The 144,179-nt window shown below is 47.9% G+C and overlaps 3 protein-coding genes across 6 annotated transcripts; all 3 read right to left on the reverse strand.

Annotated features, from left to right (window-relative positions):
• Window positions 1–6,647: 6,647 nt before the first annotated feature.
• AMOTL1 (angiomotin like 1) lies at window positions 6,648–62,357 on the reverse strand. 2 transcript variants are annotated; one of them, XM_065678744.1, is made up of 13 exons: window positions 62,282–62,357; window positions 50,290–50,436; window positions 47,161–48,046; window positions 38,677–38,953; window positions 34,088–34,232; window positions 32,959–33,048; window positions 25,266–25,411; window positions 18,614–18,763; window positions 15,167–15,357; window positions 13,801–13,926; window positions 11,923–12,149; window positions 10,964–11,221; window positions 6,648–9,605 (listed from the first exon to the last, which is right to left on the reverse strand). In XM_065678744.1, the coding sequence occupies exons 1-13, from the start codon at window positions 62,313–62,315 to the stop codon at window positions 9,502–9,504; spliced, it is 2,781 nt and encodes a 926-aa protein (XP_065534816.1). In that variant the 5' UTR covers window positions 62,316–62,357; the 3' UTR covers window positions 6,648–9,501. The 2 variants fall into 2 exon arrangements, with proteins under 2 accessions (XP_065534816.1, XP_065534815.1); XM_065678743.1 differs by having other exon boundaries at window positions 10,952–11,221.
• Window positions 62,358–127,467: 65,110 nt separating this feature from the next.
• Window positions 127,468–132,025, reverse strand: FUT4 (fucosyltransferase 4). The gene has a single exon (XM_065678741.1). It carries the CDS (start codon window positions 132,008–132,010, stop codon window positions 130,928–130,930), a length of 1,083 nt encoding a protein of 360 aa, XP_065534813.1. The 5' UTR covers window positions 132,011–132,025; the 3' UTR covers window positions 127,468–130,927.
• A 5,126-nt stretch (window positions 132,026–137,151) lies between these two features.
• On the reverse strand, window positions 137,152–144,037 carry C4H11orf97 (chromosome 4 C11orf97 homolog). Of its 3 annotated transcripts, none has more exons than XR_010612484.1 (5): window positions 143,891–144,037; window positions 143,244–143,348; window positions 142,278–142,403; window positions 140,271–140,399; window positions 137,152–137,203 (listed from the first exon to the last, which is right to left on the reverse strand). XR_010612484.1 is itself a non-coding variant. In XM_065678742.1 (4 exons), the coding sequence occupies exons 1-4, from the start codon at window positions 143,952–143,954 to the stop codon at window positions 140,392–140,394; spliced, it is 303 nt and encodes a 100-aa protein (XP_065534814.1). In that variant the 5' UTR covers window positions 143,955–144,037; the 3' UTR covers window positions 140,012–140,391. The 3 variants fall into 3 exon arrangements, 1 of the variants encoding a protein (XP_065534814.1); XR_010612485.1 differs by lacking the exon at window positions 137,152–137,203 and adding an exon at window positions 140,012–140,184; XM_065678742.1 differs by lacking the exon at window positions 137,152–137,203 and having other exon boundaries at window positions 140,012–140,399.
• Window positions 144,038–144,179: the final 142 nt, after the last annotated feature.

A 144,179-nucleotide genomic window follows, 5' to 3' on the forward strand; every position in this document is an offset into this window, starting at 1 on the left:
TACTATTGATGGTAATTTAGGAGGAACTCTATCAGCCTCTCCGCAGTGTTTTTCAGCACCAGGGATGCAAAGCTCAATAAAAGACATCACGAACCATTTCATCCTCTTTTCCATTCGTTGCTTTAACACCACACAAGGACCCAGCCCTGCTCCTTCTCTTCAGTTTGCTTCCTGAAGATAAGATCAGGTCCTTCACATCCCTGTCCCCTGTCCTGAAACCTGGAAGAACATGTCCTGCCTTTACTGCACTGGGGCTGATTCCTCTGACCTTTATTCCAAACACATGGTTCTCTTCACAGCTAAGTGACACACAGCCATCTTATGGACCAAACAAACATTAACATGACTGAGAACCATTTGCATCACTGGAAGGAAAGGTTTAGAAGAGACTGGGAGGGGTTAACAGAGATGTTTCATCAATATGAGGGGCAACGGCTGCAATGCTCAGCCCAGCAATGCCCCGCACTGTCCATGCACGGCCATCTGTGTCCCTTCCAATCCTCCTTCTTTCTACGATGGCCTGCTAAGGGAAACCTTCAATGCATACAGCATCCAATGGGATAGTCCCTGCAAATGCATTTGCTCCAGCGTGCTTCCCTGCTGGTCTCATGGGCCAGCACAGGGACACGTGGGGCTGGTGGGTGAGGAAGAGATTGCTGAGGGGATTCCCAGGCACTGCTCAGTGCCAGAGCAGCCCTGGGGCTGCTGCGCCCTTGCATGCTATGATCCGGAGGGACTGCCACGGGTCATGGTAACACAGCACTGCCAAGGGGCTCTGGGACCCCAGGGCAGGTCACGCAATGTGACGCCAGAGCTGCTCCCAGCGCAGGCTCCGAATTCCCTTCTAAAGGTGAGTCCTTGTGTTGAAAAAGGCCTCTTCAGCGCTCCAAGTGCATTTTTCACATGGGAAAAGCCTTGCCGCTGGTGAAGGATCCAAGGAGAAAGCCGCCGGGTGCTGGGTGCCAAGTGCTAGGGAGTGTTTGCTGTAAAGGGGTGTATGAGATGAGATTCCTCTCTCAGACCGAAATGAGCCTGGTCTCTGGTAGCTGGTTTGGATCTGAAAGATCAGCTGGATGATGAGGTGAGGATTTACCCACCGGCTATGTAATAACATGAAGAGTTCTCAAGAACCAGCTCCCACAAGCACATCATCCCGTTTTCCCCATGCAAACTCAAAGCCTTGGGCTTGGGTCGAGCTTTTTACCTGGAAAGGCCTAAGTCTGAGCTGCCCTGGCTGCAGCCCATGGTCACAGGGGCAAGTCTTCTCCTAGCATGGACATGCAGCACACTCTGGAATCACATTCTTCATCTTCCAACCCTTATTTTGCCACCTGTGGAGAATGAATTTCTTACCCTTATCCTTTTTCTTACTCTTATTCTTATCCTTATTCTTTTCTCAGTAATTTTCTTATTCGCTTTGGTGAACAGAATTTCTTACTATTCTTATTCTTATACCTATTTTTATTGTTCTTATTTTCTTCTTATTATTCCAGTTCCAATTTCAACTCTTTTTCTTATTCCTACTCCTATTATAGAAAGATTTGGGTTGGAAGTGACCTTTAAAGGTTATCTAGTCCAATCCTCCTGCAATGAGCAGGGACATCTTCAAGTAGACTTGGTTGCTCCTGTTCTTATTCCTGTTCTTAGTCTCAGCCTTAGTTTTATTGTTCTTATCATAGACTCATAGAATCATAAAATTCCAGACTGGTTTGGGTTGGAAGGGACCTCAAAGCTCATCCAGTTCCAACCCCCTGCTATGGGGACACATTCTACTAGACCAGGTTGCTCCAAGCCCCGTCCAGCCTGGCCTTGAACACTGCCAGGGATGGGGCAGGCACAACTTCCATGGCAACCTCTTTGTCTATCTCTTCCTCTACTATTGCTATTACTGTAATTACTGTATCACTATTGGTATTAGCATCCCCATCACTGTTGCAGGCCGGAGCGATACTTTGGACCACAATCCGACTGTGCTTCGTGCTACACAAGAAGCCCACGACTCCCATCCTGCAGCCTTCCCAGTTTAAGTGCCAGGGAAGAGCAGCCAGGACGGGGCAGCTCCAGCACACAGCCAGACCCCTCCCTGCCCAGGACCTGGCATGGGGCAGCTGGAAACCAGCACTGGGACCTGCTGGTGGTGTCTGGGGCAGGGCTGGGAGCGCAGCCGCAGCCGGGGTCGGGTGAGGCTGTGGGGCCCTGCATGCAGGAGCTGGGTAACACGATAAGGAGCTCGTGGCATCCCAACATAAAGGCTCATCCAGCTAAAAAAAGCCCTGTGGTGGGGTGAGGCATTATTAACACCTAAGTGAGAGGGATCTTACTCCTGCGCCACATTTAGGCTCCAGGAACTCGGACAATGATTTCATTTTAAAAGCAGAGGCGCACCGAGCTGATGCACAGATAACGCTAACAACAACAATAATAATACCATTTACAGCTTCAGACGATGTTTTTGGGCCCCACTGTGCAATGCGCTGTACAAACACCTAAATGAGGGCAGCCCCTTCAAGCTGTTCAGTCTTTAAACAGGGAAGTATGGGGAAATGGTGGCAAACAAGGACCTGGGCTTTCCCTGCCCCATTTTGGGCTAAGTCAGAAGAAGATGTGGGAGACAGGAGGGTAAGAGGGATGGAGCAGAGGCAGGATGTGAGGATGAGCCAGCAGCAGCACGGGTGAGAAGGATGCGGGATGAGGACATGTTCTGCAGAGGAACAGGGCATGGAGGGGGAACATGTCCCTGCAGGAACACAGGGCATGGGTGGGGATGCTTCCCTCCAGAGGAGCAAGGCATGGATGGAGATGTGTCCCTGTGGAAGAATGGGGCATGGATGTGGACAGCCCAGTGCAGCTCCTTCTGCTCACCCCATTCCCCACCAGGTTCTGCTGCCCCAGCACTGTGCCCACCCCAGACATGGGTTTGTGCAGGTGGTGGCTTTGGCTCTCTAACCCACTTCAACCCCAAACCCAACTGGGGCCAAACCCACACAACATGGGCTCCCTGTAGGTGTGAGGTGAGCCATGTCCCCATCCACAGGCTGTTCTCCAGCCCCTGTGGGTTCTCCATCCCTGCATCCTGCTTCACCAGTGGCAAGGAGAGGTCAGCGGCTTCCTGCTGCACCTGGATGATGGGACAGGCTGATCCTGCTCCTTCGACAGTCCTGGGGTTCGGGTGCTCCATGTTCCCCATGGAGGAACCAGGTCTTAGCACTGCTTTGATGGGGTTGGGGCATAGACAGCATCAGAGCAAAGTCCTGGTGGCCACTGGTCCTCCAGAGAGAGCAGAAACCCACTGGATTTGGTGCTTGGCCTACTTGCTGCTGGGTGTGCTCTGAACTCGGGTGGAATTCACCCCCTGAGCAGCTACTCTGTTGTGTGAACCAAATCACAATGCGATTGTAAGAGCGAGCCCACCAGAAAGGGGCTTCTTAAAAACGAGGGGACCTCCACCTTCTCACACCCTGCAACACCATTCTCACACAGCTTCTCCCCAGTGGGACTCCTCCTGCCTGGGTTCATCAAGTCCCAAGCTGGGGCCTGCACAGGGATGTTGGCTGCTGCCATGGTCGTGCATCCTCGCCCTGAGCCCAGCTGTCCTATGGGAAGCTTCACATGCCTGGAGGGTCACTGCTGCCCACCCCGCTTCTGCTCCCTGGGCAGGCTGGCACCGGGGGAGGCTGTGAACAGGAGAGAAAGAGGCCACTGAGCGGGCAGGGAAGTCACCATGATCACAGGACGGTTTGGGTTGGAAGGGACCCTAAAGCTCATCCAGTTCCATCCCCCTGCCATGGGCAGGGACACCTCCCACTAGAGCAGGCATGGTCTCCTGGGGGGGGGCACTGCCATCCTCCAGCTTTTAGGCTGCTGATAGCTCTGTCACTGCCCCTCCAAGTGGTACCCAGGAAAACACAAGCTCCCATCCAGCAATGGGCTCTCAGCAATGTGGACCTGGGTCTCATCTCTCATCACTGCCCTATTTCACTTCAAAGTGAGGGTGCTGGCAGAAGACCGAGGTGCGGGCTGCAGTGAGGCCATGCAGGGTTACTCTGGAAAATATGTGCTCTGATATTTTATTCATGTGAAGCTGAAGTGGTTGGTATGAAATAAAACAGCTTGTGGTGTTTCATACCTCGAGTCAATGAATTCCTGCGCCTTTTATAGCTCAGGAATGCCGGGCACTCGCGGTCGGTTTTAGAGGGCTGTGAAGGTCTGGATGGACATTAATCACTGCAGGGACAATGACAGCTGCTGTGTTTCACCCAGCCCTCAGGCAGGTATCGCACTGCTGCACATTGCACCCCGTTCTCCCTCTTTGCTTTGGGCTGCAGAGAGGGGGGTTAGTACCTTGTGGAACCACTGGGTCCACTGGTTTTAGTACTGGGATTCAAGGGGTGAGTCCATGCCCAGCACATGGCCTTAGGGACATCCCTGCACTGTGCTGCCCCGCTCCAAGGCTGACGTTCGAACACAGCATTCCTGCACCATGGGAGCGAGGAAGACTGCTTCCTGAATTTCTATCGTCTCTGTAAGAAGAGCTACAGACCTGCAAGGAGATAGGGATTGGGGTCTTTCAAACCCTCACCGCTGCAAGCTGATGGCCAACACACACCCACCAGGTAGCACCAACCCACCCCCTGCTATCTGGGTGAGCAGCTCATCCACCACAGGGTACCCAAAAACCTGGCTAAGGGTGGTGCAGGAACACAACGGGATGCTCAGACCCAGACTGCCTTGTTGGGTTGCATCCAGACCCCAGACTGGGGATACCGAGTGCAAGCAGACCCCTGGCAGCATCCTTCCTGCTGGTGGTGATGCCTGCACTTTGAGCATGTTTCACTGCAGTGTGCCTCAAATCCAGCCCCAAGAAGTACTTGATGATGTGAGAAATCACAGCTTTTCCCCAAGAATGCTGTTTCAAATCACTGCTGTCTGTACATCTGATGCACCACAACACAAGGAGGAGAGAGCCCTGGATGTGGTACCAAACCGAAGCAGAAAGGACATAGCAGCTGTACAGTGCAGTGAATCCAAGTTATCTGGCCTGAAAAGGTCCAGTCATTTTGGATGGGACTTGACTTGTGATTTTGGAACGCTTCAAAATAGCAGTTTTGTTGATATTGTTAACTCTTCTGAGCACTCTCCCGGTATGTGGCAGTGAGGGGAACAGGGAGTAAGAGGGGATTTTAACATTTAAACAAATGCACTCTCAATTGCATGGTTTTGTCTGAGGTTAATATGCAAAAGGTACTTAACCTGGAGACAGCTTTACAGGGATGCTCTCGTTAGCTGAGGATCCATGCTGAAGACACAACCCAAAAACGGGATAAACCTCCTCCTTGTTACACCTGAACACAGTTGGCCATGAGGCTTTTCCCACACCCCAGCACTGGTTTGGCCTCTATTAGTTTCTTTTGTCCATGGCATTCAAAACCCAAGCTAAGCCCCAGATTTCCTGTCAAATCTTGCCCATTAAAAAGCCACAATCTCAGCAATCACCAGATTTTTGCTCTTGGTGGTGAAGAGCCAGGACACCACAAACACTTCAGCTGCCATTGAAGATGGAGTATTCAGATGGGCCTGCTCGCACAGGGAACAAGAGGTGCTGGCATGTGTGTGAAGCAAACCACTGCTCAGGTTACTGCAGAGCCCCTGCATCTTCACTGACACAGTCCTGCCTGGGGCAGGATGGGTTTTTAACATGTGTGAGGATATAGGGAGAGGAGGCTGTGACAAGCAGAGGAGAACCCATAGGGGAGAGATGCCCTTAATGGCTCTCATGCCTTTCATGCCTGCAGCTCCCTGGGACCTGGTTCAGGAATTTCCTAACAGACACTTCGAAGGGCATGTGAGAGCCTGCCGAGCAAACCTCCCTTACTCACTCAGAGCCACGCACTTGGGTAACTTTTGCTCCCCCCCACCCCGTTTATTCCAGTTGCATAAGCAAACATAGAGCAGTATTTCCACAGGAGCATTCCCCTTGCCTGCCCAACAGCTTGAAACAGGATCCGATCCATATGCCTTACTGAAGACATTATAGTAACTCAGGAATATCTAGATCTACGAGGTATTCGGGTATCTCACTCACACTGAGCCCACCTGCCAAATAAAGAAGCTCCAGACCCTTCAGAACAAAAATAAATCAATGCGAGTGCTATACAAAAGCATCTCATTCAGTTTCCACCCTCATTTCCTTCGGTGAAGATGATCTTGTTAAAATCCTGCTCTTCTTGCTTGGCAAAGCTCTCAGTTTGACCCTCTGCTTCATAGACCCACAGATTTCATGCCCACATATACCTACTGGTGGCACATGCTGTGGGTCTTTCATGAACAGCTATGGAAAACAGATGAGGTTACCTTACAGAATCAGAATGGTTTGGGTTGGAAAGGACCTTATGATCATCCAGTTCCAGGTGGCAAGGACACCTCACATTAAACCATGTCACCCAAGGCTCTGTCCAGCCTGGCCTTGAACATTGCCAGCGATGGAGCATTCACAGCTTCCTTGGGCAACCCATTCCAGTGGTCACCACGTTCCCAGTGAAGAATCCTGAGGTACCACTTCTTAGCCTTAACACGTGGTGTGCAAAGCTTCAACTGTTTAAGAAGTCCTTTCCTCCTGAGGACTCGATATACTCACACTGGAAAAGTGGGAAAATAAACGTGTTTACACATTTATTATATACAATATTAAGGCACAAGTTTAAACAGCAAAGAATAAGAAATCTTTGGCTGACCAACGATATCAATATTTGCTGGGGGTGACACATAACGTTCCTCACTTCCCCCCTTATGTACAAGTAACCCTCCAGCTGTACAACACTGTTCACCCACTTCTCTATACAACCACCAACAACAAAAAACGACAGTATTTTACAACTAGTTACCAACGTCACCTGGAATGGCTACAGCACAGTGTCCCAAAACACAAAACAGTTCCAAGAGCTGGGAAAACCAGCACAAATGGAGTTGTGCCGCTCTGCTGAGAGGGGCTGATACATGGCAGTAGTACTCCATGCAGGTCCTGCTAGTGCTCGGGCTGACGGGAGACCCACTGGTCCTGCACATGTTCCCTCCAGGAAAACTAACATCTCTTGAGCTCAACATGATAAAGGAGAATGAACCTTTGGGTTTATTTGAGCTGTTGCCTACAACAGGAGGGGTCTCCAATGAACAGTTGCCTGTAGGTGACCATGAATCTGGGGGCAACATCAATTGTAACACACCTTTGGATAGGAACTGGAGGGACCGTGGTCTCCATGAGGAGAAGGAGGAGTGCTGTGCTCTAGCTGACTTGGAAAAGCTGAGCTGAATCACTACCAAACATAACCGAAAGCCACATCATGCACGCTGATCCCACACTGTTTCTGCTGGATGCTGAGCTGTCTGCCTGCACACACCCTGTCAAACAGTTTCATCAAAAGAAAGAATTCAGCTGCTAATAGAATGCTTAGGGGCTTGCAAGCACCTCAGTGTCCTTATTTCCTGGAGAAACATGATGAAATGAAATGAAATATTCATCACTGTACTCCCTTGCTTTGTCTTCCTCCTGTCCCCCTCCTACCACAGACATCTGAGGAAGGGCCACAGAGGTGGGTCAGCACTGATGCCACTCATGGGCCTGGCTTTTATGCAAACACAACGTTTAAATTAAGTTTAGAGAAAAACACAAACCCAATATACCCATTTTACACGGCATATATTAAGCTGCATAACATCTTCCAAGGGTTTTACACATTTGGTTTCACAATGCAAAACTGCTAATAACTTGCAACGCACAGTTCGCTCGCTTGCACAACCTGCCTACCACTACTTTAACAAGTGCAAAAATCAGGAAGAGGGAGACACTGACACATCAAATTCTATGTACACACGAAAGTAAGTGCATAGATTTAACACAGCAATTGGTTTTGAAATACCAAAGGCATCAGCCAGGCAGTGTTGAGTGCATGGCTCTGGCCCCTGAAGGCTTTGAGGACTTCAGTTTTCAGTGAAAGCAGAGTTTAAAGTGCCTGGTGTTTCCACAATCGAGGGCTCTGATTTAATACCTACAAGACGGGGTGGCCTTGAGTTAGCCCTGAGCACACAGTTACTGCCAGCACCCATCACTCTTCCACTCTTGGCAGCTTCACACAAAATCCCATCACCCTTTTTCCCAAAGACAAGGCCTTCTCAGTGTCATTACAGTGCACCACGAGGCTCAGGAACTGCAAAGCCAATACAAAAACACCTTACAGAGGAAAACTTCCCTATTGGCATGTGCAATGCATGAAGTAAATGGCATGCCACAAATAACACAGCTGGGGAGTTGGCTGCCTTACACAGTCACTACCTCTTACAGGAATGAGGGACTGAGCTGAAAATGACCCATGTTCCACCCTGGGTAAAACAAGGTGGAAAGAAACTGCAGCTCAGCACAGCAAACAAGAGGATGCTCATGTACTACTTTGCAGTTAAACCCTTCCTGGCCTGATCCTACACCCCTTAACGCCCAGCCCCATGTCAGCTTGAACGGCAGGTTTGTATTCCCAAGGAAGGTAGGATTTGGCTGTAGGCATTGAGAATAAGGTAAAAGCCCCTTCTTACCACGAACACACTGATTCTTCCACTACTGCGAACCAGTGCATGGTAAGAGGCATCTACACAAGCAAACCCAGCTTAACTCCACTGAAAACACACACCCCTCTGAATGCAACACACCGCCCTTCAGGGAGCCGCTAGGATCCTCTCCCGACCTTCCCTCCTGGAGCCTTCCCATGGGTTGCTTCAGCAGCGCCCTCCTCCCCCCTCTACATTCATCCTCCATGGGAATTCCAGCCAACAACTGCTCCTACCAAAACCAGAATTCTCAGCAAGCTCCGGGATTGCAAGACGCGAATATTTGCACTGTAAATCCAGCTCCAAGAGCAACACTTGTCCAGCCAGGAAAGAGGCACCTGACCTGCCTGCCCAGGAAAACCACACCACTTCAAACAAATACTCACAAGAGCCTCCCGTGTACACCTAAGGACCAGTTATTCACAGAGATTAAGCAGCAAATACTTTGGAGACATTAACTGATACTGCGGAAGATGCAAGTTTCTCCTGGGCTATTCACAAACTCCCTCTGGCCTCTAAAGAGCCTGGATTTCACTCCCTGTCCCAGCTGCAGAGAGGCAGGAAAACAGAGCAGCAGTGTGCACCCAGTCTGTAACTTCGATACCTTCTCTTTACACCAGAAAATGCAGTTTCCTTTTCCCTCAATGATCCCCTTCTCATGCCATTTTCCATCTTCAATGCCCCTTTCTGCTCAGAAAACCCCATATGTTCATTTCATCGCTCCTCTTCAGCGCTCTTGATTCCTTGCCTGGTCCAAAGTCTCAACATACCAGACTCCAGCTTTGATTTGGGCACAAACTTTCTGTTTCTTTCTTCAGACTCTCGGGGTTAGTTCTTAAGGGTTGCACACCAAGGACCACCGCGGACCTGGCTGTATGCACACAAATCCCCAGAGACGCTGTCCTCTGCTCAGATGAGGACTTCCATCATGTCTGTATCTGGAAACTCGGGCTTGTGGAGCAAGCTGCTCACCCTGCCTTTGCTGTCGGGCAGTTTCCCGTGGCTGGAGTTCTCTGCAATGGGAAAGAAGGGAAAGTTGGGTTTCAGCTCAAATTCAACAGCAAATTGTTTGAAGCAAATATAAACACTTTTTTTTTGGGGGGGGGGGGGGGAAGGTGATGGTGGGGCACTTTTTAACTGTATGTCCTACATACTGAAAGCCACACTGGACAAGGAGGCTGAGAACATGTACTGCTCGATTCCCTGCACAATGACAGCAACTGTGTTGGTGTGCACAGACCCCAAGGGCAGGCACAAAGATGCTATTTAAGAGATACAGATCAAAGTAGCTACTTAGCAGTGGCCCTAGAGAGAAAGAGGCATTTGTCAAAGGCTTACGTCACTTTACCAAGTTACCCACTTGCCATCTGATCCATGGTAGCTCCTATGTATATTCCTATGTATAGTCCTATTCTGCATCATTCTACTCCTATTCTGCATCAAAATTTAGGATGTTTTAAACACCATGAAGGCAGTACACAAATAATCAGATAGGTAGTTTAATCTAAAATGTATTGCTTTGCCAGTGGGATGGGATAACAGAATGTCTATGGCGAATTATCACAATGTATGATAGATGTTGTTAGGTGTTCATCACCATAGTTCTTGAGAGCCAAATTCAGGGAGAAGAAGGACTCTGATTTCTTATAAACAGGAAAAGCTTGTTTTGGAGTACCTAAAAATAAATTCCAATCTGGATTGCCCAAAACACAGCAATCCGGAGTTTCAAGGAAAAAGTGATGTTCAGCCCTACTAATAACACGTGGCACATTTTTAGAGGGAAGGCTTGCTTTTGAGATGAGATGAACATATAGGAAATGGGCTTTTTCAAAATATTATGTATAAAATAAACGTCTCCCTTGCTGGGGTGCAAACCACCAGCTTCCACCTTTCAAATAACAATTAGAATTGTATTTCTTTAATCCCTCCTCCCTAAATCTCCACTTCCTCCTTACTGCTTCCCTCCAGGTTTTCTTTAAAATCAATTAGGAAGAAAATGGTGCTTTCACTAACCACGTTTAGATTGAAAACAAGAGAAGGGTCTCAGTACATAAGCAAGTGTGGAGCATTTTCAAGGTGTGACACTGTACTTTTATCTTTGGCAGCAGGAATAATCGCATTGATTGGAAACTGCCTGCCACAGGTGAGTGGAGCTTTACGGGAGCATGAAGCTCTGCAAAGCCAGACCAGGCAGCCTTGGAAAGCTCCCTACAATTTTAGCTTCCCTGAAGAAACCTCCCCACCACCTTACAAACTGTAAGGTATCACCCCCTCCATCAATGCTGGGTGTCTCTAGGGGTCTGATGACAACCCTAGGTGTGGATGCTGGCATTTCACACTGGGGTCCAGCAGATCTCACCCAGTTTCTCGCCGGTCCCCCGTGTCCCTGGGGGCCGTGGTGCCGGGCTGTGCGATGGGGTGGTACCCAGCCGTCCACGGCCAGGGAAGGAGGCAGTGGCAGGCCAGAAGAGCTCAGCACTTTTGTCCGTCTGGGTGCTGCTGTCTTTGCTGCCCGTCTTTGCATGGGAGGCCACCGGCGCTGGGATGGGCATGCAGGACAAGGAGGGCAGGGGAGGAGGCAGTGAGGGGCCTGATGGATGGTCATGGTGCTCCTTCCCCAATAGCAGCCCTGAAAACACATGGAGGTCAGTCACATCCCAGCTCAAACATATGTGCTGTCAACCCCATCCTACCGCAGACCTATAGGGCACTGATCTGGTTATGTCTTTAGACCTTAGCTTGGCTTACCTTCTCCCTTTGATGCTGCATGTTGCTCTCCTGTCAGCCACATGATTTTTCCCCCTCAAACAGCCTCTTGAAAGCAGCTGCCTATTCCTGCATCCTCTCTGCACGCCCATTCCAGTGGTACTTACCCCTGGCACAGCCTTGCATGCCTCTATACCCCCAGCCTATGGGGCCTCAGGCTCATTTTCCCATTTAGCAGCCAATTCACATCATGCACTTGTACCCAAAGGGATGCGTACCCTCTTGATTAACCAGGCTTTCTTCATAGCTCAAATTTGTTATTTACTCCCGCAAAGCTGCAAACATCATCTGATTATGTCTGGGAGGATTTCCCCCAACTATGGCCTTCTATAATCAGTGCAGAATGATTTAATAGGATCAAAATACAATTAAGATAAAATGCCAGGTTAAAAATGACTTATTTTTGACTTCAGCACAAGGACACACATTCTGCCATGGAAAGTGCTCTGGAAATAAACTGTCAGGGCAATGTGTGTCACAGCCAAGTCAGTTTTGCTTAGCTCAAGCAGAAGGATTAGGATGAAGTGATGGATGAGGCAAAGCTTAACCAAACCCTGAGCTCACCTATGCTTCCCTTCCAGATCTTCTCTTCCTTCTTCTCCTCAGCTATCTGGTTGCTGGTGAGTGAGGTCTGGCGTGAATGCACCCCCGTAGCAGCAGCAATGGAGGGGACGGACCGAGCTGGTCGTAGGCTGGCACTGTCTGCTTTCCCAAGGTCCTTCCGTGACCGTTGCTGAAGGACTTTGATCATGGCATCCTTCTCAATTATTTTGGCATGGAGATTCTTTATTCTGGCAAAACAGGAATGCTCTGCTTACAGGAATGGAAGAAGCACTTATATGGGCAAGTGTCCCCACCCTGGGGCAGCAGGATGGGTCCTGGGTACGTGCCCTCTGGTTTTGAGTGACTCAGACAAAGCAGACCCCACCAGCTCTTCTGAGGATAACGTGCACTCTGAAACAGGCAGCGTTTCTAGCTACTAAGCCAAAACTGAGAACTCTTCTGCAAGGTTAACTGAACCCATCTATTGCTGCGGCTTTACCAACCCAGCAGGAGCAATGAGGGCAGTATCCTGACCAGGCAGCAGATTGCTTCCTCCACCAGAATACAAAGACAATTTCCACCCCCTAAAACATCAGGGTCAAATCTGATACAGTCCCCAAAAGCACTCAGATCACAAAAGAACAGGATTATCTGAGACTTATCTCCAGGAATGATTAAAACTGAATCATATCAAAGAATATTAAACCATATTACACAAAAATGTAACTGTACACGTACAATATGACACTCAGATAATTACAGCTTGACTGTGACAACACACAGTCCAATGCAGCTGCATTTTGTGAAGCTAAAATGCCTGGAAAACACTGGAAAACCTACACATCCAAGGGAGACAGCGAGTAACTTCATGTCAGCATTAGTTTTCATAATCAGCTGTCTAATTTGCAATGAAAACACAAGACCCTAATCTATCATTAATGAAGCCAATGGTAAAACTCTATTCCTTCCCTGGAAGCAGGATTAGCTTGCATCTGTGAGTGGAAAACAAACCCCAAACCCAGTAAAAACCATCAATCACTGCTATTTTCCACAAGCAGCAGAAGCAGACTGGGGTTTTTGTACAAGTGTCAGTGTTTCTGTGGGGAAGCCAACACTGACGAGCAGATTTTCAGTAAATCCTAGAGGAATACACAACCTTTCTGAAGGGATTTTTACTCATCAAAAAAGCCATTTTTCACCAGGAAAAAAAGTCTGGATTAAAACTACTGCCCAGATCTAAAACTCATTGAACGACACGGCCACATGTCCACTTGTGTGCTGAAAAAGGAAAAGCACCTGCAACAATGAACGTTACTCTTGTTGACTGCCTGTGCCCAAAAGAGTTTATTTTATACCTTCTACTACTTGTAAACGCATCTTTTTTAGTGGTGCTTGTGGTGCTACATTTGGCAGGTTTGTTCCTAAATGCCAATGCAACCATCACACAACTTGGATGTGGGATACTTGGTGCACCTAGGAGGAGGAATAAGCAGGCAAGGCGAAGAGCGAGGCAAAGGCAAGCCCTTGTGCTGCTGATTATGTAGGAGCGGGATTACAACGTCAGCTTTTACAACCAGACACTCTTGTTTCCAGTGAGGGATTTTCACCGAGATTAAACAAGCGTTCAGCTTCCTTGCATGCCAACCTACTTTTAACAGTGGAACAGCCTCTGTTTTGTAACAAGGTCATTTTTGGCACTGGGAAGGTTTAACGGGAAGGTAGGGAGGAAGCTATCCAATGACAGCAATGCTTCAACCTGTGTTTTAGTGCTGAAGAGCACAACAAAGTGAAGCTAAGCCCATCCTTTCCAGGCATGCGCAAAGGAAAAGAAGGGCATCCTGCTTTACCTGAACCCAGACCAAACACACAACAGGCAGGTATGGCACAACAGCCCCTTACGTGTACTCCATGTCCTGGCAGCGCCGGTTGGCTTGCACGATCTCCTCCTCCTCCTGCCAGCCCCGTACCTCCAGTGCACTCTCACCATAGCTGCCATTGCGTGAGTGGCTTGGCACTGAGGTGTCCCTGAAACAGCAGTTCAACACGGTCAGAGTTGGGTTCCTGAGGCCGTGAGATGGGCACTAGCAGAGAAAACCCTAAACCCACGCTTGAAGAGCAAGCTAGTGATGGGTGCCTGTCAACAGGATGGGTCATTCTGGCACTGGGTCATCTTGCTGCGGGCTACTCTTGGCTTGGGTTTAGTCATTAATGCCATTAATTAACGGCTGATAGAACAGAGCATGCTGAAATAGGGGGCTACCCCCAACGAGGCTAACAACCAGCCTGAAGGACAGGCTCAGACATCAGAGGGACTCACTGGGGAAATGGTCCCAAATCAACACGATTACATTGCAAACAAGAAACAAAACTGTACACTTTAAAAGGTGAGCAGTAGCACAGGAACTGCTACCTAGAGTGAGTGCAAAAGAAAAGGATCATCCCCAGTCACACACTTGATGGTGTTTCAAAGGGAAATCTCATTTTAGGATGTTTTCAAGGGATTTGGCTTCTAAGAAACTGGGGCAAGAATTACATCGTCATCCCCATTAGGGAAAGCCTCACTGCAGTGCCTTGTGTACTTTCGGGCGCCACATTTTGACACAAACTGGAAACAGACCAGACAAATGCTGTGTGAGTGGGAAGGGCTTTACACCAGGGTAAGTGAGGAAAGGCTGAAGGAAGTAAGTTAGTTCAGGCCAGGGAAGACACAACAGGGGGTATCTGTCTTTCAATATTTACAAGGCTGTTACAGGGTCATCTGTTGTTCATTGTTTATGGGTGGGAAGGACAAGAATCAGTTGAAGTAATCTGCAGTAAAGAGGCTTAGCTTAGCTTTCAGGAGAACCTTTTTATTTTGAAGCTTAATGAAGTGGTAAAAGGACTTTAGACTTTTAAAACTAGGTTAAAAACCCATGTTGCAGGCTGTGGGATGGATGCAGCCATACACCAACAGTCCCTGCTCGCTGCAGTGATGCTGTGGGGAGGAACTGCCTTCCCTATGCTGGGTACATTTGGCAGCCCGAGACGCTGCTGTTCAGTCCACTGCTTGAATCTGGTGCCTTGATTTGATAAAGTTTTGGACCTGGTCAGACAGGTAAATCCTGCCTTAACCAACTACTGTATCTCACTGGCATGACACCACAGAGAGATGCATTTACCCCGGTAGCCTGACTCAGCAGTGAAGGGTAAGCAAAATCCAACACTAAGAAAGCACTCATTCCTTATTATTCCCCCACACTTTGTGCGGTTCAGGGCTGCATCTTACCTCTCCGTTGCAGCAGTGGCTGCGGCATTCATGGCGAAGTGCCTGATCGTACTCTCCTCCAGGTACTTCTGCTCCCACTTGGTCATGTCTGCTTCCAGGGCCAGGATCCTCTCCTCCTTCTCCCGTACCAGCTCCATCAGGGCTGGGGCATTGTGCTCCGGGAGGCTGCTCGCCTGGTAGCTGCCCTGCCTCTGCCAGTGGAAACAGACAGATCCTCACCCTATACCATGTACAGGAGCTGCTGACCCTTTTATTCCCTCTTCCCTGGAGCATGCAAAGACATCCCCATGTCTTCTGACAAGGGCAGGTGGATCTCCCAGGCTAAACCCCTTAGGCTGTAGGAGGACAGGCAGGTTGACCATGTGTGCGACGCCTGCACATGCTTTTTCAGACCATGCTGAAAGAAGCAGGGATCTGGCTGCTCCCTGGGTGTGCAGGGATTTCACAGGATACCCCAAGCCAAGGGAAAAAGATAGGAAAAAAAGCTGGTAGGGAAAAGAAGCAATGAAGCTTTCAAAGATAATTCTTCTTGCTGGGACTTCATCACATGGCTGGGCAGTGCTCAATATGGACAGGCAGTTATTACCTGAGGGCTTATATATAAAAGCAGAAACAACTGTGACATATAACCTAGCTACATGTAACCTATTTAAAACAGCAGCTGGGAAAACACTCCAGGCATGGATTTATGCCTGTCCCTTCTGCCACATTAGCTCTCTTGTGCCCTCAGGGGATGCTTTGATGCTTTCTCTGGTGCAGCAGGTAAGTTTCCTAGTAGAGGGGCAGAAGATCCCCAGGCACTGTAGGGTGGCTTCCACGGGATGCTGACAAGCAGCAATGGGTGTGTAACCCTTTGCATCTATGCTGCAAGGCATTACTAAGGCAGGATCTATCCTACCCATTACAGTCACTTAATTAAAACACCGAAGTGCCATAGGTAGCTGTCCCAGGCTCCTCTCACTGCTAGTGAACAGTGGAGGAAGATGGAGATCCAGTCCTTGACTCAGCAGAGGTTGACTGGGATGAGTACACACTGAGGGGAGAGGCACAAAGCTCTGGGAGAACTCAGTAGAAGTAAATGTAGGTTTTATCCAATAAAGAATGCAAGATATTCGTTACCCTCTACAGTGCACAGTGCTGTGTTAAAGGGCAAACATGTGTCATCGCACTGCAGCGAGCGCTGCAGCATTTCCATTCTCCAAACCACATTTCCTCCTTCTAGACATTTATCTCCTGCTTATGGCAAACTAGAGACACCAAGGGAGGGCTGCGGCCTTTGCCTTTGGTGCAGCAATGATGCGTTTGGAAGCTGCTTTCTGGAAATGGAATATAGAACAGCCCTTAGGAACTACAGCTGCGGCTGCTCCTGCAAAAACACTGTCACATCTCTGGCAGGAAGGCAATGCTTTGGAAGCACGGTCCTGGTCTGTAAATGGCATCTTGGAACTTCACTGGTGCCTGTCATCTTCTGAGTCAGAACCTCTGCCAGCCCTGCATGCTCAATTGGTTTTGGTCCTAGCTTGTGCGTCAGTGATAATGAAGATCTGCCATTTGGACTCGGTTACCAACAAGGCAGGAACAGAAGAAGTTCTGGCTGTCTCTTTGTGTGCTGTGTCTCTTCTGCTGACTTCAGTAAAAAGAGAAAAATAAGCTCTTTTTTTCCCTCTGTGATGAGAAAATGTTTCAGGAGATATAATTGAGAATATATATATATTATATATGTTATATAATACATATATAATGTGACTTATCGGGAGGCAACTCAGAGAACTCAACTCTGAAGTATAAAGTTGGAGCATTTTGATTGCAGCATCATGGCTGATAAACCAAAAGCTATAAATGTTAATAGGAAAAAATACCCCAAAGTTTCTCCCGAAGCTGAGGTGAGACAAGTTAAGAGTATCTTTCTTCTCAAAACTTGCTAGAAGGAACTGGAGCAGCATTTGAGAACTATGGCAACCCCAAATACAACCGTTAATCCCAGTGCCAAAAGATGTATTTTAAAAAGGAGGAATCCGTAAATTACAGAGGAAATTTCTACCCAAATGCAGATAGAGCCTGAACTGTCAAGACAAGGACTTCAGTAACAGTCCATCCATCCTACCTAACATATCGATTTGTCCCTATATTCCAGCCCAGAGAGAACAAAACTTTTCCCAGTTTAAGTTTTATCTTCACTTGAATTATAATTGTGTTCTTCTCAAATGTCTTTCCATTTGCAGCAGCATGTCATCCTCCATGTAATCTCTTTGTTAAACTGGAGGAGAGCAGGCTATGGAGCAACTGAGAAGGGCTACTGGAAGAAGACAGGCACAGCAAGCCCATGGTGGACATGGCAAGAAAGACTTTATACATCAGCAAGGAAAAGCCAATACGGACGGGAAGGGTCTCCAGGGAGCTGCTGGAAGGGTGCTGGGGGATCTGCCCTGCCTCAGGGCTGCTGGAGAGAAGGGGATGCTCTCAGGTCTGGCCACCTCATGACGCTGCAAACCACTGATACTGGCTTTAGAGCTATATCCCAGTTGCACCCTGCCAGCAAGAGCAGCCCATCTGCCTTGCGGCAGCACAAGCTCCGTGTAACAGCTGCTTCGGTCTCCACTAATGGCTCATAAATAAGGAAAGGTACTGTAGCAGATGCATGCATTGACAGAGGTACAAGAGCATCACGTTTTGCTTATGTTGCTGTTTTCTCCCCAGACGGTGGTTTGATACACTTAGTGCATCTGCTCACTCTCCTCTGGAGCCTATGCCCATGCTGGAGCCTATGCTGAATTTGGCATTCAGCGTGGCTGCAGCCTCCCTGCAAACTCCTTGTGCTTTTTTCTTTCCCCTTTTCACAGATGACCAGACTTTGAGACTTGGGGATGGAGGAAGAATAACAAAGGAGTAACTGTGCATAAAATACAAGCATAATATTACCACCCTAAGGGCACAGGGCTGCCAAAAAGGAAAAGAAGAAATACACAGAAATGCAAATGAACACTTCTAACCCATTTTGGGCTGTGCTGGTATTTAAATTATTTATTGTCTGAAGATGACACTGCTTGTCTCCACATCTGTCATGGGCAGAGGTTTCTGTGAACCAGCTTTGCCCAGAACAAATATGGTCCAAACTCCTGCACCCACCACCATCCTCTGCTGAAGATCAGGAGTTAGCATCATATTGTGGTTTGGGTTGGAAAGGGATCTTCAAAGCTCATCTAGTCCTACCCCTCTGCCACGGGCAGGGACACCTTCCACTAGAAGGGACAACTTCCACAGGTTGCTCCAAGTCCTGTCCAACGTGGCCTTGATCACTGCCAGCGATGGCACAGCCACAACACATCCAAAGGAAAGGAAGCCCGAAGACCTGAACCCCAAAGCAAGGTGGCTCCAGGCAGGGCTGCAAATGACTGCCCCTCTTTAAAAGCCATACCAAAGGCCCCATGCAGACCACCCCGTCCTCACCTGCTGCATGCGCAGCGAGTCCAGCTCCCGCTCCAGGCGTGTGCGCAGCCGCCGCTCCATCTGCTCCCTCTTCTCGCAGGCTGCCTGCAGCTGCGTCAGCGCCTGCTGCAACTTCTCCACCTTCTCCACATAGGCCTGCTTCCTGCGCAGCTGCGGGGCAGGGGTCATAGAATCAATCACAGAGTGGTTCGGGTTGGAAAGGACCTTAAGATCATCCAGTTCCAGCCCCCCTGCCATGGGCAGGGACACCTCACACTAAACCATCCCACCCAAGGCTCTGCCCAACCTGGCCTTGAACACTGCCAGGGATGGAGCATTCACAGCTTCCCTGGGCAACCCATTCCAGTCCCTCACCACCCTCACAGTAAAGAAATTCTTCCTTAAATCCAATCTAAACTTCCCCTGTTTAAGTTTGAACCCGTTACCCCTTGTCCTATCACTATAGTCCCTGATGAAGAGTCCCTCTCCAGCATCCTTGTAGGATCGGTAGTGCTGGGGCTCTGGGAGCACTCTGGGCTGATGGGCACACTTGCAGGGAAGCACCGGGCTTGAGCATGGCTGTGGCATTCTGAGAGCTTCTCTAGGGAAGGATGGTGCCCCTTTGGTGGGCAGGGAAGAGCACAGCAAGCATTGCTGGGGCAGCTCCACTGCTCTCAGAGAGCTGCCAAGATCTCCCACCACTGGGAATCATTAGCCATTAAACCCCCTGGCATTTATCCACCATAGTGGTGGTGGTTACTCTTCGAGCAAGTATACAGGCTGGGCTCACCTAGGAGTGGGTTTTATTGACTGGTGACACTGTCCACACGCAGTCTCTTTATTCCACCCCTGCCTATCTGTTCAACACAGCTGGAACAAGAAGAGTGCCAGCAGCCAGAAGCATTCCACCTGCTCTACCCTGCTCCTGGGCTTGGCCATGCTGGTGTACAGATGTGCTGGAAGCTAAAGCCAGGCCCTCCTTAGGTATACAGTGCAATTACTGAAAGGCTAAACGTGACACAAGGATTTTGCAATACAGGGGTATTGCTCAAGCATCACACCCCAAATGGAATTTGCAAGTGGACTGTAGATATTCAAGGGGCTTAGCAGCTATCTCCCCTTCTTCTGGCCTCCTACCATGCCACCAAGCATGTCACCAAGTGACACCATAGGGTGTTGTGATTGGGGCTCATGGCAGGAGCTGGCATGCTTGAGGGCTCCTGGGGAGAGGAGGCTGCAGATACTGGACATGCTGGGCACTGGGATGGGCAGCAAAGCCTGTGGTGAAACTGAACGTCCAGCCAAAATCTGGCACTGAGAAGGCGCGAGCTCACAGGGGCCAGGCACACCTTGGTGTCCATGAGCCACCCTCATCCCTGGTGAGCATGTACACTGACCCCAAAAGTTGCCCATGGGGCTGTGGCAGTGGGGTCTGCCTGCTCACCCCATGGGCCACAGTCCCAGCCTCAGGAAACCCAGTTCTCCTCTTCTCCCCCAACCTTTTGTCATGAGTTTTCTCTTCACAAGTCTTTCTAAAGATACCTGCCTTGTAGTGGAAAAAGCAACAGTGCACACAAACTGAAGCTGCAAACCCCAAAAGACCTCAATGAACCCCCAAAGACTCCAAAACATTCTGGACTTAATGCCCTGACTCAGAAAGGGAGGGTGAATGGGTTTGAATGCTGGATCACAAAGGCTTTGCAAGCCTCTGCTGGACCCCATTGGCAGCCTGAGGATTAATGAGGGATGCTCAAGGTCATTGCCATGATCATTAAGATCCTCTTTAGGACTTCTAGTCCCCCTCAGGAGGCAGAAAAACACATTAAACCCCAGTCAACACTGGGGAACCAGGTAAATGGGGGAGGCTGGAGATGCACTGTGAGCTGGCAAGGTGAGGGTGAACAGGATATCCTCATGCCTAACCTTTTTTTAAGTATTTAAACCACTATTAAAATTAACTGCAATGTGGGATATAGGAGCTATAGCCACAAAAGGTATGCGTTTAAATACCTTGGGATGTAGTGAGAAGTTTGCTGCCTTGTTCCTGGGTGTGTGGAACAAATAAACACCAGCACTGGGTACCCCTGGCTGTGAGGTTCCCCTTCACCCAGGGTCCTCTGCTTTGCCCAGGACTCCCATGCTACGAAGTTGCTTGGGTTTTAGTTTTCCACTTCTGTGATGTTGGGTTCACTGAATCCAATGATAATAAACCCACTTTTTAACTGAAATTCCTTTTCTGCCACCCTAAACCCATCCACATCACAGGAGAAGTGAAACACGGGCTTGTTCACAGCAAAAGCAAAGCTTGGTCTAAACAAACCTCCCCAGCCAGAGCCAACAACTGGCAGCGTGACCTCCCTGGCCTCGCTGTAATCCAGTCTAACGCTTACAGCTCCCAGGGCTTTCCATGAAAATTAATGAGATTATAATCCCCACTCGTCTCTGGCAGCAGCACGAGGGTTGCATTCCTCGGGAGCTCACGGCTTGGCAAGACAGACACAGTGGTGGCTTCCTGCAAATTTGCTATTTTGGCAGTAGGAAGGTGCCTGTGCCACCTCCCAGGTCCGTCAGTGTAGATCGGAGAGGGGAAAGGGGCTCCCTGGGGTCCCTCCTCAGTAGCAGACCTCATCTGCTCCCCCACATCCTGCCAGATGCTGCAGGGTCCATCTGTACCGCAGCAGCCAGAACGTGGCCTTGCAGCAGCACTCTAAGCCCCAGGGTTCACACATGCATGTGCGGGTGAGGCGATGCACACATGTCCACTGCCTTAGCAATGAGTTTTGTTGGAGATATGCAAGAAGACAGTTCCCACATTCATAAATGTATAGGGAGGTTGAGCCAATTCTGACTTTTCTATTCTGCCTATAGATTCATAAGCAAAAAATTCACCTACACAGTTAAAAAACAAAGGACAAACTGTTGTCATTTAAATTAATGCGCTTGTCAGTGCAGTATGCATCCATAAGGGAGGTGGACTGCAATCAGAAATACATGATACCAAGCTCCACTGCCTCACAGACATACTGACTCAAATACATAAAAGCTGGATGGCACCTGGAGAGGTACCAATCCATCCTCCCGCTGCAAGGTAGGATCAACTCTATCTAAAACCTGGCACATGTCTGTATAATCTGTTTACAAAACCCTGCAGGGGTAGGGACCCCACAGCCCCCCTGCAAACTACTTCACAGCTTATTTTCCTTTACTGCCAGAGAACTTTTACCCTAATGCCTAATCTGGCTTTCTCTTATGCAATTTAAGTAAATTACTTCTTGTTCTGTTTCCAAATTGTGATCTACCAGAGCAAGAAGCGTTTAATGAAACGATTCGTATATTCACAAGAACAGCAAACTTGCCTGAACACTGCCCTTGTCCCAGGGATTAGGAAAATAAAGATGAAAGAAGAGCCCAGGCTAAAAGGGGATGATCCAAGCAAATGAATCTGAGTAAAGAGTGGGTCTTAGAAAAATATCTGTGCTAGGAACATAACTCCAGTTTGAGCAATGAATTGTCTATGCTATAGATTTGAGATTTGAGTTAAAGACTGTAAGAGATGGAGAACCCGCTATCTCTCTAAGTAGGCTGTTTCAGTGTTAATTACTAACTCTTTACTTCTGGCCTGATTTGCTCAGCTTCAACCCCCAAACACTGCATCTCATTACTTCTTCTTACGTTAAAGAGCAACATCTAATCTGGCTGACAGCACTCCCTTCTTCATGTTCGTGCGCATGGCCTGGAGCTCAGCCACCTCTTCGCTTTCATCGTTCACAGCAAAGAACAGCTTCTGGGCCCCAAATAAATTCTACAACTGCTTTCTGAACCCTCTCCAATTATTCAGTCTTCCACCCAAAGTGTGGACCAGACAGACAATTCCAGCAGCAGTCTCCCGGATGATGTGTGGTGATACTACCACCGACATGGTTTTGAATTAAATTCTACTAGCAGGCACTCAGGATAATGCAGATTTACGCTATCTTATGTCAATTCCACTTAGGAGCTGCTGCTTATTTCTCAAGCCTCGATCTAAAAAGCTTTTAAACTTAATTACATTCTGGTCGCAGAAGAAATCTGGGTGGATTTACAAAGCAGGGCATGATGTAGAGCTCTGGTAATAATAAAAATAATAACAGTCATTTTCGTTTGAGTGATTTTGTGTTTCCTTCAATATATTCCAAATTACAGTAAAAATTCCCGATTTAAGATGAAAGGCCAAAGTTTCAACATCATCTGCTGTATATGTGTCAACCTGAGCTCCAGAAACACAGCAGACTATCAGCAAGGTGCTCTGATTTAGTGATGAAACAGGTGAAAGCAAAGGAAAGGGAGCACAGGAGCTTGGGCACATGCCAACAGCCACTTCACCCGAGCTGCACGATACTGCCTTGAGGAATTAGAACATGATGGCTGGCATAAAATTAATTTGAGCTCCCCATAGAATGACAAACCAGTTAAACACTACCAGGTCCACATGGGTTTGCAGGCTGAGGGCTCTGACAGACACACTCCAAATACCATTGCATCACCTGCCTATGGTGTCACCTCTGAGATCTATCATGCCCAGGGCAGGAGGTTACCACCTCCATAACATCCACCATGCCCAGGCAGGAGCTAAGCAGCTCTCAAGAGGGGAAACTTTGCCGTCTCAACTCCACCAGTCCACAATCCAAGACCCTAGCTCCGATCCCCAGCACATTTCTGTTGGATGATTAGACTAAAAACTGGCAGCTGCAAAGCTCTTAAAGCCCTAAAGCTGCAAATGTGTTTCATACAGCCCAGCAGGAACAGGGAGGCTTCTTACAGCCCCTGCCTGGAAATCTGCTTCTATGCTTCTGCTGCCTTCACCGGTGTGTATTCAGTGTTACTGCCAGTACCACACGGACAGTCTGTGGAGCAGCAGCAGCTAAATGTATTTCTTCCCATCCCCTGTGTGATGCTGGGACTGTAGAAGCAGGTGTTGCCACCTAAAACATTCCTTTATTCAGCCACTTTGTAATGAAATGCAAATAGAAAACCTCGGGTTGCCTTTCAGGCAAACAGTGTCGAGTGAATTACGCACAGATTAAAGGTACGCTAGCTCCTGCAGCAACCCCAAGGGGACTGCCCCAAATACACTGGGATGGTGGGCAGGCTTTAGTCTAACTAACAAAGGAGCAGTTAAACTTAATGTGATTCTCTTCTTGCTGCTGAGTGTATCCACTGGAGGGAATGGAGTTCTTAAAATGTTTCTCAATGGGAAGTCAGAATGGTCAGGAACAAAACAGCAATGCCTTCAGCACTTACACACACACACATTATATATATATAATATAATATATATATATATATGTGAAGTGAGAGAGAGAGTACCTTAAATCTACCAGACTCTAAGTAACCATTAGTGATCCTAACAGGGGGTCTCCCATGCAGGATACCCTGATAGTACACATTCAAATACCACTGAGGTCAATTCACATTTCATCTTTCCAAGACTATAAACTGCACTTTAGTTACTTCCAGGTATTTGGGAAAACACCTGCTCCTCACAAGACCCCTTGTGCCCCTGCACCCAGTGGGCTCCTGTGATTCAGCCCCAGACCAGCCCTGGGAGGGTGCAGCTGGGAAATGTGGCACTGAAAGGGAACAGACCTGCTCAAGATCATGGCAGCAGCCTGTGCCAGAGCCTGAACCTCTACCCAGCCTGCTAGGACAGAGATTCATCAATGGACCTCCCCTCTCCAGTGACCTGCCCACTCAGATAGTAAAGATCATGCTCCTTTTATCACCCGTAAAACATCTTCCCTCTTTGTTGGTCTCATGGACAGAGATTTTAGGTCCAAAAAGGCCTGTTTTAATAGTCAGAATGCATAGACTTTCAGCTAGGTATTAAATCCACACCTCCTGATCAAAGGTCCTTAAGGAACACAATAAATGGAGACTTGGAGACCTCCAGTAATAAAGAACTGACAACATCACTGTTAGTTATAATTCAAACACAGCATTATTTCTACTTGGAATCTGTCTAGCTTCAGCTTTCAGCTACTAGACATTGTTCTGTATTTGTCTGTCGGTTTGAAGAGCTCTCTGTTCCTAGGATTTCTGTTCCTATCTGAATACCTATTTTCACTATCAGGCTTGTAGGATCACTGCTTAAAGACCTCTTGAAAGCTCTGCACTTCTTGGGTCTCATGGAATGATAGGGTTTTTTCAGCTCCCAAATACAACCTGTAGCTCTTTGTGTCTCTAAATCCTGGACAGTCTGATTTCAAACCACTGTCTAGATGAGAAGTTACTGAGCCCTGTGCTGCTGTGCACATCTCAAAAGCCCCCTGGCATTATTTGGGGATAAATGGGATGCGCCAACACCATGTATTTGTGTTACAGTCCCAAGTCAGTGAGTACTCAGCTTTTTATTTGATACTTCTATTAAATCTTACCATTACCTCAGCCCCCAACTACTTGAGGTTGGTGCTGCTCCTGGCGCTGCTCTGAAAACATCTATGGTTGTGGTCCCCTTTGCTTGCTTGTTTGGCTCAGAGCTGTATAACTATGCATTTTCTCTGTAAAAAGGCCAGTACAAGGGCAGTGGGAAGACCTGCCACACCACGGCTGGGAGGGATTTAGGACTTGGAGAGAGGAAGCTCTAACCATGAGCTACCACTGTCCTCAGAGCACAGAGATGCTGCCCATGCCTCACCTCCTCTTCCAGTTTGATGACCTTGGCTTGCGCGTTGTTGAGGGCCTGGTCGAGGATCTCAATGTGCCTTCGCTGGTCCTCATTGGCAGAGCGCACAGCTGCCAGCTCCATCTCCAGCTTCTCCTTCTCCTTCAAGTGTTCTTTGTCTGGAAGGAAGACAAGAACAGGAGCCATTCCAGCAGGACAGCTCACAAGCTGGGCCATGCACCAGAGGTAAGCTGCCACCTCCATAGAAAAGCAAGATTTATGTAAAGCAGCAGCAACTGGGGACATTGCAACACAGAGCTGAGACACCATGGGCAAGGAGTTTCTGCTATCAAGGCTCAGTCCCTCAATGCCAGCCTTAAGTGAGCACCAGCAGCAGAGATAAATGGCAGCTTGGGCTGCATCTGCACTGGCAGAGCTTGCGGATCTGAGCACGGCCTCATAAAGCAGTTCTGCTGAACTACCAGCACGTTCCCCAGCTAAATCTTGGCTTGCACCAGCCACTCCTTTCCCATACAACAGCCTGCCTGCAAACAGCCTACACCAAGGACTGTCTATACCTGCCAGTTCAGATGTTTTTGCCTTCTCTAGGAAAAAAAACCTCAGACCCACGGACGTGAGCTGTGCTGTTCCTGTTCCGTTTTATTTGGAAAGACGGAGAACACAAGAGATGTGAAGAAGCCAAAAACTAAACACAGATCTGTGCTGGACAGCCTGACAATGGAAAGAGGGGAAAGCAATAAGGAAGAATAAGATAGGAGGCATCTGAACAAGCCATGCAGAGGAAAGGAGGCTGTGGGAGGCATTTCAGCCCTGCAGGGGTCCTGGGTGACTCTCCAGTCCAGCATGACCTAAGGGTCGTGATCAGTGCTCCCCTCCTCTTAAGTGCCTTAATGCATCAGGAGTGAGTCTAAAACACGTAGATAACCTCTGTGGAGGAAAATCATCCCTTTTTTGGGTAAGATTTAAGAACGATGTTATAAAAAGACCTGGCTAAATTCAGTCAGCTTTGCTCACATCTTTTCCTTCGGCAATGAATTGCAGGCCCACCACTGACGCTGCTGGCAAGCTGCCTGGGGAAATGCTTGGCTCCATCTACCTCTGCCCTGACAGTGCTGAGAAGCCATTTCAGGGAACATGAGCCCTTCACATCAGTCACTGGATCCCTGATGCTGGACCATGAACAGTTAATGACTGGAGCAAGCAGGGATGGAGGCTTCATTCAGTGAAACCTCAGATTTCAAAATCTGGCCTTTACTCTGAATGACAACAGAAATAGAGCATTTGGAAGGGAAATTTCCTCCAGAAATAATTTGGCATCAACTAAACCTTGTTTTGGTTTTTAACTTTTTAAACACAGCATCACAGAATTTATTATTTTTCACCTAAAATGAAAAGTTGCTCCAAAACCACTGAAATGTGGAAAATGTGCCCCTATTATCCAGCCTGTCCAAACCAAGTGGGACCACTCAAGCTGGAAGCTCTACCATCCACCTCCCCAAGAGGAGGGTCAGGAAACCTCACGTGGCCAGAGCCAGCCCATTTCACACCTGAACTATCCACAGAAGGGCCTCATTCTTCCTTAATTACAGGCAGGATGAGAACAGGTTTAATTTACACACTATCGGTAGGTGCCTGCATCAAGGTGAGACACACAGGAGCTGAGCCATGGAGACCAATGCACAAGTGGACAAGGTGAGCCCAAGCCCACCCGGCCATCTTCCCATTTATCCTAAAAGGAGGAATTCAGCACCTCACCAAAAAGAAAACGTGGCAGCAACACTGGCACATTTGCTTCTGCAAAGCCCTGTGACTGCTGCACACATCATGCCACCGACGGCCACCATGAGCCACTTTGGGATGATGTAGTCTTGCATCTTCCCACGTTGGCAAGGGATTTTATTCTGAACATGCAGGCCTCTTCCTTCAACACAAGTACATCTAATTCCATCAGACTGAACAGAAGGAACATTAGAATCTACAGTACAAAAGTAAAAATCTGGGCAAATTATCAAGCAGCTATTTCAACAGAGGGCAAAGAAGTGGGAAGATGAATGCTATTACAGCACTGTGGCACTCCACCACCTCATGTTGGGACCACACTACACTTTCTACCCTCCCCTCAAAGGAGGACAAGATGATGCTGTACACAGAATAACCACTGAACCCAACAGAAAGCTGGCAAGAAAAATTCACTCTCAACACTTCCCCATGTTAGCTTCTCCCTGCAAAATGCTGGAGACACGGTTTTATAACTACTTTCCTATAGTGTGTTAATTTGTAGTAAAGAAGGACTTGGTTGGATATGCCTTCAATTCTCTTCAAGTACATAAAAGGTACCCTTAAAGTCTAAAAATACTGTTTTACAGTGCTACCCTTGCATGCACCTTCTGCTTTTTACCTAAGAGATTCCAGCTAATCACTGTTTCCGTTTTCTGGTGGGTCACTGGAGCATCCTATTACAGAACAGCTCACAAAGGGCTTCTTTGCTGCAATTTACAGTTGTAATCTCACAGCTTTCCAACCACTGCCTCTGTTGTATCTCAACACACTGAGGACATTACACCTATACTCTGGCTGAAGAAAAAGGAGAGAAAGGAAAGAGCCTGCTTCAGTGCTTCACAAACAGCATTTCTGACTTGTGAAGCTGGGTAGATACATGAAGAGTTGACCAGTCTCGACCCTCCTTTGAAGAAGAAACAGACAGAAAGATAGAGTCAATCTGTGCCACCTCTTCCCCACATTTAGATAAAACCCCCAGCTTTTCACACATTATATCTAAGTATCAACTTATTTGACCAGTTTAATGTCCACCTCAATACATCCATAGCTGCTTTTCTCCTTGCTGTGATATTGCAGAGTGGTAACAGAGGTGTTTTAAATACACGCCTTGTTTCTACAGAATGACCACTGCTGGAGGAGGAAAATACATCACATTACGGCAGTGGGAGGCTAATTTGGCTACTAGAGATTTGCTGGAAAAGAAGACTGGCTCCCATACCACGTCCATCGTGGTGTTTCCAACCATTTCTCTTATGCACGTTCTCTTATTGCCTTTCCAGTGGTGGCTCTTTGCTCACAATTGCTAACGCCACAGACACTCACCTTCTTGAATGAAACTTGTGGGACTCAATTTAGCCTCCTCATCAGTCTTACAACTCCTGACATGGCAAGTGTGCATAGGAGCTCTGCCATTCACTCCATGGGCAAGGGCATATGTCGCAGCTGCTGCTGGTCACCCTTGGACCAGCTGATCCATGAGCGTGGGCACACCAGAGTCACCTCTTCTGCTCATCCCGCTCAAGACAGAACTTGGCCATCTCCAGCGGCCTGACTTTCCCAAGAGGATGCTGGGCAGTGAGGCTGAAGAGTGGGACAGGCCCTTAGTGCCCTGCCACTCTGCCCAGAGAGGCCAGAAACGAGGACAGGACCTTGTTGCCTGCTCCAAAGACCTTTCAGCAGCTGGCTCCCACCCATAAGAATAAGCTAAATAAATGCATAAACAGAGCCCATTCACTCCATGCAACCAGCCAAGAGGAGGTTTGCCACAGCTTTACTGAATTCTTTGCCCATTAAACAGGGCCAGGTTGCTGGACATTGACACTTCCCTCCAGAGGAGCAGCAAAGCCACTGTCCATCCATCTGTCCCTCTGCCTGAGCCTTGCTGCAGCCCCTGCAGCTGTGATTTGATGCTGACTAAGCCAAGCCTGAAGCAGCAGCAATGCAGAACTGGGAAATGAAGCAGTTCTTTCCATCCCCACTGGCAGGTCTCCATGAGAAGAAAAAAAAAGAAAGCAGATACCAATGCCAAAAGAGCTCATTGCAGTCTTCTCCTCCTGCAGTTGCACTCTTAAATGGCTTGCCTCCCACAGCCCTCTGGAGTTTGGGCCACACCAGCACCAAGAAAAGGCTGAGAAGCTGCAAGAGGTCGTGCTTGAGTCCCTGAGTCCATTCTCTCACATGGTGGTTAATGGGGATTCCAAACTGCAATTAATAATTATGATCAATTCTAATGGACTTAACAAATGGTTTAGGGTACAGGGTTACTCATGGTCACTGACCAAAGCAGGGATGCAGAAAGGCTTGGTGCTCTGTCGTCAGAGGAAGTTATTGAATCTCCACTGTAGCCGGTGACAGCTTTCCTTACCCTACAAAGTATCGTGGGCAGCTTGAACTTGGTCTGATTTACATCTTGGGCATTCCATTTGCATGCCATGAAGTACCAGTTGGGAGAATCTGACCTTCACGTATTGAAAACTGAAATCAGATTTCCCATGCCCTTTCCCTTCAGAGGGCAGTGGGAAGTCAAGTAAAACAGATCCATTTTATAATGTGACACTTCTGGATGCTGCTCAATGCGCTGGTGCCCTTGGCTCTGGGTACATGGGGGCAGCAGCTTCCCCTTCCCCATGTGCAGCTCATGGGCAAGGAGCTCTGTATCACTTGCCCTGCAGCTTCTGCCTCTGCCTTGATTCTTTCCTGTGTTAATACGGAATGGCTCTTAGTCTGCCCAGAATCCCACCCTCAAAATCATCGACCGTGGGCGTTTTCTTTGGCTGGATTCATTCAATGAGAGTATTTCTTTGCCTGGGATACCTGGGACAGAGATATGCGCACAAGTGCAAGCCACATCCACTGAGCACTCCCAGGAAGCATGAGGCTCTACCAGCACACTGCCAAAACTGTCTTCACATCCCCACTAATGGATGCAGAGCCCCATGGATGTGCACAGACCCCAACCTTCCCTTGAAGGAACGCCTGCTCTGACGGTGTCTCTAAAGTCCAGAAGTCCCAGAAAGACACAAAAAACTCTCAGACTGTACCATAAGCTTTCTCTCTGCCCTATGCCCTTGAAACCATCCTCAGTCTTCCTGCCTCTCCCCTTCCACAGCAATTAGCCTCCTCCTGCCTGGCTCTTCTCTCGCTTGTATGGGCCCATACACCTTCTTTGGTTGCTGCTTCATGTCTTTCCTTGAAAGAACCTTTTCCACTCACAAACCACCACATAACTGTGATGAAACTAATAGATTGTGAGTTCTCTCCTACACCAATACAACAGCAGCATTTTTCTTAGGCACAAATGCCTGGCACTTAATACTTTGAGGCATGCAGCCTGGCTTTACCTATTATTAGAGCTTTTGTCACCTCTGGTCTCCATCTCAGTAATGGAGAGCTCTGCAAGGAACTGAGAGACGATCCCTGCACATCCTGCCTTGTCAGACTTCTTTCACAGGATTTTATTCCTATTACTGGAGTGTTACCACAGTATTCGTTCTCCAGTATCACCAAGAAGGAGCATTAAAAAACCTCAAGAGCTTTATCTTTCCTTCTTTACCTCATCATGGGACTGGCTTAAAAACTATAACTTTTATGAGCCCACAGATGTTGAAGTCTTTTTTCTAACTTAGGCCATGGATGTTAAGGGTCACGTTTTCAGGTTCTCTTCCATAAATACAGGGAATATAAATCTGACTTTGCTTTCCTAATGATTTGTATTTACTACCCTGACTTAATAAGCTACCACACTTAGGAAAAACACAAACACGAGGTTCATGACAAAACTGCAGCAGCTGATGGGAGTGCACGGAGGAACCATTTTTCTTCCTCTAAAAATGACTGTTTCAGTCTCAGTAGCCAACTGCACACATGGCAGCTAAACCAAGCTGCCCCCCTTCTCCTCTAACCTTTCTGCCTAAGCATCCCATCAAAAAGACGTGAGGAGGGTACAGATTGTGCTTGCAAACCCCAGGCTGGCAGCGAGGTGCAGCCCTCGTCATGGCCTGCCCCTGGGCAAGACTCATGAACAATCTCAGTGTACAAATCATAGAGTCACGGAATGGTTTAGGTCGGAAGGGACCTTAGAGCTCATCCAGTTCCAACCCCTGCCATGGGCAGGGACACCTTCCACTAGACCAGGTTGCTCCAAGCCCCATCCAACCTGGCCTTGAGCACTGCCAGGGATGGGGCAGCCACAGCTTCTCTGGGCACCCTGTGCCAGTGCCTCAGCACCCTCACAGGGAAGAATTTCTGCCTCATGTCTAATCTAAATCTACCCTCTTTCAGCTTAGAACCATTCCCCTTGTCCTGTCACTACATGCCCTTGTAAAAAGCCCCTCTCCAGATTTCTTGTCAGCCCCTTTAGGTACTGGATGCAGTCAGCAACAGAGGATTTCCAAGCAAAACCTTTTATGGGCTCTCAGAGGGGTTTTAGGCAGGTAGCTTGATACCAAGGTCATTACTCTGCATGCCCCAGCTCCAAGAACATGACTGAAGAGGACCTGCCTTACATGTGCCCATTTTTCTATTCTTGGAAGCACTCTGCATTGCATTAGTAACATTTAGCTCTCTGGCTTAGCCAGGAGACACTCCAAGCATCCAGACCATCTTATGTGATAGGATCCGAAAGCTATATTTGTTTGTAAGCTGTGAATTGATAGCAGCAATACACCGAGAGCTCAGCACAACTTCTCATTGCTAGATGTTTATCAGTAGAAGCACAGAGCATGTTTATGCACTGGAAAATGACTCAAATAACTGAGTCCATCCTGGGGATTTAACTCTCCCTTGTAGCTATCGGTTTATGGGAACACACAGGAAATCTCCATATGAAGACAGCAGACCCCAGTCTGCAGTTTGCACTGTGCAATTTACCCTGTTTGAAGTCTTCCCAAGGATGACAACACCTACATAGCAATGCTGTTTTCTTAACAGATCATCCCCTTGGATTCGCAACAGCATCTACATGCCCTTGCAGTAACTGCTAATATGGCAAAGCTAACACAGTCATGGAAAATATCATTAGATTCTCTTCTGGTTTGTGCACACACGCACCAAATGATCACTGAAGGTGCTGTGTTGGCATCAAGGAGATGGTTCTCCTGCATTTGGAGGAGCTGGTGGACATTGCAGTGAGGCACATGGAGTAGTAACAAACACCAATGGAGGTGGCCAGTTCTCCACTGAAGGATCTGCAGATAGAGCTCATCTTTCAAGTAAGCTCTTGATGCAATAAATAAACCAGAAGGATTAGATGTACACAGCATTCATCTTCAATAGGATTTCAGCCCACAAGGTACTGCACAAGCCCTTCTGGAAGCATGCTAAAGATGCTCAAGATACAAGAGAAGCCACACACTCAGGCAGCATCCAGCTGCTTGGGTTTTGGATTGGATGGTCACATGGAGCCACCAGCACATGGCAGGGAAATGCTGCAGCACTGTGCCCAGGCATTATGGGAGCCTAAAATCTGTTGGGGATGGATGCTTTTGTTGTAAAATCTTTGCCTTTTCAGTCCTTTGTGAAAAGGATGGTCCAGCTCTGCTCTCCCCCCTTGTTAGTCAAACCATGGCACTGACAACAAGTCAACAGAGGTTTTCTGGGCTTTGCCCAGCCAAGCAAAGAACCTGGCTTCCCTAAAAAGCACGTATCCCTGGAGATGATCCCTGCAAGCAACACTCCACTATTTCAAATAAATATTTATCAAAAATAAGCTGTGCTTCCATTAACTCCCATTGCTGCTTCTGGTGCTCAGAGAGAGAAAACAAACAGCCTGAACAATCCAGTCTGAAGCTTAAATAAGAGTAGGTGATGAATTAGCCAACTAAAACCAAGCCGTAAGGACAGTAATAACTAACAGCAAAGTATTCACCTCCACTCCAGCATGCATATACGTCTATGCAATTTCGAAACAGATTAGCACAGTACTCACTCTGAGTGACATAAAGGCCCTCTGTTGACTTCTCCTCATGCCCATCGAAGTCTCTGCTGGCCAGCTGCCTATTGGCTGTCTCCAGTCGTTCTGCAGAAAACAGGAAATACTTTAAGTATAAATGTATGTATATAAAATTGTAGGCCAAGCAAGGAAATAAGATGCATGCCAGCAGAGCAGTATAAATAGACTCTCTGAAGGAGGACACTAAGACGGAGGCTGACACATACATAAAAGATGAGGCCTTTGACCTCTTCCATGAAGCTGTGTCATTCAGATCTACAGAAAGCGGAGGAAAAGCCTCTGCCATGCCCAGGCTGTTCATTCCTCACAATGTCCGCAATGCACAAGGCATTTGCAATCTGAATTACCCAGCACTGCAAGGGGACGGGGGCCTTCCCGCAGTGGAGTGCTGCCCCTGGTGCAGTGAGATGCCCTGGTGAAAGGCAACCCCCAGCCCAGTGACACCAACCCTTGGGGATGCCTTGGGAAAGGAGCAGCTTTCTGCAGCCAGGAGCTGCTTTCCTTAGGAAGGTCCTGCCTTTAAGTGTCTCCCTCCTCCAGAGACCATGCACCACTGCAAAAAGCATGAGCCAGCTTGCAGAAGGCATCTCACTGCATAAGGAGGTACCAAAGTACCCCCATCAGGTACCTGGACAAGTAATAGCTACCCAACATACCCCCCCATTTGCTTTTTGGAAAGGATATACTCTCAATTTTATGTTTTTAATACAAAAAAGAGATACCCTTTGATACTTGCTACTGGTTCATGAAGGCACTGAACTCTGAGATTTATGGGTTGTACAGCACTGCTCTATATTGCAACTTGCTCTTCAGCTTGTTAGAGCTGAATGAAACTTCAGGTCTGGTGGCCTTGCTGTCAAATCAATACCTGCAAGTGCTAAATACAAAGGCACCCTCTGAAGCTCACTCATATTTTGCCAGAAGGTTTCCTTGCCACTGGGGGGGGGTGACAGCAGTTTTGTCTTAGGCCAATGAGTAAGGCCTGATTTCTCCAGATGTTTATCTAAAACGTATGTGAAGCTACTCTTTTAAAGCTCTGCAGCCTGTGAGAAGTGAAACACCATGTCAGCAGTGGGGAAAAACCACACAAGCAAGTGCAACGTACCACGGAGATCCCTGTTGAAGTCATGAAGTCTCCTAATTTCTCCTTCGAGCTTGTTTCTCATCGCTTTGTCCAAAGACTCCCTCTTAGTGGTGGTCTTGACCAAGCCCTCATAAGCTTCTGAAATCCTCTGAATCTCTATTTCAAACTGAAAACAGAGAGAGCTCCTGTTAAAGCTCAGCAGGAACGTGTCCCATCCCCGTGTTCGCCCATCATGTTTCAATGAGGGTCGGGGCGATGCTCATGCTGAGTGTCACACCAGCCACCAGTTCTACAACGACCAATCTCCCCAGTGGAGGATGGCAGGAAGCCCCGGCAGTGCTGGAGGTTCCTGCTCTCCAGCACTGTGGGGCAGCTCGCCATGCCACAACATCCCATGGGCTCTCTCCTGGTGGCTCCCCAAAAAAGCTTGGAGTGGGCCGGACTTCATGTAACTGCTCATTTGCCTTCACTCTATGATTGAGGTGAGTGCTTTGGCACCATCCAAGAGGAGAAACAAAGGAAATGGTGCATTTGTGTGGGACGTATTCTTTCCTAGAAAGAGATGTAGAAGGCAAGATTTGTCATTTTGTCAGATCCCGGATCCAAAACTTAGCTCTGGGTGCCATCAGAAGTGTTCTAGGCTCAACTCTGACCTCATGTCAGTTTTAAACTCTTGTGGCTCACTCCTTTCTGTCCTTGACTGAAGACTGCTCTATACAAGAAGAAACTCTATAATAGATCAAAGAAATCTTCTGGGGTTTCGGTTTTCTTAACTTCATCTCATCGAAGTCCAGCAAACTGCAGGCAGGGCATGCAGAGGAAGTCCTCAGTAGTGGACCTGCATCTTAACCTTGTGTTCATGAAGGAAACCTTGATAATGTGCACAGGCTGGAAAACTATGAGATAAATATAGCCTCCCACATACCTTTCTAAATGTGGTGGGTTTTTAGCCTCTTGAATCATGGGTGGGATGGATTCGTGATTTGTTAAGTTTCTCTGAAGCAGGAGCTCCAGGAAGCCCCGTTACACTTTCCCTAACTAGGAAAGCAGGTCCTTCTTCCCCACCCTGCTGAGGCACAGCCAGACACCAAGTGTGCTTCCACCACAAGAACAGCACACTTGGAGGAATGCTGCATGAATCCAAAGCGGTCTGAAATTCAAACTAAACCTTACTGCGGTTCAGAAAAAGTCAATGAGTTCTCTTTTTCCTCATAGGCTGGCAATGCGAGCTTGCACAAAGCCTCATCGAGCAGTCTGACCTTCTTTCGCAGTTCTGGGCCCCACCATTTAAGAAGGATGTGAAGGTCCTTGAATGTATCCAGAGGAGGGCAACAAATGGAATTCCTATGAGGAGCAGCTAAGAACTTAGCGTTTGTCTGGTTGGGAGAGATGAGGCTGAGGGGCAACCTCACTGATCTCTACAGCTTCCTGAGGAGCGGAAGTGGAAAGGGAGATGCTGATCTCTGCTTCCTGGTACCAAGTGACAGAACACGTGGGAATGGTTTAAAGCTGTGCCAGGGGAGATTTAGACTGGACATTAGGAAGCATTTCTTTATTGAGAGGGTGGTCAAACACTGGGACAGGCTTCCTAGAGAGGTGGTTGATGCCCCAAGCCTGTCAGTGTTTAAGAGGCATTTGGACAACGCTCTTGATAACACACTTTAACTTTTGGTCAGCCCTGAATTGGTCAGACAATTGAACTGGCTGATCATTGTAGGTCCCTTCCAACTGAAACAGCCTATTCTATGACTATGACCTACAATCAAAAACCAGTTTCATGTGAATTTTCCAGAATAGAAGTGATGTTGACTAGTGACTAAAGTAACAGCCCTTGATTCTGTTACAGACTCTTCTTTAGATCAGTGTGACCTCCACTAGCAGAAGGTTTCTCCTCCTGTGAATAGTTAGAGGCAATAGTCAGCCTCTGTGAGGAGGCACCATCACACTGCTCTCCTTGACCATTTAAGCAGACTGAGATTCTTGCTCCTTGAAAGGAAAGTTTGGCTTAGCACAAGCAATTTCTAAAGCACTTTCCTGAATCCTGAATTACGTGATCCCAACCAGAAACCACTGCTCCTAGTTGGGTGCCCTGACACCCTCAGGTTTCCATACCTCCCCTCTCCCGGGTGAGCCACGACCTGCAGAAGATGCCTGCTCCAGAGTGCTCCTACCACAGTGAAGCAGATTTGCCAGCACACAGGGGGGTTTCCACAGCCCAACAGCCCTGACCAATGCTGCTGGTTACCACATGGGCTCTGCCATATGGTATTATCAGCAGATAATACCATTATCTGCTATTATTTCCCAAAACACATCACCACACAAGCCTCCCGCAGCCCCGCAGGCAAAGAGTTGCTGCAGGAAGAGAAAGAAGCTCAATCAGCACTGAACAAAATGACAGGAGAGCAGAATGACCATAAATTGTGTCGGTGTTTCTCAGCAGCTCTGGGATTTCCCTCCCCTGCTTCTCTGTAGGGGGAAAAACAGTTCAGCCTCTTCTCTGCCTGGGAGCTCCTAGAGCCGACCCACTTGAACAACCCCCACACACAGCATGGGGGCGATGAGCAGCCCAGCCTGGCAATTACACTTAGGCGAGGTAACACCCTCCAACAGAAAAACAGCAGCAAAGAAAGAGAAATTAATGCTTTGCTTTTGCAAAAAAGGCTCAAAATTAACGGTGCACAAGGCCCCCAGAATCTTTTTAGGTAAGAAAAGCAGACAGCTCATCAAAGAGCACACACATGAATCACCACCTTGTACCTAGTGCAGAAAGTCTGCTCAGACACAGCTGAGAATGTGACAGCCCTCAGGGCTGATGTGCTCATACAAACACCCTGACATCCCTCCACATCAAGCTGATTTCCTAATTTCTTCTCCTATTCTGTAACGAATGAAAGCGATGGAAGGCCCTACCTAGAATAAACTTGCTACACACAGGCAAACAAGAACTCCTCATGACCCCGCTTCCAACAAGGGGGAAGAATTTTCACACCTAAAGCATGTAGTTTAACTCACTGTCACGTTTTCAGAGGTGATGTTCACCTGGAACTGTGGGAACAGAGGAGGACCTGCCCTGGCCTGTGATCAAACACATTAAAACCAGCATGGGAGGGACAATGTGTGTTAAGGCTTTGGTTGAGGATGTTTTCCTGAAGAAAGAATGCACTTGAGCATGGGTTTCACTTCAATACTCTGCTTACATTCCCCCAAAGTCAATGGGACTCGAGTCCACACTGTTGACTGAAGTGAGATTTCAGCCCATGCTTGAATACCTTTCTGTTGGTGTCTGATGCAATTGACTCATGGGGCATCCAAGATAAAGAGAGAGCCCTTTCCAAGAGCGTAAAAGGAAATTGGAACAGTTTTAGGGCATCACACTCAAATACCTTTAACTGAACAACGCAGCTTTTGTAAAGTTAGTAGCTGGAATATTTCTTGTTGCCCACGAAGGCCACAGGGAAATCAGTGCTAACATCTCTGCAGACATCTTCACTAACAGTTAATGTGGCTGCAAACATCGAGATTCCAATGAAATTTAGGAAATCCTGTCAATAAACTCAAGTCATCTGGTTGCAGAGGAAGGGGCTGAAACAACGACAGCAGCTACCAAACAACACGTCATTGTACTAACCCGGGTAAATGGTCTCTCAGAGCTGCCTCTTCTCTACGAAGGGTGTCTCCAAGAGCACCCTCATCTCACATGGTACAAAAACCCAGAGCTCCTATTTAGACTCCTAAACTCAGAGAGAAAAGACCTGCAGCCTAGGCCCATGCGTGTATAAGCAGTGGGAAGACACAAATGAAACGGCAGTGTCGGTTCCTAAATAACTCACTTTGGCCTCTCTGCTTTGCCTTCAGCAAGGTCTCGGTTTTAAGCAACTTTTACTTCATTTGATTTGACTCTTTATCTTGTTTTGTGGGTTGCCTCGGGTGACATCGGCCTTCTTCACTGCAAACGCCAGCTTGCGTACAGAAAACATCTCTTGGTAGGATCTCTTTGCAAAAGGGCGTTGAGCAAAATCTTTACCAAATGGTTCTCTCAGTGCTTTTTTGACCAACGCGTTCAATGCTGAGTATCTAACATCAGCCCTTGGGAGCCCATACAGCATTCACTGAAAGCCTCTGAGACAATCAAGTTAATGCATTTCCAAACAACGGGCAACCCAACTCATGGCTGTTACACTTCCAAAGAGCCTGGAGCACCACATGAGCCTACTGCAGTGACAAGACCGCTCAGGACAGATGAGGCCATGCTCTTCAAATACTTCTCACCGGCAGCTCTACCCCCTGTGTAGATGGTGCAGGAGCATCCTCTGCCCACGGGAGACTACCAGGGAAAGCTCTGGGAAGGCTAGCAGGGGAGGATGGAGACAGAAAGTCCCAAACTATGAAATGGGTTTCCCCATTTTGCGCTAAAGGCAGGAAAGCCCAGAGGCCATAGGGCACAGCGTTACACTTCTGGAAGACCACCATGGAGGGGCAACGACTAGAGACAGCCAGAGATGCATCACCACTGGAGCGACATGGCTATAAGGGACAGCTTGGGACACCCAAATGCAGAAGCACCAAGGCAGTTGCCTGCCCAGGCCCCATCCCCACCTCTCACATACCTTCTGCAGCTTGTCTGCCTTCTCATAGTACCCCTCCAGCTCCTGCCGCAGCACGTGGTTCTCCTCGGACAGCATCTCTACCATCTGCTGCGCCCGCTCCACGATGGCGAAGGCATCGGGTGTTAGCTGCTGGCCCGGTGGCGTCGGTGCCTGGGCAGGAGCCTGCAATGGGGGCAAGGTACCCGGGAGCAGGGGGCCGGCGGCAGCGGTGGCCTGTGAGGACATGGGGCTGTGCTGCTGGGCCGGCGGCGGCGGGAAGGGCGGCTGGCATTGTCGGCTGTGGGGAAGCACACATGGGGGAGGCGTTAGAGCCACGCGCCCTCGCAACGCGCGCAGGAGCGGTCGCCCGATGCCTGCTCGGTTTATTAATAGTTGGGAGCGTGCGGTTGTGATTCCGGTCCTCAGTCACTCCTGGATACCAACAATCACAGCAGGCAGCGGGTAAATTGTCTCCTCGCCTGCTCTTGACAGTGATGTATACATCTGGCACGGAGGGATAAAGGAAGCATTGACTGGAAAGCGGCGTTTTTGCCTAGGTGAGCAGCTAATATTTCAGCAGGCAGCCAGCCCCTCCCTGCCCCCCCTTGCCACAAACCCCACCGCTGAGCAGCACAAGCCGGCGGGCTCGAAGGAAACACAAGGGATGCATTACTCACCCTTGGAACACCGCTCCCTGCCTGGGTTGAACTGGGAGGCGAAAGGAAGTGATGTGAGCGAAGCAGCATCCCCGAGCGGCTTCAGCAAGCACCGAAGGGAAGGGCCGCTGCGGAGCTGCTGGAGGCACAGCCCCAGTCAGTCACAGCGAGCCAGAAAAGACATCTTCTAGTGCGAGACCTCCTTGTGTCACTCCCTAACTAACAGCATTCATTCATCACCCAGGCTCGCGTTGGGGAAGGATAAGAAGTGAACGGGCAGAGGATCTGCTTGTGGGCTAGGGTTTGTGATGGTGCGGGCTCTTTAATCCACCCAGTCACAATCTGCAGTGGCTGGAGGATAACCCAGGAGTACGTCCTAGCAGTGAGGGTAAGCCTGTGGATGTGAGCTCAAGAAAGGAGACAGCCCCTGTTTCAAAAGAGGGGAATTCCAGCAGGGAACGGTCCATCTCCATCCCTCCATCCACCACACACGCATCTTCAGAGCCTAGGCCAGGGTGAGCAGCCCCACGCAGAGCCCCGCTGTGCACAGGCTGAGCCGTTCCTCATCCCAAATGGCAAAGCTGTGGAATTTCTACACCACATCCATGTGGGATGTCTGTGCCAGAATCCATCCTGGCTGGAAAATAAGCTGGTTGCTGGATCCCACCTGAAGTCCACAATCGAGCGCCCTCTGAAAGTTGCATTTTAGCTTAACCACAAGGTGTAGATACTGCTGTACCCTACACAAGGCAGGAGATCTATCAAACAGATGTATTTATCCTATTCGGCCTCCAAGATCCATGAATGCTATCTTTTACACAGAAGATTTTGTGCTATATAAATACACAATAAATAGGATGACCATTTTCTTCAGCACCTACATGGCTTCTCAAAGCGGGAGGGTTCAAAAACTCTCAGCATTGGCCTAATTCTGCTGCAATAACCTGTCACTGCCTTCAGCTGCAGCACAAGATGAAAAGTGAAGGCAATTTTAAAGCCCTGCCCTAAAAGCAACCAGCCCTCCTTAGACCAAAACCATGTCACTTAGCAGTGCCTGGTGATCAGAGCCCATGTGGGCCAGTAAGTCCAATGAGCCTGTGCCCCACCATGGGCACAGCTCCCGCACCATCCCCACAGTGCCCCTTTCCTTCTGGTGCTCCAGTGTGTGAGGCCCAGCAAGGAATTCCACACCTATCATGGGACTGGAATATTTCTTTGCTCAAAAATCTGAACAATAAAGAACATCAGAAGTGAGGATGTCACTCAAAAGATGCTCCACAAGCACATGCAAATGCAGTCACGCACACAGCACCTCACCAGTGATGCTGACAGCCGCTCTGCACTTGTGCATTTGACCACAGCAATTTATTCAGCTGCACGTTTGTCTTCACCAAAATACAGGCCACAGCTGACTTTACGCAGGTAAAAGCCCTGTCTGGACACAGTTATACCGCTGCAAAGACACAGATTAGCTACAGGTACAGGTTTTCTCACTTCTTATGGGAATAGCTTAAAGCAATGTAATTAAATTGATCTCTGAATCTAAACCAGTAGAGATATAGCAATTTTTCTTTATTATTATCTTTGGTCATAAATGCACCCTTTAAGTGCTTGCAGGATCTCCCAACACTGTTCATTTGGGAAATCTCTCCCTCCCATCAGTTTAACCTCTTCAGACACACTTCACTCTGTCTAGCTTTACCCTACAGAGAGAGAAAAGATCCCTGGGATCTCCATTTTCTTGACCTGCAAACCACTTATTGAGCTACTAAAGATTCACACCTTGTAGCAGCAGCCAGGCACCAGAGTCTCAATAGCGAGGGCCACAGGAGAGATTCTCCAAAGCATTTTCCAGCATGGAAAACTGAACAGGCACAATCCACATCATGCTTTTGCACCATGGCTGTTCAACATAATGAGCATATTTCTGACTCCCCTTCTTCCTTGTTTGATCTGTCCCAGTTTAATTCTGACTTAGCCAACTGCGAAATCTCCAAGTGTCTATGCAATAAAGTCAGCAGAGCATTTCACATTAGCAAATCAACATTTATAGAAGCAGGACAGTTACACCATCAGCTCAGTTCACATCCAACCTCTCGTGTAAAGCTCCAACGAAATGAAGCAATCAGGATTATCCTGAGCTCCTTTGGGCTTAGTAAAGAATGACATTCTCAAAATGCTTCTACTGTATTTTAAATGTTGATCTCGCTCTGCATTAGAGCAGGTTAAAATCTTCCAGCAAACATGTTTTCATCAAAAATCATCCTTCTCAGAAGCATGAATATCAGGAGTTTTGGACACTTTACATTTCTATTATAAACATTTTGCTGATGTTATTTTAGAAGTAGGGCTCCTATACACTTCTGCAAGGCAATGTAAAGAAGACATAAAGTAAGGAAACCAGCTTTTTGAATAGGGAGCACCAAGCTGGCAGTGAGCCTTTCAAGGGCTACCATGCTAGGGCTACCAGACTGCACTTGCTCTTTCCAGGGTTGTATAGCTTCTGATATATATAATACCAACTATATATAGCTTGCAATACAGTGCAATACAGTAAAATACTTGACCATGGACCTCACTTTCATGAGAAATCCCTCAGAATTCAGCAAGGCCACCCAAGCCTGAAAGTTTAGGCATGGTCTTAATATGCCTCTTATATTGGAGCCCCTTGGAGCAAGGATGTCTGAGCAAGGATGACTGGATTTCTGGAGATACAGGAGTTCTGGAGGAATTTGTAGCTGTATGTAGGAATAAGACACCTTATATAAATAAAGAAGAGCTATTGCTCAATAAAGCGGGGCAATTTTAGGAAGTAATATAACAAAAATGGTTGTAAATGTTCTGGAAAGTCCACCTCTGCCCTGCTACAGGTACAATGCAGCTCTCCTCTACGTAAACAGGGAGAGCAGTCAGTGGAGGAAGGACTTTGTTTCCTACATACCATGGCATCTACATTCATAATTAAAATGCCCTCCTCTAACCTATTTAGCTCATCTTTCTCTGAATGCTCTGCCTTCTTTTGCCTCTAGGGCAGCATGGCCTACTATCTCTTAAAGACTCTCCCTCAAGGGACACAGGTTTACACATTCGCCATGGATGCTCTAGTCTAGCTAGTCAGTGAAAAGAAAGACGTGCTCCTGGGGTGCAGCTCTCTGAAGCTGCCTTAGACTTTTAACTTACAATGAGAGTGAAATGTGCGTGAAAGATGCTAATCCTGACCATTGACTGGGAGCCTTGAGTCTGCACATTAACCTCAGACCCAGGGGTCTACCTGACTTCAGCTGTGATTTCTGCAGTCATGAAGAAGACTTCAAAGGCTACTCTTTGTAGCAGTGAATAACACAGAGGGATCAGTGTTGTCACCATGCAGGAAAAAGACAGGATACTGGGAAAGCCAGCAAGCCCGGCCTGATGGCCATGGTGCAAGGAAACACAGTTACAGGCCCATTGTTAAATGCTGATACAGCCAGAAATGGAAGAAGACTTTTCATAGCCAAGACAGTTCTCAGGGTATCCTCTGCCTTACAGAATCACACTTGCAGCACCTCGTAAACACAAAGGTATGTTTCAAAACCCATTTTGGACACTTGGACTCCCGTCTCCAAGCAAAATTATCATCTGAAGAGACACATGCTGTATTAAACATATCCTGCGCAGTTAAGAGACAGGATATAGTATCTCTTCATAGGGATCCACACTCAGAACAGATAGTCCTTCTAAAGCCCAGCTGACTTTCAGCAAAGGAAAATGTGCCTTCCTCAACCTCTGCACTCCTAGAGGAGCCAACTGGGCAAGGAGAAATGACATGGGCATCACCCAAACTGATGGGTGATGCTTTCTCTTTCACTTATTTGAATGAAAGGCAAATCAGACCAGGAGAGGACACAAAGCTCTTCTGCAGGGCTGCCAGCATCCTCATCAGCTGGAAGCACAGCCTCCTACCCACACTCATGTTTTTGGGCTATCCTCACAGAGAAACGCCAGCAGAAGGCAGCTTGGGTGTGACATCCCTGGCCTTGGCCATGCTGCCAGCACACCCGCCTGGGTGTCTCGGGGAGGAAAAGGAGCTCCTTGTAGTCCCCTTAGCGGCCACAGATGTGTGGCTGAACGACTGAATGTCATCAGGTTGTCTGCAAACAGTGGTAATGTGTGCATGGGTTAATGCACAAATAACCAGAGAAGCCACAGGCTATTCCGGTAGCTAAACATAGGCTTCTGCATCCAGGCAGGGTGGGATTTAATGAGGCACATAAAAAAATGGGGTATCTTTACAAACAGCCCAGCTTTATGATTCAATTGCAAGCAGCCATTTAAAATGCTTGGATTAAATCAGAATTAAAAGGTGCCTGCATGACTGCTGCATGCAGCCAGGAATGAAGTCCCCTCGACAAGCAGCGGTGTTTCCAGTTCAAGGCTTCCTCTGCATTATACGCTTTTCATTACCATTATCAGATAATTTTGCACTGCAAATCTCTGTGTAATCACCCCCAAAGAAGCTGGGCCAAGTCTTGCCAGCACTAACAGAAAGAAATCATTGTGGATAAAAGACATCAGGACCTGACAAGGGCCAAGGGAAGCAATGAAGAGGATTCATTGCATTGAGTGATCTGGATTACTGTTTAAGCAGGGCACAGCGAAACAATATGGAATTGAGCAGGTCCATATTCATCCACCCAGGAATAAATATAGCAATTTAATACTGCAGCAATAAGCTACAGTAAAAGGGTGGAAAATCCTCTTCAGGGCTCTGACAACCCTAACATGCCCAACAAGATAACAAGCTGGATGGGGTGCCAATGTCTGAAATGGCACGTGTAATTAGCTACACAAATGAGGAACACTGAGTTGCATTGCAGAGGTGATGTTATATCTGATTAACTTCTGGTGCTGCAGTGGTGTCCAAGTCAGCTTTCCACAGTGAAAAAAAGGGGTTTTGACAACAGTGAAACAGTTACGGGGCTCCAGGCTCCATATGTTAAGTGCATTACAGGACTGATAGCACAGGGCTCCTCACTGTATCTGACAAAGACATTGCAAAATCCCATCTGGTAACTAGAAAATACAGACTGAAGCGAAGATGCAGAACTGTGCCAGAGACGGCAATTAGCTAGTGGAACAAGCCTGCAAAGGTGCAAAGACTGCTATAATCTCCAGGACTGAATGTTCACAAAAGGGAATTAATTCAGGGCATTTGGGCAACAGATTAAATTAGATTATTTCCAGGCCCTTTTACCTGACAAGCTGCAACTCTCTGAACAGGCACCTAAGGAAAGTTAGCAAAGACACCATTCAGGAATAGCTGCACATCTAGGAAACGAAACGTTTTCTATTACACTTGGCCAACTTGAAGCATTCAGAAACTGTGAGTCAGGGCCCCAAGCATCACACAACTGGCTTAAAAATATGGTATTTTAAACCAGGAACAAATATTGGTTCCTTTTTATTTGCCTTCTGGTTTTTATGCCTTTTAAGCTGCAGGGTTCAAGCTGCGCTCTGCAATCATGATGTCCATAAAGCAGAGGTCACCAAGTCTAATTTATATAAATGCTGTAGCATACGACTCTAGGAGGTCTTCAGGACAATGCCAAATCACTTGAGATTTACAGTAAAGCTGTGAGGTCTCCCCATGGTGATTATAAAGGCAACATTCCCTTTAAAACCAGCCACAAGCACAGAAAAAAGCCAAGTGAAAAAAGCAAGTTAAGCAGCAGCTGCAGTTATCCCATCTCCTCCAACAGCTCCCTACGAGCATTTCTGGTTCCCAGCCACATCTCGCTCATCACAGAAGGAGGGGAATGGGGTGTCAGTGACCTTCGAGGTATATCACAACCAATTTGTGGGTGCTTCCTCTAGATCTATGCAGCTCTGTGCTTCGCTCTTTCTTAGAAGGCAGAATCCTTTTGCATAGTCCCTGTCCAGAGGATGCCAGGATGGGAATGATCCCGTCCTTGGGAAAGATATGGCCAGGATAGAAGGAATGAGATACTGGGATATACAGGATTCCCATTGGCAAAGCTCTGCTACAACCAGTTTCTTTCCCAGGCCCTCCTGGGGAGATGAAAGATGGTATTTCTCACCTAGCTTGCTCCTGTAACAGAACAAACAGCCTCTCCAAACCCTATTCTTCCATTAACCTCATGAAATTGGGCAGTCCCCTACCTCAACCTCTCTTATCAAGGTCCTCCATCCCATTCCAGATGGCTGACCGTGAGCCTCCCCAGAGTGCAGGTAAGGGGCAAGCAGCAAGCAAGAGCAGAGGCACAGGCAGGTTAGCACTTGGAGCAACCCAGCAGTGTAACACAGCCCCAGCTCTCCTCCAGCAGTGCTTAGTGCTCAGGCAAGTTCTCTAGCAGAGATGGGGCTGATGTCCATCAGGAGGCAACGTGCCTCCATAGAGAGAAATACGTGGGGCAGACAACATTTTGCTGCATTTTATACCCATTCCAGACCATGCCCATCCTGCGACACAGCCCGAAATGGGCACAAGGATGTACCAGGGCACAGCTGCAGAGAAACAGCAAGCGATGAGCACATGAAACCAGTGGGTTTCTCAGCATAGCTGCTAGGGTGATCCAGCAGAGCCTTGGGGTAAGGCTGGCATGGAAACCTGCACTGAAATCAAGGCATTTCTCAACACTAACCTTGCTGACCAGGCCCCTGGGGAAGGTTTTGGAAGTAGCCTCAAAGGGTTTCCCACTTGACAGCAGTGCCATTCCTCATTCCGCAGCACCCATGACCACTCACTTACATGGACTCAGCAGAAGAGGCCGTGGGTATTGAATCAGCATTTTCCAAGAATGACAAAAAAACCCCAAACCAGCTCCTTTTCTGTTGGGGATGAATCTCCTTGGTGCCAGAGATGCGTGTTAGCACTGCGAATGGTTGTGGGAAAGCATGGCCCCTGTTGGCCTCAAGTCTATACAGCTGTTTCTTAGCATAAATAGAGATTTGTGCTGAGCTCTTAAAAATGCCATTTTCCTCTGAAAAAGCTGCATAAACTTGGCACAGTGGAAGGCTGGTAATGAAAACACACGTATAGCAGGAGGAAGGCCAGCGGTGCCCAGTATGGGCCCTGCGCCTGTCACAACTGCCTTGCAACATCCACCAAATCCACGCTCTGAGTGCATGCAACTAAAGTGAACACCAACAAAACCTTTGGGGATTTTGGGGTCGGTAATGACCTAATCATAGACTCACAGAATGGTTTGGGTTGGAAAGGACCTTAAGATCATCCAGTTCCAACCCCCTGCCATGGGCAGGGACACCTCTCACTAGACCATGTCTCCCAAGGCTCTGTCCAGCCTGGCAGCTTGCAACATGAAAGCCACCCACATGCACATCAGACAACTCCAGCCTTCCCAATCCAGCAAAACAGTTCAAAGAGACAGCAATGAGACAGAGACACTCTTGCATTTAGGTACAGGAAGGAAAAGGGAGCCCTCATTGCCTGGGCTCACCATCCTGCCTGGGCACTGAGCAGGACCTGCACCGCTCACAGGGATCAGTGCATAGCGAGTGAATACTCTGGATTATCCTTAATGCGCTTGGAATAAACCCATGCTCATGGGGAGGCCTGGCACGAGTGGCACAGTACCATGAAAGCCCCCATGAGCAATGCTGGGAAGGTTTAGGTAGGACATTAGCAGCGTGTTGTGCTTTATACAGCCCTCCTGGAGGTGCAGATGCCTCCATCACCCGTCCCATGCTGGCCCAGCCATGGGGTGTGATGTCCCCACCATGTGCCTAAGGCTGAAGCCCACAGGGGCCGTGGTTCATGAGACCAAACCCCTGCAGAAGCTCCTCTGGCATGGGAAGGATCAGACCCCTTACCCTTGACGATGGCCATTACCTGCTGATTCCATACTCCGGAGGTGGCTGGTACCGGACCAGGGCCACCTCTGCGCGGGCAGAGGGCTGCGGGGCTGCAAAGGAAGCCTTGAGGACATCCTGCGCCGGCTGCTCGCCATAGAACATCCCATGCTCCTGCGCCTTGCTGCCTGGAGCGGGTGCCTTGCCTTTGTAGGGGTACTCAGGCGGAGGGCCCCGTGGGTCCGTAGCCTTGCTGGGCTGTGGGGCTGCCTTAAAGCCTTTCGTGCCACCCGGTGCCGGGGGATGCTGCTTGGCACCATTCCTCTCCAGCGAGAGCTGCATGATCCTCTCGCTCAGTGAGCGGACATGGCCCTGCTTCAGCTCCTTCAGCGCCTCATCCTTATGCGCCTGCCCGCTGTTGGCCCGGTTCACCGTCGGCCTCCCCTCCGTCCTGGACTTCTGGCTGGATGTGCCATAAAACCCCGGAGCGGCCACAGTGGCCGTCGGCGCCTGTCCTCGGAAGAACTGAGACTGAGCCTTGGCTTCCTCGTAGGTGGGGAGCTCCTCGGTGCCATGTGGGGGCTGCGGGGCTCGGGGCTGCTTCTCCATCACAGCACCGTCCCCCTGGTGCTCCTGCCCCTGCGGTTCCTGCCGCCCCGACGGCTGGACCATTGGCGGCTCTTCGGAAGCGAGGTTCTCTGCGGAAGAGAGAGTGCTGGCAGTGCTGTTGGAGGGGCCGGCGCTGCCCGTCGCCTGGTGCTGTATGGCCAGCAGGTTCATGTTCTCGCTGGGGTTGCCATACCTCAGCCGCTCCTGGATCAGGCGCTGCAGGACGGTGCCGGCTGCCACCTCGTCCGCCCCTCGCATCTCCGCCTCTGGGACCCGGCGGAAGCTGGGTGGGCGCAGGGTGCAGAGGGCCTCCTCGGCTGGGCAGGGAGAGACAGAGGTGGCCATTAGCTCTGCTGAGCAGGAGGCTGGAGCTCCTACACCCCACGGCTGTGACCCTGTGCCCAGGATGCACCCCAGGGGCACTGCCCTGCCAGGGCCCCCCTGGAGCAGAGGGAATGTGGCTGGAAGCCACCAAAGGAGGCAGGGCACTACTCTCTGCTCATCCCCACACCCCAGATCATCCTTAATCGCTTGCAGTGACCCCTAAAAACATATTCCCAGCCCTTCCCTCCATAATACTCCATGTGCCCAATACCCACAGCACCAAATACCCTCCCAAGTCAATGGAGGGACACGCAATGTCATAAGGAAATTTGGTCTTTTTAAAAAAAATAAATGGAATGGAATAGAGAATAGAATGGAATGGAATAGAATGGAATGGACGGCACTAGACTAGACTAGAACAGAACAGGATAGAACAGAGTAAGAACAGAATATTTCCGTTGGAAAGGACTTACAACAATCATCTAGTCCAACTGCCTGAACAAAACTTAAAGCATGCTGCTAAGGACATTGCCAAAATGCCTCTTAAACACTGACAGGCTTGGGGCATCAATCACCTCTCTGGGAAGCCTGTGTTTGACCTTCCCCCTGGAGATGCCTTGCACTGCTTACGGCAGCAGCCTGTATGGTAATACCACACGGGAGGCTGCACTTTTGACGGGCAAAATCGGATGAGTCAAATCCCCTCCTAAGTGCACCGCCTGCCACAACAGAAGAAAGTGCAGAACGTGTCGCAAAAAAGCCATGAAATGACACTGAAAATAAAAAGGGCCTAAAAGTGTACTTAAAGAATTACCTGTGCTCTGGTATCTTCCCCCAAAAGTGCTATTTCCCTTCTGGCCAGTAATGCTATTTCTAAGGGAGTCACTGCTGTGATTTTGCTGGGTGAGTACAAGGAGGGTGTTACAGTTGTAGATTTAACACCAGCACTTCAAAAAGATGGATTAGTTACACCATCCTAACACCCTACTGAAGTCACTCTTCAGAGGCAATGGCACCGCTTTTGCACTCTATACAAGTGGAGAATGCCTAGAGCTAAGCACCTAATGGCATATAACCATGGCTGGGAGGTTGGAATCTCTTCCTCCTGGAGCTCTCTTCCCACAGCCATCCCAAAAGTGGTGTAAGACATCTGTCTGAAGGGTGTCTGAGTCCGGAGGGGTGTTCCTGAAAGGCCCCAGTGCGGACAAGAGAGAGAATAAGCCCGGAGCTCTGGACAGAGTCCTCCATGTCCCTAGGCAAGGAGGAGGTGCTGCGTTCAGTTCAGACTTTGAGGTCATTCTTGGCAACCTTCTCTCTCCTGCTGTTTCCAGTTCTCAGGGGGGTTTGTCAGAAGGACTTACATTTGGGGTCTGGTGTTTGAAAGTAGTTAAAAAGCAACTTTCTCTTGAGGCCTGGTATTTCCCTGAGGTTCATCAGTTACTGCGCATGCTGTGGGATAACTTATACACAACCTAGATACCGGAGGGGAAGAAAAGCTTTCAACTCTTAACTATTAGAATAGGTCATTTCCATGGTGGGATTGCAGCCTGGCCACCAGCATTTGGAGGGTCTGTCAGCTCCCTGGGCTGCTGCAGACACATCCATCTACCTGTCTGCACCACAGCCAACTGTCCATCTACTTTATACATCCCTGCAGTTACAGCAAACTCTTACTGCTTTACTCACAGCACACAGAAACCCCCCAAATTGGGCATCTTTGCAGACCTGCGATAGAAGTCTCCCTAACATATCAGTAAGCTCCCAGACTAGGCTGTAAATCTGAGAAGAGTGGATGAAGCCAGCATCACACCATCAAGGCAGCTCTTGGTCATATATGAGAAGGATTTCCACCCCTGTGCTAGTCATCTGTCAGCATCCTTATATCTGGGAGATGTACTTTAGTTACCTATTAGTGAGGTCCAAAAAGGAGTAACTAGAATGAGCCTTCCACAGGCTGCCTGTGGTCCTGCTCCATCAGCAAAAAGCTATGGACCACCTCGGTCCAGCAAGCAAGAGCAAGCAGCAATGCATCCTCCACAAGCACAAGTGACAAATGACAGCGGGTCATAACACTCAAGCTCAAGGTAACTCCCCTTTGACTCCACGGAGGATGAGAAGGTGGCCTTCAATTCTGTGAATATTATTTGTAAATAGTCTAGAGTGCTCAATTTACTTCCAGGGAAAAACATGGAAGCAAATGTGGTGGGTTTGTACGGAAGTGCGGCCACACACTTACCAGCTTTTTCTTTGGCACTGATCGCTTCAGCTGTTAGAGGAGAAACTTCATGCCTGCCAGCAAACAACTGGTGATCCTGGTAAAGAAAGCCAGTGTCTTCCAGTACCTGGACTGGGCTGGTAGGCTTGTAACAAACAGATGTGGAGCCTGTAAGAAAGAAGAACGGGATGTCAGTAAAGGATGACAAAATGTAAAGCCATGACTTACGACAGAAGTCCAAAAAACAATGCTCTTGAGCATGGCTAGGTGCCCTGCTGAGGCCACTGAGCAAACCACCTCTTGTCCTCACCACCCAAACAACACATTAGCTCTGAGAAGCAAGAGGCAGCCACCAAGTCCAAGTGCTGCTTCACACACCAAACTTCAAGGTCCCCAGTCCAGGTACAAAGTGAGGCTTTTAAGAGCTACCAGCGACAAGTGACAAACTCACAAATCAAGGCATGGCACCAGGACACGAAGCCAACAGAGGCAGCATAAAACAGAAAGAGGGAGGGGCTAAACAGAAGACAGGAATAGGTGAGGACCCCATTCCATCCATGAGTGCTTAAGTCTGGGAATTCTTTACCACAAAATCTGCTCATGAATAATAGTTCAGCAATACAGAAAATTGCTGAGACTTAAAATACAGCCAATGCTATCAAGGGAGAGAGTTTATAAATCACTTTGTCCAGATGTTCTTAATATGGTGAGGAGAGGATGTAACTGGAGGGCCATGGGAATGAGTCTGGCAGACAGACTGCACAGGAGCTGCACACCCAAGCTCCTGCATCCCACAGGCATCAGCAGCCGGACTAGTCCCTGTGCTGGTTTTGACTGGGATAGAGTTAATTTTCTTCACAGTAGCTGGTATGGGGCTGGTTTGGATTTGTGCTGGAAACAGTGCTGATACCACAGGGATGTTTTAGTTACTGCTGAGCAGCGCTTACACAGAGCCAAGGCCTTTTCTGTTCCTCACACCACCCCATCAGCGAGGAGGCTGGAGGTGCACAAGTTGTTCAGAGGGGACACAGCCAACTGACCAAAGGGTATTTATTCCATGGCATATGGCATCGTGCTCATCATTGGCACAATTCAAGGAAGACAGACTGGAGAGACTCCAAATGAGGGCAACAAAGATGATCAAAGGACAGCAGAACTGGCCCTGCGAGGAAAGGCTGAAAAGAGTTAGGTCTTCTCTCCCTGGACAAGAGCAGGCTGGGGAAGGGTGACCTCATCACAGTGTTTCAGTATTGCAGCTATGAAAGAGGACAGAGGCTTTCTCTTCACGTGGAGAAGTGCACTAGGTTTGGCTGGGGTAGAGTTAATTTTCTTCACAGTAGCCAGTGTGGGAATGTTTTGGATTTGTGCTGGAAACAGTGCTGATACCACAGGGATGTTTTAGTTACTGCTGAGCAGCGCTTACACAGAGCCAAGGCCTTTCCTGCTCCTCACACCACCCCATCACCAAGTGGGCTGGGGGTGCCCAAGGAGCTGGGAGGGGACACAATCGAGACATCTGACCTCAACTGACCAAAGGGATATCCCGCACCTTATGGCATCATGCTCAGCATATAAAACTAAGGGAAGAAGAAGGAAGAGGGGGACATTCCCTGGGACATTGCCCCGGGATGTTGTGAATGCTCCATCCCTGGCAGTGTTCAAGCCCAAGTTGGACAGAGCCTTGGGTGGGATGGTTTAGTGTGAGGTGTCCCTGCCCGTGGCAGGGGGTTTCGAAGTTGATGATCTTAAGGTCCTTTCCAACCCAAACCATTCTATGATTCTATGGTTCAGACTGATGGTGTTTGTCTTCCCAAGTAGCCGTTACGTGTGATGGAGCCCTGCCTTCCTGTAGATGGTTGGATACCTATTTGTGACAGTGAGTGGTGAATGAATTCCTTGTTCTGCTTTGCTTAAACGCACAGCTTTTGCTTTACCAGTTAAACTGCCTTTATCTCAACCCATGAGTTTTCTCACTCTTCTGATTCTCTCCCCCATCCCACTGGGGATGGAGTGAGTGAGCAGCTGGGTAAGGCTTAGTTGCCAGCTAGGGTTAAACCACAGTAAAATGAGGGTCACTGGGTAGGAGCTGCACTAAGAGAGGTTTTATCTTAAGGGGAGTTTTTTACAGTGAAAACAATCATTCACTGGAGCAGCCTCCCCAGGGACATGGTAGAGGCCCCATCACTGGAGGTTTTCCAGATGTGGTTGGACAGTGTGCGAGGTAACCTCATCTAGGCTCCTCTTCCCACAGAAGGTCAGACCAGCTCATTTGCTGAGCTCCCTTCCAGCCTGGGCTGTTCTATGACTCTCTAATATTCCACTTCCTACTCATTTTTCTGAGCACAACCTCATTTTTGCAAAGAGAAGGCTGTTTGAGGTCCAAACCTTGGGGGTGAGCATCTCCTGGCCCCAAGTACCCTGGTACAGCAGGGACATGGCAGAATTACTCTCCACTTACACCACCAGTTGTCACAGGTTTTAGACTAAAGGAATGGCCATCAACCTCCAGCAAAGGCCACTGCCAAGGGACTTGCTTGAGCAGGAGGGTGAGGGCTCAAAGTGGCATCAGTGTGGCATCCATCAGTCCTAGCAGGGCATCCGTCCATCCTGGTGGGGCAGGAAGCCCACAGGGACCTGCAGCACCCTTCTCTGCAGGAAAAAAACATCAGCCATGAATGACTTGGACTTATTAAACCAAACTGCTTGGTTTGCACTTGGCTAACTGCATGCTTACTGGCATATATTACACAGGGAAGCTTGCTCTCCTTATATACAGGTCATCACTAACTGCACACCCCTGCATGGAGCAGGGCAGCAGGAGAGCAGGATCCATCCTGTCTTCTCTACAGGCATGAAGATACTATTCCTTTCTGTGTCCAGAGGAGAGGAAATAGGTATTTCTGTGAAATGTTAATGAATTCACCACTTTACCATTCTTATTACGAATCTGCATGGCAGTTATCTACATTTAGAGAGCAAGAGGGAAAAACTGCATACTTGAGTTGAGCTAAGCCGAGTATGTTTGTAAAACTGATCATGGCAGACTGGTCTGGAGTTCTCACCTAACCACTTGTCTTTGGTTGCCATGGCAAAGCAATAACCTGCTAAAATCAGGACTGGTAAATGCTGACATCTGCCAAACTGCTCAGCTTCTGATGCCTGTTATGTCAGAGTCAAAACCGAGTAGCTCAGACCCAGGCAGGAACAACTGCCCTTTGCTGCACTCACACTGAGGTAACATCATAAAATGATGTAATGATGGTTTATGATGTTAAAATGATGTAATGGTATTTAATGTTCATTCGCATTAGGTTTTAATAAAACCTCAGCTGTAACTGGTACCAAAAGCCAGTTTATGTGTAAAACAGATAACAGTTGCCGACAGATCAGTGCTTGGCGCAAGGCCACAATCCAGATCATGGGCAATAATGCACCACTTGAAAGCTTAGTGAGCCTCACGAGCCATTTGGAGCAAGGCAGAGGCCTTTTTTTCTTCCCGCCGTGCTGTCACTGGAGCCTCCCAAATCTCAGCTCTCCTTTCCAGAGAGAAAGGTTTCGCTACACCCAGCTCTGCTGGGGTCTAAGTCTGATGCTCAGGCATTTGCTCCTTCCTCAAACCTCCCCATTCTCCTAGAATGCTCACCAAAAAAACGACTTCATTGTTATGACTGAAACCCAGTGTGCCAGGATACAGCCCTGTCAATAGACACCACATCTTCGACTGCCAAAAAATGTGTACATGAGGCACTGACATGTGGTTGTACTTCATCATCTTAAAGGTCTTTTCCAACCTAGCTGATTGCATGATTCTATGGTTTAACGGTAGACTTGGCAGTCCTGGCGTAAAGGTTGGACTTGATGATCTTGAAGGTCTTTTCCAGCCTGAATGATTCTATTCTATGGTTCTATAATTGGTGTCTCTCACAGCCAACCCTGTAAGACACGACCACATCTGCCCCAGTTCAGTCCTTACTTAATTGGACAGCTGCTCCAGGCCTTCATTTCTGCATCTCCGTCAACTCTCCCACATCTAAGTGACTGTCTGACACTAATTCATTTGTTTTCCTTTTCTTTTCATTCTAAATAAACATGCATTACACCCTGCAGCAGCAGACGTGTTATCCTGGAGGGCTGCTGCACACCCCTGCAATTCATCAGAGCTACTCCAGTGAATCATTTGCTAAGATTAACACCAGACAGTCAGCAAGGACCCACAGACAGAGGCGCAATGCCTAAATATTTCCTGTTTCTGATGTGGTTTCAGTCTGGTTTTGAAAAGGATCTAAAGCAAATCCTCATAGGAAGCCCATTGCTGTGACATTACAGGAAAGCCATGTTTTCAGAGCAGTAACAGCATCCCTAAGAAGCAAATTTCCTCCTCAGCAGAACAGTTGGAAAAGATGGTTTTCTGACAGCCAAACCACAGCACCACTCTAAACTTCAGTGAAACACCATAAAACGCCTGTTGTGCAAAGGCAGTTTGCTGCTATTCAGAGGTAACACCTGGAGGCAGCGCTGGAGTGATGAGTTTCTGCATCATACTCTGCTGCCTGCCTGGGTACCATTCTGTGGCACAGCCTGTCCTGCCAGCACATACAGCTCCTTCTCTGCCACCCAAAAACCAAATAAAACCACAATGCTGTCCTCCAAAAAATTCTCTTTCAATTTGTACCTTCCTGAGTGGTTTGAAAGAGACCAAAGGTTCCAAACACCACCCAAAGCAACCATCTGAAATCAAATACTAAGTAAAGCAGCTTTACACTTTCCTATAAACTCTGCCACAGTTTGTAAGGGAGGTCCAAGAATGACAGAACAAAAATGACATCGTTTCCAAGCTCACATCTGTCCTCCTGTCTCACAGCCAAGCCAGAAAGGAGTGTAAAGACCTTATTCCACATTTAAAATACTCTCTCTGCCCTGTCACTGCAAACAAATCTCAGGTCAACACGAAAGGATCTTAAGGTCCTTTCCAACCCTAACTATTCTATGATTCTCTAATTATTTAAAAGATGTCACAAAAGGACAGTCAAAGTGCTCCAGGGTCCTAAAGGCTACCCAATGGCTGTGCCATGAATTCCCCATGGTGACCCATCAGTCTCTCCCATGGGACACAGGAACCCTCCATTGAGGCTGGATGCCCCTCCTGTGCATCCCAGCACATGAACAGTACTTTCTTTCCTAAGCACCAGCCCAGTTTTGACAGGAGGCATTGCTGTACCCCAGCCACACAGCCATGCCACTCTCCCAAGGCTGGGAGGAAGATGTGAATTTGATTTGGTTCACAAAAAGATAACTCATGCATCCTGCTTCTCGGTTTAGGTACAGAAAGCAGGGACAGCACTTCCAACAGCATCACCAAGGATGCTCTCGGTACCTCCAGCAGTGGTGGGACTCCTCCACAGCCCCAGCTCTGACAAGGTGCAGGGGCTCAGGCAGATATTGACTGCATGTCCCTAGTCGATGCACAGATTTTTCTAGGTCACTTGTGGGGTGGCTGACCCATGCTCACACCCCATCATTCTGCTTGGGAACCTTGCATCCGCTGCCAGGGCTCCCGAGCCCCGTGAGGACTGAACAAGCATCGCTGGTATTTTCATAGGAGCAGAGCAACATCCTGCAGGACACAAATCCAACCCACATAATGCGCTCCAGATGTGAGCCACCAGCACCTCTTGTTTCCCACATGAAAGCTGAAGATCTACCACATCTGAGCCAAATGAAGCCTCACCCCTCTGCCCGGCCGGATCCACCAAGCCAAGCCCCCCCTTCACAGCTCGATGCTCTGTGGAAAGAAATCCGCATCCCACTGTTACCTCCAGGATCCACGCTGTGCTATTCCCTTGCTCGAGAAAAGTTCCTCGACTCTCCCATCCCGGGTACTGTCATTTCACTCTCCAAACAGTGCCTCGTCCAGGAAAGCACTAGCAAGACTAATGAGGAGAGGCGATGGAGGCAGCCAAACCCCATCTCTTCCAAGGAATCGCGCTAACACATCCAAATATAACTGCTTACAAGGATGAGCGCTTTCCTTGAAACTTCAGCCTCACGCACTGATTTTCATATACGCTTCCCCTCAGCAGAAAACAAAGCAGACAAGCATAAAAGCTACGAGCAGCGCAAAGCAAAGGCGCCTTGAAAGCAGCTCCCAAGCCTGGCATGAGATCAGATGGATACAGGGAAGAGCAGAGCCAAGTCGGCCTGCCCGGGAGATCCCCCATGGATGCCCACACTTCCCGCCTTCCTACGGAAATCAAGTGCAGGCTTGTGGGGGCAAACGGTGCCTATCACAGCTCTTTCATCTTGGATGCTTACAGGTTTTATAGCATTAGAATAATCCACTGGGGTTTTCCCCCGTCCCAGGCTCACCCCCGGAGGAGAGGCACTATGCGGGCAGAGTATTTCCATCCAGTTACCTGGGCATTAACCCCGTGGTGGCTGCACATTCCTTAAGCGGCTCCACTCGGCTTTGTGCAAATACGTGCATTTTTAAAGCCTCTCTCTCTTGTAAGCTATAAATTCAGCTATATGCAGCTATATGCAGCTCTAGCACTGAGTATACAACACGCAGCCAGCCTAAATGTATTCAAATTGAATCAATAACTGAAATTTCTCCTTTGATCACAGCACCAGGGGCACAGTGATGACTTGTGTCAGCGCTGCTGCTGCTCTGAGATGAAAGGGTAAGTGGTATTCAGAGCTCAAAGTAGGGGAAGAAACTCTCGGTAGAAGAGTGAAATACAAAGGCTGACATGGAGCTAGTGAGCAACGTTACCAGTGCAGCCGTGCTGCTTGTCAGCACGGTGAACAGTCTGCAGGCATTTTCACTATGCCATAAATTCCCATTTCCAAGCCATAAAGAACTCCAAGATAAAAACTCATCATGCACATTCGGAGGGGAGGGTGTTTTTTCCACTTGGGGGAGAGGGAAACCATAAATCAAGCAGCTACAACACAGAGACAAGACACTCGCAAAGCAGGGGTTTAAGCTATGATTAACTTTGCTGTACTTAGTGCCTTTAAAAACGATTACGTTACAGAAAAGCACTGGCATGATCCATGTCACTTGGATATTTAAGCCCTTCCATTAATTAACCAGAAGTGAAACAGGACCCACGGCTGTGGATCATTCAGTCTGGTTCCTCATTACTTTGAGCAACCATATTATAAAACCCTTCTTGAATAGAACAGCATCTGGAGATGTGGGGTTTTTCACCCCATTTGAGGGAGGTTTTGGGATCCTCTTCCTCAGATGGACACAAACGTTCTCCTCGGTCCCCACTCGCAGCCACTGACATCGCTCTTTATCCATCTATTTTTTTTTGCCAGTGGTGTCCTTTAGGTTAAATAGCTTTCACCCTGAGTCATTCCCACAAACTTGCAGCGTACAAAGGGGCCTGGGATAAGGACAGAACAAAAATAGTACAAAGACTGTACAGTGCTCTCTAACTGAAAATGTAGGCATTGAGCTCTGTCGTATGGATCTTCAGATTTCTAGAGCTTTCCCACTTCTAACACAGGCGACAAACCATAGGCTAAGGATGCACCATTCTTCATCTGATCCATGTGAAGAACTGCTCGTGATAACCCTACACTGAGCAGAGCCTTTGCATTATTCCCAAGTGTCATGTATAAAGGAAAAAGAAATTAAGCCTTCTTCCCACCAGAATGTATATCCCAATGATGAGCCTTCTGTTATTAAATCATTACACGCAGTTTATATTCAGCCACTTTGAAAATGCAGAAATTTAATAAAGGTATTATACACAGAAGTGCTAGCAAGATAATTGCCTTTAGTTCCTGCTCCCAGACGGCTGAGCTCAGATTCAGAACAAGGAAAATCACCATAACGGCCCATTGGAGTCCTCACCATGAAAATGGCTCAAAACCAGTGCATGTCACAGGCACGGGGACACATCCCGCGGGACGGACCATGTCACTGACAGGATCCCCTGCCCACTGCAGGCGGGCATCCCAGCGGGGAGTCCCCCCAGGTAGTGGCTCACCACCTCTGTGGGAAGCAGGAGCCCAGACCAGGTCCTGGGGAGGTGGGGGGGGAGGGTACTCTGGTGCCTCCTGCCCTCCAGGCACCACAGGGGACCCATGTGTCATCCCCCAGCCTGGCTGGGACCCCACAGAAATACCTGCTCACAACACACACACTGAGGAGGGAGGGCAGAGGGGTAACAGTTCCTCATAGAATCATGGAACGGGTTGGGTTGGAAGGGACCTTAAAGCTCGTCCAGTTCCAACCCCCCTGCTATGGGCAGGGACACCTTCCACTAGAGCAGGCTGTTCCAAGCCCCATCCAGCCTGACCTTGAGCACTGCCAGGGATGGGGCAGCCACAGCTTCTCTGGGCACCCTGTGCCAGCGCCTCAGCACCCTCACAGGGAAGAACTTCTTCCTAAAATCTAATCTAAATCTCCCCTCTTTAAGCTTGAAGCCATTACCTTCACATTTACCCTTACCCTACGTTTACCTTACGTTACCATTTTTTAATTACTTCAGTTAGTTTAAGTCTTAAACTGAGACTGAATTTCACAAAAAGCATTTGAATTCATTAAGTTATTCCTTAAACTAAATTAACAAAATAACGTCATTATTCTCCAGCCTGAGCCTTGACCCCCGCAGTTACTGCTGTCTGAAGCACATTGATAATCCCAGGTGTTGCTCAGTTATTTAATCCCATGCCGTTTTGCTGAGACGTGGCACCCCCCACAGATCACCCACTCCTCGAAAGGCGCTGAATGACCCATTATGACTTCAAGACAAGGTACAGACATGCATGGGGAAAGGCACAGCCAGGGCCATGGAGAGCCAGCAAGTGCTGTAAGACCCACTGCCGCACAGGGGATACACCTTACTGCAAGGCAAAACACTGTTCTCACATGTGCTGGTCCAAATCCAGAGGGATTACACCAGCTTCTCCACATTTACTTCAGATTTAAATCCACAGCAGCATCCCACCTACTGAAAAAGTCATTTAAACAACCAGAAAAGATCAAACACGGTTCCTAAATGCAGTATTTCCACAGAAAAGTTGCCCTAACAATTTTCTCTATAGAGGTGATGCTATTACTGTTATTTTCTATCTACTGCCGTCTATTTCTGCTTCTGCCCTGAGCAGAAGGCAGGCTGTTCCATTTAAAAAATCAGGACACAAATGGGAACCAGATTACATCTGTCCCAAAGCTGCCAAAAAGCAATTGCTGTATGAAACCAAAAATCCTCCTGGGAGTTTTCCCAAACCCACAAAATATTCCCAAGCACTAAAGTTTCCACGGGGACTATTACATTAGCAGATAGTCTCTGTGTGAAAAACTGAGCACGCAGCCATCCTCCTAATGGTTTCCAGGACAAGAAGGCTGCCCAAGGCACGTACTCCCCACCTTAGCACCAAATAACGTTTCATAGACTCACAGAATGGTTTGGATTGAAGGGACCTTAAAGCTCACCCAGTTCCAACCCCCTGCCACAGGCAGGGACACCTTCCACTACAGCAGGTTGCTCCAAGCCCCATCCAACCTGGCCTTGAACACTGCCAGGGATGGGGCAGCCACAGCTTCTCTGGGCACCCTGTGCCAGTGCCTCAGCACCCTCACAGGGAAGAACTGGTTCCAGATCCGGCCTTTACAGTATCAGTATAAAAAACAAATGGCACTGGGGACATGAGGCTTTCGTTTCCCAAAGCAAAGCTGCAATGGTCAGCAACAACATCTCCACTTTGTCCTGAAACCTCCATGCACATCCCAAGAGTCCAGCTGAGCCTGACCCCCAAGCACACATCCCTCTGCGGCGGCTGCTGGGGTCCCTCCTCAGTGCCTCTTCACTGGAGAAATGCAATGTCTTTAGCTCTGTGCCAGTGCTTCCTTGCAGAGGAGCTCTTACAAGACACACTGGAGCTGTATCCACGCATCAGGCCCTCTATCCAGGATAATGTTGTGCAGAGTTTGACCCAGATCCGGGAGCTGCTCCTCTGCCTATCCACAATGTCACAGGTGTGTGGAAATGGAGATCAGTGAGAGCAACCCCTGATCCTTGCAGGCATGGGGGCTTCAGTGGGGCAGCATGTGCTTGCTCGGGTCAAATCTGCCCTCCCTCAACCTGGGTGCTTCCCAAAGAAAAGCGAAAGCAAAGCTCCCCCTGCCAAACACTGTCAGAGAGCAAAGGACAGCAAAGGACAGCAGGGCAGAAGAGGAGGAGAAGAATGGACATGCGGGTGATGGGGGACCTCCCACCACCAATATTGGTGTGGGCACATCGCTCCCGAGGTAACAACCTAAAACCATCCCCTTGCACCCCCACTCCATTTGGGATGAGGAAGGCTGAGGATGAGGAAGGGTGGGCAGGATGTGGCCCCTCCACGCAACCCCAGTGCAGGTTTTGTTATGCGCTCTCCCCCACCCAACATCTCCAGCCCTCTCAGGTATTTCTTGATACTTGGGTATTTATAAGACCCTTTTAAGAGCTCTTCTGGCCATTAGCAATGTATATATATGTGTGTATACGTATACTAAAAAACCCTACATTTTTAATACACACACATAAAAAAATGTATGCAGTTATATATAAAATATATATGTGCATTTAATATGTATATAAAATATATTTTATATATAATATACTCATATATAATATGTAAATACATAAAAATATGTAAGCATATCTACATATATTTGTTACATGTCTACCTATATGTAAAACGTATATAGATCTAAAATACACACATGAATACATCTCTCTGTGCACACCTGTGAGCAGGACTGGCGCTGCCAGCTAGCTGTGCACAGGGGAAATGAGGGGACTCCTCGTCTCCACGGCCACCCCTCCCTCTTTCAGGCTTGTTTCCACCCAAACCCCAGCGCAGCGGATGCCCGAGAAGGGCCTCGCAGGAGCCTCAGCCAGAATCCCGGTCTGCCCACAGCTGCTCAGCGCTGCCGGGACATTCAACAGCACCAGGAAAGAGGAAAATAACCCCTTTTTCCAGCGAAAAGAGGAACAAGCTCAAGCAGCGACGTTCCTGTGCTTAACTCAATCACAGAACCTGGCAGGAGGATTCGGGGGAGGCTCACGCGGGGTTTTTCTCCTCTTTCAAGGCTGTTTTTCGCCCCTAAGCAGGAGTTTATCATTGTTCTCCCTGCAGGGGCAGGGAGGTTAAATACAACCGTTCCCTCTCACCATCCCCCTACAACAACAACAACAACGTGAGAAAACGCTCCCCGCCGCGGGCGGCCCCTCCCGCTGGCTCTGCCCCCACCCCGGTCCCGATCCCGGTCGCTGGCCGGCGGGGGCAGGCTGGCTGCAGCCGTCACCCGCGGGGCACAACGGGGGACCCCCGGGGACGCGGCGATCGCCGCTGCGGAAACACAACCGCCCGCCGCGCGTCCAGCCGGGAACGTTGCGCTCCCGGCCGGTGGCTCCGCTCTTCCCCGGGACAGGCGGCGGCTGCACCCCGACGTTCCGCGTCTCGAACGGCGAACACCGACCCCCCCCACCCCGGCAGCGGCTCCAGTACCCGCCCCAGGCAGGGGAAACACGCTCAAATACTCGGGAGGCTCCAGGGTGCCGAGAAACACGGAGCGGCCGGGCGGGATGGGCCGGGGCGGGCTGCCCGGCCCTACCGGAGCCCCGGGCGGGGGCACGGGGACAGCCCCGCTCCCGCACCGGGTGGGGTTTCCCCCGGGGGCAGCGAGTCCGGGAGCCTGTCCAGGCCTCCTCGCATCCTCCCCGGGGCGCGGTACCGGAGGAGCGGCGGGACCCCGGCGAGCAGCGAGCCTGACCCGACCCGGACCAACCCGCGCCGCGCCCGCTCCACTCAGAGCCGAGTACGAGAAGGGACAGCTCCAGCGGCACTCCCGTTCACACCGGCACACACGTGGACAAAGACGCAGGCACCCACACGGGTGCGCACAGGCACATGTGTGCACACACATGGACACATGGACGCACGGACACATATATACATGGACACATGTATGCACGGACACAAGGCACAACCCGCCCACCACCCTTACCTCCGGCTCCGCGCCCCGGCAGCACCGCGGCCATCCGCGCCGATACCCGCTCGGCCGCCGCGGGCGGGGCGGGGCCAGGCGGCAGGGAGGGGCCAATCACAGGAGGCGGACCGGGGGTGTGGCTAGGGGCGGGGCCAAGAGGCCTTGGAGGCCGCGCCGGTCCTAGCGCCGACCGGACAGAGCCCAGGGTGACACCCGCCCCCCCCGCATTGAGCCTGTGGGACTGGAAAGCCCAGGGGGACCCCGAGCCCCCCAGGCTGGGGCTCTGATAGAGCTTCACCGAAAGGGCGGTGAGGCACTGGAACAGGCTGCCCAGGGAAGCGGTGGAATAACCACCATCCTCCATCACTAGGCATATCAAGGATGAGGGGGTCATTAAGAACAGCCAACATGGTTTTATGAGGGGGAAGTCATGTATGACCAACCTTATAGCCTTCTATGAGGAAGTGACTAGGTGGAGGGATGATGGTAGAGTGGTAGATGTAGTTTTTCTTGATTTCAGTAAGGCATTTGATACTGTCTCCCACAGCATCCTCATAGATAAGCTAAAGAAGTGTGGGCTTGACGATCAAGTAGTGAGGTGGATCGAGAACTGGTTGAAAGGAAGAAGGCAGAGAGTTGTGGTCAATGGCGCAGAATCTAGCTGGAGGTCTGTGACTAGTGGAGTTCCTCAGGGGTCGGTGCTGGGACCGGTGCTGTTTAATATTTTCATCAATGACCTGGATGAGGGAACTGAGTGCACCCTCAGCAAGTTTGCTGATGACACAAAACTGGGAGGAGTGGCTGACACACCAGAGGACTGTGCTGCCATTCAGCGAGACCTGGACAGGCTGGAGAGTTGGGCGGGGAGAAACTTGATGAAATTTAACAAGGGCAAGTGTAGAGTCTTGCATCTGGGGAAGAACAACCCCATGTACCAGTACAGGTTGGGGGTTGACCTGCTGGAAAGTAGTGAAGGGGGAAGGGACCTGGGGGTCCTGGTGGATAGGAGGATGACCATGAGCCAGCAATGTGCTCTTGTGGCCAAGAAGGCAAATGGCATCTTAGGGTGCATTAGAAAGGGAGTGGTTAGTAGGTCAAGAGAGGTTCTCCTCCCCCTCTACTCAGCCTTGGTGAGGCCGCATCTGGAATATTGCGTCCAGTTCTGGGCCCCTCTGTTCAAGAAGGACAGGGAATTGCTTGAAGGAGTCCAGCGCAGAGCCACAAAGATGATTAAGGGAGTGGAACATCTCCCTTATGAGGAGAGGCTGAGGGAGCTGGGTCTCTTTAGCTTGGAGAAGAGGAGACTGAGGGGTGACCTCATCAATGTTTACAAATATGTAAAGGGTAGGTGTCAGGATGATGGAGCTAGGCTTTTTTCAGTGATATCCAGTGATAGGACAAGGGGCAATGGGTGTAAACTGGAGCATAGGAAGTTCCACGTTAACATCAGGAAGAACTTCTTTACTGTAAGAGTGACAGAGCACTGGAACAGGTTGCCCAGGGGGGTTGTGGAGTCTCCTACACTGGAGATATTCAAGGCCCGCCTGGGCAAGTTCCTGTGTGATGTACTGTAGGTTACCCTGCTCTTGCAGGGGGGTTGGACTAGATGATCTTTTGAGGTCCCTTCCAACCCTTGGGATTCTGTGATCCATAGAAGTGTTCAAAAACCCTGCAGATGAGTCCCTAAGTGACATGGTTCAGTGGTGGACTTCAGGTAAGGGTTGGACTTGATGTTCTTAAAGGTCTTTTGCAACCCCGTTGACTCTATGATTCTCAGGCCCAAACAGAGCCACTGAAGACAGCAGGATGCTCCCAGGGTGAGCCTGTGTGACACCACAGCTTCCCCACCTCATGCTTAGGGATGCTTGGGACCTAAATCCCACCCTACGTACCAACACAGGCTCTCCAAATCACACTCCACGCCTCACACAATTGACAGACCCAAGCCCATGCATCAACTGCAGGCATCTTCCCCTTCTCCAGGGCTGCAGCATCTTCCCCTGCACCTGGAAGAGCTGATGGCTCTTTGGGAAGCAATGGGGATCCATTCCTAATCACGGCTCCACATTCCTAATCACATTTTCACACGAGCAGTGGATGCACATACCCCTTGACATCAAAGGATTTCCAGCTGATGCCCAGCGTGAGTGCTGCTGTAGTAGGAACACGGCACATTTGTCACCTTGGGGTTTCATTGCAGCTCGACACACCAGCTCCATGGCATGTGTTTTCATCAGGGCTGGAGGGAGCCACTGCTTTGCCTCCCCAGCCCACCTCAGCCCTGCTGCCAAGGGTCCAGCACAGGGGACATGGTGGGAGGGCTCCTTGGGTGTTTGCACTGCACTCCATTCGCATCCTTGCTGCCATGTGGGCACAGACTGCGTTGGACAGCTGCTCTGCAGCCTCTTCCCAGCACTGCCCCACAGGGCAGACCTCATTCCAGATGGCCGGCACCACCAGGGTGCTGCTTGGGTTTCCCCATCTCATTGCTGAGACCTCCTTCAGTTCAGCAAGCTGCCAGTGGTGACAGGATTGTCCATTCAATTTGTACTCATTTCTCCCAGCTCTTAACACATGGACAAGCTTTTCAGCTCCCAAAGGGACTTTGGTGGCTTCAGCCCCCTAAATACTGCGCCGAAGGGATAAAAGCAGCTAGAAATGCAGCAAAGAGCTGAAGAGAAACCCGCCCAATGCTATATCAGTGCCACCACAGCCCTGTAAAGGGACACAGCAAAACCTGGGCTGACTCCCAGTAGCTTCAGGCAGTGGGAGCATGCTGCGGATCACAGCAGTGTGAAGCATTGTGGTTTTGAATTGCAAAACTCCACTTTGCTTGGAGTTTGGGTTTTGTTTAGGTGCAAGATACAGGGAAACAATAGGATACAGGACATGAGCAAAGGAGGCGAAAATATTGGTGGTGAAACGAGATTCCTCTGTTCCCACATCTGTACATCTCCCATGGCAGCAGTCACACCAGAACTCTCCAGCTACCTGAAAGGAGGATGAAGCTAGGAGGATACGGCCTCAAGCTGTACCAGAGGAGGTTTAGATTGGGTATTGGGAGAACTTTCTTCACTGAAAGGATTGTCAGGCACTGGAACAGGCTGCCCATGGAAGTGGTGGAATCACAGTCCCTGGAAGTGTTCAAAGCCTGTGTTGATGAGGCCCTTAGTGACATAGTTCAGCGGTGGAGTTGGGTCCTGGAGTAGCGGTTGGACTTGATAATCCTACAGGTCTTTTCGAACCTAGTTGACGCTATAATTCTGTTTCCATGAGAGCTGAGCATCCTCAGGGATGCTCTTCCCTCCATGTTGGCGTGCAAAACAAGGTGCCTGCTAGGTACTGTCTCTCTGGGTATCTCCAAAGCTTTGAAATTGAAGCAGTTATCAGCTGTCTCCCTGCTGTCACCTAATACAGGCTCCAGCAGGAGAGCAGAGAATCGCAAATACACTGCTTTAAGGGGAGGCAAGGGGAGCCAATCACATCCCTGACATCCTCAGGGGGAGTATAACAGCCTAGCACTTAGGGTACTAGACTTGGGTAAGAGAGAGATGTTCAGTTCTCTTGTCTCCTGCAGGTGCCCTGAGTATCTTGAAGCAAGTTAAGCCCAAGGTTTTTGAACGCCTAAATCCTCTGCAAAGTCATGGGACACCTTGGACATAGATAGATAGATAGGTAGATAGATAGAGAGAGAGATAGATAGATAGATAGATGATAGATAGATAGATAGATAGATAGATAGATAGATAGATAGATAGATAGATAGATGGACAGATAGATAGACAGACACCTTGATCCCCTGGAGGAACCGGCCTTTGATTTTTCAGGTTGTGTACCTGCTCTCTCTTGCCTCCCTCAGTGATAAATGTTGGCTTTGCTCATAGGCACAGGAGAACCATAAACCTGCTCAGCTGTAAATGAAGGTGTAATTTCTCCCTTGGCTTGTTGGTGCCTGTTCACAGTGGTGGATGGAGTTGGATGAAGACACTGCTCACTGAGCCTTGTTCCAAATGGCAATTCAAGCTCTACTTTTTTTCATGCTCCAACTTTACCATTTGGTTGGGCAAAATGGGATGCATTACATTGGTTACTGTGCTGCACAGTCCATGTCACAGGGAACTGGGTGCAATGGGGCTGTACTGCCCTCAGCCAAGCAGATCCAGCCTTGTCTGAGACTTCATTTTACTTCTCATTCTGGCCCCACAGCTTATGCTTCCCTTTTACCTGTTGCTGTGTGATGACCAGCGATGCTTTCAGCGCTAGCGGAATAAATGTATGAAGAAAAAGGATATCTGCTGTCTCGTCTTTCAGAAGCATCTCAAGAGCCTCATGAACCATCCTGTTACATACCCAAGGGAAAGAGCCCTTTTTTCTGCTGCGGTACAGCTGTGACTTCTCTCTTCCCCCCATTATTCATTTTCTGTTCCATGTTTCCACAAAGCTTTCAAAACCTTTTTCCTCTTCAACTCTATTTTGGTTTGAGAAACAAAATGGCCATGAAAGGATGGCAGGTTGGGGAAGAAGTTCTCTGATCCTTCTATAGTTTGATACCTCTGATAACCACTGAGGAGCCCTGTGTGCCCAGAAGGGCAAGACAACTGCCACTCAAGCTTATCCCCTTTGCAGCTCCACTATTTTTATAGTTTTTCATATGTACTTATTTAGTTAGTTATTTATTTATATTTCAAAATTAAATGTTCCCCCAATTAGGAATAGCTCCACTATTTTTATATTTTTATATTTCTATTTTTTATACATATATTGTTTTTTATATTAATTAATCCATTAATTAATTAATGGTTTTCCTACAATGAACTTGAGGAAGGAAATAAGCCCATCCTTCCACCCCTTTTGGTTCTAACCCTGCTCAGCCAGGGCCCAGTGCTGTCAGGTTATCAATGAGCAGATCTGACAGTGCCATCTCACTTCACTGCCTCTCTTCTGCTTCTCCCTGACAACTAGGGAGACCCAGGAGACATACACACCATTCACAGCCTGGAAGCACGTCTGTTATACCCTGAAAATAAAACCTCTCATGGATTTTCCAAGCATTCAGCGAGCTACATGGGAAGGGAGAAGCATTTCCTGGTACCCCCTGGGCTCAGCCATTAGCAAACCCTTGGATCACTCAGCATCCCTACACTATCCCAAATCCCTGGGGAGCTCTGAGCGGTTCCTACCACCAAACCCAGAGCTGGACCACCGAGGCCCGGCAGAAAGGACATGGCCATCCCAAGCCACAAGCAACACCCAGGTATTGACACTCTTTGCATGTGCACCCGTGCGTGTAATCCCACAGATTCCCAGTGCTGCACGCGAGCAGCTCATTGTCCTGCTCTGCCTGACTCTGCAGCAATCCCAAATGCCTGCGTGCAGTTTCGCTTCTTGCTGGTGCTGCTGCTTTGAACAATGGCCAATGGGCATCTGGGGAGTTTCAGGCCCTTTAACATTGCCACTGGGGGTGACACAAAAAATCACCATAGGACGTTGAGACCACAGCAAGAAGCTGAATCAAGAATCAGAATATACAGTGTAAAAAGCCTCACCCAGGTAACTTTAGTGAATCAAAGCCTCAAAGCCTCTGACATGGGTGCTGGAGAGGGACTCTTCACCAGGGACTGTAGTGATAGAATGAGGGGTGATGGGTTTAGACTTAAACAGGGGAAGTTCAGGTTAGATACAGGGAAGAAGTTCTTTACTGTGAGGGTGGTGAGACGCTGGCACAGGTTGCCTGAAGAAGTGGTAAATCATAGAATCATAGAATAGTTAGGGTTGGAAAGGACCTCAAGATCATCCAGTTCCAACCCCCCTGCCATGGGCAGGGACACCTCACACTAAACCATCCCACACAAGGCTTCATCCAACCTGGCCTTGAACACCGCCAGGGATGGAGCACTCACAGCCTCCCTGGGCAGTGTTTAAGGCCAGGTTGGATGGGGTCTGGAGCAACCTGCTCTAGTGGAAGGTGGCACTGCCCATGGCGGGGGGTGGGGTGGTGGAGGTGGGGGGGTTGGAACTTTACATTCTTAAGGTCCTTTCCAACCCAAACCATTCTATGATTCCATGATTCTATGCCCTTACAGTGATCTCATGTGGAGATAATCTTCTTGATAGTCACAGGCTTTACCTGCACCACACAGACCCTTCTACCCACCCTCAGCATCCCAGAAGCATCTCCAATTCCTGAGCAGAGGCAAATCCTCTTGGAGCCCTGGAGCAGTGCTTTCCAAACCACATCTGCAGAAGGTTTCTGTGTAATCTTGCCACCAGGCAGCCAGTGAGCTCAGTGGCTCAGGGAGCCCCAAAGACACCCATCCTGCTAAATTCATAGCCTTTGCTAAGGTTTCTGCAATGACAACTATGCATATTTATTGGGTCTCCTCTGAGACACACTTAGCCGGCAGCGTTGTATCTGGGGGCAGCAGGAAAACTCTCCCTGCACATCTGTTTTTCCAGGGCTGCCAAAGAGCTTTCATTTTTCTCTAACAACTTGACCTGTTTGGTTTCTGGCAGAAGACGGCCAAGCAGAGCACTCGCTCCCTTGGATGCGCTCCAGTACGGGATGAGGTCAGGACAACAAAGAGAAAGAAACAGCTGGATGGCTACGAAGCAGTGGGAACAAACAGGGCAGGGACCAGGGCTTTTTCTTTCCTTCCCTTTTCATTTATCCAATGGGATTTCATTCCTGGGCGTATTTATTCCCCAGGCAGTCAGTATCACAAAAGCCGTGTTTCCTGCACGCCTCCTCCCGACCATACCCAGGGTGCACGTATAAATAGCACAGCCGGCTAATCCCTCCTCTGCTCGGCTGTCAGGAAATGTGAGGCACAGGTCCTAGGGGTTTCCACTGAGAGACTGCAGCTCCTACACAAGCATTTTCATCTTGATTTTGGCAGGGTGGGTTTCGTACCCCCCACTTCCATCTAATTTTTCCATTTCACCACATTCCCATTACTCTTTCCAAGGATTTCTGGGCTGGGGGCTTCACCTTGCGTTTTTCAATCCGTCTTCTTTAAGTTTTTTTCCATGATATTCAGCTAAATCATCTAAAAGCAGCAAGGAGAATTGCCAGTGGGGAGGGAAGGAGGTGGAAAAGAGGGGAGGGATGAGGGAATGGAAGACAGGGAGAAGACATGCCAAGTACAGGAGAGACAGAGAAGCAGTCTGCACATGTTCCCCTGTTGGGAGAGTTTCTCTCTCCCTGACCTCACTTTCTCCATGGCCAGAATTCCACCTCCGGACTTGCCAAGGAGACAATGCAGCATTCCTCTGCTGGGCCACAAAGCAAGTGTGAAATGTTCTGTTTTAATCATTTACAGAACAAAAGGAACACAACCGTCACCCTCTGATTCATATCTGCTGAAATCCCACAGCCGGAGCTGTGGGAGAGGAAACACAGATGAAGAAAGTAAAGGATGAGGAGGTGTGGGTTTGGTTTGGGTTTCTCTCTTCTACTCACTGCAGACCTAAGGAAAGACAAGAAGGACCATGCTGACCTATACAAAAGTTTAAGAGCTCCTGGTGTCCTCTGACACAGCCTTTGGAACGTGTCTGCAGGGAAAAGGCAAGGAGCACTACAAACGCTGTTTCCTCTGACAGGTGATCCCGTTTCCCTTCCTGAGCCAGAGGTTGTAGCTGCATCACCAGGTTTGAGAGCCTTTCACAGACGTTTCTTCCATGATGTTTTCTAATCACTTTTTCAGCCCATTCGCACTTTTGGCACGCTGGATGTTTCAAGGTAGCGAGTTGTACAGTGTTAACTGCGCTGTGTGGAGACACAGCCTTTGGGCTGTGTTAAGCCTTTCCTTACTTCACAGAATCTCAGACTGGTTGAGGTCAGAAGTGGCCTCTGGAGCCATCTCATCCAACCACCTACAGACAGTTGTCCAGGACCATGTCCACATGGCTTTTGAGTACCTCCAAGGACAGAGACTTTGTCACCTCCCAAGGCAAAATGTGCCAGTGCTTGGTAACCCACACAGTGAAAAGGTGCTTCCTGATGCACAGAGGGAACCCCCTGTGTTTCAGGTTGTACCTCTGGTCCTAGCACTGGGCACCACCGAAAAGAGCCTGGATCCAAGCCCTTTTCACCTTCCCTTCAGGTATTTATTGTTGAGATCCCCCAGAGCTTTCTCTTCTCCACACTGATTAAGCCAATCTCCCTCAGCTTTTCTCACAGGATTGATTCTCCAGTCCCTTTATCGTTCTTGTGGCCTCTGACTGGAGTATCTCTAGTATGTCCATGTCTCTCTTGCACTTATTTACTGCTATGCCACTCATCATTCTTGTACTTATACTGTATCCTCCTTTAAGCATCTCCCTTCCATATCCTTGAATTGTAGTTTACTGTGTCTGCTCTGTCCCTCAGTCACCTTTGCCTCCCTTGCCTGGTGCTTCTCCAGGGACTCTCAGAAACCTGTGAGCCATGTGCTGACTTATACAGCAGCAGACCACAGAGAGGTTTCCAAAGGCTGGGCATGGCGAGCAGAGCACCAATCTTTACAACAAGGACAGAAAGAAGAGTCAGGAGGTGATTTCCCAGCCATTGTTAATCCCATCCTTGGAAACACTGAAGCAGCGAAAGGCTTTGCAAACATGTAGAAAAGGAGGATATGAGTAATAACCAGTGCAGACTCAGTAAGAACAGAGCTGGTCAGACTCATCTGTTCTTCTGTAATAAGCCTTGTAGATGAGGGGGGTGTGCAGATGCCATATACGTTGGCATACAAGACTCGTGATAACTGGGTCATATGGTATCACTATAAGCAAGAGAGGGACACTCGGGAAGATGGATGCATGAAGATCAAAACGTTTCTTGGAGGTTAATTACTCATGGCATGAGGCAACACGAAACAGCCTGTTGTAAATCTGGTTCTGATCAGCATTTCCACGAATGACTCAAAGTCCAGGCACAGCTTCTTCTGTTTGCAGTAGCCAGCAGGCTGGGACAAGCTGCCAGAAAGCTGGACACAGGACTAGAGGTCAAGGAAGACTTGATGAGAGGGAAAAAATGGATGTGACCCTCCAGCGGGATCCTCCTCCCAATGTCCCCACATAGGACAGGAAACTCCGTTTGAGCCATGGAAGCCATGTGTACGGACCAAGCTCCATTTGAGCCATGTGTAATTGGCTTAAATTGAAGGAATTTAATTAGACACTGAGAAAACCCTACCAGCGCAGTGAAGCCTGGGAAAGCTGCTGGAACAGGCTGGTCCTCCACTTGGGGTGATGGGAGAAAGGAGGCACAAGCCCTGCCCTGAGGCAGGAAGGAGGCGTATTAAACTCTTGGAGTTCTGCTCAGACCTGCCTTTCTGTGGCTTAGATGATGGTGATGTTTTGTTATGGTATTGATGTTTTGTCTCAGGATGTTGTTATTATAATGTTGCTTTATTCCCAGCTCCTTTACTAATAACTCCCGCTGTTCAGGTAGCTGGTTTGACCAGGGCTGTGTGGTTTTGGCCTGGTATTCTCAGGCGCTGGTTACACAATCACTGCAACACAGCATAAACCCAAGCTGTTACTGGGATTGTCTTGTCCTCTCCCCCTCCAACACGTGCTTGCTCTTACCCCTTACTGCCTGGCACCACAAACCACACAGCTGCACATGACTCAGGTTAGGAGACTGATCCAGCTCAAAACCCACCAGCCACGAGGGAGGCAAGGGGAGAGATTGGTTTTCCATTGCTTGTTCTGCTATCTCACATCCTTTGTCTGTCTTGTCTACCTTGGATGGAGCAATCACATCTTGGAAAGCAGAGTGGAAATGTAAGGCGATACAAGCACTGGTTCGAGTAACTGTTCCAGACTGAGGGATGTCTAATACTGCTGTGCAGAGGAAGGCAGTGTCCAAGTTGCTCCTGCTTCCCATTGAGTGGGAAGCCCTGGGAGATGCCAACCACCACAGCAGGAGGCAATGGATCACACTGGATGGCACAGATTATTTCCCCATTAAGATGAGGAAGATGCCAGCAAGCCAGTTGTCTCATGTTTCAGCCGTGATTCCTGCCCCTCCAGGGTCCAGCCCCTCGACCAGGGGTCACCAAGAGCCTTATTTTACCCATCTAAGCCACCTGTCCCGTTGCTAATGCATTTGCTGATCAACTAAAACCAAACAAATCTTGTTGTTTGGGAGAGGGAGCTTGTTCTTTGTCACTGAATACATTTGCTGAGACTTGTGGGGGGGTTGCCAGAGTTAAAAGAATTGAGCACGTGTCACTGAGGGAAGGCACCCTTCAAGGGATAAGATGATGAAGATCAAGAAGAAAGGGAGCTGGTGGAAACCGTGTCACAGAAAATGCGCTTTAAAGTTCCTTGACTTGTTTTAACTGCCATCGGGCAATGAATGAGGCAGCCAAGGGAAGGCTTTTGGCTTTATTCCCACTCCCTGTTAGACACTCCTCTGGGTGGACGTGTGTCAGAGCAGTCTCTATCCTGACACCAAGTGGAGAGAGCTCACAAGGACTCCTTTAAAATGCAATCAAGCGTAAGACTGCCAGTGAGGACAGCTGCCCTCCCTGCCACCCCTTCAGCACCAGCGCGGCACCGTACAGTTTATAAGCATCGTTGTATTCACAGGGATGTCTTCAAGAACCTGGCTCGTAGCAGCAGAGGTTTACAGCAGAGAGAGTTGCACATGATAGAAATCACCATTCTGGGCTCCTGCAGCTTTCTCCTCTTACCCCAAGCTTCCAACAGTGCCCTACGTGGTGAGCAGGCCGGTGGGTGCACACAGACAACCCTCACTGGGGACAAGCCCTCATCAGAGAATCACAGGCTGGTTGAGGTTGGCAGGGACCTCTGGAGGCCCCCCCTGCTACAGCAGGGCCACCGAGAGCTGGCTGCACAGAACCATGTCCAGATGGCTTTTGAATATGTCCAAGGATGGAGAATTCATTGCCCCGAAAGTGAAGGGCTCCTTTTCCTTGGGAAGAAGGGCTGGTGTTTGGTCATGTAAGATGATGGGCATCAGTGTGCTGGGGCAGCCCCACCATGCTGTCAAGAGCAAGGCAGCATGCACAGGCCTGAGCCCTGTATCTCTCCCAACGCATCTAATCCACACTTCCCAGCATGCTCCTTCTCCAGCCTTCACCCATTTTCCGGGGGGGGGGGGGGGGGGGGGGGGGGCTGGGGGCTTGATTTCCCTCTTTGCATGTCACATCTCCAGGTCTAGGTGGCCAGAAGGCCTCCTGCAGAGGCTTCCCACCATGCAGTCCACCCTCACTCTCTCCTTACCCTGAGCACTTCTATCTCATCCTGAGGCAAACATTGTTTTAGACCTTGGCCCTGGGATTAAGGGAAGATCGCCACCAGATAGGGTTTCCCCATGGATTCAGCCTCTGAAGCCTTCAGCTTGCCATGCCCATTTGAGGTTGTTTTCTCCCTGGGTGTTTTCACCCTTGCTTTACACACTTCTACTTCTGACTCCCATGGGTTAAAAAATACCCTCATCATCTTGCAACACACCAGAAAGTCACAGAAGCTCCAGTGCCAGACACGAGCTAAGCCTAACCCCCCCCCCCCAGCATCATTATCTGAGAGTGCTTTGCACCAGAAAGGTGACAGCTTCTCTCCCAAAGGAGAGAAAACCTGCATCAATTTAACAGAGAGGCACTAAACACATCTGGCATTGAGCTGCCCCTTCCCTCCTATGGATGGCATTCAAAAGCAACACAGAAAGAAGGCACCAGTGGTGACAAATCTATGCAGCTGAAAGCATTCAGTGGCTGCCCTGTGTTTTAAACCATCTCCTAGTTACTCTACATTGTCAAAAAGGAAGAGGAAAATGTGCCATGCATGGACTTACCCAGCTGATCCAGAGCAAAGAGGGCTGGGGCACCTTCGGAGAGCTCATTGTCTGAGGGAAGAAGAAAGATCAGCTGCAGAGGTAGATGTGGAGAGGTGGGATGACAACAGTTTAAATCAAACTGCAGATAAGCCCCTTCTCAGTCCTCTTCCAATTCACCCCTGACAGCCTTCATATGCGTGTTGTTGGAAAGAACCCGGAATCAGCTCAGGATGGAGACTTATGCCTTTTCCGGCATCAGTGTAGGGGCTCTGCTGCCCCGTCTCTGCCCACACTGGGATCCTCAGCTGCGCTCCACTTTTTGGCTATGCCACAGCTCTCCACTCCCTTTTCCTGGCTCGCCCAGTGCTCAGGGCATGGCCAGCAGCATCCTGCCTGCAGCAAAGCTTTTCAGCACGCCACAGTCCCCTCCGACAACAGCAGCTGGAGGAGGTCTAACCAGTAGGAGCAGGGAAATGCTCCAGCTGGGATCTTTCAGAGGCTGAACAGGCTGCATTCACCTGATAACATTGCTGTAACTCAGTGCCTGTGACAGGCTGGACCATGGGCTCTGGAAACCCTGAGCTGGTGGCATCTCTCACCAAAAGCCTGTGGGAGATTATTTGGGATCCCAAGAGCAATTCCACTATGAGCCCATCCGTTCTTATCTGCTCCCAGGTGCAGAACACAGCACACATGGATTCCTCGCTGCCAGAAAGAAATGCAGCTGCATAACAGAATATGGCCAAGTGTTAAATGCCATTTGATCCTTGGAACCGGTGGGGATTCCATTGTTTTCAATCATTTCTTGCAATGTCAAAATGATGCTAAACTGCAAAACCTCAGTTTTTAAAAAGAAATTGCAGAGGGTAGGGTTTTTTTCTGTTGGTTTTGGGGTTTTTGGTGATTGTTTTCTTTTTCCTTTCAGGTTCATGGCATTTGGTCAGTACGATGGGTTAGACTAAAAAACCTTTTGGTCTGGATTCTGTGGCCTGTTCCTTGGGGTTCAAGGAGGATGTTTAAGGAGGGCAGATGCATGACACCCTACAGTAATCCATACCTGTGATGTTTCAAGAGATCTTTACCCCCACTATGAAATGCTGTTAGGTCCATCAGTCAGAAGATGTGAGACACTGGTTTAGGATAGCAGTGGGCTGTACACAGAACCAAAAGCCAATGTACATCCACGCTCAACTCTGCCCTGCCCTGCTTTACAGACCCAAGCACAGTGGGATCCTGAATATGACCTCTACAGCTATAAACAGTAACACAGACCATGCACATGGTGAAGGTTTAGAAAAGGTAACAGAAGCAGAAATGGTCCTATTGGGGAAAAGGGATGGGCTGCAGCAAGCACCCCTGTGCTGGTCCTTGGAGCCACCCTGCGCTGGATACCTGCCGAAGCAGCCAATGCCACCCAGTGGTGCTTGGCTGGGGAGACTGAACCCAGGGCTGCTGGCTCCGATAGCATAAACCTCCTTATCTAATCCAGCTCGCACGGGAAAGGAGGCGATGCCGCATCCCAGACCGTCCCCTTCCCCTTCCCCAGGCATCCGGGCTATCGGCGGGAAGCTGAGGGAAACAGATGGAGATAAGAAAAGCGTTTCACCAAAGCAAAATGCTTCCGTTCCCAAGGCGCTGTCATCCAGAAGGCTCTGGGTTTGCTTTGGTGTTAGTGCGGGGCACAGCGTGTCCCAGCTGAAGAAGGCGCTTTGCCCGGGGAGGGACAGTTTGTGCTGGGACAGGGATCTCCGGGGACACAGATGAGTAGGGAGCACAAGTGGCTGCTTCTGCCCAGTGTTTGCATGGGGGTTAAAAAGCAAATTACAGCAGCTGGGTGGAAATCGGGTGAGATTCACTGATAGAGGAAATAGACCTGCGGGCTCCTTCCCGTTGTATCTGCCCTGAGTGCTGTGCTGAGACTGGCAATTTATGGGCAGCGACAGACCCAGCCTTGGGTTGGGAGGTCATGCTAAGGTGGGCAGAAAGCTTGTGCGGTCCTGCACAGGGAGCCCCAGCCGGGACATCCCTCATCCCTCCTGTCCCTGCTGAGACATCATGTTTCCCTGGAGCCATCCTAAATTGTGCCACACAACCGGGATTGAAGAGAGAAGGGAATATTTTACCAGCTCTGCTCCTCACTCCTCCCTCTGCAGGGTCCTGCTTGTGGAGAATGAGGGTGGTCACATCCAGCACAAGGGGAATATTAACTTGCCAAAAGGTTGGTGTTTGGGTTTGTCGGTTTGGGTGGGTTTTTCTGGCAAATCCCATTCCAGAGAAGGAAGACAAGCCACAGACCAGGCAGCAGTGCCAGTGCGCCAGCAAGATACTGCAGTCTGGGTCAGACCTTTCCCACCTTCATACTAGACATGGCACAGCGAACGGCAGCGGCACATCAGGAAGGCTCCCAGGATGCTCACTGGGTGGATTAAAAACCAGCGATGATGTCCTACCTCCTTTCACACTGGCCAAGGAATGGATCCCACCATGAGACAACCAGTTGGTTTCATCCAGCTTCCAGTTTTCACCAGGGTCCATCTCTGACTGGCAGCATCAAAGATCTGCTCACAATGCCTCCTGCCGCTCTCTCTGGGGAACAACCAGAAGACACTCTGAGTGCTGTTGTGGTCCACACCATGGCCAGCTGCTGAGCAGCTTACCCCAGCACGGGAAAATGTCTGTCAGTGTTGCAGGATAAAGGGAAAAGGAACAAAAGATGGAGGGAAAACGCACAAATGGGGCACTATTGGACCAAGGAGTAGCTGGCTCTGCCAGCCCTCAACTTAGCACATCCACAAGTCTCCCTGCCATGTCAAAAAGCCACCAACGCTTGGACCTCTCCCATTTTTTTCTTTTCAGCCTGACCGACGCTTAGTTATTCCTAATGCCTCATCATATCCGCAGGGATGGGGTTTTATTTCTGAGTGGGGTGATGTACCATGAGGACATCCATAGGGGACGTGTGCCTTGGCTCTATGTGACCAAACCAACCACTTTAGGGGTCTGGCTGGTGAGGGCAGCAGGCTGGGGTGCTGGCCCTTGTTCCTGCATCCCAGCCCTTTCATGGACAGGAGTTAGAGGCCGAGAGTGATCAGTTACACATTGCAGTCCAATGTTACCGCTGGCTGCTTGGCTCTTGTAGCCGCCCCAGCCCTGGAGCAGTGGCTGTGAGCCATCAGAGAAGGATGGAGATTATCGAGCAGTTAAAACTGGAGCTCCTAACCCCAAAAAGCCCCTTTCTGGTGTAGAAACTGGATAGTTTCCCTGACTATCAGTCAGTCAGTGCTATTGGCAGGTTTGTTCCAGCTGGGAATCTATGGAGATAAGTGGGGACATTTTCACTCCCAGACACCTTGGACCTGTGCATCCCTGGTGAGAAAGGCACACAGGGGCATTTCATGCATCCCTGAATTTTCAGGATTACATGGATTTGGAAGGGAATAGAGTCCTTCCAGCTTCAACAACTTCTAATTTACCAAGCAAGCACACAACTGTTGGGATGCAACAAAAAGTTACCACAGGGCTTTTTTGCCTCTGTGGGAAGATGCTGAAGAAGAGGTGACAACAGGAACTTTCCCTAATGCTGTCTGAGGCAAGCCCGGACCCCAGATGGCACCAATAGAGTCCCCTGAGAGCCCCATCCCTGGCAGCTGTGTATCTCTATTCAACCTCTGATATTCATCACCATCATTTATGGGAATTTGTTGTAATCTAATGCCACCAGGACACCAATTCTGGGATATCCTGGGAGGAATGTGCAGGTGGTGATGGGGGACACCATCACACCAAAACCATTTCCTGAGGGAGCCAGGAAAAGAAAGAGATGGATGGGCTCTGTCTCCACAGGGAAGCAGAGCGTAGCCAAGCTACACCACTGCACTCCCTGAGCGCTGATACCTCCCAGCCACCATCCCATCCGGGCAAGATGCTGCAGCTGGAGGGGGCTGTGGGAAAGGGCATCAGCCCCACATTGGAGTATTAGGAAGCTGCCAGGTGAGGAAAAGCTGGGAGCTGGGTTTGTCCAGCCTAGAGAAAAGAAGGCTCAGGGAAGACCTTATCACCATGTTCCAGTATTTAAAGGGTAGCTACAACGAAGACAGAAAGTTTCTTTTTACAAGGAGTCACATGAAAAAGACAAGGGGTGATGGGCACAAGTTACACCTGGAGAGATTCCAACTGGACACAAGAGAGAAGTTTTCCACATTGCAAACAACCAGCCATCGGAATAATCTCCCCAGAGAAGTGCTGGACTCCCCAGTGTCGGACACCTAAGGTTCAGCTGGACAAGCTGCTGGGCCATGTAGTATGGGTCATGCTTTGACTAGAAGGGTTGGACCAGATAATCCTTACGGTACCTCCCAACCTCATATTCCATTATTCTATATTGCATATTCAATTGGAACAGCACAACCCAAGCCCCTGCCGCAGCTGGGTGTCAGCAGGGTGAAGCATGGCTGTGGCTGGTGCTTCCCCGGCTGGCCAGGCCCGCGAGAGGTCATTTCTCATGGTCTCTTGCTCAACACCTTAATGATGGAGAATTACACACTTGTGTGTATGCACTTGCTCAGCAGCAAACAGGACAGGTCACTGCTGCGCGCAGGCAGAGCTTGCCTGGAGGCTTCTGATGTAGCAAATTCACCTCCAGTGCAATTCAGAGGTACTGTGGCTCTGGGTGAACTTGGGTTGGATGTAATTAGTTTGAGCTGAAAGAGGAGAAAAGAGCTCTGTGAAAAGCTGCAAGGCTCCGTTTCGACATTTAAGAAGTAAAACTTTTTTTAGTTGTTCTTGCAAATTACTTTTGGGGGTTGAAAGTGACCTAGTTTGCTTTTTCTTCTCTTTTTTTCTTCCTTTAGTTAGGAAAAGCACTGAGTAATCTCAAACCAGAATGTCTCGTGCAATGCTTATGAAATCAAAGAAGAAAAGAAACATTCTCCTTTAGGGGGTGACCCAAAACAGAAAGTATTTGCAATTTTCCATGCAGCCACTGAAATGAAAACCCTGTTATTTGCACAGCTCCACTGCTGAAAGGCATCTCGTCAATGTGCACTGCTGGCGATTTCTTCTTTCGACCTGCCAAAGGACAGGTCTGTCGGCGAGTTCAGGAGAAGTATAACAGAGAAAGAACAAAAAGGGCACTTTATCAGCATAGCACGGAGGATAAAATGGCTTTTCCATATTCACATGTTCCTCTGAAAGAGCTAAAATGCAAAGCTGTGAACCTCAGCTCTTTGCCCCTCTGCTCAGAATCATATAGACACGAAAAGGTATAACCATGAGCACCCATCACACAGAAGGTTAATTACAAATGTGAAACTTCTGACTTTACTGACGCATAAGGTCCAACTGACATTAGAGAAAGCAAAGGCCAGAATTTATTTGGGACAGTAATACCAGCAATGAGAAACACCTAAAAGATCATAAACCTCAGTCATCACTGTAGCTTTGGGGCATGCATCCCTTCCGTTCACAGCAGAGACTGGTGCTGTCAGGTCCTCATGGCCAGCATCACAGGATCAGGGATGGATCTGTGGTCACTGTCTCACCACAGAGTATCCGTAGTGCCCACACTCCACTGTGGCCACCCAGAAGGATGTGATGGGAGGGAAAGGGATGGGTATGAACGTGGACCAGGGCCCAGGACCAGGGCTGCATTAATACTCATGCAACAGACTTCTTGCTAAAATGCCAAGGTGAAGAGAGAGGCATTGCTGCTCAGCCTGGTGTCTCACGAGGGCTGGGATTATGCTCCAGCTGCTTGAAGTGCTCATCCTTGATGCAGTCAACACCTATTAAGTGCCTCCATCTTATAAGAAAACAAATCTAATGTCAGATATTTCACAGTGTCTGCACTCTGATCCTGGGTTCAGGCTTCACCTGGGAACAGAGGGAATTCACGTACACACCTACAGCTTCCACCAGACCTCTAAGAAAAAACAAGGTAAGACTTGACTCACATTCGTACTGTATGTTAGATAGAATCATAGAATCACAGAATGGTTTGGGTTGGAAAGGACCTTAAGATCATCCAGTTCCAAGCCCCCTGCCATGGACATGGGCATGGACACCTCACCATAGACCATGTCACCCAAGGCTCTGTCCAACCCAGCCTTGAACCCTGCCAGGGGTGGAGCATTTACCACTTCTTTAGGCAACCTGTGCCAGCACCTCACCACCCTCACAGTAAAGAACTTCTTCCTTATATCTAGCCTGAACTTCCCCTGTCTAAGTTTAAACCCATCACCCTTTGTTCTACCACTGCAACACATACAACATATCCTGATGCAACATAAAAAACCAAGAGAGGCTGAATGAGTTAAGACCCTTTCCACTTCACAGCTCTCACTGTACCTCAGTAACACCCACACAGATCACAAACCACTGCCCATTTTTGGCCTAACTTGCAAATCTCTCCCATTCTGCAGAGTAAAGTAGCCTAATATTGGAATGTTCGTGGCAGCAATATTTTACTACCCCTCTAATCCGCAAGAAGGGGCTGTCAGAGGACACGACAACCTGGCACAGAGCCTCTCTGGGCATTCAGCAGCCGCACAGGGACGTTTGGGGTCTTTTAGCGCCATAAAGTGCAGAATTCACGCAGCTAGAACAGCAGGAAAACACAAGTTAATGACCTGAGACTAACCCAGACAGACGAGATTAAAGCGTCAAACCCTAAATGCTCCAGCACGCAGGGGCTTGATCTGGAGGACAGGAAGAAGCTGGCAGGGTTTGCACAAGCACTGCCTTCAGAATTAGTTCCATCCATGGGGCTCGCTGAAACCTGGTGCTGCTGAGCATGGAGATGCTGTATGAAGGATATACAGGAGAGAGAAGGGAGATGCTGTACGAAGGATCTCTCATTTCTCTGAGCTATGCTATCTCTTTGCACACAGCTCAGCTTCAGAGCTGTAACTGCATCCACCTGCTCGACTGGGGTAAAAATCAGTAGCATCTTGCAGAAGACACAGACTCAGTTATTTCTTCTCTCCTCCATGAGGAATGAAGCAGAGCAGTTTCATAAGGTGCTCAGTCCAATCTGACCTGAGCATTGCTAAGGCTGGTGAACACCTAGGGCTGGTGATAACCACACAGCAACCTGCTGGTCTGAGTCCCCAGAGCAAGACACAGGAGCCCTTCGCACTTTGTTTAGATGAAAAATCTCTCCAGCTCCTTGTAGCATCTAAGAAGAGCTCACAAGTGAGCCCTTCCGAGCAGCATCTGACCCAGGGGAGCAGGGCTTTGTGGGGTGCACACAGCAGGCTCCTGGGCAGCAGAACAGCCCCAAACCACACCATCACAGGGCTTGATGACCAAGCCACAGCGGATCAACAGAGCCACCACCAGCATGTCACAGCCCCATGCAAAGGGGGAGAGAGCATTAGCAGGGACTGGGGCAAGAGAGAGGCTGAGGTGGTCACCAGCCATGGGACCACGTGGTAGATGGGGCAGCAGGGAGGACACACTGAGGAGAGTGGGGTTGGGTATCGGTTTGGCAAGGGAGGGTGGGACAGGGGAGAGCAATCTGCTTCTGCTCACGTTGCAGACTCTATAGGGGCTAGTAGCTAGTATGTTTTCCAGCAAGAGAGAGCACTGACCCTAACCACTGTCTCTGAGCAATTAGTGGGGTTTGCGATGGATGTTCACCATGTCAAAGGGATGAGGTGGGCAGCTAAGACAGGACTGAGGCTGAGGCAAGAAGCAGGGACTGAAGAAGGGAGCTTAGGCCAGCTGCAGAAGAGCAGGAGCTCAGGCAGAAGGGAGGTGGTCTCAGACAGCACTCTTGCAGCAGCCATGCATAGGGTTAAGTGCTACAAGACAGATCCCTTTCCCTGGGATGTTTCCCAGTGCACCACAGAAATACTGGGACAGCAACACAGACTTCCTCTCATCAGGCATGAGCTCAGAATGTCCATCCTGGTGCTCACCAAAATTGCATATATATGTTACATATATATACATGTGTGTATGTATATATATGTTATGACAGCTGTTCCAGCCCAGTGATCACCAAAAGGGTATACCCATCCTTATGGTGTCTGCACTGTAACCCAGATTCCTCCTACTTCAAATGAGTCCAGAGGAGTTAAAGCATCCCCTGACCCTCAGTTTTGCCCAGAGCAAAACCTTTACGTGTCAAAGCGGCCACGTATGCCAAGTGTGGGAGCAGTGCCGAGGTGAAGTCACATCTCCTGGGCGAGCACCGGCTGCTCTTGGGCAGGTACCGATGCCCTGTGAAGGCATCACCTTTCTGCACCCACCTCTCAGCAGCTGTTCATCTGCCCAAGGGCAATGCAAGCAGGGATGAGAAGGTCTGACCCGGCCTTGCGGTGCTGAGCAGGGCAGGATCAGGCCTTGGAGGGGAGCATCACAAACCTGTGTAACTGGGAGCACAACAGCCACAGAGAAGAGCACAAGGTAATAAAGTACTTCCCCATACTGCAGAGCTCAGCCTGACGGCTGCCTTTAATCACCCACTGCTGTTCTTTACTCCCTTAATTAGCCCAAAAGGTGACTAATGAGCTATTTGTTAATGCCATCAATCAAAAAGCTCTATTTGTAGCTGGTCTGAAAGAGGTGCTTTTAAAAGCAGCGAGTTGCAGCCAACTGGCACAAAGCACGATCACAAGTTAATTACATGATCTCATGGCAGTTATCTCGAACTAATACATCATTAATCTGATCTTACGACAGCTGAAGGAGAGCCCAGAGCCAAGACGCACTTGAAGACTTCACAGTCGCCAGGACAAGAGCTCTTTCTATAGGAGCTGTGGGTTTAAACACAGCAGGCACATGTCAGGACAAGCTGCAAGCTGTATCGCTCCCCTCGCCCCGACAAACAAAACCACTCGGGAGCCAGGGAACACACAACCTCCTTCAAAGGGAGCCTCTCCCAACGTGTGGCACCATCCCCCTGCCTCGGAGCAGGGCTGTGAAGGGGCCAGACTCCCAGCATTGCTCAGGGACCCTACGGCATTTCTGTAAGCCCTCTGTATGAGAAAGCCCTTTTGAAGGACCTGTCCCAGCCTGGTCACAGGGGAGACACCGGCAGGTGGGTAGCTCCAGGTCACCCCACTGATGGGAACAGACGCTCACTAGAAGCTCTTCTCTATATCCCTTTGGCTATAAAGGTAGGAGGTAAATACATCTCTATTTACATGTCGTGATTTCACTTGAACAGCTCATCCCGAGCTAGGGACACACATCTACACATACACAGGAACCAGAGCAAAAGCTTGAAAAGCTTTGCAAATACTAGCTTCACTTTCAGCCGAGCTCTTAGACTCTTACTCCTGAGCAAAAGTACCCCCAAAATGGTCCCGAAGGAGCACACAAGCCTGCACCAACCATCCCACAGGCACATAAGGATGCCAGGAGCCACCTTGCAGCGCTCCAGGACCACTGCTCTGATGACGAAGTAGAGGAAATACTGGGTACGTATGTCGACCCAGATGTGAGGTGGGTTTGAGATCTGTAAGATCCTCTAAGTTTCCACATGGAATAAAATTTCCCTCTCACACTTCTCTGCTTTCCTTCCAAAATCAGTGAATGGAATTGCAATTCAATGATTCAAATGGTAAAGAACTTGAAGCAAAGCCTGTGTCTCCTTTTGTGTCTTTTGCAGAGCTGGCTGTGCTAAACTAGCAGTACCAAACACCACCGCACCTCATTTCTGCAGTTATCTCCATAGATGACTAGCTGCCACATTATCTGAGCCATAGCAATCCCTCACCTGTTTAAGAGAAGATCATTTCTCTGTGCTTTTCCTCCCGGAAAACATGACTGCCTTTTTTTTTGCGTTCATAGTAGAAAATGTTCTTTTTCCAGCCTCACTTTGGACATGATCATTGAAAACCCAGGAGATAGAAGTGATAAATCTTACCTGACAAAACACCCGTGACAAAGAGTCCGTGCCTCGGTGCTGCAAGACCAGAGCCTTCTGGAGGAACTGTTCACCCTCCGCTGGGTAAGGGCTCCACGAAACTATGCAGACATTGCCTGGACTTGCTTTGGTTTGGGTAGGGATTTCAGCTGCTCTTTGTTCAGAGAGCTTCAAAACGCTCTACACCACCTATCAGCGTTGTGGTTCCTACAGGTATGCGAGGTATGCAGTTGTCTTCCTGAGTCACCTAATTATCTTCGGGAAAGTAACCTGCGGAAGCACGGCAGAGGGAAGAGCACCCAACTGCCCATGTAAATGCCTTGATGGTCAGCAGTAGCGCTGCAAGGAGATCACCTCGGACAGAGGCTGTGCTAATTCCTATGTCCCAAAGGTCAAAGCTAATGGAGAAGCGGGGCTGCCCGCTTTCGTTCCTGCCTTCCTTTTGCAGCAGCATGGGCAGGGGGTGTTGAGGAGAAGAAGCAGCACGGTCTCAAAAGCAGCCACAGCACTGGAAGAGCTGATCTGGAGCTTGGTGCATTGCACAGGTTATGGGGTGGCCTCCAGCCAGGAGGAAATGTAGGGTGAAACAGTCCCTGACGGCTGCTGTTAACGGGGGCTGAGTCATCGGTGATACGGGCTGAGACAGTGATGTGATGCGGCAGTGTCTGGGCTAGTTACGTCTTGATAAGGATGCCGGGTGTCTTCCTGGGGTTTCCGCTGTGTCAGAAGCACCTGGGGAGAAGTGACACCAGGGAAGGGATTTCTGCCATGATCAACCACCACCTCAGGCAGTCTCAGCAGAGGAATGGATCTCACGGGAGAGTGGGAAGCCATGTAGCTGAGCTGCTCAGAGAAAGCCCTTGTGCTAAGCGTAAGGAAGGAGGGGAGGCTGAGAATGGAGAGCAAACAGTGAAGGGTGCCTTGATTACACCATCCTCTCACAAGGCTTACCATGGAGCGCACGGCTCCAGCAGACGTTCACACCCTGCAATGTCTTCTCAGTTTCCAGTTTTCCCAGATGACTTATAACGAGGACATCTCAGAAGCAGAGCTCCAATTCATGTATGACAGCAGCAAGCTCACTTGAGCGTAGGCAGGCCATGCACCTGAGGCAGATGTGAACAGATCTTGGCTTTTGTTCTGTCTCCCAAAGGACAGGCTCCATCCATCATCTCTCTTGGCAGCTTACAGTACTCAGGAAGTGATTTCAAAACCATGAGCTCAGCTGTGAAGGACTTCCAGCCACCAGGTTAGACAGAAAACCTCATACCTGGGAGGAAAACAGCTCCCGTTCCCAGGAATAAGGGTTTTCACACTCATGTGCACTGAATGACAAAGAGAAATGTGCTGTGCAGCCTTTGGGCCAAATCGGATCCATGGCTTTTGCTCTTTTTTGCCGGTTTTATCGCCCCATCAATTCTCTGGCCAGCACTGCCTGGTGCCTCCAACAGTGTGCGGCTGTGCTGGGCACCTCCGTGTGGCATGAGCAGGTTGGGAGGAGGCCAGGCATGAGGCCAGGCTACCTGTGCATTTAGGAAGCCAGCAGGTCCAGGAGCAGCACACATCAGCCGGGGAGCAGAGACCCTCAAAGACTCCATGTTCCCCCACCTCCTCCTCCAGAGGCACATCTGAGCTCTGGCTACAAAGGAGAAAGCACCTGAGCTCTTACCAAGAGGTGTTTTGGGGACTGCCAGCAGCCCGTGTGTAGGGCAGTTGAAAGGTTCAGGCTGTGCCACCACCTGTGTGCAGGTGAGGAGCTGCGAGGAGCCCTGGCTGTGCTGGCATGGCCCAAGCCCATCCTCGCACCCCCAGGCTCACCCAACAGAGCTGTGTAGCAGCAGGAGCAGCTCTGGCAGTGCTGAAGCTTTCCCACCAAGGCCCTGGGGAGCTGGATGCACCCTGAGGATGAGGATGCCCCATCTGTAGAGGGCAGACACCTGGAGAAACCACTCCATGTGGACAGAAGTCAACCGATGGATGGATGGATGGATGGATGGATGGATGGATGGATGTGCAGTGGAAGCCTTGGATTAAGCTTGGTTTTTTTTAACCAAGTCCTGCACAGCGGGCTTGTAATTGCAGCAGAACCAAGTAGTGGTGGCTTTTCCAGGCCTGCTGACCTGGGGCACCTCTAACCCTTCTCCAAGCACGTCCATGCAGGGCCATGGCACAAACAGCCTGGTGAGCCAGAACTGCCTTCAGAAGGATGAGCAGCCGGTGCCACATAATCCACAGCACTCCACGGCTCTTACCCTGAGTCATGAGCTCCCCAGCAGATCTACAGCCAGCGGCACCCATCTGCCTTGGAGACGCATGGAGCAGCCGGCTGCAGCCCAAGCCTGGGGTGAGATGGGGTGAGGCAGTGATGAGCAGCCATTGCACAGTGGTGTGCCTGCTGCAGAAGGGTTTACACACAAAGTGGGTGTCTCTCATCTCTTCCTGCTCTGAGCTGAGTGTCACCAGGCTCTGGTACCTTATCCAGTCCCACCATCTGAGCTCTGCACCAAGGTGCCCATGGCAAAACTCCCATTCCGCTCAGCTCGTCCTGCTCACCAGTTCTGAACTGACGGGGAAAGGTCTTCACACAGGGGCCCGTCTTCTGCTAAACATCTGCCCAGCTGCAATCACTGCGCCCTCAGCAGAGCAGGGTGAATGGACAGAGGGTGACACCAGGTAACGGGATGACAAAGCCCACCCCCATGAGGATGGCAAATTGTGTCTGAGAACAGACACTTTTTCCTAGGAAAACCTTTCTGGGATTTCCAGCTCAGGGAGGAGGTCGGGTGGGAGCCGGTCCTTGTCCTGAGCACTGGTGGGGTGCTGCCCTGCTGCCTTTGAGCGGCAGAGGAGCCTTGTGGCTGAGGGCTGTTTTGTCTGCTGTCCCCATGCCCTGGGCACTGCCCCATGCACGTCATGCTCTGCCATGCAGAAACACTGCTGGATTACCTGTGCCGAGCAAGGGAGAGGAGGGAAAGGTGGCTGGTGGGAGGAAGGATGTAAGTCCCGGGCTAGCCATGGCAGTCTTAGCAGATGAGCAGCATCCCTTGGGCTACTCAGCAGTGGGAGAGTGAGAGCAGAGCTCTGTCTCACTGAGACCTGATGAATGCCACGATCATCACAGTTTTCTCCCTGGTGAAGGACAAGAGCAGGCTGAGGAAGCTGCTTTGCTCAAAAACCCAAGTGTCTTATTTCATCAAATTCAGGCTCCGGCAGGGACTCTGCTTGCCGATGGGAAACACTTCAGCTTTTTGTTTAAGCTGCAGTAAGACACACAATATTTACAGCTCTCTTCAGAGGAAGCTGCTCTGGGGGATGTCATTCTGTGCTAAACAAAATAGGGCTCTGCAGGGAAAAATAAGGAGGGAATCCAATCTGCCTGTCAAATGACAGGAGCAGAAAAGGAGCTGATAAGGTGGTGGTGGTGTTGGTGACTGTGGGAGGAGTTACATGGCAAAACCAGACCTCAGTGGCCCATGTGAATGTTGCCTTGGCCTTCCCTCCTTATGTGGCTGCATACAGGGGATATGGCATCCCACACCTGGCCTGGCTCCTAACCCATCCTCCTTCAGTTCAGGATTAACCCAGCACCTTTGCTCACCCACGAATGGCTTTGACCTTCTCCAGTCCCATATTCCCTATCCAAGGGCAAGCCCGTGCTCGCTCCCAGCTCCTCCAGCACATGGGGTGCCTCTCCCCGGCAGCAGGAGCCAGGCCAATGCAACCAGCTCTGCCAGGGAAAGGCACTATGCTCTGGAGGTGATGCTGAGGGGCTCCCAGGTCCCACATGAGCACCTATGGGACCTTGTGGCACACTTGTTGGACAGGCAGACAGACGATGCTCATTGAGGCTTTCACATAGGTGAAAGACTCAAGTCTTGCTTGGGTAGGTTGGGATGTTTAAAAAGCAGACCAACTGGGACCTCAAGATGACAGTGAACCACAAGCTTGCTCTATGGTGGGGGGGGGGGGGGCGGTGTTGGGGGGAAGAAGTCCAGTGTTGATTTGTGAGGGTGTGATCTGTGCCTCCAGGGTCAGTGGTGGCACAGACACCCAATGTCTTGCTGCTGGGATCAAATTAATGAAGCCATCAGCAGCCATCAGCCACTTTCTCATGATTTTCTCCTGCCTGTGCTTCCCTGCCCACCATGCAGCGGGATGCTGCAGTCACCTCCTGCCCACCATGCACTGGGATGCTGCAGTCACCTCCTGCCCACCATGCAGTGGGATGCTGCAGTCACCTCCTGCCCACCATGCAGCGGGATGCTGCGGTCACCTCCTGCCCACCATGCAGTGGGATGCTGCGGTCACCTTGCAATCACCTCCTGCCCACCATGCAGCGGGATGCTGCAGTCACCTCCTGCCCACCATGCAGTGGGATGCTGCAGTCACCTTGCAATCACCTCCTGCCCACCATGCAGCGGGATGCTGCGGTCACCTCCTGCCCACCATGCAGCGGGATGCTGCAGTCACCTCCTGCCCACCATGCAGCAGGATGCTGCGGTCACCTCCTGCCCACCATGCAGTGGGATGCTGCAGTCACCTCCTGCCCACCATGCAGTGGGATGCTGAGGTCACCCTGCAGTCACCTCCTGCCCACCATGCAGCGGGATGCTGCGGTCACCCCCTGCCCACATCCTCTGCAGGTCCCTCCTCTAGTTGCAGGAGGACCCGGAAGCACCCAGGGCTCAGCCCTGCCTGATGCATGGGTCCCCTCTGCCTGCAGGGGCTGCTCACAGGGCATGAAGGTGCCACAGTTATAAATCCCCCACCATCAATTACACTCAGCAAGGGCTTGGCCACCAGTCTCATAATAGCGTGGTGGAGGGTGAGCCCCTGTCACCAAGCCCCTGCCTCACTCTCCAGTTCTTGTGAAAATCAAGACCTTGGTTTTGCTCCAGACCAGAACTAACCCAAACCTGAAGCTTCTAAATATCTCATAAAAGAGAAATGCCACTTCCCAGCCAGGTCTGCTTGCTGCTCATGGAAGAAAACTGCCTCCACCATGAAAATACCAGCATTGCAGTGGTATTTGTTCCAACTGAAATGTGAAGCGTGCCGGCTCCTCTTCTCCTTTCACATTTGTGCTTGAGTATTCTTTAGCCCTGCATTTTGCAGCAATAAGGGGGGTTTGATTTGTGGATGTTATTTAAACTCTCAGCAAGGAACCAAAGTAACAATTACCCACTCCATAGCCTGGTGATTCACGAGACGCTGACGAACACAGGGATGCTGTATAACCAGTATGAGCCACTGGTGAGGAACAACCATAAAGAACGTCTGCTCAGTGTCTAACAGGAGGTGTCCAGCTGCATCCTGGAGACTGAGGCACCGGGTGCTTGAATCATCCCTTGAGGTAAATCACAGCAGATTACTTTCGCACACACATTACTGAAAAATTCATCAGCACCCTGAGGCTGGAGTGCAGCACTTCCCGAATGGAAACAGCTCCAGGTGCGGGGCAAAGAGAAACCTCCTCAGGTCAGTGAGGTCCTACACCAGGGTCGGAGCAACCCCAGGCACAGCTACAGGTTGGGCAGAGAAGAGATTCAGAGTGGCCCTGCAGAGAAGGACTTGGGGGTGCTGGTCGATGAGAAAATGAACATGAGCCGGCTTCAGTGTGCGCTCGCAGCCCAGAAAGCCAACCGTATCCTGGGCTGCATCAAAAGCAGCGTGACCAGCAGGTCGAAGGAGGGGATCCTGCCCCTCTACTCTGCTCTTGTGAGACCTCACCTGGAGCATTGTGTGCAGTTCTGGTGTCCTCAACATAAAAAGGACATGGAACTGCTGGAACAAGTCCAGAGGAGGCCACGAGGATGATCAGGGGACTGGAGCACCTCCCGTATGAAGACAGGCTGAGGAAGTTGGGGCTGTTCAGCCTGGAGAAGAGAAGGCTGCGTGGAGACCTCATAGCAGCCTTCCAGTATCGGAAGGGGGCCTATAGGGATGCTGGGGAGGGACTCTTCGTCAGGGACTGTAGTGACAGGACAAGGGGTAACGGGTTCAAACTTAAACAGGGGAAGTTTAGATCGGATGTAAGGAGGAAATTCTTTCTTCTTAGGGTGGTGAGGCACTGGAATGGGTTGTCCAGGGAGGTTGTGAGTGCTCCATCCCTGGCAGTGTTCAAGGCCAGGTTGGATGAAGCCTTGTGTGGGATGGTTTAGTGTGAGGTGTCCCTGCTCATGGCAGGGGGGTTGGAACTGGATGATCTTGAGGTCCTTTCCAACCCTAACTATTCTATGATTCTATGATTCTATGATTCTATGATTCTATGATTCTATGATTCTATGTTCTTGTCCCTGTTGACTTCAAGAGATGATGGACCAGACCCCCCAGTTGCCACAAAGTGAGTGGATGGGGGTAGCTCTATCCTTTTACTGTATGATTCACAATCACTGCCCTACACTTCTGAATCGCCAAGACACCTCCTTCAATACTGACGCATTTGTGATGCTTCCAGTAAACTAAAAAACCTTCCTGTGGTTTTACCAGGCTGTTCACCATAACAGTCAATCCTACCCACACTGGTCACTGCGATTCTGTAGTCAGAAATACCATAGACGTGAACTCTCAGAGGGCTGTCCACGGAGAGTTTTGCTACCACTCATAAATGCAGAATAAGCTTTAAATCCTGTTAAATACATTATTTTTCACCTGACTCTCTCTCCCCCAAGGAGAGAACTTCTCTAAAGCCTTTTTCTGTTCTTGCTGCAGTCCACATGCTCCAGGTGCGAAGGAGGCTCCTTCTTCCAGGGCATGGAGCAATCCCATAGCTCTTCCCCAAAAGATGATGTGACAGAGGCTGCCCTTTCCCTTTTCCCTCCTTCAGTAGATACTTACCTCAAGCTCCCCCCACCAAAGCGATGGCTGTCCTTGATTCCCTTCATATCTCAGTCCTTTCTCTCACTACCGAGCAGGCAGGGTCCCCTGCAAACTGACTTTCTACTCCCCTATGTAGTGACCCACACTGGATACACAGCTTGGGTTATCTGCAAAACCAGGAATTAAGCTTGCCTCCAAGAACTTTTCATGAAGGATAAAACATTTCATACATGCCCTGTACGGGAACTGAGGGAGACCAAATCCACCCCTTCCCCGCTGTGAGCAAGCTCTAACAGCTCATTCTTGGCTGTCTGTGGCTCGGGCTGTGCCAGTGGGGTTTCCACTGCTGGATCTTCCCCAGGCACTGGAGCCTCCACAGTTTTCCAAAGGGTTGTCATTTGTGAAAGCAGTGGCCAGGACACACGGAGGCCCCAGGGCTGCTCCTTGTCCATGGGAGACCCTCATCCACCCAACACTTGCACACAAAGAGGGTCAGCAGCGGCTCCTGTGCGCCCTGTGCCCACCCCACTGCCTCCCAGTTAACAGGGAAACCAGTATTTCCCTGGAAAAGATCCATTTTAGGGTTTTTTTCCCTTGCTTTGGGAATGCACCACTTTCAACAAAGCTGCTGCCAGGAAAAGTTTGGGGTTGGAACTTTTCGTCCACGTGTGGAAAATCCACCAGCAGGGCAATAGTGGGATCTTAGACGGCCTGTTTCAAATGCGGATCTCAGAACTGAGCTTCCACATCCGTAGCCCTTTTGTCATAATCTTGGCTTCTAACTCTTTTTGCAGCAAGATCAATAAATCAAAGAATATAAAGATGAGGTTTGGTCCTACTGAAAAGTTGGGGGAAAAGGATAAACCCAGAAAAGTGATTTTTCCCAGCCACAGCTCAGGCTGCTTTGCTCCCAGGGAATGTTTGCCATGATGCTGCATGTTCTGAGTCATGATTGCACCATCAGTGCTGTGGCTGCTCTGTGCCACTCGGCTCTGGGAGATGAGAAGGGCTGCAGGCTTCAGCCTGATTGAGATGCAGAGGAGACGGTTGTCCTGTACTGACTGAGCTCAAGCCCTCTGCCCACCCATGTCCTGCCCAGGCAGCAGATGACAATGCCTCACTGAAACACCTTCTTGTTGAAACTCCCATTCCCCCCAGCTCGTCCTGCTCACCAGTTCTGAACTGATGGGGAAAGGTCTTCACACCGGGGCCTGGTAAATGGAGGGAGGGGGGCCTGAGGTGGGTAAAAGAATGTCTCCTTCACAGGCTGACCACCCGAGAAGGAGAAAAAAGATGTGAAATTGCTAGGCACCTTTATTATATACCTCCCAAAGTATAAAGGTGGTGACCACACTGGGAACATAAGACCGATCAGTTTCATGATCAATGATTCTATTGTATTACAAGTCATTGTAACAAAGTACAATGAGACAAAAACCTTAGACCAAGCCCCACACTTGAAAAACACCAGCACAGCAAATACCGGTTGCATGTAATGTACAGCGTTCTGAACCTGTGAGACCAAGAGGAACAGCTTTGAGAGCCAATAAATCAGCACTGTGACGAGTGACTATTAATCCGGTCAGATCTGTCGTTATCTCAACCCTCCGTGCCCCATGCTGGGCGCCAAAAAGAACTGTTGTGGTTTAAACCGATCCGCACAGCTCGTCCACTCACACCCCCCCCCCCCCCCAACCCTCCCCTGTCCCGGAGGGATGGGGTGGAGAATCAAGAGAAAATGCCAGCTAAACATCAGCCCAGCTGCAATCACTGCGCCCTCAACAGAGCAGGGTGAATGGAGAGAGGGTGACACCAGGCAATGGGACGAGAAACCCGTTGTGGGTGGCAGATTGTGTCTGAAAACAGACACTTTTTCCTAGGAAAACCTCTCTGGGCTTTCCAGCTCAGGGAGGAGCTTGGGTGGGAGCTGGTCCATGTCCCAGACACTGGTGGGGTGCTGCACTGCTGCCCCTCTGGGCAGGAACTGAAGAAGGCTGGCTGGGGGCTGCCACCCTTCCAGTACGTTTGTGAAACGAGCCCTTTGTTTCCCTTGTTTTCCTTTACCAGCACCCACAGTGGAAAAGGTCACCTCCGGCCCCATCCAACTGGCTGTTTTGAACAGAACTTTCTCTTCTTCCCTTTGCAGTTTTAATGACAAAAACAGCAACAACAAAAACAGTAACATCCATTTAAATCCACGCTGGAGCGGGTTTTCTTTCCTTCCCCAGTGTGTCAGTTCAGCAGCCAAAGCAAACAGCCATCCCCAAGCCTGCTCTCCCGTCACCACCGGATCAATAATAACACCCTCTGTTTCCAGCTTACCTTGAGAGGTCTTTCCTTACTCTGTTGGCTGTATCCAGCATTCCTGATGTGAGTTTGCCCAGCCCCAGAGTTTCCTTCCCCCCAACTCTGGTGCTGCTCCATCCATGTGCACAGTGACAGCTCAGGGGTCTGCACTATGATCAGGGGCACTGCTTGAGACAGGAGTTATTCCTGGCTCTTGTTGGTGTGTGTGGATGCAGGACTCGGTGCAGGGAGCTAACATGAGCCTTTGACATCACTGGTTAAATTTAGGGGATTAACACAGCCCCAAAATGGTCTGCAGGAAAGCCACCGCCGGGCAGACAGGAGAGAAACAGCATCATACACCCAGCTCCCACCCAGGCACAGGCAGAGGATGGAGCCAGGGTTTCTGCACCAGCCCCACTGCTCTGCAGTGCCGCCCTGCAGCAGTAAGCCGCAGCAAGGTGTGCTGTGCTTTGCTGTGGCACAAAAGCCATGTGTTCCCTGGGCTTGCCCACAGCAGGGCTAAGGGAACCCCTCCTGAAATCAGACAGCTCCACGGAGCCACTGGTCCTGCTCTGCTGGTTAGAGTGGGAGGTTGTGGGGTGACAGAGGTGCCCCTCACATGGTGGTGTGGGAGAGGAGGTGATGCTGAGCAAGTCCCAGCCCACAGACTCCCCCAACAGCCTCCTCTGTGTCCCCTCCCAGGGACGGTGCAGCTCTCACTGACCAGCCCAGCCCCAAAGGAGCGCACCTCCAAAGAAAACACAAGGGAAACAGCCCCAAAAGAGGCAGCTCCCACAGAAAGATGAAGAGAAAACTCTAAACTCCAAGAGGAGTCTCAGAGCCCCAGCCCTGCTGTTCGCAGTGGTGGGTGAAAGCTGTAGCTGTGTGATTGCAAGTCAGGTTGGTTTGGCAGCCTCAGTCCTTACAGAAGATGGCTTCTGCAGTTGATGGTGTCTGTCGTGAGCACTTGATTTTCTCTTGATTCTTCACCGATTCTTGCAAAACCCTCTCCAACCTTTCTGTGAAGAACATTCCACAAAGTTACTGCACAAAACCTTTGAGTGCTCACAAACCCTCAATAAGGAGATCGTGGGACACCCACATTCGACATGACCAGAAGCGACTCTCTGTTTCTGAGTGTACCACCTTGCACAAGCAGCTCCCTTGTTTTGCTGCAGTTGTGTGGCACCTGCATGATGGAGAATGGAACATTTTGGGTGTGAGGAAAGGGCTGTTGTCGTGGCTTAAGCCCATTTGTTTGCTTTCCCGAAGGAATAGCTCTGCAGCCACTGAAACAGCAGTCATGGGAAGAAACATTCCAAGCCAGACCATGAGAAACAGGATAACCCTTAGCTGCTTTCTCAGTACTTGTCCATAGCCTGTGCTAATCCCAAAAGGCAGTGGAGCCGAGCAGGCTGGTGGCCCTCAAATCCAGCCGATTGTTTCTGACGTTAATGATGCCTAAGAGTACTCTAATGCAATCTGGCCAGCAACTTGTAGAGCTTATTGTTAGTACAGTGATACTTTCTTCAGCTCTTAATCAAATTTGTTGGATACATGGAAGGCTGCTGAATGCATTGCCAGATTTCTCTGTCTGGAGTCAAATCATCACCATGGTTTCATTCTATGGAGCTCCTGTGTGCCTGTGGGATGTGGCAGTCTCAGATACAGGGTATTTCCTCCACAGCTGAGCCCAGACAGGCCCTTATCAGCAGTGTGAAGGGAGTAATGTGCTCACTACATCAGGAGGTGGTGTTCCTCAAAAAGCAGGAATAGCTGTGATTGCAAAATTTATCTTATGATAGAAAAGCCCCTGTTACCCTCCTGGGGAGCTGACACCTGACATCTTCAAGGACTGGGTACCAACACCTCCATTTCCTTTCTATTGTCGCTACTTGTGTATGCAGACACTAATTTATCTGTTTCACAACCACCTTTCACAGTGAATCCTGCCCCAGGTTTTCAGTCCGTGTCTGCAATTCGACTCTGTGGTGTTGTTCAATCAGTCATTCCTCTGCCCTCTTTTGTTCCTCCTCTGATTGATGTGTTCTCTTTGATGTCACTCACACTCAGGGACAAGTTGCAAGTGCCTTCATCTTCCCACCTCCCGCTGCAGCCAATGAAGGTAGTCAGCTGTTTCCACTGGTGCAATTACCTCTGCAGAAGAGGAACTGATTCTACCTCACACCTTTCATGTTGAAGTGCTTGAACATAATGAGCTTGATGGTGATTAGCGTGGATCCGAGCACTTGTAGTGAAGAACCATGGAGGTTATTTACATAAAATGTACTCATTGTGTTATACGAGAACCAGAAGATTACTGAAGCAGAGCTCCTGGGTTACTTTACTCATATTGCAATGCCCCATTGGAGTTACCATACTCCATTGCTGCCTGCCACAAGGAATCACATCATGAGATTGTGCTAAACTAAGGAAAGTATATCTCACAGATTGCTTCATCCTCTATATCCTTTTTTTTCCTATTAGAAGGATGCTCTCACCTTCTGATGGTTGAAGACATTCTTCTCATTTCTGATCTAAATACATTCATGGGCAATTTATATCCCTTTGTTCCTAAGCCTGTGTTCTCTTCTAGTTTAAATAGTTCAGCCCCATCCCCTTTTCTAACCCAGGTATCTATTCTAAAGACAGCAGTTGTAACCTGTATATACAGCACTGAGCTGTATGTGCATTCTGGCTGGTATAATGCTGACCACCTAAAACTGACATGCAAACACTCGTTTGCTTGATTTTATTCTAGCACGTAGGCCTATTAAAATTAGAGAGACTACTCAGAAATAAACGAAGCAGAACTTTGCAGGAAAATCAGTTGTGTAATTAACCGCAGCTATGTGTATTCTGCACCTAAAAAGTCTGTGCTGCTTTTCAGAAGGATCATAATATGTATTTTCTGTCAATAGAAACATATGTCCTTTAATTTGGCTTCTGTCATTATGAAATTACAGAGCTCTGTGGCAAAATAATGCAATTACTTAGGTTTAAAAGATGTTACAAGCACATCTAAAGCTGTAGCACTGTCTCAATAATCTTGTGTTAAGAGTAATACAAAAGCACAAACCCAAAACCTTTCAACCAGCAAAACTCTCCATCCAGCAAGATGTAGAAGAGGGTAAAGTATACACAGCACTAGCAATGACAGCTCCTTATTCCTCAGTATGCGGTGCTCTACCATTTCTGATTGCTATATATGGATTTTTCATCCAATTTAGTAACAAAAACCTTTGTTATTAAATTGGAAATTAATATTATTAAATAGGAAACCTTTGGCCAAGTTAACAGCACATCACAAGATACACCAAAAGCAGAGCATACACCATTTTTACCTACACGTGGGTTAGTGCGTAGCTAACAAAAATGCATTTAAGGAATGATAAATGCAACTGACACTTCCCACCAGCTTCACCTACACGGTACCTGGGCACAAAACCAAACCGTGCCACATGTCAGTGAACTTTCAACACAGAAACACCCATTTCAGATAAAACTCTTTTCACTTTTGCCTACATAAATACCTAACTCTAAGTGCACAAGCACAGACTCAGCCTGTAGTAACTGGCAATATGAATGATACATGGTGCAGCACATCAGCTTCTCCTCCCACTGACAAACACAGTGCTTTCAGTGGAGAAAAGTAGTGGCTCGTGCAACCACCCTGAGCTCTTTGCTCTTTTAACCCATATGATGGAGTATAAGGTGAACTCCTTCCATGTCAGTCCATTTGAATTCTCTCTCTGTGTATATATATACATATAAATACACGTACACGCAGGGCCACACAGCCAGCTCCCAGGCAGACCCCTCAGCTCAGGTGTCAGCCCTGCGGAGCTCCATCCAGCACTGTGCAAACAGCCCAATCAAGCAGTGTTTGAAATCCCATTCTCAGAGGCTGCACTGGGAGTCACACACCTTCCTTTGCCCAAGATCAGAGAACCTGTGAGGTTTTATTTGTTTGGCATGTGTGTAACTGGACATCTGTAAATCGATGGGTCCGGATGGAATGCACCCACGGGTGCTGAGGGAGCTGGCGGAGGTCATTGCTAGGCCACTTTCCATCATCTTTGGTAAGTCGTGGGAAACGGGCGAGGTGCCTGAGGATTGGCGGATGGCAAAGGTCACACCAATCTATAAGAAGGGCAAGAAGGAGGACCCGGGTAATTATAGACCGGTCAGCCTTACCTCCATCCCTGGAAAGGTGATGGAACAACTTATTCTTGACTCCATCACTAGGCATATCAAGGATGAGGGGGTCATTAAGAACAGCCAACATGGTTTTATGAGGGGGAAGTCATGTATGACCAACCTTATAGCCTTCTATGAGGAAGTGACTAGGTGGAGGGATGATGGTAGAGCGGTAGATGTGGTTTTTCTTGATTTCAGTAAGGCATTTGATACTGTCTCCCACAGCATCCTCATAGATAAGCTGAGGAAGTGTGGGCTTGACGATCAAGTAGTGAGGTGGATCGAGAACTGGTTGAAAGGAAGAAGGCAGAGAGTTGTGGTCAATGGCGCAGAATCTAGCTGGAGGTCTGTGACTAGTGGAGTTCCTCAGGGGTCGGTGCTGGGACCGGTGCTGTTTAATATTTTCATCAATGACCTGGATGAGGGAACTGAGTGCACCCTCAGCAAGTTTGCTGATGACACAAAACTGGGAGGAGTGGCTGACACACCAGAGGACTGTGCTGCCATTCAGCGAGACCTGGACAGGCTGGAGAGTTGGGCGGGGAGAAACTTGATGAAATTTAACAAGGGCAAGTGTAGAGTCTTGCATCTGGGGAAGAACAACCCCATGTACCAGTACAGGTTGGGGGTTGACCTGCTGGAAAGTAGTGAAGGGGAAAGGGACCTGGGGGTCCTGGTGGATAGGAGGATGACCATGAGCCAGCAATGTGCTCTTGTGGCCAAGAAGGCAAATGGCATCTTAGGGTGCATTAGAAAGGGAGTGGTTAGTAGGTCAAAAGAGGTTCTCCTCCCCCTCTACTCAGCCTTGGTGAGGCCGCATCTGGAATATTGCGTCCAGTTCTGGGCCCCTCTGTTCAAGAAGGACAGGGAATTGCTTGAAGGAGTCCAGCGCAGAGCCACAAAGATGATTAAGGGAGTGGAACATCTCCCTTATGAGGAGAGGCTGAGGGAGCTGGGTCTCTTTAGCTTGGAGAAGAGGAGACTGAGGGGTGACCTCATCAATGTTTACAAATATGTGAAGGGTAGGTGTCAGGATGATGGAGCTAGGCTTTTTTCAGTGATATCCAGTGATAGGACAAGGGGCAATGGGTGTAAACTGGAGCATAGGAAGTTCCACGTTAACATCAGGAAGAACTTCTTTACTGTAAGAGTGACAGAGCACTGGAACAGGTTGTCCAGGGGGGTTGTGGAGTCTCCTACACTGGAGATATTCAAGGCCCGCCTGGACAAGTTCCTGTGTGATGTACTGTAGGTTACCCTGCTCTTGCAGGGGGGTTGGACTAGATGATCTTTTTAGGTCCCTTCCAACCCTTGGGATTCTGTGATTCTGTAAGTAAGTCAGCTTTGGGGCATCCTCCCCTGCACTTCTGTCCACTGTTTTCAGCAGCACACATGCAACTACTAAATGAGTGCCAGGCTCTCCACCTGCTATCAAACCCCTGCATTTTTAGAACTGTTCTAGAACTGCATTTCTGGTTTCTGTACTCCTAAAAGGCCTTTTTTCCTTATTTTTTAGCAGTTTTTGTTAACAATGACCTGCATTAACAGAAGGCAGGGAGCATTTCCATAGGATGATTCAGCCAACAGCTCTCCTAAACCAGACAACCCTCTCTCTAGAGGTGCCCGTTCTTCTCCACTGATGACAAAGAAAGCTTAAAGCAACTACTTCATACTTGTATATCCCACTTCTGAATGTCCTAAAGAGCAGAGATGATCGCTACCCAAAATGGTATCTACAACTGCAGACTATTGTCAAAGCTTTCTAATCTGGAGACGGTACATGGATAGGACAGGCTTCACTGACTTAAACTGTAGAATACATCTCGCATGAATGGAGGTGCCTGCTTTCAGGATGAGATGAATCACACTGAATTCCTGACTTGGGATGGGCTGATTCACACTCAAAAGCTGCATCTCACTCTCACTTCACTGACACTTGCACTCACGTGGCCAGTTTAGATGAGCCAGAGATGGTAGAAGGACACTGCAGTCTCTGTGCTTCAGGAGGGCTGGGGATGAGGCACCTACAGTCAGCTTTGGTTCATATTTCTTGTGTTTTAAAGTTGGGATCTTCTAAATTCTTTCAGTTTCTTAAACTTTAGGCAAATTTCCATCTCGTGCCAACTGACACATTTCCAAGCTAAAGTTGGCATGATCAAGGCATTCCCATGCCTGCTAGGTGAAGCATGCTGATGAGCTGTGAGGGTTTTTCCTAGGAAGAGGTGTTGTTCTGCAAACCTTGTTGTCTCCTGGCATTTTAGGTGTTTTTCCTTTGGGTATTTCCAGTCTGCTTTTACTGCTGGTGTATTCAGTGACACTGAAGTGTTGGTGAGCAGAGGGATGCTCCATGCAGTAACTGCATCTGCACAACGGAGCATCCAACTCCAGAGAGAAACGCTTCCCTACAGACTGGTGTGAGAGAAAAACAACGCTCGTTTGCCTGCATTAAACCAAAACATCACATTTCAGTTGAGTCATCCACAAACCTCTAAAGAAGCAAGCAGACTGTGGCTGTTCTCTGGAGTGCAATTAGCAGGGGATTTTGACAAACCTGAAGTCATCTGCTGATGGATCAGGTGGAAGACAGCATTTCTTTCTGCAGCATAGCTGTGGCTGTCTCTTACACACACAGGTGTAGTTTTTACCCTTTCCCCATTCTCCATTTCTTTTCCTTGCACTTTGCAGTGATTTCAGTTTCAGTTCAGAGACACTTCGCGTTTTCTCGGCTTCAGAACTGACTTTTTCTTTACAGCTCCATGACCACAGGGACGGCACCAGCTTTTCCTGCCGCTTTACCTGGACCTTCACGTGTGCTCAGATGAGCACTTTGGAGCTCCGCTCCAGTGATGAGGGGCACCCCTCAGAGGTCTGTGCTTTTTAACATCTTTATCAGCAACACGGACAGGGGGATTGAGTGACCCTCAGCAAGTCTGCTGATGACACCAGGGCTTATAAAGCAAAGTGAGCAGCTGAGATCAGTGTGATGAGTTAGACAGGCCGATCATGCAGGAACGGCGCCGAACATGAAGAATAATATTGTGTTGATGTAACATTCATCGCTCTGCAGAATCTCAGATGGAAACATGAAGAAATCAGCCTGAATTCTTCCATTCTGCTGCTCGATAGAGATGAACAATTCCTGCTGAGCAGAAATGGGCATGAAGAAAACATTTATTAAGTGTGGGTACACTTGCTGCTTTTGGAAGTGGAAAACATTTTACCTTAAGCGCTCATATGTGCAAAGAAAACAAGAGCAGAAACCCAACACAGCATGTTTTAATACAAAAAGAAACATGACCTTTTAAGGAACATTTAGCTTCTAAAGAGTAAATGCTATATCTATATATAATTCAAAGTATATTGGCTAAATCAGGCACTGGATTCAAAACTCTCCTGAATAAAACAATCCTCACACCCTTGTCTTTGAAAAAACCCACTTTTGGAATGTTACTGTTATTAACCAGTGTACTGCATGGGAACCTGCTCTCGAAAGCAGAGTGGCTGACGTGCCTGTGCATGGTATGGATGCTGTTCCACCATGTGCTTAAGGGCTTGATCCAGGCAGGAGAGAGGGTCCTTGGAAGTCAGTTGGTGCTGAACACAGCTCTTGTCTTGGGAGTCCAAAAGCAAAGTTCAGAGCCCCACATGTGCCTTCAAGCCATGGATAAAATGCAAGGCGAGGTATTGCAAGGTGACATTCATCTCCGGTCCTCCCCACCTCTGCAGGTTAGCCATCTGTTGTAAAAGTAGGTGCTTTGAGTAAAATGTGAAGTTTGGATACTGATGCTTGAAGATCCCATGGCTTTGACTCACAAACCATTATGCTGCAGCATTACCGGGGAATGAAAACATTGAGTCAAGCCCACTTTTATCCTGTTAAAACTCCCACTCACCCTTATTTTGAAATCAATTTACTTGTTTGGAAAGGAATTCCTTTGAAAAGACTTTGAAAGGAAAGCACACAAGCAAGTATTGCCTTTGCGTGGAGTGTACGTGTTTAATAGCTTCATCACATTGATTTAGAATCATAGAATCATAGAATAGTTAGGGTTGGAAAGGACCTCAAGATCATCCAGTTCCAACCCCCCTGCCATGGGCAGGGACACCTCACACTAAACCATCCCACACAAGGCTTCATCCAACCTGGCCTTGAACACCGCCAGGAATGGAGCATTCACAGCCTCCCTGGGCAACCGATTCCAGTGCCTCACCACCCTAACAGGAAAGAATTTCCTCCTTATCCAATTTAAACTTCCCCTGTTTAAGTTTTAACCCGTTACCCCTTGTCCTGTCACTACAGTCCCTAATGAAGAGTCCCTCCCCAGCATCCCTATAGGCCCCCTTCAGGTACTGGAAGGCTGCTATGAGGTCTCCATGCAGCCTTCTCTTCTCCAGGCTGAACAGCCCCAACTTCCTCAGCCTGTCTTCATACGGGAGGTGCTCCAGTCCCCTGATCATCCTCGTGGCCTCCTCTGGACTTGTTCCAGCAGTTCCATGTCCTTTTTACATTGAGGACACCAGAACTGCACACAATGCTCCAGGTGAGGTCTCACAAGAGCAGAGTAGAGGGGCAGGATCACCTCCTTCGACCTGCTGGTCACGCTCCTTTTGATGCAGCCCAGGATACGGAACTTCTGATCCAACTGGGGATGGCAAGTTAGTAAGAACTGAAACAAGTTTGGATATTAAGGGATCTCTTACTGACGCATTAATGATGACAAGTGTCCTTGGCCTTGCCAGCTCTCCCCACCCTCAAATACATAAACTCGTGCAATCTTTATCCTTTCATTTGTTGAAGATGATTTCCAGAGTGTTTGCTTACCTGCTGAAGAGCATGTCAGCTGTTCACACGCCAGTATGCAAACTCATAGCCACAGATAGCTCAGTTCTCCTATAACCACCCCATGGGCAAGACCTGGGGGAAGAGCTTGCCCCAGCATGTGGATGAAACACAGGGAGATTGTTCAATACAGGAAACGGCAGAGGTGGACAAATACTGGACGCCAGCACCAGCCAAACCATCTATAAATGACATTACTGCCTTGTTAGCCTCCTAACGCTTGAAATATAAACAGGAAATCCACAAAATACTGCCATTTGAAAGGCCTGACATGATCTTTTTAGGCTCCTCACTTGCATAGCAATGCTTATAGTACATATAATTCAGGAGGGTTTAGTGCCATATTTGCATGGCCAAATGCTGTGCTTTCAATGTGGAAACAGTTTGGACAGAAACTCACTGTTGTCCCACAAGGCTGGACTGGAGATGTACAACCTCCCCGCACAACAAGGTTTAGTCCTAGCTCACCTTTGCAAACTATGTCTTCGGCGCCAGCTCTGCACTGCAGCCACTGCCTGAGCACAGTTCTCCTTCAAGTAACTGTGGTGGGGAGACGGAGGGAACATAATGACCCTCTTGAGCTGTACAAACCAAGCCCAGAGCAAGGCCTGGAGCATTTCCTCTGTTTCCAGCCCATGTGTCAGTGTGTTTCAATGTGCTCATCTGTTCCTACACTGCACTGCATCAACATCAGGATTCATTTTCCAAACCATCTGTGCCAGTGCCTGTTTCCTTACCAAAGCCACCTCAGTATCAAGATTAACAACAGAATGAGCTCAGGAAAAGGATCGATGTTACATATTTTTAGCAATCTGGTGTTCATTTTATCTATCAAAAATACTTCTATGATGCAAAAAAACTTCATTTATTAAAGAACTCTTTGAAATCTCTTGTAAACAGACAGTAAAATAAGTTCTGTAAATGGAGAAGTGACCTTGAAAAGGGCACGGTAGTTAAATACGTGTGCCTGCAGAGTAAGACATGCTCTATTTACGCCCTACATCTTAGGGCATTAGTGAGGCATTTGCCCCTGGACACCAGAATATGGATTTAAATATCATAATTCCTCATGCTGTTTCCACTGGGCACACAAGGTCCTAATTCAGAGAACAGATTATTCCTCATTTTAAATATGAACCCAAATATTTTCCCTTCTTTAAGGAAAGAGAGAATTGGAGCAAGGCTGCATTGGCAGCCTGGAGATTCCAGTGAGATTGCTGAAAACCAGCTTCACGGTGTGAGGTTATTCCCATCACCAGACAGAGAAGTCGGTCAGGGAGCTCCAGGCTTGGCTCCCCGTGGCTGCTCCGTCCCAGCGTTCATGGGCATGGGGTGCTCACAAGCCAACCAGACCCTCTGAAAGGAGCACCTGAGACAAGTAAATGCACATTTTTTGTCTGCATCACTGCTTCTTCCTGTTTTCTGCAAGAGACAAGCCCCAGGGGAGCACCATTCCTGTACACGGTGCTGCCACGGGATTGCTCTCCCCATTGCCGATGGGGAAGGGCTACCCAAGGTCATGTTCTGCATACTCAGCCAGAGGCTTGATTTTACTATGAAAACTCTATTTTTGGAAACATGATAGATGATGGAAGGAAAGCCAATTTTTCACATTTTTGGACAAAACATACATAAAGCTCCTATAAACACATACATAAAGCTCCTTCAAAGTCAGCTGAGGAGCGGGCATGACACCTTTGGGACTCTTCTTTCCACCAGCACAATAACTGGATGTTCTCAGAGGCTGCTGCTTCTCCCTTCCTGAGCCCTTTCTCATCCCACTCATGCTGGTGGGTGATCAGTCACCCATCCTGCCCGCTTCTGCCCACACAAGGGCTCTGCTTTCCTCATCCCTCTGTCCCCAGAGCAGGGCTGGCAGCAAAGCACCACCCTGCTGTGGTTCGTGCTGTGATGTGCTGGTGAGATGATGTGGAGTGACGTCTGCCCCTGCCTGCCTGCTGTTATGAATGCTCTGAGGTGCCTGCAGTGATGCCTGCTGTGCTGCATGCTGGGGTGGTACCTGGTGGGATGCCTGCTGTGATGCTTTCTATATTTAGCCATCTTCTAAGACAAGAGACCAAGGATTTAAATATTTGGGGTTTTTTTCTTTCACCAGAGTGTGTGTGTGTGTGTGCAGATATGCAAATATATTTAAATGTTTGGTTTTGCAGGCTTTTGTCTTGTTCCAGAAGGAATGGTCCCAGATGGCCCAGGCTCCAAAGCCACACTTCCAGCCAGCTCTCATCAAGGTTTTCATTCTCCTCTGAACCCTAACAGAGGAAGAGAAATGCACCCCATACTCCTGAGGACCTCCAGGCAGCTCCAGCAAGGGAAAAGCTTCCCTGTGCCCAGTGCCAGCCTGAGCAGAGCATCCTATCCTATCCTATCCTATCCTATCCTATCCTATCCTATCCTATCCTATCCTATCCTATCCCATCCCACCCCATCCCATCCCATCCCATCCCATCCCATGCTCCACATGAAACCTCCTATTCACCAGGAACTGCATGGAGAAAACTGCATCTTATCCAGCTCCCCAGAGGCTTCCCTGGACCCCTTGGGTATCAGGAAGGAGGTTCTGTGCAGGCAGCACTGCTCATGCCCACTGAACCAGCATTGCAGGAGGTGGGGAAGCATCTTGTGCTCAGGAACGTGAAATTCCTCAGATGCGGTGGCTGCATGGGCAGGAATTTAAGGAATGCATGAACATGTACATGAAAATCTAAGGAATTTCATGTTCCTGTTTATGCATTGCTGTGCGATGGTCACAGTGTCACTCACATTGAGTGCCTCTATCTCTGCTGTGAGCTCCACATCCACCTCCCCTGCCTCCTAACTCACAGCTCAAATACCTCTATGAGACGTGTGGCATCCCTCTTCTTTATATCCTAAGGAAGTCTTTCGTCTCCAGGAGGCTTTCAGTTCTGGTTTCAAACGTTATGAAATATGCAGACTTCTTCCGTGTACGATTTCAGAATATATTACCTGTTGCAATACCAATTTAACAGAGCTGCTTGGCCATTAAGGTTATTACTACACTTCACTCTAAAATTGTGTTGGCAACAACACAGAACTGCTGTGAGAAACTGTGGAATATGATCTATATGGATTACTTTAAGCAAAATTCTACAGTTTTATTTTTCCTTTCCAGGTGGGACATGTCTTAGACATCACCTTTAAAATCTAACACTACACGGGTGACATTGGTCTATATGCAACACCTTCTATGTTTAATAGGCTGTGATCATCCTAAAGCAATAAAAAGTTAACGTGGATTGCTATGCACCCTTTGCAATGCAACTAACGACTCTGTCAGCAAGTTCCCGATTGGAATTTCAATATAGATGTGTAATTTAAAAAATAAAAGGTCTTCTATAAAGTAGTTAGGGCAGGACAAGTTTTATTAAATGAATAAATGCTAGAAACAGTCATGCACGTCTTCATTCAGACCAGGTATATGGCTTGGGTTTGAGTTTAATGTGTTCACAAAATGGTTACAGAAACTATTATGGCTTGAGAATCATAGCATGGTTTGGGTTGGAAAGGACCTTGATCATCCAATTCTGACCCCCCTCGTGGGCTGAAAGCTTCTCCTTGCACCCATCCAAACCTCTCATATTTTAGCTCGTGCCCATTGCCTTGTCCTCCTGCCCTGCACCACCACGCAGAGCCTGGCTCTGCCTCCTCTATGCCCTCCCTGTAGATACTTGGGACTGCTCTTAGGTCCCCTCAAAGCCACACACTTTGGGGCAGGAGCAAAGCCCCGCACTGTATAACCAGCTCACCAGATGGGTCTCTACCTCCTGCTCTTCAGTGAGAACTTGGCCATGGCTTGAAGCAATTTGGGCATTCACAGGCTGTCCTCGCTCATCTTACCCATTTCCTGATGTCTGGGTCAGCTGCGAGTGTTACCAGTAAGGACTTTGCCATCTTCCAGTTCAGTGATGATCTGATTCATTTCAGGCAGTCCAAGTCCAAATTAAACCTCAGACTGCCCTAATAAGGAAGGCAGACATGGCAATAATAGCAGCACTGTTAGCAAAGCCTTACCTCATGATGCTGGAATCAGGGTGGGCCACCAACCCCATTACCCAGCCTTCTGCGTTGATGGGGTCTTTACTGGCATCAGTCACCAGGAGTGATGTGAACTGTGAAACAATACATTTACATTTGAAGTGATTTAGTGCTAAACTGGTTTGGATGAGCTGCTAATGCGTTATTTCATGCTATACACTGTGATTTTTATAATGCCTGATGCAACTTCCTGCATCTTGCACAATTCTTAAGTGCTGTTGGAGACTTTGAATAAAATGGTTGGTTTTATGGCCATAAGCAAGGGGAGAATCTGACCTGTACTGGAGTTAGCCCGTGACATCCCCAAGAATGGAAGTCAAACCAAATAGGCAGATTTCAATAGTGAGGCCAATAATGGGTGATGGACCACTTGAAATCAAATGGTGCAATCCAATCATGCTCATGTTTGGACTTCTACAGTGCTGAAAGACCTTTTTCTAATAATTAAGATGGAGAAAGAAAAAGCCAGGTTTACTGTTGAGGTGTCAATAACACAGAGGCAAACATTTTCTATTATTAATACACTAACAAAATGTATTGTCTAACTAATTGTCTACTTGTCTAACTAAGCATCTGCCTATTTTTGAAGACCAAGAAATGTTTTGATGTGTGGCTAATTCATCCTCAAATGACCAATTAGAAAACAAGATAGGATTGATCTTTGATCTATTGATGAATGGAAAAAGCCAATTAGTTCTGTAGTGCTCTCTCATGTCAGCTACTTCATGTGACCCAGTCAAAACACCCACACTCAGCCACTTCTGCCTTCAGGCTGTGCAGTGCCAAAGCACCAGCAGGACACACAGTGACCCAAGGGGACACGCACCTTGCACTGGTTCTGTGTCAGGGTCAAGTCTACTTCTTAAAGCCTCCTCCACTTGGCAGCTCACCATGCCTCTGGGACCTACATGAAGAAAAGGCTGACACATTTCCAGCATCCAGTCTGCAGAGGAAGAGGTTTCTATGGCTTGGTCTTCCTCCTTGTACAGGAGGACAGTGTCTCTGGTCAGGTAGTCCTGGGGGTAACACTCCCTGCTCCCTGCTCTGGCCTCTGGCACTGACTCTACATTGATTGTCTCAGAAGCCTTCAGTTTTATTATTCAAGGAGTATTATAATTAGACTCACATCTAAGTTTCACAGCACCCACATCGCTCTCCAGGGATGGCGGTGAGGTGGTGGTGCAGTGCTCCACTTCCACATCATCTCATGCTTGAGGTTTTTCCACATTTTTAAGCACATACACAGTCTGTCCCATGAAACTGGATGAATTTATGAAGTCTGACTGACCTGGTTGTCCAGCAAATGTCTTTTTTATACGAGATGACAGCTGGAAAATGAGAACCTTACAACAGGGCTGAAGATATCTGCCTAAATGGACTGTGCTGAATAAACTGGTGACAAATCCTGCCAGGATCAAACGAGCCAAAGCACTGGAATAAGACCCCCATGATGGTAACAGTTCCAGGCCAGGGAGCAAATGCAGCATGGTTTTAGCCATGTTGGGGTGGGGGAATAAAGCAAATTTACATCATTAGAGGAGTAGCACGACATGGTGCTCCCATAGCTGCCACCCCTGCACCTACTGCACTTCCACACCATTCCCTCCACAGCCTCTCAACATCTACCCTAAAACATAACTAACAAATACGCCTTATATAGCTTTCAATCAGCTACTCCAAACACCAGTCACAGCCTAGGCATGGGAGCCCAGCCTGCAGTGCAGGCTGCAAGGGCAGAACACAGCCCCTTCTCCACTGCAGCCACCCCAGTACCAGTATCCACGCTGGCTGCTTTAAGGTGTCTGCTCTCTGAGCTGTCAACACTCACTTCCTTCCGCATCTCCCCTCCCTAAGGGCCAGATGTCAGGCTGCATCTTCTTCACACGCTGTACAGATGGGTGCCTGAGGAAAGAAGGCAGTAACCCCAGCTGTGCAGCAGCATCCACGTGCTGCTGCCTTCCCCTGGGAATGCCACCCAGCGCTCAGCACCTGTAGTCTGAGCAAAGACACGTGCAGTAAGCACATCTAGCCCTGCTGGATGTGTTTGCAGATACCAGTTTGCTGCTCATCTTCTGAGATGAGGACCAGTCACCGGTGTGATACCACATCTATCAAGCATAATCCTCAGAAACCTGTTTGTTGTTTTCTTGTTTGGCTGGTGTTGTTTGATGTTTGGTTGGTTGGGGGTTTTTTTGTTATTTTGTTGGGGTATTTATAACTGATTTGGGGGTTTTTCTTATTCTTAAAAGGAATAAATGGCTTCCAGAATGAGTCTGTAAATGATGCTGCAGCAATACCTGCACACTGTAGCATGCCCAACAGCAGCTTCTTGAGGAGGCAGCAGTCACTTTGGCTATTATGACCCTAGAAACTGAGGCTCTGCAGACACACACACCTTGTTCAAACATAGACCTGTGGGAGCAAGTCCCCGGGAGGGCCACAAAGATCATCAGAGGTCCGAAGCATCTCTGTTATGAGGACAGGCTGCACCTTACAAGCTGTATTTATCTTTGTCTTATGTTGTGTAATTGGTCCCTATTATTTCACAGGGAGTTTGAGCTCAACTGCAGGCCAGGTCACCATAACTGAACCCTCTGTGGCCCTTCCATATAACAGCTCTACCTGCCCACATGTGCATGGTCCAGCTGGACACCTGGAGCAGCAGAAATGCTGATTTGAGTGATGCTGTTTCACAGCTCAGACCAGTGAAGAGCACACACAGACATTGCCCTTCCTCAGCAGGCAGGCATCTACTGCTGCAGCACCTACTTCTGACTCAACAGCACCTCTAGCCCAGCAGTGACTGCCCCAAACAGGTTAAAACCTAACACAGCTCTGGGTTTGTGAAGTCCTGGGGAAGACACATGAAGAGGAAAGAATGCCCTGTACCAGCGAGGCTACTGCTTGATGCATGAAGACCCCTTCACCTGCAGATGCTGTCACCTGCAGATGCTGTCACCTGCGGATGCTGTCACCCTTGTTGTGTCATTCAAAATGTGCCATTATGAAAAGGCAGTTCAACAGCTGTGGTAGGGAGGAAGCATCTTCAGAGAGAAAATCTAAAGGAAGAGGCTGGTCCCTTTTTCTGTCAGCGTAGGTTGGGGCTGCTGCTCGCTCAGTGGGGAGGGCACCGAAAGCGAAACCATCACTGGAGAGAGAATCAGGCTGAGAGAAGGAGCTGCCTTCAGTTGTCATTCATAGATTTTGTGGTCTTTTTCTTTCATTTTAAAAGCATATGAAAGGTCTTTGCATGCTGCTGGATTTTTCATCAGGCACATGAGTGCAAGTACTGACTATGACCTGTGATAAAGTACGGAGACCAACAAACCCTGATAAGCAAACATCGATGCACTTGATCAAGAGGAAACCCAGCATCGTCCCTGAAGATCTGCAGCTCCAGCAGCTGAGAGAGGGAGATGATGTCCTTGTTTTCATCACTTTATCTAACTGCATGAGCAAACAGCAGGGGGGGGGTGGTAAGTGGCAATCTCTCTTCCTTTGTAACTGAGACAAGGACAGAGATGGCCTTTCTCCAGTAGCAGACTTTTCTCCCTGGGGGTTGAAAGCCACAGACACCTGATGGGCAGTTCTAGACAATGGAGACACACAGGAATACACAATTTATGGTGAAAGTTCCATTCGTGAGCTTACTATCTACTTTCAATTGGGATTTCTCAGCTATGAGGGCTTGTCCACCCAGAAATCTGGCACGCAAGCTGCATGGCCAGACCTCCAATACAAACAAGCCGCTGTTTCTGCAGAAGCATTTTATTTGCTTTAAAAGACACGAATTCAAGGACACACTGACACAACCGAGAAACAGCTACCAAATCAGCACACTTCGGCTTACAACCAACCTGCTTGCATTTCACACTATTACTTGAGAAGAACATCCCAATCCTAGCTAGCTGGATTGGGTGGCATTTGCCAACATGATGCAACCCCTCCAAAGGCAAAGCACTCTTAGGATGTTGCTGTTGTACCAATGGCTCCCTTGAGAGTGCAGAACAAGCAGCAGGAGGTAACCAGGAATCACAGTGCTGTAACACCATCTAGGGGACCTAGCCACGGCTTGGCTCGTGAGAGGCATGTGCAGCTGGGAGCACAGCACTAGGTGAGAAAGGCTCCTCTAAATACTGTTTCAGTTCCTTATCCCCACTTTCCATGCCTTTTCCATACGGTGGGTTTGTCACACAGCTCTTAAACTCCTGTTTCCACCTGCACTACCTCTCACCATTTTTTGTCAGTTTTCATCTCATTTTACAATTGTAAAACGCACTGCACTACTCTAGTATTCATTTTCCCCGCCTGTTGCCACCAATAAGTAGTGATTGTATATAAACCTACGTATGTGCTATTCAAAATCAAACACTTTACGAGGGATTAGACTGGTTAAACACAATTGAAACAACAACTATTTTTAAAAGCCAGTAAGCCCATGAATGCAGAACAATTTGCTACAAGAAAAAGTAAAATCAAACCTGGCTTTGGTAAATGAATGTTCAGTTTCTGTTCACAAGATTAGCAATGAGGAGCACAGTGCGTCTCCCTCTGCTTTCTGTTTGTCCCAGACTTTACCAAGTGCGGTTGCAGCCAAAGCCCTCATTTTGTGCAGTGCAAGGGCACTCTGGGTGTCACCATGTCACAGTCCCAGACTGGTTTGGGTTGGAAGGGACCTTAAAGCTCATCCAGTTCCACCCCCTCTGCCATGGGCAGGGACACCTTCCACTAGAGCAGGTTGCTCCAAGCCCCAACCAACCTGGCCTTGAGCACTGCCGGGAATGGGACAGCCACAGCTTCTCTGGGCACCCTGTGCCAGTGCCTCAGCACCCCCATAGTGAAGAACTTCTTCCTTACATCCAGCCTAAACCTACCCTCTTTCAGTTTAATGTCACTGCCTGTTCTCCTGTGACTACAGGCCTTGGTGAAAAGTCTTTCTCCTCCTTCCTCATAAGCCCCCTTCAAGCACTGAAAAGGTCCCTGGAGCCTTCTCTTCTCCAGGTTGAACAAATCCAGCTCTCTCAGCCTGTCTCCATAGCAGAGGTGCCCCAGCCCTCGGGGTATCTTTGTGCCCTCCTCTGGACTCCCTCCAACAGCTCCACATCCTTCTTGTGCTGGGGGCCCCAGAGCTGAATGCAGGACTGTGGGGGGGGACACACAAGAGTGGAGTAGAGGGGTTAGGATCACCTCCCTTGTCCTACTGGTCACACTCCTTTTGATGCAGCCCAGGATCCAGCTGATTTCTGAGCTGCACGAACACACTGCTGGGTCATGTCCAGCTTTTAACCCACCAGTACCCCCAAGTCCTTCCCAGTAGGGCTGCTCTCAACCCCTTCCTCACCCAGCCTGTGTGCACAGAGTTGCCTGCTTTATTTTTGTCAAGTCTTACGGCAACAGACGTGCTAGTGGTGGAAAACTGGTACTAAGACTCCAAGTACATGTACAGCCGGGCAGTGCCACCTTCTGTCTTATCACAGACAGAAGCTGTAGACAAAGAATTAACTCCTGCCTGTTAGGAAGAAGTGCAATATGATATTGCCATGTACCAGAAGGGGATTTCCCTAGTTGTTATCAACTACAATGTCTGAATACTTGGCAGGCAGCTCTGTAGCTGTTGGCAGGTGACCATCCAGCAACTGCAGCTCTGTAGCTGTTGGCAGGTGACCATCCAGCAACTGGCAACAAGCAAGGCGTACCTAGCATAAACCCCCAGTATTTCCTTGGTGTTTTACACTGTACTGAAACAAGGCTGTGCTTCCTCAGAAAAAGACCTGTCAGGTAGCAAGAGTTGCTTAATGATTCCTGTATTTAACTCCAAAGCACAGAAAATTACTCATTTCCAGGCACTGGAAGGAGTCTGAGCTGCATCCCCAGGCAGTGTGGGGCCACTTCGCATTATCCCTGTGTTTACAGGTACTTGTTGATGTGACAGAAGCAAAAGTTCAATTCACAATCTCCTTAGCGTTATACAAAGAATTCCACCAAAACCTCATATATGTCTTTATTCTGGTGATATAAGTGAATATATCTTTTTAGCCAGCTTTGTTTTATACCCATGTGAGGAGTATGAGAGAACAGACAGAGCTCTGATCTATTTCTTCAGTGTAAGTTAGAGACTTTTCTGAAATGAAAGGGATATTTCTGTACTAAAAACAGTATTGAAACTACCTCCTTTTTTTTTGTGATAAAACTATTCTCTCCTTTTTTGTGATAAACTGGGGAAGCTGAGGCATATGTAAGCATGCTAGCTCGATGCAGTTACTACCACATAGTTTGTTCTATGAACAAACTCGATTTCTGTTTAATTTGGTTCAAAGGACACTAGTCCTAATACGGACAAAAGTTAAAATATATGTCATAACTGATTTTCTGATCCCAGTGCGACAAGGGCAGGTAGCACACGTTCATTAAAATGTCACTTCTACCCACTTCTTATGCTTGTGGAGAAGCTTAAGAACAGACACGTCTGTTCTGGCTGCAGGCACCTGTTTCGGGTCACGTTTTTGAGAGAAAAGAAGCTGAGCAAGCAGCTTGTGCCATAACAGCCCTGCTGCAGCACAACAGCATCTTTGGAGTAAAAACACTACTTTGCATTTCAGCATCATCCTACAGCAAATCTCTCACGTAGCCTGGGATTACACCAGCCAATAGCCCTCATGAAGCGCAGTGCCATAATCCCCCAAACAGGGATTAGGACAGGCGCAGAGGGGCCATCCCATCCAAATAGCTCCCACTGAAAAGTCAGCAACAGGAAACAGCCTGAGGTGCTTCCTTACAAGATCCCATTTCAGCCTACAGTGATTTGTAGAGAGATCTTTCTGCAATGATGTAAACCAAAAAGTCCTTCAGCTAATCACAATGGGCTTTACATTTTCCTCCTGCACAACAGTGATATGAAACAAACCACAGTATTGCTAAAAGGCACCAAATAATTTGAGCAGATTTAAATCCTGTTGCCATAGACAAACAAACAGATGATCCTAGTGCTGAGAGGAAGACAAGCTGGAGAAAAGGAAGGAGAGCCACAGTGGGAGAGGGAGTACAACGCTGTGCACACCAATAGCAATGGAAAGTAATATCATTTCTCAAGCACAGCCTTCAGACCTTCTCTACAGGCCACTTTCTCTTCCCTTTCTTCCCTGTGCTGGTGTAAAAGAAGGGGATAAACAGCAGCAACTGTCTACTTTTAAGTAACAAAGAGGTTGCTGATAGGCTAAGAATGTCAGGGTGCCTGATGAAGTGCTTGGTGTTTGTCAGGGAGAGGTGGGTGATGCACAGGGGACCACGTTGGTGCTGTGCATCCAAGTAATCCTGGTACCTTGCTCTTAATTCTGAGCAATTCAGGAGGCCACCGACACAACTCACAGCTGTGAGGCTTTGTTCTTTGTATTTAAACTTGCATTTACATTTTGAAGTTAAAAAATACAAATAATTTGTAACTCCAAAAAATAGACAGCCTTTTCTACCGTGTTTTTAGCACGATTTCACCCTGGTTAGATTTACGAATCCCTTGAATCAAAGGACTTGCAAGTGCCTGACGGAACTGCCTCAGGAAGCGAAGCCAAGGAGATGGAGCACGCAAAGAAACTGGGATGTCAAAAAACAGACATCTCAAAATATTCTCTTGGCAGAGGAAAACTCCTACACAAGTTCTGAGCACACTCTGAGATAATGACTGCCTACAACCGGGGATGAGCACTTTGCACAAGGCTGCTTTTGTGTTTCCAAGTGCTGATTTAGAGCTTCAGCCTTATGAGCCACCCACAGCAAAACAGGTGAGGTCCCCTCCTTCCCACTACTAAATCCAAATGTTGGGTAATGCAAATAAAACCCCCATTGTTCTACCTGGTTTATGGTCTCCGTCATCTGATATTGCCTTTCTGCTATTTATTTCTCAATCCTGAAACTTGCAGTGAGCCTTCTTCCCCCTCTCTGGCATTGTGAATGCGATCTGTCCTGCAGCATGGAAAAAGTGCATGGAGAAAATGGAAAGATGGAGAAAAGCCTGAAATTATTCATTCTTCATGGGTCCAGTGGGACTGATGAAGTTTCGGTGCAGCTAGTAGTGCAGTCTGCCGGTTTTCCTGGTTTTGACAGGGAATAGTGGATCTGAAGGTTAATTATAGTTAACTGCTTTTCATTTGGCCAGCAGAGTATGCAGCATCAGAATGCAAAATCAGTCCTATTAAACTTGTCCCAATCAGCTTAACGACTAGTGTGAAATTATAACCTATTAATTCCTTTATCAAAAAGGTAAAGGATAAATCATTTTACAAAATATTCCACAATAATTTACATAAGAAAAGAATAAACAATAATGAATTATTCCACTAACCAAAAATAAACTATTTTACAAAATAAAAACATTTTTACACACATTGAAATTCATTTATCTACAGCATTCTGTGCCTTACGTTCATAAATACCAATACCTTTGGTCAGAAAATAATTTATTACACCAATCTTGTCATATGTTTTAGTAACATCACCATTATCTCTACTATGACAATGTTAGAGAGAAAGCAGAGAACAAGACGGAGAACAGGAGAGCGGTCCCTGTCCTAATGAGCCTCTAATGCTCTTTAGCACTAATTAGTTTAGGCAGAGAAGGGTGGTTGGATGCACGCTCATGGTTTTGAGTGTGGTTTGATGCTCCCCTGAGGTCAGCCCTGGAGGAAACTCCCTCATCGAGCTGTGGAGCCACTGGTCCAGCACATCTGCAGTGACCTTGCCAGATGCTGTTAAACCATCCATGAAGCAACAACAGCTGGCCACATCTGTGCTGTTCAGTGTGTGCCCCTCTGCCAGTACCATCCCACCTCGTGATTCCCCCATGTGAGCTCCTGCAGGATGCAGCTTTGCTGCAGTCTCCTGCCTCATGCACCCTCTGACCAGGTCTATCATGCCCCAGAGGGACACTGATGCTGCAGGCACCTCACTTATGTGGTGGTCCCCCGCTGTGAATGAAGCCCAAAGGGATGGAAACAAGCCCTCCAAGTAACTTCAGCTCACTTCAGCACAATGGGTCAGAAGAACAGGGGCTGGGAGATGCCTGGGGAGTTGGAAAGGGTCACCACTGGCAAGAAGATGGGCAGGGAGAGCCCTAGTACGCGCACACAAGAGCTGACAGAGCACCCACCTCAGGAAGCCACAACTCTGGAGACCTTTGGGTGGATTGCTCTATCACTTACACTTTTTTTGCCCTTTCCAGATCATATTTTATTATATAAAATAAACTAATTTTGTGTTTAGTTTCAGCATAAGAGATCTGATGCCTTCTGGTTTACAAACAACTTGTTCTAACCAAGCATAAATGGTGAAACTGTATTAAGGAAAAGCAGTACAACAAAAACAGTTACAAAAGACACCTGCATCTGAGATGGGCATTTTAGGCTCCTTTTATAGTCAGTGGGCAGAAACAGGCCGTGATTCATCTCATCCTAAAAATAACTGGCTAGAAGCATGGATAAATTATGCTGAAGGCTTAGATATATCCATTCTTCGTCTACATTATTGCGCAGCACAGATACAACACAGCATTCGTTGGATATTCAGTACAGTCATTTCCTTCAAGAAGTACAATAAAAGAGAGTCTCCCCCAAATTAATATGTTTTGCAATTAGAGGAATGTAGAGTGGGCCTTTCCCTAATGTCAGTGTCTAATGCAAGGGGGGAATTAGGACTGTCACTTTTACATATTAGCACCATCCTAATTCATATTGTTCTTGCTTTATCTGCCTGGATCTGGCTTCTGCTGTAGCAGGGATAAGCAGGGGAGCAGGGCTAGGTCTGCTGTCACCTTCTGCTAATACAGGTGAGCATAGATTCCATCCTCCCTTCTGGACTTCACTCCCTAGCTATAGGTGTAGGACACTAGGGAAACAATGTGCAAGAAGAACATCAAAGCCCAGCTTTACCTTGCTCTTCATTGAAAGCTTTAATGCCCCAAAGTCAAGACAGCGTAAAAGCAGTGACATGAAATAGGCAACAAAACAGATGCTCAATACACAATGCTTCAGCTAAACCACCAAGATCATAGAAGGGAAACCAATAAAGAGAGGAAAAACGATAAAACCTTTCCACCTGCCTGTCCTCGGCCGTGTACAGACATTAATTACTACCTCAGGATGCAAATTTGTTGCACTTTTCCCTTCTGCACTTGCAAAAGTGTGCTGATGGCCTTACCTAATCCCACCACCTCCTTGTACCCAAGACATTATGGGCTTCATTGTAAGTAGCAATATCAGCATGCTGCTAACCGCAACCTGGTGACTCTGCCTCCACAGGCTCCTGTGGATGCACTTGTAGGCACACAAGATGCCAGACTGGACCACAGGAATGTGTAGCATCACTGTGCTGCATAAAACCGCAGAACCCATGCTCTCTGATAACAGTGTGCAGGTTAGAGCACTAAGACAGCTGTTTTCTACTGAATCCAAAATGCCTGAAATCAGATCTCTGAGCTGTCTTGGTACAGTTACGGGATGGAACACGCTCACCAGCATCTCTGGCAGGTGCCAGCAGAGTGGATTTTATAATCTGACATTGGAAGTCAGTTCCTTACCTCCTGAAACCAGAATCACTCAAATCTGACAACATCCACAGCCTGCCATTGTGCTCACCTCTGCCACTGAACTTGAAGGACAACTGAACAAGCTGAGTTCGGTAATGAAAGGCTGCTGTTGATAACACACTTCCTTTCTTATTTTAGGTTTCAGGAAGACTGGATGGGTTCTTGTTTGAGGCATGCAATCATTATGTTTCAATGGAGGTGAGGCACAGGCAGCCCTAGACAAGTCCATTCTTTTTGTAACTCTTAATGCACAGTTACCATGAAGAGCTTCAGAACACAAGATAGCACCTTGCCCTGGTTTCAGTTAGGATAGAGTTAATGTTATTCCTCGCAGCTGGTACAGTGCTGTGTCTTGGATTTAGGATGAGAATAATGCTGATACCACAGGGATGTTTTAGTTACTGCTGAGCAGCGCTTACACAAAGCCAAGGCCTTTTCTGCTCCTCATGCCACCCCACCAGCAAGGGGGCTGGGGGTGCACATGGAGCTTGGAGGGGACACAGCCAGGACATCTGACCCTGACTGACCAAAGGGATGCTCCACACCATATGGTGTCATGCTGGGTATTCTTGTATCATAATTATTATTATTGTATCTATATTGTTATCATTATTATTATTTCCCTTCCTGTCCTGTGCCATTAAACTGTCATTATCTCAATCCATGAGTTCTACCTTTCTTCTGATCCTCTTCCCCCATCACACAGCTGTGTGGGGTTCAGCTGCCTGCTGGGCTAAACCACAGCACAGCTACACTCTTAGAGAACTGACGAACAAGCGAAGTGCATTGATCGATACCCACAGAGCAAATGAACCACGTTGTTTGGCTTTTAACAGGAACCACTCAGTTTTCAAGAGCCTGCACACTCCAGCTCTCCTCACTGGTGTGACAGAGCAATTTGGCTGCTAGTCCACAAGCAAAGTGTTTCCCAAACAAAGGAAATCAATATTTCTATGTATCCATCCATGAGCATACATCCCATTTAGAGTAAAACACTCATGCAGTTAACTACATATATGGTTGTCTCCATTTAGGAGCGCAGCAATTTAATTACACCAAAAATACTGGAGGTTAGATGAAGATCTGGAAAAAACAAAACCCAGTTGTCAAACCTTTTGATCTCGGTCTCTTTGGGTGTGTTCTAAGGAAAACAGGCTGTCAGTGAGCAACAGTCTGATTATTTGTTCCTTGTCTGACTCCAGGAAGGGCACTGGAACAAAGGACCCAATGTTCAGGTGAGCCCTGGTCGCGGGTGAGAGCCACCTGGCAAAGCCTCGGTGCAGTAAGGACTGAGGTAACAACCTACCTCATCTCTGGAAAGGAACCAGAACCAAAAGTTGATGGGATTCAGCTGCCACCTGTAATAGGAGTACATAACAAACCAGAAGTGTTACGATAGCCTGCCCTGCTCATGGAGAAAGAGGCTTGTTGGGTTTACCTGGGCATTTGTCCAAACGTGCCTTTTTCTATGCAGGCTTTGTCTCCGTTATCTTTGTTTATCTTACATTAGGACTGGATCACAGCAACAGAAGGTAATACACAGCCAAGCCAGAAAACTGATCTCAAATAAGGACAATGGTATGAAAACTGAGTCAACTGAGATCTGGGGTGGTCTCCAACCTTTTCCCAAGCTGACCCTATGGGTCTGAATTTCACTTCTGTAACTGAATTGCAAGCGTGTCTTTGACCCCTCTGTTCTAGGAGACACCGACCGTTTCAAGTCATGGATAAAATCCAAGATGCTGATTTCAATTCAATATGTCTTTGAGAGCTGGTATGAGCTACCAAAGATCCTGTGAGTCTTCTTGTTTAATGATCTTATTTAAGTAGTAGTAGTAACTTTTGAGCTAGAGGACTACCCTTGCTATAAAAGAAGGACATTTCTAGCTATGTACATGAATTACTCTTCAGGGCACTTCTATCTCTAAAGCTGGGCTGAGGATTAAGGAAAGTTATTTACTTTGTCAGGTTTCTTCTTTTCACTTTAACCCGTTATTTTGAGGTTTTACTCTGGATACTCATCTATGGGAGAGCAAATTAATTCTCTATTAAACTTTGAAAACAATAGAAGCAGCACCTTCCAAGATGAAGAAAATCACTTCATTTCACACAAAATATATTAGTAGTTTGGCCAAGAATATGTAATGATGGCTCCCACCAGCACTGAGCAGCTAGCTGCATCACTGCTTGCTCCAAGAAGCAATGTTCCACTATTGAGATCCACCTCCTCTTCCCCATGGCCACCAAGATCATACCTGCTTTTCCATGTGCTGACACAAACACATTCTCCATTGCCCGAGTGTGTCCCTGGGTGGCAAATGAAACATAGAAGATGATGGGCAGAGCATCAGGTCATTGAAAATGTTGGTGCATCCCCTGAAAATCAGAACAAGATGAGACATGACCAACTGACACCTCTTTATGCAGGGTGCGTCTAAGTGGTGAGGAATAGAAGCCTGGGACTATGGGCTTCTCTGGCACTCTGAGCTTTTTTGCTTCATTAGCTTGAAGGAAAATTCCCTAAAATTCTGCTGAGAACCCATGCTGACATGTATTACTTCTGTTAAGAATCAGCTTGGGGTATTGAAAGAAAAGCTGCCTTTTACCTTACTTTACAGCCCAGAGTCCCTCAGTATTGCATTTGTGATGTTAAGTACTTCGATTACATTTTTCATTCGATTCAAAGTTTACCCAAAATACCTTGTCCTCTGTACGTCATCCCACCAGAAAACAGCAGAACAAGTGGGTTTACTATTTGCATTCTGCAGTAACCATTTCTTGACACAGCCAAGATCCTTGTATTGCAGACCTATCTGAAATGCCATCCGTGAGGTCATGCTCACTGCAAACAATGGCACACAAGGCAGTATTATTTCCTGCAGACCCTGTTCTGGTTTTGCTGTTACTTGTGCGACTGCACAGATCAAAGGGATGCGAAACACTGGGAGTACCTAAACATATTACTGCATAATACAATGTAAACTGCGTGCATGGGAAGAACAGTTTGACCTTAATTCACTTTCTGCTGCTTTCAGAACAAACAGCACGTCAGTGTGGGCCCTCTAGTTAGTTAGACTTGAAGCAGTCCTATTGCTGTGTTCACCGAGATGATTTCTGTGGCCCTCTGTGACATGGTTCAGTGGTGGACTTGGCATAGTTGGCCTCAATGATCTTGAAGGTCTTTTCCAACCTGGTTGCTTCTATGATTCTTCTGCAGCATCTCCATGTAGAATGTATGTCCATACACCCTCATGGCTTGAAGAAAATGAATTCCTGTTATTATCAACAACAAGCACATAGCATGAGTTGCCTTCTGAGAAGACAATGGAGTATCTAGAGAAACATCTAGAATATGGTCCTAAGAGCGATGATCAGGAAAGACGTCATGGCTAGTCACAGGACTTTGAAACCCCTCAGGTAGCTCTCGCATGTTTTATATCAGACTTTGTGGAGGCTGAAGCATAGACAGCTTCCTGTGACATTTCCACTAAAGCCATACATTCTTTTAGCTTAATGCTAATGCTGAGTTTTCATCACATACACCAAGTAACCTGAGATGTAACTGAACTTATATTCTTTTAGTAGAATAGAGAAATACGTGTAAAATCAGATGATTGACAGCCCTGGAAATTAAATAGACTGCCTTGCTGGTGTTTCTTACCCTGCTCCAGTAAAACCAGACAGGTGAGATGCCAGCAAAACAAAGGGATACTTTTCCTTTGATCCAGCAGTAGCTTTTCAGAAGGATCAATATAGAAGGCTTTAATGTGCTCTAAACACTCTGCCTCCTGAAAGTAGCCTAAGATAAACGAGGTCACTCATGAGCAAGCAGACAGGAGATGGCCTAAACGATAGAGTCTTCCTGAGGTATTTCATGCCTCATAAAGGATGTATCTAGAGATACCCATGCTAATGTTTGGTTTGTGGGGCCAAGATACGATCTGCCTTTGTACTCACCACTTTTTCTGTGCACAGCCAGCATACCCACAAGTAACTGCTCAAGTATTCAGACAAGCTGCAAGATGTAGGAGCACAGGGATGCCCGGGAGGAGCAGGCATCTCACAGAGCTGAACAGTACAGTCAGGTCCATCTCTCCATCCCCTAGGTAGATGTGAGCATGAGGTTTGAGCCATCAGCACTCCCACACAGAGCTCACTGCACCCTCCGGGCCTTATGCATCTGCTAGAGGAAAGTGATTATAACAGATTGTAACAGTCCAGATCCCTTTGCAGTTAAGCAAGATCAAGCAGGTGAATAAGTTATGGGAAGAGGCACAGGATGAGGGAGTGTTCTGAGGCAGTCAAGAATCAAACCTAAATTAGTGGAGATGCAGGTGTTCAGAAAAAAGGAACTGAGATCTCTCCATCTCCATTCCTGCTACTGTCACATTATACAGCATATTATGGGAATATTATATAGCAAATATGCAGAGTTTCTTCAATCTGCCATTTAGGTACACCTGCCTTCTAGAAGCACCTCTACTCTTTGGGTGTGATTAGCTTTGGTTAAGGCAAGGAGATACACTATTCAGTTCTTCATCTCACTTTCCTTCCGTTCCCAGTCACTTGGTAACTCCCCAGCCTGGCTATCCACAATCACAAAAGGACACCGAAACAGAAGAGCACATATTCCGTTGAGTATCCCAACCTGCCAGACCAGACTAACCTGCCCAAGCAGCTGAGCTGGTGAGAGGTAAATGAGATCAAGATGTGGAAGATGGCCCACAGCAGAATTGTTACAAGTAGGTGCAAACTGAGACGCATCAATCACCAGAGCAATAGGAAGAGACAAAACATTTCAAACTGCATGAAGTCTATCTAAATGCCTAAATAGCATGTCTAGCTGCCCCACAGCCAGCAGACACTGCTTAAAGAGTCCATACCTTAGCCACCTAGAGAGGTTTGACAGTTGTGGAGAGCTTGAAGAGTTGAAAGACCATTGGTTATACAAACAGGCTGGTTAAACTCCCTTCTGCCCTAGAGGCATATTGGGAAGAGGACTTTTCCCACCGTATGTCACAAGTCAGTAACCAGTGCAAGGAAAGAAGCCTGTGCCTTGTGCATCTATAAAAGGGAGGAGCAAGGTTCATCTTCCTTCTGAAACACTGAGATGAAACTTAACTTGCTCTTCTGTGCCCTGATGGTCCTACTGATTATACCCCATCTCACACATCTTGCTTGCATGCTCAGGGTAAAATTACTCCCAGATGTGAGATCCAAAAGGAATTTCCCCCCTCAGCCCCTGGCCTGGTCAGGTCACCAGGGCTGCTAGTCAGCTTCCCAGGCTCCTGCAAGCTTTTCATCTAACACATTTCTTTTACAGCCTTGGTGATGTCCTTGCTTCTTCCTGCTCTCTTCCAGCTGCTGCATACAGGAAAAAGCTTATGGGGCTTTTCCAGCTTGTTTCTGCAGGTTTGAGGAATGGGAACATTCTGATGCCATGGAAAAGTCTGCGCCTGTGACCAAAAGGGTCTCCTCTTGTGTTTCGTTGTGAAGTTCTTTGCATTCCTCAAATTCTTTAGGCAATGGGGTTCAAAACAGTACTTCAGCAACTTACATTAAAATACCTTTGGTGGTGACATTTATCTTCTCCATCTCACACACGGAGTCAAACCCAGGTCTGCCACTCATTCATGCTACGTGCAGTGATGGTAGCCTTGCGGGCTGCTCCACGATGACCTAAGCCAGCGGTCCAGAAGGGATCAAAGATGTCCCAAGCTTCAGCATCTGCCCATGCACTGTGTGGACAGAAATAGCGACCAGAATCCTCCCATTACCCTGTCTACCTGTCCTGGTGCTGCCCCCCCCCCCCCCCCCCCCAGCAAAGAACAGGCACAGGGTACATCTGTGAAGCCCTGTACAATGAATGCTGCAAGGGCTGGGCAGGATTGAACGGGGTAAGAAGACAAGAGTATTGTGGTGTGCGTTAGACTTTGGACCACTCCTGACGAACACCAGTTGTTAATGGTACCCCAGTATTGTTTCTCAGTGATCTGCAATCCACCATGAAGCAAAGCTGCAAGAACACATGGGTTCTCCCCACTCCTTGTCTGTGAGCAGGAGGCCAGATTTCCTCTCCTCTGCATCAGCAGGTGCAGCAAAAAAATCTGTTTACTAAGAACTCAGCAGCTCCTCTGGATTATTCCTCACTTCATTAATTTCCTAATTACGAGAAACAGAAATGACTGCACTGTAACGACAAACTACAATGCAACTGCAGGCAAAGAGTCTGAAGGGAAAATTAAATACCAAAGGAATGGTAAGTTCTATAAACCTACTTATTTCTTTAGTGTGGCTTTCTGAAGACGTAAGTTATCAGTACATAATGTTCCAAGCATGAAATGAAGCACCTCAGGAGGTAAAGGTGGGCATGCTGGTTTCCATCACTTGAGAGCCTGACCTTGTATCTCTAGTTACTCATTAACTCCAAAGCAGAAAGATACCTCTAACAGGAGAGGTTACCCACAAAGGGACTGATGGAATCAATGAAGTTCCAGGAAGTGTCTTTCCCGCTAGGGTTACTATGGAGATAGAACAAAAGGAACAAAATAGACTCTTTGGGGAGTTTTTTCATATTAATTGGGCTCTGTAAGTGAACATTTCAGTTGCTATCCCTGCCCTGGTTATCTTCTCCTTTTCTGATATTATTGATGTGAATTGATTCCTTTCTTTTGCTGTTGGTGTGCAACCTGCATCTTCCTGTGCTGAGCATGGCCTTCCTTGTCTTCTGCTAGCTGTCATTACAAGATATAATGGGTATTTGATTGAAAGCTGAATATTCAGCACAAGGACAAGAATAAAGACATAATTTGTAGGAGTGTGTTAATAACTTGATAGGGACTCAGCAGAACACTCACTTTTCAAATTCTGAACAAAGCATGAATTTTAGTGGTTAATTTTATCCATTACTAAAGGCAGATAAAAGCTGAGTGAAACCCTGTTCCCAATGACAGCAGTGTCAAAACTCCTACTGACGTTAAGTGTCAACAATCCCAGATAAACTAGCAATTTTCTAGGTGTGAAAAAGGACTGAAACCGGCCTGTGCCTTCCCTTGCCTTCAGTCGTCTTTCTTCCTAAGGTTTAAGAAGGGCGTATGTTGGGAAGCATGATTAGGAAGATCTCTCTTCCTCCTTCCCTTTCCCTTCATTAACCTGCTCCACACCTAAGCTCTCTCCTGAGCTCTCATGCTGGCTCTCATAGATCTTCCCCTTCCTTCAGCATCATCCAGAATGAGGATAAGAAAGGGACAGAAGATTGCGAGAGAAGAGACAGAGGAGCTGGTGGTAACCTTGTTCTCTTTCAGTCATGCAGGGGCAGAGGTAGAAACAACAGATAAACCCAGGATGCACACAGCTGACTGCAGCTGTATCTGCCTGTATTATCTCTGCAAAACAGATGTGCTCTTGCAAAAGTGAGGATGAGTCCCAGAGGACCTGAAGTGAAGCCTTGCAGAAACCAAGTCCCACTGCTTCAGACCAGCGCTATACTCACAAATAACTTGTCCACAGCTACAGCGGAAACTTCCACAACAAAAACCTTCTGGTTCTTAGCTCAGTGCTATAAATCCACAAACTTGCTTTTCCCAGTTACACCAGTGAAATGTGTTTTTTAAACTCTTGTCATTATTATAAAGTACTTTTGTAAAACGGCAGAATACATTTAACACCTGCATTTAACAATACAATCTGGGTTTGACACAGTGGCAGCACAACGGAATAAAATGCTACTCTGAAGAAGGGCAATTCAGGCTTTAGCTTGTCTCCAAAGGTTCAGCACAGAGAACATTCCTCATCACAGCTACTGTAACAGACAGGGTGGTGAGCCTATGGGGTTTTTTCACTAAAGCCATGGTGTGTAAAACCTGATGGTGCTTTATCAGAGCCTGAGTCCAGCATGAATTCTGCTCTGATTAACGTTAGCTCATTTTTTTCACTGCGACAAACACACTGAATGAAGTCTTTGTGTTCGTACTCCATCTCTAGGATTCTACCATTGTGAGATAATATAGCAGTGGGAATCTTCTGGGATAGCCGACAAAATAATCTGCACCAATAAATAGAAAACTCACAGCATAAAGTCTCAGCTTTAAAATCTGATGAGATGTTTCACTGCAGGATGGGGTCTCAGACAAAGTATTACTATAAAACATTCTTCTCTTACTTTGTCTTCAGCCTCTATGTGCATTTATCCTAAGACTACTGCAAAATATGACCAAAATTCTCAGCAAACATCCATATATTCACTTTTCCCTTCTTAGCTCTGCTTCTCCAAAGTGAGAAGCTCTTCTCCCCAAAGTGGAAAGCCATCAGAGCCACTGGGCTGTGCACGTTTGAGGAGTAACATGTGAATGACAGGGAAGTGAAACTAGCAATAAGCCAAGCAAAATGTAGGTTTGGGACTGGGAAGGAAATAAACACATCCGGAGCTCTGCCTTAATCTCAGGAGGCCATTCCTATTCAGAAACAGATGGAAGCATGAGCACAAGCATGATTCTGAGCCTATGCTCTCTCGTTTTACTGGGGACTGGAGTCAGCAATTCCAAGAAAGTTCTCTTTGCTCACAGTTAAGAATTAAAAATGGAAATCCATACTTTCCTGCAATTGCAAGCCTGTTCCTCTTCTTACCTTTCTTTTAGTATTTTTCCATTTTAAATCCAACTTTGTCTTTAGGACAATTATTTTTCTGTATCTCATGTAGTCCTGTTGTGCTTGCTTCAACAAATCAATCAGCTTTAATACTGCACTAAGTAAGTTATTTGGCAGCATTACAAATGCACCAAATCTGCTTACATTCTCAATCTGATAATCTACGCTTTCCATTTGCAATCATGTTTCTGCCTTTTGCTCATAAACAACATGGCCAATTTCCAGTCATAGGCACTCCTGTGATGAGGGTCTCAGAGCCAGAATATCCCACAGAGTGGGCATTGGTAGTGCTCCGTTTCTTCCTGGACTGCACTTCCCGTTACCCAAAATGGCTACAGCATCTTTCACACTAGTGGCAATTTGAGGATGCAAATGCAGAATTGTCTTCCATAATGCATGCAACCAACCCATGGGCTGATTATCTTCAGAAGATGGTTTAATAAATAGAGAGAAACCCAAATTTCAAATTTTGGACCATCTTTTGATAGTTGTAAAAAAGATATTATTAAAATATTGAGCATTACAGAAATAAAGCTCCATTTTAACCCTGTTTGCAAAATTTAAACCGATGCAGTCATAATTCCAAGGACCTAAAATCACTGAAGGACTTTAGAGAAGTATTTACTCCTTAAGGGAAATGTTTTCCAATCCAAAAGGACTCACAGCTTCAGGATGCTTCCTGAACACACTGAGCACCTTACCACCAGCGGTGCAAAACCCCTGCAGCTCTCGAAGCACTCCTCAAAAACAGGCTTTGTCTTTCTCCCCTCACATATTCTTCGGGGTGAGAGTCTCAGGAATAACTGCCACTGTGCCAAATTTAGGCTTAAGTAATTAGCTCAAGATCATAAAGCAAAACAGCTCCAGAATGCAGAACAGACACAGGTACTCGGGCCCTAAGTATTGATTTTAAACTGACCATACAGAAGAAAATACACAATTATACAGATCATAATTGTTAAACCAAGTTGGCTACAAGCAACACCCAACTTATTCAAATAATTACCTTTTTTAGTGATTACAAATAGGCTTTTGTATTTGGATCCTGATTTATCTTTAGTTAAACACCACCTAAATCCATGTTAACTCACTGTGTTCTCATCAACAGGTTTTAGACTGAGTCAGCTCTATGCTCCCTAAACAGAACTGTTTACACTCTTAAAACAAGTGCATTCTGTATGACTGTTGGAAAGAGAGCTGTGCAAGTGAGTTCAACCACGTGTAACTCACTTTTTAAGGTCACCAAACAAGCTTGAACAAATGGTACCCAGTGTTTGGCACCACTTTCCCATATCCAGAGTTCAACCACATCTGGAAAAACAGAAAAAAGCTGTTCCCCCATTTGGGCATGCGTAAGCAAGCAGTCAGGTTAAGCTCTGCTCACAAAAGCTAAACACAACGGGGATACAACATCAATCGCCTGAGGTGGGGGGGGAGAGAGGACTGTAGCACTTACCCAATACATAACATGTAGATGAAGCCCTTAGTGACATTGGTTTAGTGGTGGACTTGTCAGTCCTGGGGTAAAGGTTGGACTTGATGATCTTAAAGGTCTTTTCCAACCTAGCTGATTCTATGATCCTGGCTGGGCAGGAAATTTCAGGAATGCTGGAATTTCTCAATACTATCTACCAAGCAGTGCAGAAGATGAGTAAAGAAAGAGGTAAGCAATCACCCACGCTGCAAGCGGTGTTAACTAAAGCTTAGGGAAAAGCTTTGGGCCCTAGCTGCTGAACATCAATATAAACACAATCTCAATTCCATTATGAAATGTAAGGATGGCAAAAATAAATGCAACCACAGTCAGATTCCCTGTAGGTCAAGAGAAAGTTTAGTTTTGGGTTTGGTTCGAAATGACGTTTTTCCAGCAGACATCCAACTTCAATAAATGCTCCTTTTCACATGGAAAATAACTCAGTGCAGCCTCTCCTATGAAAATATTTTTCTCCTGGCACAACCAGGTTTCATTCCTAACCTCAGATGGTCTCGCTGCTTTGAGAACAATCAGCCACTTCTACTGATCAAACAAACATGAAAAGAAATTCATTCTCTTTCAAAAGCAGCTTTCTACAGCTTTTGCAACACAGAAAACGAAATAAGGTCATTTTGAGCTGCTTCCTTGAATTTTATTGAGTGTCAATCTAAATAATTAATACAAAGTTACTCCATTCTATGAAGATTAAGAGACATTACAGTATAAAATTCCCTGAGATACAATATGTAACTTAAAGGATCATGTGCTTCTCTATTCCACTTATGCCACAATCAAAAAGGAATACTATTTCTTCTCCTTATGAAAACCAGAAGGTGATCATCTTCCTTTCTCTCCCTCCACCCCAATACTTTAAGGCATGGAAAACACCCACTTTTAAAAATGTATTCAAAATGTTTTTTTTTACGTAAAATATAAAATCACTTTACTTAATTTTTACAGACGCATTATATACATCACCTTCAATATCTTGTGGAGCCTGGGACCTTATCTACAATCCAAGTTGCTCAGGCAAACTTTTCATTCATCACTGTACTTGAGCAATATAAAGTAAATGACAAAAGCCAGCCCTTAGTTTATGAGTACACTATTAGCCAGTGGAGTGGATGAGCCAGAAACCAAAGTAGATTTATAGGGATGCTGTATTACTGACTTAAGCAGCTGCAAGGGCTGAATTTCCTCCCCAGTCTAAAGGGAAAAACATGCAATGCTCACACAAGGCTGATGAAACAAGAAAAGGTTTCCTCTCCCAGCACAAGTGCTCTGCAATAATTATTACAGGACTGCAGTCTTCATTATACAACTCCTGAACTTACTCAATGCAGCACACACAAATACAGCACAGCTGAGATCACCTTATTCACACATGATGCTTTAATTATTGCATAGCTCTTTTCCGAATTTTACAAACCTCGAGTTCATCAAAGATTTCAAATGGTTTTCTTAGAGAGGAGAAGATAAAAAGTCCAGGTTGTGATCTCTGGAAATTCCCATGCTCCTGGAGCTTGCTCTCCTGCCTGAGGCATTACTAATGATTACACAGAACTGTGTGCCTGGAAACTTTCAGAAAATGCTTAAAGATTTAGGAGGACTGGAAAAAATGCACTAGTTCCAGCAGACTGGTGCAAAGTAGTGCGATCTTCAGTATCAGCTCACTTTTCAAACCTGGTTTTTGTATACATTTATGTGAACTGCCCATGGCAGGGGGTTGGAACTGGATGATTTTAATGTCCTTTCCAACCCAAACCATTCTATAATTCTATAAACTGTGATAAAAAATGAATAGAATAACAGGGTAAACCAAAGGCAGACAGATTCTCTCATCCTGACACTCAGCTATTACTGTTAAAGCTATACTTAAATCACACTTTTTATATTATCAGAACCAATATTATGGGAGTAGTAACTACTGGTAGAGATACAGATGAGCATGCAATGAAGCATATGCTTTTGCTTTAATCACTTAAGACCTGTTCAAGTGAAAATGCAGCATCAGGGCGCATCCCGGCTACACTCCACATCATGCTGACTGTCTCACCTCCCTTCCCAATCAAATTTCTACAGTGAATCTGCCCTTAACAACAGAAAGGTTCACAAGGTACTTTCAGCCATCCTTCCTTCTGCAAAAGCAGATGGAATAAACATAGAAGCCAGCAAGATCTGATCTGGTAAATCTGTGCAAATTATTAATGAACTTCATTATTATTAGGGGGCTCAGGGCTTTGGTAGGTTTGAGGGTTTTTTTCTTTTCAATAATCCTTGGTTCCATGCTTACCTAACCAAGGAGAATATCTAATTTAAAATAAATTACAGTAAGCTGCTATCTCATAAAAGCACCTATTCAACATCCCTTACTGCTGAAGGCAAATCTAATCCTGTTCTAACTTAAATATGACTCACAAATGCCAGTAAACTCACCTGTTCTGATGCACACCTTGTGTTTGTAACCAACCTTCTTCTTTTCTCACCTGTTCTGTGCCCATGATTTAACTCTGAGTGAAGTCTTTGGATAACTCCATGGATTATCCAGCTCCTCAAATAGGAGCTGGATAAATCCCATAGTCCTTTGTGCAGGGCTTTTGTGGGCTATCATTTTTTGTCACCAAACATTATAATTGCAATGGGCAGGGAGGGCTAAGCTTCCTGAGGAACTGTAATCGCGACTGAAGTTTCTCTCTGGATTTCATCAAATAGATTACATATAACCAAAAAGCAACCATACACCTACTACCAGAAGACTCCAGCAAAACGTCAGAGTCTGAAAGGGAATAATCACCATAAATGTCCCCTGTAGGCATTGAGAGAAGAAAGCTTGGCCTAAGGAACCTATTTATTAATTAAAAAACTGAGCCAGAAAAAAACCCTCAAAACCAAAGGAAAACAAGTAGTGAATCGTTCCCTTTGGATACTCCTTCCTCACACAATCTGTATTATACCAACAGTCTAGATATTATTCTCTACAGTAATCTTCTTTTCAAAAGGCAGTGATTTGGGACTGGAGGATTTGGAGCAGGGTTTGGTAACTATTATTGTACAAACAGCAAAGCAGCACTCTGAGGAGTCTGTCACCTGGCAGAACTGCTACAGATGTGTGTCATCAACCGAAACACTCGCTGCACACCAGGACTGTCTGCTGATACTGGAGAAATAAGTTAGCCTTTCTGTACACATACTCAATATAGTAATAAAACTCCCATGGTTCTGAGCCTTTCCCTGCTTCTTCCTACATGGCAGTAATTTTGCAGGGAAAAACGCAGATTCCTGTAAACATTTTCTAATTCCTGAATAAAGGAATGCTTGGAAATGTTCCGACTCTTTCTATAGTCTGTCCTTTCCTGTACTTAAGGTTCTTCTCCACCTTCATACAGGATAAATGCGCCTATGTTTTGGGTAGGTGGTGGAAGAAACACTCTACATCATCTGAGCTGTTTGTTCCACTCGGATCCACCCTCCCCATACACTTTTTCCTAAATGGAATTATTATTTGGCTCAAAGCATTATTAGTTGGCTGCTGCAATTTCAAACATTGCTAAAAAGTGCTACTGTATCGTTACATTCTTACATTCAACACTCGTGGCTCAGAATTTGCCTGCAAACAGCTTTCACGTGCATAACGTGCATCACTGGTTAAAAATATTCACTTTTGTCCTTGGAATACAGAAGGCCAGCGCTGGTCACGTATCCTCGGCAAGCAGAAGAAATGGTCCAGGAAGCTGTCACAGCCGACAAAATTGGTTGCAGATGTACAGCTGAAGAACTTGGCATCAGCCAGTTATGTCAAGCTGCGCACAAATGTAAAGGCTTCAGATCTGTACGACTTCTGGAGATTCAGCTTTGCTCTTGAAGAATCATCTTGCCCAATGTTTCTTTGTCCTTCCATAATTTTGCACTTTTAATAAAGATCTTCCTTTTGCAGGCTTGTCACGGCTTGTTTACCTGTAAGCTTCTCTTGCTGATGACAACTTCTGTGCACTGCCTCAGCTAACGACCTCCGAGACCCATCCTTCCCTACGCCTTGGTGCAGCCTACTTCCAGCACAGGCTGCCCAGGCAAACCTCATCCTCCAGGAACATCAGCTTTCAAACCAGCTGGCCAGGTTTCGTACAGTCTTGATTTGATTCCCGGCTGCCCTCACGGCCTTGCAAACCTTGCAGAGATGCTCATCCCAGAAGGAGGTGACGTGGACTTCGTACTTCTTCCTCCAGGCAAAATACTTCCTGTAGTTGGGTTTGTTTTTATCAAGGAACTTCAGGTAGGTGGCCAGCAGCCGGGGGCTGGGGAAGTCGTCGACGTGGATGAAGGAGTCGCGGGGGATGAAGCGCTCGTAGTTGGCCCTGCGGGGTCCGAGGACGACGGGCACGGCGCTTGCGGCAAAAGCGTTTCTCCAGAGCTTCTCAGTGATGTAGTCGGTGTGCTGGGAGTTCTCAAAGGCCAGGTAGAACTTGTAGGCTGAGACGGTCTCCACCACGCCGCCCTCGGCCAGCGCAAGCCCCCGTGCCCCATACACATCGATGGCGAGGTACTCCTTCAGCTGGCGGTAGTAGCGCACCCGGGCGTGCTCCTCGTTCCAGTTGCTGATGACCCAGGCCACCAGCCGCGTCTTGCGAGGCAGGACGAAGGGCCGGGGCGCCGGCGGGGTGTAGAGGTACCCATAGGGCACGAATACATCCGAGTCCCTTCGGTAGGACATGGTCCAGTTGAAGAGACCGGCCAGTCCTCGCAGGCCGGGCGAGTGCGACGGCGACTCGAAGTTCATCCACACCCAGAGCTGCCGCGGCGGCCGCGGCGGGGGCCCTCGGGGGAGCCCCTCTGCGCCGTGCAGCGCCAGGTCGCGGTGGTGGAAGAGCACCGCCTGCGCCTCGCCGTAGCTGCTGCGGTCGGCGCTGAGGCGGCAGCCCGAGATGTTGTAGCGCCGGCGGCAGTCGGCCATGCGCCGCGGGCGGCCGAAGGGCTCCCACCACAGCAGCACGTTCACCTCGCCGTCGGCCTGCGCTCCCCCCGCCGCCCGCGGCGGCCCCGGCTCCGGCAGGCGGGCGTACAGGGCGAGCGCGGCGGCGGCGCCCAGCACACCGGCCGCCAGCGCCCACCGCCGCCCGCGCCACCGCCGCGGGCAGCCGGGCTGGCCGGCGGGGCGGCGGCGCGGGGCCGGCTCCATGCAGGCCGCCCGCTGCCGCCGCTCTGCCCGTCGCGGCCGCCGCGGGGCAGGCTTGGGGCCGGGCGGCGCATGCTGCGGCCGGGGCTGCGGCCGGGGCTGCTGCCCCCGCCGCCTCTCCGCGCCCACCCCTTGCCCCGGCGGCGGGGAGGCGCCGCAGCCGCCGCCAGCGCCCCTCCCGGCCATGCCGGGCCGTCCTCCGCCGCGGCCCGCCCCGGGGGCCGCCCTGCCCCGCCCGCGGGGGACAGCGGGGCCGCCCCGCGCACCGGGAGGCGGTGCCGCCGCGGCAGCGCCGGGGGTCGCGGGGGTGCCCGCGGGCCGCTGCGTGCCGTGGAGACCTGGCTGCTACTGACGTGATGGGCGCTGCCTTGCGCTGCGGCCCGCGCGTTGCTCAGCCCCGATTCGGGGCTGCAGAGGGAACTTGTGTCTCCGCACTCGGGCAGAGCCCAGCCCAGCCCAGCAGCAGAAGCGGGGGTCAGGGGATGGTGCACGGGGGGGCTTCAGCGAGCTGTGGTGGGCTGACCCTGGCTGGAGGCCGGGTGCCCGCCAAAGCTGCTCTGTCACTGCCCTCCTCATCGGCAGACGGAGCAACCAACGTGGACCAGAGAACGGGTGCACTAGGATAGGCTGGGAACGTTCTGGCTGATAAAAAGCCAGGAATGAACCGAGATGAATGAGAGCTCTCCTCGAAAGTAGAGCAAGTCACCTGCTGGGCAAGATGTCCATCAGACAGAGAAGTAATTATTTGCCCACTGGTGGAGCAGCTCCTGGAATACTGTCTCCAGTTCAGCTTCCCAGTTCAAGAAGGATGTTGAGAACATGGTCCAGTGGAAGGCTACTGAGATTATGAGAGGCCCTAAAGCATACAAGTTAAGAGGAAAGGTTGAGGGAGGTAGTTTTGTTTAGCCATGTGAAGAAGAGGCGATGGGATGATTGAATGGGAGCCAGCAACTACCAGAAGGTGCGTTATGAAACTAATGGAGCCACTACAAGAAACAGCCACCACAGATTCCGGGTTGCAAGGTACAGGGTTAGACATTAGGAAAAGCTTCTTCTCCAAGAGGGTGGCACAGCACTGGGACAGGCTGCCAGAGGTGGTGTGGAGTCTCTATCCTTGAATATTTTCAACATCTTGATGCTAGCCCAGCCAGCACCTTGGTGAGCACCCTGTTTAGTGCTGGTAATGATGCTCCTCTGAGTTGGAGGGTAGATTAGTGACCCCCTGAAATCACTTACAAGCAATGATATGGAGCAGGGGCAGTAAGACACTGACTATAACCACAGCTGTTGACATTTCTTATGAGTGCTTAATGCACAGACAACAGAAGCCTGCAAGCCTTTTTGTGTACAATTAATAAATTTATGGAAGCACACAACCTTGTTACTAACCTAACACCAACATCACACACGACTTGTTTATTTTTCAGAGGTAATCAGGCTTGAATCACTTTTTTCACTACTATAGAGATAAGTCACAGGGCCTTGATCTATGTGGGTATGTAAAACCTATATTGCAATCCAAATGGTCAGCAAGAGTTTACGGCTGGCGTAACTTTGCTGCCTGTATGAGAGGGCCATGGATCTCTGCTGTTGGATATGAAAATGCGCAGTGTCAGAGCTGGAAGCTCTTCACGTCTCTCCAAACAGTCTCTGAACTGTGTGAATCAATGATCTCTTAGTTCACTGAAGCAAATGACCTGGCAGAAAAAGGTTTCAAGCCTATTCGATACACTCTTACACAGCAGCTCTGTGAAACAGAGCTGGAAAATGTGATTTTCTGGTAACTGTATGGGTTTGTAGGTTATTTCTTCTTGCTGAACTCCAAGTTTATCAAACTTTCTCTGTACTCAAGTTCTACAAGCCAAGATGTCAACCCTGCTTTCTAATTTACCATCGTCTGCAAAATAGTGCGATAGCCAATAGTAGCAAAAAAAAAACCCTCTTAGTGCAATGAACACAGCACTTGTCTTGACAAGTAACAGTGATTTCAGTCAAAAAATGGGAATCTGGGATAATTATTTTGCCAGTGTAGAAAACTGCAAACAAATGTACAAGCTAAGGGAGGGTCAAATCCTCTGAGGCCATGATCTGCACCAAGATTCAGTCCAGGGCCCATCCAACACAGTGAACACTACCTAAAATGAGCACAATCCCTAGTCTGCCTTAATTAAAGATTCAAAGTTGTCCAAAAGCTCTCCTGTTAGTAATTTTGTTTATTTAGACATTTTTGCAGATAATGTGTGAAATCTGGCACCCATGAAAGTCAGTGGAAGAACTCAAGTGACTTCTGTGGAATTCTGATTCCTTCAATAAATTTGATCGTCTCAGCTGCAATGGCAGTTCTGATTTTCCTTCAGGAACTTACATTTCAGCACTCATAGATGACTTTGGAGGAGTCTTTGTTTGGTCAAGTTTATATTTCCATTTCTTGAAGATTTAATTCTAAGCTATTCCAATTCCAGAGCTGAGCCAATTACATGGAGGGTTCCAGGCCTGATCCTGCATATGCTGAAGTCAACAGAAATGTTTGCATTAACTCACGGTCTGTGAAATGTCTCAGGACAACTCAACATGGAAGTCTTTATAAGCCAAGTAGTGATAAATTTGGAAAAAAAGAATATATATGCTTTCCTTGTGAAGGATTAATAGCAGGAGTTGGCTAGTTCTGCTTTGTTTGCAGTCTCGCAGTGAAATTTCAGTGTTTCATGTTCAGCTGCACTGCAGTGGCCCCTCTTTTAGGGTTATTGTCATACAGGAACAAACTTGCTGACTTATTTAGCACGAGATCAGAACAAGGCTTTCTGTATTCATCAACACATTATCAGCTAATGCATTACACTGCACATTGAACAAAGCTACTACTGAAAGCCACATTAAGTTGTGATGGTATATGCAGCATGGAAACCCAGAACTGAAACATTTGCTATGTGTTTTATTATGGCAAGTAAGAGATCATTTCAAGATGAGAGGACAGAAGCCCAAAACGTTCCTAGTAATACTGTCACCATAAGTTCATTTTCATGACACACCTGCTTCTGCAGAGACTAAATACATGTTTACATTTACATGTTGTGTATAGTCCACTAGTTCAAAAGTTTCTATAGCATTTATATCTAGAACATGATGAAACCTATTCTTATATTCTGTAATTTTTACAAATTACAGATCCAATTGTTTTGCTATTGCTATCTGCCTTCAAAATCCTCACAATGTGGGAGGTGATAGCACAGCAATGTATTTGTTAAGATATTCATCATAGTCCCTATAGAAAGTAATGATAGGTGTGCCTTCCTCTAAGTCCAGCAGCCTCCTAGAAATGTTGGTGCAGTAAACTTACAAGTAAGAGGTGATGTGTAGCTGTAGAGTGAGGAATACAGGGAGTGACCTCACTGTCAGGACCAAGGTTAGAAGTGAGGTGTCCTCAGACCTGTGTGTGGGTGATGAGTTTCTTTTTCCTTTTTAATTCTTATTTCTCTCTTAGGGAAGAAATACCAGCCTGGCAGTAGCCACATCACCTCCAGTTTGCCTGATTTTTGCTGTAAGACACAACACGTTCATGGCATGATCACCATCTGCTACTCTGCACCTGTGATGCTTTAACAAGCAGTTTTGTTCACTCTGACTCAAGAAGAATCCACAAAGTACAACGTGGTGAAGGCTCAGTAGCATTACCAGATGCCTGCAGACCTTCCAGAGGAAACACACCTGGTTTTGTCCACTCTGGAGGTAAGCCAGCCCAGGAGATAGCTCTGTGGACTAAGAACCACACAGACTCCTTGGTACTGTACACACAAACTGGGGAACTGTGGTTTAACTGCTCTGTGGAAACCTCAGTAAGCTCCAATGGTGCTTATAGCCAGAGATTTAAAATAAAATGCTGGCCATTAGTACTGAATCTGTTGCAAAATAGAAAATATTTGGCTTATTTGAAGGTTAAATGTTTGCTGTTTCTAACAGCAGTAAATGTTTTCTCCTAGAGCTTCCCAGCTGGCTTCCTCTTCTACTCTGACTCACTCTGTTTTGTCACACTTGAGAAGTATTAAAGCCTAAACACGTCCTTGATATTATTTGTCAACCCTCTTGCAAACACAGTTTGAAAGGTACTGCAAGATGTGTTTTCAGCCACAGCTATCAAGCCAGACATTCTGTCAACCAGGGAAACCTTGCGGAGTTTTTTATCCTAAGAAAACATGATCAGCTTCAAAGAGTAGGAGGATGCTGTCTGGTAGCAAAATGACACTAAGAATCACTTTGAAATCTCTCCTTCATGAATAGTCCCCATGGTTTCAATGCAAGTTTTTACCTAGAAGGAACCTGAATCTTGTCTGAAAAAGAGTGATTAAAGTTCTGTCCTTTATAAATTGCACACTGTATTTTAGTATAAGGTTTAACTGCCTATAATTTGATTACCTGGTGTTTCCTAATTGGGTTTGTGATCTTTCTGCTTGGAAGTTTAAAATTCTTATATATGACCAGAGAGAAAAGATTCAGTTGAAAGTGGAGGCCTACCACATTGGACGACCAGCTTCTGGACACACTAGCCCACGTTACTGCACATACAGCAAATGTGATGTTAAAATACTCTGCCTGGCTACAGTTCCACTTCTGACTGTACGCAGGGCTGGATTAGAAGTATGTAAAGCTGACATTTCCAGGTCAAGGCACAGTCATGAATAAATGTGCTGTGCATGCTGTGGATAAAGCATCCTGTCCCAGAACGCTCTTTGACCTTCCACTGCAGTACACATCTCTGTTCTTCACCAGTGTAGACTACAGCCAATACCAGAGGAGGAAACTTTTCCACCAAAACCACACAATCCTCAGACACAAAATTTGGCTCTGTGGAGGTTTGTTAGCAGTTATAATGGATTTCAATCTTCTTTGGTTCTTACTGAGCACCAGACTGCATCTTACACAGCAACGGTGGCAGTGCAAGCAGCACTGACACTTTCATTTTACCCACTGGGCACTCTCCAGGCCAGAGGGCAAGGGTTTATAGTAAAGCTTTTCTTCAAACATCTTTGAGGCTCAAGCATGAAGGTGACACTTCAGTACAGGAGAAAAGACTAACCACATATAGCCTAGTTATGGGGCTCTCGATACCAATTGCTTTAATAACTTGACGCCCTCTTATTGTGCTTCATTGCTTGATAGATGTAGCTTTTGAAAGATGTCAGTGTTTGAACACTGTTATTCCTGCATGGAAGCAATGGGAATATTTGTCTTTCAAAACAGAAGAGTTCAGTTTGGAAATGAAATATAAAAAAAAATATGAGAAAAGAGTAGCTGAACAGTTAGATAGTAAAAAGTAGCTATGATAAAATGTGAGCACAGTTAAATTACCTGACCCCTATTTAATGAAATATTATAAATATTATAGTAATATTAATAACATTAATATACTATTAGATAACGGTATTATATTTAAACAAATGGCTTTGGTTTATTCAAAGATGAGACACACAGAAGTCACAAACATGAATGTATCAGACTGAGAACTGCCCAAGCCTCGTAACTGAAATAAAATATTCAGTAGAAAAGACCTAAAAGACATTTCTCCGTTGTACAAAGCTGCACAAAAAGGAAGAGGGAGCAAAGGAGCAAATGACATTCACAAATCTGCCTTTGTTGCAGCAAAACTGAGCTAGTGCAGGAAGCCAGGAAAGACCCAGAAAGCCTTTTCATTAAGAAAAATTGAAAACAAGATCATGAAAAATAAACCACAAGCTAAGAATGAGAAAGCAAGGAGCACAAGTGAGCTGCAACAATCATAATCAAAGCCTCTATCTGAAAACCCAGTCTTTTTCACACATTACTGTGTGATTCATGATCAAATTTGCATCTGTAAAGTGAGAATAATGCTTTCAACAGCAGCTATTTCTCCAGTGCCTCAGGTGCAAGTATCTGCGTTTTTCCAAGTCAAATGGAAATGCTGAAAGAGTTGGCCTGGAGCCAGCTAAGGGTTAGGGGATGTTTTTTCCCTTCTCCCTTATACAAAAATAAATCCAGACTTTTCTTGTCAAAGAGTTCTAGGCAATGAAAAACACCCCATTTCATTCACAGGTAAAAAACAAAACAAAGGCAAACAAAGCTCAGCTTCACAAAATTGTCACTGACACTCCTCCTTTATAACAATTTTCAGTGTGGTTGCTCTGAAGCAAATCCCACCTCCACCTCTTAGGACTGCACCTTAGGAAAGATGTGAATTATCAGTCTGAAGTAGAACTGGGAATAAGGAGCTCTTCAACTCTACTTTTAATTTTTCCATTAATCCTCGTTATTTTTTTTCATTGTACAATACAATTAATTCCCTCTTTCAAAAACGACAGCAGCACTTGTTTATCCCACAAACATGTTGGAGGGATGTCTGGGAAGAATTCTGACAATGGAAACCATAGGGTAATGCTAAGCATGAAAAACTAATCATTATGGCCAAACTGATCGTTAAACATGAGGACAGTAAATATCCTGCCTACCAACCTGATCCACCACCTCCCTGTCACTTCTACTAATAGTTCTCCTCCCCAGGTTAGCCTGGCAAAGATCACTATTAAGTATTTCTCACGTTGTCACAGCACTTAGGAAACAATCATAGATCCTTCTAGATATGGGACAAACAGAACTTTTTCCCCACTTGTTGAGGTGAATCTCACCTCTTTTTATCTGTTCTTAGTACTCAAAGAGGGGACATCCCGCTGTCATAAAAGCCACCCCTCCATTTTCAGCACCAGCTGTGCAAACAGCAGTTGACCTACCCGATCCACCCTTTCCTGAAGCCATACCCCCTCACCAGTAAGATTGAAAAGAAACCCCTGGGCATCTATGTCCTTAACTTGCCCTACAGCAATGTAGTCATGCTTGATACGCTCCATGTGTCCTCTAGCATTATCCATGGTGACCACATGGAAGAGCAACAGGGAGTAAGAGCCATTCAACAGAAAAGTCATTTTGAAAAGTCATTCAACAGGGAGTAAAAGTCATTCACTCATTCAAGACTCAGCATGCTCTCTACATGGTCCCAGATCTCCTCCCCACCAGCAAACCTCCCCAGACAGCACACTGGTGCAGGAAATTGGAGCTTCCTTCTCCCACAGCAGGGAGTCTCCAACTACCATCCCTCTTCACTTCCTCCTGCATGGAGCTTCCCTATCCCACAGCAGGAAGTCTCCAACTACCATCCCTCTTCACTTCCTTCTGCACTTACTCCTGTGCCAGCTCAGGCTTTATGCTGAAGAGAGCTTCCAACCTCTCATCTGCTGCCAGAGGACTGAAACTATTCTGTAGCTGCAGATGTCATGCCTGCCTCTGGTACCTCCTCTAGTCATCCACAGCTTTTCAAAACTAATTTTTGTCCTGGTTTTATGCAGTACCCAGGAGGACCCATATCTGTTTCCTATGTGCTGTGATAAACCAAACCAAACTAATGATTGTTCAGTATTACTCCACCATAGTATTGATTAAGAGTGAGAGTTAAATGACGGGTTATTTCAGGTCCCACGTTGCCTCTGTGGTTCTTCAACACTACGGTAACTCTTACATACATAGACACATATAGAGAGGTTTATTTATGTTAAACTTGTATTAAATAGCCTGGAGAAGAGAAGGCGGCTGCGTGGGGACCTCATAGCAGCCTTCCAGTGTCTGAAGGGGGCCTATAGGGATGCTGGGGAGGGACTCTTCGTCAGGGACTGTAGTGACAGGACAAGGGGTAACGGGTTAAAACTTAAACAGGGGGAGTTTAGATTGGATATAAGGAGGAAATTCTTTCCTGTTAGGGTGGTGAGGCACTAGAATGGGTTTCCCAGGGAGGTTGTGAGTGCTCCATCCCTGGCAGTGTTCAAGGCCAGGTTGGATGAAGCCTTGTGTGGGATGGTTTAGTGTGAGGTGTCCCTGCCCATGGCAGGAGGGTTAGAACTAGATGATCTTGAGGTCCTTTCCAACCCTAACTATTCTATGATTCTATGATTCTAAATCAAGCTAGATATCAAATCACAAACTCTTGGCTTCCAAACTGCTCAGTTTAATGAATGTACTCAGCATAAGGCATTTTAAGGCATCTCTTCAATGACATTACAATTTTCTGCTGGAACTTACAATCACTTTGCAACAGAGAAGCCACTGAAAACTTTCAGTTTTACAGCAGTAAGAACATTTTGTTGTGACATCTTCATCACTGGCTGAAATATGGATGACATTTGGCCACTACAACATCAGATTAAAACAGTGTGAAGATATGAATAAAACAACAACAAAGAGAAAATACCTCCCTTTCCAAGCAGAATTTTCTTCAAAATCTTAAAAATAGAGATCAACACTTCCAAAGGCAGCTAGTCATTTTGATGTTTGATTTGACACACAGGCTCAGGTCTTCACAGCACTAAAGTTCAGTTATCTGTAAAAAAACAAGATCTGCTCTAAGGATGGATGAGACACCACACACTGAGCCCCTCAACCACTACTCACTTTTAGGGAAAGGCATTAAGAGGGAGAAGCAAAAATCAGTAAATTCAGCAACATAGGTATATATATATATTTTTTTTCTTCCTTCGCTCTTCTACTTATTTCTCCTACGTATTTTTCCTTCATTTCTTACAGTTTCTATCTCTGTGTTGCTGAACTGTGCTCTCCTCTCTCCAGTTCCCTTCAGGAATTCCTAAGCTGCTATTATATGTCTCCTTTTTCATTCCCTGTGTCTGCTTGTGCTTCTTCCTTTTCATGTTTTTGATGCCTTTCCTTCTGGCACTAACCACTGTAGGCTCATCTCTCCATAAATCACTCTTTTTTTGCCCATTTATATAGCCTATACCTACTCCATCTCCAAATTAGTATCGTACCATCTTATTCCTTACCCAGAAGGGGGTGTGTGAATGGAAACGGTCTGATGAGTATAGGAGCTGAAGCCTGATTGCTCCCTGATTTTCTCCTGTCTTGTATCTTTTCTGCCACCCCTTCTCTCACGATACCTGCCTATTCTGCTGCAAAACAGGCAGCACAGCAGTGAGAAGAGCACCACTCGTCTCTAGCAGCAGTCACTGGGAATGAAGGGACATTTAAATTCACAAAGGAAAACCAACAGATCCCATACATTTCAGCACCTAAACCAATTTGAATAAACTGCTTTGGATTAAAGCTGTTCTTTCTCCATGGAATTTAACAAAGTGGTGGAGATCAGGATCTCTGAAAACTCCACGTGCTTCCACCAGAAGCCTCGGGTACATAAATTTTAAAATCATGCCAACATCTCACAACTCTGAGGCATTCTTTAGTTCTATTTTCTGTGGCGTGGCTAAAATTTTCTCTGTTTAAGTACATACCAGAAGTGACTGCAGTTCATACCTGGACTGATTAAGCCTGCTCTATAACCAAACTATTCCTGCAAGTAGTAACTCTACAGTAAAGGCAGCATAGCAGAAGGCTGTGCTGGTAAAACACTTCTTGTACTAGCAGTAACTTAATTCTTGCTGCTGTTGTAACTAAGATGCACTATCCCCAGAGCTCACAAGACCAAGGTAGTGAGAAAGCTACTCATGCAGCTAGCTGTATGTTTAAACAACTATCCCCTGAGAATATAGGAAGAAGCTTAATTTAATGGCAAAATATGCTGGTTCATATATCCTGCAAGCTCATGGCAGTAATGATATTCCTCTCACAAAGTTAATGAGCTCTGTTTCCTTAGCACTGGAAGCTTTCACCTTCCGCTACAAAGTCAATACATTCCATTAAAAGAGGGAAGGCGGGCACACTGAGACTGCCAAAATCTGCCAGCTCATAAGGAACAGGTCTGCTCCACAAAAGCCACACTCCACAGATGGTAAAAAAAGAAATAGATGCTCCAGAGCACCAGCTGACCATTGCAGGCAAGTGCTAGAATGCCTGAAATGGTGCCCAGGGAGAAGGGCTTTTCCAAACATTTGAATTTATTAAGGTTGGACGTTAGGAAAGGCATGTTAGGTTCATTATGTACATGAAACCAACACTTACCACCTACCAGTAGGAAACAAGTGATTATTCTAGACATTTACAAAAGGTTTCAGAATATGAACATGGCTCAACACCAAGCATTCCTAAACATGTTTCTTAAGCAAAGATTTAAAGACTGTTAGCTACTTAACGAAGAGGTGGGTTAGCTCTGCAGAAAGGTGCCCAGAGGTGAGTACTAGAAGACCATATAACTGCAGTCCTGTGAGATGTCCATGAATTATAAAATACTACTACCCTACAATTTTAAATTAAGGTGTTATAGTGAAAGTTTCTTATTGTTGACTCTTACTTTTCATTCCTGTATGTCTTGAGTAGAATTGAGGCTGTAAAAGTAAACTGTTTCTGTTCTGTGGCGCTGGACTCAGGCTTCCAATTGAGAAATTCTTTTTCACATTCCAAATTCCTTCCAGAGCCTCTGTTAATAATTTGTCACAATAATAATGTTATAACTGATTACTTCAACTTCTTCTAGAATTAATGTAACCTTTGGTCTATACAGTAATGAGAAGCAGTTAAGCAGAACACTATAATCTTCCTCTACAGTTAACGAAAAGAGATTGACACCTTCAGAGAGCAATTCAGATTGCTGAAGGTATATGATGCTCTCTACTGTCTGTAGAACAGTTTAAGACTACTAAACTCCCAACTGAAGCAGGATGCAGCTGATCTATAAGAAAAAAGCAGTAATACCATCGATGCATCCAGCATGCTTTACTGGTCAAACTGGCATACCAAATGCCCTCACCAAAAGACAGGAGAACAAGAACAAAAAAACCCACCTACCCCCCAAAGAAAACTAACAAAAAACCCTCAAAACAAACCCAACACCACTAAAATGAAACAGAAAAGCTATTTATTTTGTGGAAAGGTTACAATTCACTAACCATCTAATTTGTGTAAAACAATAAACTTACTAATGATCCAAGCTGTATTAATAAGTAACCATCCAACCTGACATCTGCTTTTTTATCTGAGCCCAGGCCACTTCAGTAGCATCTCTAATTCTCCAGATGTATATAGATTAAAAGTATTTTGCTGAATTTGATCTTATTATACATAGCATTGTTATGCTGTGCATATAACATTATGCTACAAATACCATTTATATACTGAGCTTGTTATACATTCAGATCATACATTTCTGAGTATTTTTTCTACAGTGTTTCTATATTATCTTTAGTACTTTAAGCCTTTGTAACATCCATGAGAACATATATGGTAGCATTCAGCTATGCCATTTGCTGATGAGGATTACCTGCCACTGGATGTTTAACACAGCATGCTTCTTTCTGAATATAAAGCTCTTCTTCAAGTAGTTCTTTAACTCTCCTAGATGGTTCAACATACACAGATTTCTTCCCTGTTAGCAAAACATATTACAAAAGAACCAGTTATTTTAAATCCCCCGAATGCTGACATGCTTTGTTGAATACAATTTTTGCTGCTTTACTTCTGTCTTTAATACACTTTTAAAGACAAGTTGTTTACAAAATGCACGGCCCTGCTCCCCGACATGAAGCGGTACAGGGTGGTGGTGGGTAGAACTAGCAGTGGGTGAGGTGGATCTCCCGGGCGGAGCCAAGGATACCCCAAGGAGACAAGGCCACTGTGCCTGCCCACGGCGAACAGCCCAATGCACCGCCAAGCAGAGGTCTTCATGGAGATGTCCTGCTCAAAGAGACCTCCACGGAGCTATAGAGGGACTAGGGCTCCTCCTGCCGGCAGGGCACTGCCGCGGCCGGGAAGGGGAGGGACCAAGGTGGCCACGGGGCATCAGTGGGGAGCTGCGGGGGTAAAGGCTGGGCTCCCCCGCAGAGCCAAGCCGGGGATGCGGGGGGAAGGCCGCAACGGTCGGTCGGGGAGGCGAGCCCCGCGGCCAGGCCGGGGCCCCGCCGCGCTCACACGCCTGCCCGCCGCCCGCCTCCTCGGCCGCCGCCGCCGGCAGCTCCCTGGTCACCGCCCTCATGGCCGCCGCCGCGCCGGGGCAGGGAGCAGCAGAGCTGCCCGGTTACCGCAGCAGCATGGGCGGCCCGGATCCCGCCTCCCTGCCGGCTGGAGCCGAGAGTGGAGCCGCGCCCGACGGGGCGGTGCCGCTCATCCCCTTGTTGGGGCTGGGGCTGGGCCTCGGCCGGGGCGGGCTTGTCTGGGGAGCGGAGTGCGCTTCCTGGAGCGGCGTGGTGCTGCGAGGCAG

The sequence above is a fragment of the Lathamus discolor genome, chromosome 4, assembly GCF_037157495.1.
Source record: "Lathamus discolor isolate bLatDis1 chromosome 4, bLatDis1.hap1, whole genome shotgun sequence".
In the NCBI taxonomy this organism is placed as follows: domain Eukaryota; kingdom Metazoa; phylum Chordata; class Aves; order Psittaciformes; family Psittacidae; genus Lathamus; species Lathamus discolor.

Bases quoted from the DNA above. Each gene is read 5' to 3' on its own strand.
- C4H11orf97 (XM_065678742.1), bottom strand. From the start codon at position 143,954: ATGAGGGCGGTGACCAGGGAGCTGCCGGCGGCGGCGGCCGAGGAGGCG. The intron at 143,349-143,890 runs GTGAGCGCGGCG...TTTTGCTAACAG, and splicing joins GGCGGGCGGCGGGCAGGCGT to GGAAGAAATCTGTGTATGTT. The intron at 142,404-143,243 runs GTAATCCTCATC...AATTATTAACAG, and splicing joins TGTTAAACATCCAGTGGCAG to AGGCTCTGGAAGGAATTTGG.
- AMOTL1 (XM_065678743.1), bottom strand. From the start codon at position 62,315: ATGGCCGCGGTGCTGCCGGGGCGCGGAGCCGGAG. The intron at 34,233-38,676 runs GTATGTGAGAGG...CTCTGTTTTCAG, and splicing joins AGGCAGACAAGCTGCAGAAG to TTTGAAATAGAGATTCAGAG. The intron at 11,222-11,922 runs GTGAGCTCAGGG...ATGTGTTTTCAG, and splicing joins GATCTGGAAGGGAAGCATAG to GGCTGCTATTGGGGAAGGAG.
- FUT4 (XM_065678741.1), bottom strand. From the start codon at position 132,010: ATGGAGCCGGCCCCGCGCCGCCGCCCCGCCGGCCAGCCCGGCTGCCCG.